The 121,144-nt window shown below is 35.0% G+C and overlaps 3 protein-coding genes across 4 annotated transcripts; 1 reads left to right on the top strand and 2 right to left on the bottom strand.

Moving 5' to 3' along the window:
- Window positions 1–52,079: 52,079 nt before the first annotated feature.
- Window positions 52,080–72,713, bottom strand: LOC137401532 (alkylated DNA repair protein alkB homolog 8-like). The gene is made up of 11 exons (XM_068087932.1): window positions 72,434–72,713; window positions 68,939–69,176; window positions 66,849–66,986; window positions 66,304–66,513; window positions 63,946–64,016; window positions 62,145–62,367; window positions 59,557–59,678; window positions 58,466–58,627; window positions 57,165–57,314; window positions 55,757–55,889; window positions 52,080–52,753 (listed from the first exon to the last, which is right to left on the bottom strand). Exons 1-11 carry the CDS (start codon window positions 72,548–72,550, stop codon window positions 52,383–52,385), a joined length of 1,935 nt encoding a protein of 644 aa, XP_067944033.1. The 5' UTR covers window positions 72,551–72,713; the 3' UTR covers window positions 52,080–52,382.
- A 354-nt stretch (window positions 72,714–73,067) lies between these two features.
- LOC137401842 (protein lifeguard 1-like) lies at window positions 73,068–87,737 on the top strand. Its single transcript, XM_068088313.1, has 8 exons — window positions 73,068–73,152; window positions 79,147–79,262; window positions 79,851–79,929; window positions 82,648–82,704; window positions 82,783–82,873; window positions 84,175–84,300; window positions 85,166–85,255; window positions 87,507–87,737. Exons 1-8 carry the CDS (start codon window positions 73,076–73,078, stop codon window positions 87,705–87,707), a joined length of 837 nt encoding a protein of 278 aa, XP_067944414.1. The 5' UTR covers window positions 73,068–73,075; the 3' UTR covers window positions 87,708–87,737.
- A 2,879-nt stretch (window positions 87,738–90,616) lies between these two features.
- On the bottom strand, window positions 90,617–105,583 carry LOC137401894 (fibrinogen-like protein 1). 2 transcript variants are annotated; one of them, XM_068088370.1, is made up of 6 exons: window positions 105,503–105,583; window positions 101,338–101,570; window positions 99,152–99,370; window positions 98,408–98,544; window positions 96,210–96,342; window positions 90,617–91,117 (listed from the first exon to the last, which is right to left on the bottom strand). In XM_068088370.1, exons 2-6 carry the CDS (start codon window positions 101,564–101,566, stop codon window positions 90,999–91,001), a joined length of 837 nt encoding a protein of 278 aa, XP_067944471.1. In that variant the 5' UTR covers window positions 101,567–101,570; window positions 105,503–105,583; the 3' UTR covers window positions 90,617–90,998. The 2 variants fall into 2 exon arrangements, with proteins under 2 accessions (XP_067944471.1, XP_067944472.1); XM_068088371.1 differs by having other exon boundaries at window positions 105,495–105,548.
- Between the last annotated feature and the right edge of the window lie 15,561 nt (window positions 105,584–121,144).

The raw sequence follows: 121,144 nt of genomic DNA on the forward strand, positions 1-121,144 counted from the left end.
CCAGCTCATAGCGTTTTGCATGTAAACATGAGAAGAATAAATTTTAGCAGAGACCAGCAAGATCGGCCACAACCTGAAGCAGTAGGAGAACTAATAGACAGCGACGGTGAAGAAACTCTGTACACAGGAGTAAACCCGTTTTTAGAAGCACAAATTATCCGACAGGCAAGAGACTCAATGCCGGCCCATCTTAAAGACCTTCCAGACAATTGCTATCACGATGGAGTCCCTGCCCATCAGGTAAGACTACAAAAAAGGAGATAAGGGCGGAAGTAAACTAAAAAACAGTGTTATTATTTCGAAGCCAAGTCTTGTAGATACAAGAAGGGTCCTTGATTCTAGACTGAGTTACAGACTTTCCATAAATTGTGGAAGCACTAAGAGTAGCAGAATATTTTTCAACTAAACATCTAAAGATAGGTATTGCAGTACACCAAATCTAATAGATGGTGTATGTTTCTCATTAATAAAAGAAACTACTGAGTTTAGTGTCAAGCTCTTGCTGCTGATGAAGCTTTTTAGCTTTTTCTTAGCCTGTCTTAAAAAACTGTTGTTTTTGCGAAGTTGTCCCTTAAAACAACAGCTGCACTGAAAAGGAGTTGTTCTCTTCCGTCTATGCAGCTTGGCTGCGATGTTATGTCGGTCGCTTCATTGGTAATCGTAACGGATTTTGCGCACAAATTTATGTAGAAAAAAATAAAATAAAAACGTTTAACTAGAGGCCAGTCTCCGCAGTAAACTTTAGAATGTGGGCCAAACCTTTAAATGTTTAAGTTTTAAGGGGATAATAATGTTATAAGCATGAGTTCTGAGTCCGACACTGTTACAAGGGAGTGTGAAATTGCAAGTGTCTGACGGCTTCTGATGTTTTCAATGTTTCATAGTTGTAACAGTTCACTTATCATCAGCAACTATGTTTAAACTTAACAAAGGCGATTCCCAATCAAACTTATTTAGTTTGAAATTCCATAAAGAATTTTCTGAACATTCCATAAAACTCTTTGAAAATAATTTTCAAAACTTATCACTTGTATAGAACTTCTAATTACAAATCTGCTTACATTTTCTACCCGAGACGTAGTACGTTCATTGCAAGGCTAAGGCTAATTCAGCTAGTTAATTACGATGCTTTCCAAAGTTTATGTAAAACTGAATCATTGTTTTAAAACAGCGAAGCTGTCATGCAGTCAGGCATAAATGACTAAAAGGGAATCTCACTAAAATGTAAAATTTTTGAAACTCGATGTTTTTATAGCAATTTTAAGGAAAGGCGACAGCTTCAGTGCATAAAACCATTAAAAAAAAGAAATTAAACCTTTATTGCTAAAATCAACCTGCATTGATGCTATTGGAAATTATGTTTAAACTCTTAAAATATGTTGATGTATTTAGTTTAGCTAGTAAATAGTCAAAATTTTCGAACTTACCCGATTATTTACTTTTAGAACTTAATACCTTATAGCCTGGTTTCCATATGTGCCAAAAGCACTGTTGGTAGGATAGCAGGGCTATCGGCGTTGAAATGGGAACCTACGTACTTGTTTACCGGCAGTCAACGCAAGAGCTCAGCGCTGTTCAACAATGAGCTTTAGGCAAAACCTTCCCAAAATGTGCTGAACTGATGAAGGCGGTGTCAAAGCGCCTATCAAAGTGGCGTGACGAGTGGCCATTTTTGTGTAATAATTATCTACGCAGCTTCATGCAAACATAAGTCACTGATCCTTGCGATGCAAGTGTTTTGCTGCACAAGATTAGTGCCTGGGTTTTGCAGCTGATATGGGAACCGCTTTTGAATGGAATAAAACTCATTGGTTCTCTTGATTGCATAAAAATGTGTTAACAGTTATAATAACAATTGATTTGCCAAATATGGAAATGAATTCAATAAATGTCAACTTTGTTTACATGTTTTGATATTACTGTAATTTAATAAAATCTAGATCGAAGTTGATGATATGATAGCATTAAAAACCATAACACAAAAACTATAAAATGGATAGAATAGATAGATATGAAATACATTGACTCTTCTCCAGTTTTGCAAGCCATACATTAACTCAGAACCTCTTATTGCATTTTATTATCAGTTTATATTTTGTCATAGTATTTATGGTATCTACATTTATTATAATCTTGTTCCAAGATATGTCACTAAGGATATATCTTTGTTGCAAAAAAAAGCAATTCAACTCAATGCAAATCTACATCATATTCCTGCATATATTATTCCAATGAATGATCTTTCCAAATCTTTGAATTTTTTTTGCTCTGCCTTTGCTAAATGTTTATTTTACTTCAATTCAAGGTTTAAAGATTTTTCATGGTTTGTGTCCTGGTTTTTTACATGACAGTTACAGGTTCTAAACTCGTTTCAACTTATGTAGTATGAACCAATTGCAGAGAATCACTAACAACTATTTTGAAAACATTATTGCCAGCTGTTTTAACAATCTTCTACCTAATATCCGTTCTCTTAGCAGAGAAAGGCATTTTAAACATTATTTGTCAGACTATTTATTCAATTTTAATGGCTAACTGTTGCTTTTTTTCCTTTGTTTTGTTTTACTACTGTTGTATGGCCTTATTTGAAAAAAAAATTTTTGAAGTGAAATTATTACCAATAAAATACTGTATGTCTATATATAAAAGCATAAAAATATAAATTATTAGTTCTTTAAAAAAATCCAAACATAAATGTTTACAATTAGCTACGAACTTTTTATTACAGCAAATCTGTAGAATAAATGTTTAGATTTTTATTTATTTAAAGCTTTTTTTATTTATCTACCATTTTCAAAAAAATATAGATTGCCGACGAAAATAAAAATTGTTTTTGGCTTCACCATTTTAGTTCTTGAACTTTTGTTTTATTTCTTAGAGAACACTCTGGAATAAGTGAGAGTGTATTATTATTCTATTATGTTCAAAAAGGTTTCAGTCACAGCATGGTAGAAAGCTGTGACGGAATTCATTGGAGAAACTTTTAATCTGTTTGTAGCTGAGTTCCTTCGCAAGCAAACGAGACGTGTGCCTCCACACATACTTTGAAACAGCTCTTAAAGGCCTAGACGATGGTATAGAACTCAATATTGGTAAAATTAAAAAATACCACTTTTTACTTTTTATTCTCAAATGGTTTAAAAACCTATTTTTGACTAGTTTATCGCTTTACTAGTCTGCCACTTTGCTGTTTTGATTATTTTATAGTTTGTCTAAACATATGTGCGCCTCAATAAAACACATTATTACTTTTTTTCTTTCATAAAAGGTTTTAAATTGTATAAGTACTAGCAATCAAACTCTAAAAGAAAACAAATGAACTAAGCACTATTATTTATTGCTGTCACTTGTGTGTAAAGTGGATTCAATTTGCCAAATAATATACCGCTAGGGGTTCTATAGCTATTTTCATGGAAAGTTTTTTGCATATCGAATGTAAACACATATTATAATCATACTTGATCTTGGTAAGAAAATCAAAGCTTTTATAAGATAGAGTTCTTGCTTTTTCACCTAATGCATTTTACGATCATTCCGCAAACTATTTTGGGTAAAAACACTTTCACAGTGGTTGTTGCTGAGCTTTATTTTTTTGTACACAAAGCAATGGCTGATGTGAAACAGTAAACTAGTTAGATATTCTGATTAGCTTCTTCGTTTAAGAAAGTCGGGGTACTGTATAAAATTGTGGGCTGGAAATAAGATAAACCCAGAAACCCATCTCATATACCACTAGCAAGGTTTTAAACTTTAAATTTTAAACCATTTAAACTTATGATCAAAATTTAAACTTTTGGTTTGCTGAGTACCTTCTGAGCTCGTTAAAATTAATTTATTTTTTGGATTATGAACTTAATAAACTATTATAAACAATTGTAAAATAAATAATCCAGCCAAAGGTAAAGTAGCATTGGGCATTGCTTTGCATTATATCTCCAATCACTTTTAGGAAAAGAGAGCGTTTTACCTGCTAAAATCAAAGACTACAAGGAGTCTAATTCAGTCTCTACCAATGTGTCTGGAGTGAACCTTTCAAATCTGTGTGAAGAAGAAAACAACTCTAACGTTTTTGGGCAGAGTTTGCTGAAGAGATTGCCTGACCCCAATGTCGAATATGCAACCGTAGAGGTGACAACTGACGATAGGTGAGCTATGTTTGGGTAACAGGTTTTAGAGAAAAAGATTGTAAGACCACCATTAAAATTCTAAGACGCTCTGTTTTTCAATCTTTTCTATATAGTGGCGTTTTGTTAGAGGTGGTGTTCAAATGAAGGGTGACGCTGTAATTGTCGATTAGGTCACAAGCTCATGAGATTTGTGAGGCAATAAATTTAACCATTTTATGGGTGAAGCTATGCTGATGTTGCCTATATTTGTGACTCTTCTTTGGGCAAATCAACAATGCCGTCAGCCTCAGGATTTTTAATAAATAATTTTTCATATACGTCGAAATATCAGATCGAGTAAAACAAGGAGCTACTTCTTTGAAAGACTGTCAACATACAGTTATTAATAATATTTTGATAGTGTTGCTTTTAGAGTTTTAAAGAAAAAACTGTAAAGCTTTGGAGTTAGAAAATTGAGATAATGTATTTTAAGTTTTGAAGACGTTTTTAACGCTTTAAAATTAGAGTACGCCATAGCAATGACTGCTATCACATTATTCAGTGTTTCTGAAAAGTATTCTCATCATTTATCAGGACATTTCAAAGTCTTCAGGTAAGATTGTAAACCACATTATGGACGAATCTGAAAACAATGGGTAGGATTTAGACCTTAGTAACTTCGAATCACAGTGTCATTCTGATGATAGGGGCAATCGATCTCCTCAGATAAACTGTCATTAAAACCATGGCAACTACTGAAGCAACAACAAATCCCTTAATTGTTAGTGATATAATTGAGTCATTGTTAGTAATAAATAGTGTTTTCACTTTTCTACTGATCACTTTCTATTATGGGCTCGTAAAGATCAAAGAATGTCAAATTGGCGGTCAAATATTGGTGACGTTAAACTAAAAGGTGCATAGCGTTGTATTTTGCCGTTTGCTTTTTATAGACTATGGCACTTTTATAATGGCATTTTATTAGGGGTGGCGTTCAAATAAAGGAGGTGCTCAATTAGAAGTATTATGGTAGTATGTATGGTGCACGCAAAAATGCTAAAATAATACAATACAATATGCTATAAAACACCAATTTAGTATAATAAAACGTAAAATAGTATAAAACAATTTATGCATTATAATGGACAATGATAACATAACTTACAGTAATACAGTATAAAATATAATTTGATCAAAATAATATGGTATAATGCACTTAGCAATAAAACATCATAGCGAAGTATAATATAGCATACTAGCGGAATGCCCTGCATTGCACGGGTATTAAAAACAGCTTATAAAACAGTGGCAGGTAAATTATTTGCCTGCTACTTGCTATTAGTCTGGCACATTGCCAATGGATAATTTGAGTAGGCTAGTAATTTGCTGGTAAAAGCTGTTAGAGCAAGCTTTAATCCCGCTGCTTGGCGGTATTTTCCCTCAGATATTCACTCATATTGCCCAATGAATCTTTCAACCTTGCGTAGCTCAATGGTTTAACATAACGTCTGGTGAATGGGAGGTTCCGAGATCAAATCTTCTGTGGTACGGATTTTTCATTCCAATATTTTAATAGCTATAGCTGGACACACCAAAGGACATAATACCCACACATACACACAAGCTTTGAGATTTATAGATTGGAATTAATATCGTTATGCTGAAATTTTATTTTAAACGCTGCTAACATCATGTTAATAAGTTTTGCAAACAAATATGCAACTTACTATAGTAAAGATTGTTAAATTTTTACACTTGGTTCACTTCCGGCTTTTTTTTGTAAATTTTTTCCTGATAAACACTAGAAAGCTTTAAAGATTTATTAGCATTTTTCCATCGTTTTATATGTTCTTTGATCAATTTTATGATTTGCTGTATTCTTGTGATTTACAATCTTAGAATTACAGAAGATGGTATGAAATATTGCGTCATCTTTGTCACACAATGTAGAAGGAGACTATTTAAAAAAGAAATGTGTATATTTGTACGTAGTTGCAATTTCTGAAGAATTGTAAGAGTAAACTGTTAAATTAATTGATCAAATTTAAGGATCAAACTAAACTGTCAAAATTTTATATAAAGGTGATCTAAAGTATAGGTTTGACTGTGATAAACTACCAAATTAGTTAGAATATTGATTTTTCATTTTCTATTTTTGTCTGATACAAAATTTAATGATTGATTAACTTCAGTAAAATTTATAATAAACATTAACATGAAATTTCAAAATAATTATGATTTGATATGCGTAGTAAGAAAAGTGTAAGATAAAAAGCAATAGCCAATTTTCGCTAAACACTATCTTAATTTATTTTAGTCAAGCGAAGTCGGAAAGCATGCTTAAACTGAACTTTGGAAAATCATCTTCAGGCAAGCTTCCACCTCTGAAAAAATCCAATGTCCAGCTCTACGCTCCAGTAACAGTCAAGGAGATTACTTCTCAGTGCCCTAATCAGAGCGACTTCAGTGACTCATCCAGTCCGGACCAATCAGAGGCTCAGGGTCAAGGACTAAATAGTCCATCGAAAGAACTGTCGAAAGAGGTCATAGCAGCACTTCCTGTTAAGGAAATAGTATCAGTGTGCTCAAACATTTCAACTTCTAAGATGAAAAGTAAAACATCTAAGATGGATGCCGATGCACTTAGCGAACAGGTAAAGCAGGTGCATTCGGAAATTCATGCTCCTCTCCAAGTAAGAGAAATAATATCAGCTTGTTCAACAAAATCTCTATCGAAACAGCCTAGCGAAATTTCCAAATTACCATCTAACGCACAAAGTGACACATCGAAACCAATGCTTTCAGAAGTTCATTCTCCTCTCCAAGTGAAAGAAATAATATCAGCTTGCCCGACAAATTCTCCAGCTAAACTAGTGAGCAAAGCTTCCAAATTATCATCTAACGCACCAAGTGACACCTCGAAACAGGTGTGTTCAGAAATTCATTCTCCTCTCCAAGTTAAAGAAATAATGTCAGCATGCTCAACAAATTCTCCATTCCAGCAGCCCAGTAAACTCTCTAAATTAGATTCCAGTTTGTCAGCTAACACTGAAAAGCAGTCAATGTCAGAAATTCATAGTCCTGCTCCAGTGAGAGAACTCACTTCAGCACCCTCAAATCACTCTCCGTCTAAACTGTCAAGTAGAACATCAAAACTAGCAAATGATGTCATGAGTGGCATGTCACTGCAGGTGTCTCCGGAAGAACACGCTCTTCTTCAAGTAAAAGAGATCCTTTCGGCACATTCTAACCAAGATCCTTCTAAACAACCAAGTCAATCTTCCCATTTGCCGGCGAGCGTACTGAGTGACACGCCACGAAAGGTGTTATCACAAACACAAACTCCTCTACAGGTAAGGGAGAACAACCCTGCACGCTCAAATATGTCCTCATCTAGCCATGTATATTCACCTCAAATCTCATCACCAAAAGATTCACCTTCTAAGCTAATATCACAGCAAAACGGACCTCCTTCCAAGCAGTCTTCTAAAATCAACCAATCACCTTCAACATACCAGACACCAATTAGCGCATCCCCGTCCAATCACATCTCTCCAACCAGCAGAACCCCGTCTAGAATGTTAGGCGGGATCATATCTCAATCTGTCACTAATTCTGGCACAAATTTAGTGCCGCCATCAGCCAGCAAGTCAGCGCAGAGGCAAATCAGCGCTGTGTTATCAGAGCAAGGAGATGTAGTCGAAAAATTACTTCAAGAGATACCGTCTTCCCTCAAATCGAGTCCTGACGTAACTGCGTCTAGAAATGTTGATATCAAGTTGTCACAGACAGTACCTTCCTCGCAATCAGAGCTTGGCTATGCTAGAATGTCCTTAACACTGGAAGACCTAGATGAGGTAAGATTGTTGGCTTATAGCAGTTATTTTTTGGAATAGCATAGCTTGGAATCTGCTCTTTACAGAGGGATGGATGTACATGGTTGTAATGCTCTAGGCACCCTTTTAACAATGATGGTTGGTTGGTTTTTTACGGCGTTTACATAGAAAAACAGCATTCTACAAATTTTCTAATTTATATTTTATATTTTTTTCAAATATTTAATTGGTTATTAAATTGGTGCAATAAAACATTGTCACATGACTGAGAATCTCAAACAGTATAAAAACGTGTTTGGGAAAAGCTTTCATGAGTGATAAACTTTGAATAGTGAAGGATATATGTAATAAAAATCAAGAAAACTGTGTTTTTGGGATATCCAACATATATTTTATTATTATTATTATTTATTTCATGTGGCCTAATTAAAAATATTAGTTTAATTAAGAAGTGATATATATTTTGAAAAATTTTTATATAGAAAAGCTTTATTTAAAGCAAAGAGGGATAAAAAAATTGGTTTTACTGTTTGAAATTGGTGTTTATGTATAAAATTTGCTGCATTACGTAATGGAAGTAGCGAATTTTCTACCTTCAAGGATTATTGATTGCTATAAACGAAAAAATGTTGAGTGCAGTCTACTTGAGCAGACAACTCCAACATTACAGTTCCCTTAGTGGCAAGTATTGAAAGCCTTGGTAACATCATCTGGTGAAACAGTTATTGTCAGATGGATAGACTCTAAGAACACAGTGTGAATATATGTTTAAGATAGCCTAGACTACAAATCTTCAATTTCTTCACTTTTGTGAGCAAATTACCTGTTTTATCACAAAATTGTGAGATTAAACAATTAAAAATTAAATATTTAATGACATGAAAAGGATTAAAGATTAAAACAAAGAGTAAACAAATAGATCAACTACTTATTTGATAAAAGATAATAGATTAATCAGATCTATTCCAGCTAAATATTAGACTAGATCTCTGGATTGATGATCAATTAAGGACTTTGTAAATATTTTAGGAATACTGAAAGTACAACAAAACCGACAGAGAGGTTCCACATGAGTTTCATTTGAGAAGTAAAGGATCTCAAAGGTTTCTCAAACAGAGTTCTGGCAGCAAATTTGCTGTCAATTTACTAAATGCTGTCTTAGTGCCCTAGTGCAAATGCTAAAATAAGTAATTACTTGAATCATTTAGCTTTTTTGTTTGCATAATAAAGACTTTATAAGAGAGGGTGGTTCAGCTAATCTCTTTTTCATTGTAGCCTTAGTTCCACGACATAAGCATTACACATCTAAAAGCTATGGCTAATCTTTAGTTTGCTGCAAAATGCATGATATAACTGTTTCATTTGGATTCGTATTGCTGACACCCAAGTTCCAATTATAGCATCGGAAAAATCAGTGTTTCTAAACTATAAGTAGTTGTGTCCTCTTGGCTTGCTCAGTTGATGCTAATAGCTCATAACCAACTGAAGAGATTGTTAATAAATCTGTTTGCTTGTATTTATATATGAACAAAAATATTTTACACACAGCCCTATTGATATATTATACAATATATTATATGTATATATATATTACAAATAATATATATAAAAATATATATTATATTTTATATATTATATATTATATATAACACATATACTGTATGTACATGTATGTATATCATGCTTTGTATAGGCATCATATAATAGTATATGCACATATACAACGTACGTAGTATTATAATAAATATAGCTTTCAGGTGCTTCTCAAGTGCATGCTAAAGAAACAAATCGTTTGAAATTATAATCATTTTAAAAGAAATGTCATTTCCAGTTTTATAGTCAGGTCTACACAATATTTTTTCCTTCTAAAAAATTGAGACCCACAAAATAGCGACTTTACAACCCATGTCTAGTCGATGTGCGGTATATTTAGCATTCTCTTTAAGGTTTTCAGCAATATCATTTGTTCCGTGAAATTAGAGTAAGATTGACTTATAATTTACTTTTTTTTCTGAGTAAGAGCAGCATCCTGTCTCTAGGTTTAGTAGCAAAGATCTCTCCTAGGAACCACAGCTAATCCATTATCAAACAGTTTACTTATTGCTGAGCAATGACCTCTCCATTCCGACATCAATCGCTTCCCTCAAGCCATCAGCAGCTTCAAGTGTTTCCAAGAATCAATTCACACACTTTTACAATAATTGCATATTTCTGATCAGTATGATTCGTCCAAACAGTTACAGTATAAAGCCCGACAATCAATACTAGCAATGCACAGGTTACAACAATATTTGAAATCAATGAAAGCCTCATGGAAATCTCGACAGTTGCATAAAACACGGAGAGAGATAGAGTCCGTGAGGGTCAGCGTCAGCATGGATCTTGCTATACGCAACTTTTCAGCTATTTTAGATAGATACCTAGTAGTTACCGCTGAGGATTCAAACATGACAGCGGCAGCGGCGGTGTCACAGACAGCGACGGTGTTATCTACACAGAAACCAAATCACTGGTAAGCGCATTCATGAGATTTTTACTAAGTTGTTTTGAAAACAACCTTAGAGGAACTTCACTTTGGAACTCATAAAAACACAGGCTGGTTAATTTTAAAGATCTTTGATATTTGTTATTTCATATAGTCTTATATCAATGTTATTGATTTTCTAGTAGTTCTACCGTTAGTTGACAAATAAGCTATTTATCGTGATTTCAAATCACGCCAAAGTTTTGCTAAGTTACCGCATGACAAAGCCAATAATACATCGAAAGCAAACTACGTGTACGTTTTTTTGTCTGACAGCCTTGGTTATTACAACCACATTGTATTAACTCTGTGTTTAGATAAGGTTTCAAGATAGATAATCACAGCATTTTGTTTTTACCAAAAAGGTGAACGGATAGTAGCAAGATGAGTTGTAAGTTGCATATTGCCTTGATGTGGTTTATTTCAGTCACTACTAAGTAACTACTGTGTAACTTCTAGGTTACATCAAGAAAATAAAAATCCTTTTTTTAAACCAACCACATTTGTGATTACTATGCTTGCTGCTAACATGCTGATATGCTATGCTAATAGCATATTAGCAATATTATAATACAATTATATGATAATATACTATATTAGATCATATTGTACTATATTATGTTCCATTATATGCTTTTATACTACTCTAATAATTACAGAAAATAATTTGAGTCAGGTTTTAACATTTGAAACTATTCAGATGCTACAGTCATCCAGCTGAATTTTGACAAGATGAATTATGTTCACTTAGAAGAATTATGACAATTTTCATATATTTCATGTTCAAAATCAATGTAATAAATATACAATTGTACAAGCAGTCGTGCAGCTTTTTGGGAAAAAGGCAATGAACTTGTTTAAACAGAAATATTATTGCTGTTAGTGCTAGTTTGTGTTTATTTAGGAATTTGTTATCTAATGGCTAACAATTTTTTATACGTACTCTGAAGGTACTAGCTACTTTTTAGTAGCAATCAAAGGTTACGTTTCAGATGACAGCCATGCGGACCTAGAAAAGCTGTTTTTTTAGGAAAAACTCAACTTTAAAATAGAGATTTAATAAAATTCTTTTACTGTAAAACTGTTATAAGTCAAAGGTTTTTCCAATATTTAAGCTGAAGAGCTTTAACAAACATAACACTTCACAAAGAGAAGCTGTATTAGATGACCTTTTTAAACCATTCTCTCTTTGAACTATTTTTGCTTGAGATTTTCTTGTTATCTGAGGTTGTCTGAGACTTTCTGAAGTTTCTAGAATTGCCTGAGATTTTCTAGTTATCTGAGGTTGTCTGAGATTTTCAGAGATTTTCTGGGGTTCTTTGAAACTTTCTGGAGTTGCTTGCGGTTATCTGAGATTGCCTAAAATTGTTTGAGCTTGTCTGAGGTTATCTGAGATTGCCTAAAATTGTTTGAGCTTGTCTGAGATTATCTGAGATTGCCTAAAATTGTTTGAGCTTGTCTGAGGTTATCTGAGATTGCCTAAAATTGTTTGAGCTTATCTGAGGTTATCTGAGATTGCCTAAAATTGTTTGAGCTTGTCTGAGATTATCTGAGATTGCCTAAAATTGTTTGAGCTTGTCTGAGGTTATCTGAAATTGCCTAAAATTGTTTGAGCTTGTCTGAGGTTATCTGAGATTGCCTAAAATTGTTTGAGCTTGTCTGAGATTATCTGAGATTGCCTAAAATTGTTTGAGCTTGTCTGAGATTATCTGAGATTGCCTAAAATTGTTTAAGCTTGTCTGAGATTATCTGAGATTGCCTGAAATTTTTTAAGATTATCATAGGCTTTTTGAGAGGGCCTGGAACTTTTTGGAATATTTTTAAATTATCTGAGATTGAATGAGATTAAACCAAATTGTCTGATATTGTCTGAAACTTACTGAAACTGTCCGATTCAGTCTGTGATTGCCTGGGATTAAGATTTCTCAACAAAATCTGTAATTGCCTATAATTGCCTGTGACGCTATTCCAAACATGCACCCAGATGTTTAAAGCTTATCAGAGACTTATTAGAGCCTTATTCCGACAGAGCAAGCGGGTTGAACTTTTAATTCTTGCAGTAACTTTCATTCATAAATCAATAGCTTTATCGCTGCATGCGGCTGTAGTAGCTCTGACGAGTGACAAAAAGATATTTAAGACAACCTTTCAAGAGTTAAACAACCATTGACATCACAAACAACAGCAGTAGTAAAACTAATCACTTATTAGCCGGTCAGTGATTAGTTTAAATAGTTATTTGTTTTGTTTCTTTGATGTGTTTTGTTTCCATTAACTTTATAACCATAGAACTGGCTTATTTTTGCAATATGTATTGTTTGTTTGCTAAAATTTACAGCCGCATACTCTAAAATTTGGAAGTTGTCAAACATCAAGATGAATTTGCACCCAATTTTTTTAGTTTTCATTAGATAGTATCGGTATTTTTCCACCATTTGCAATTGCTTTTGATGTTCGTGGTGATCTTACTGCCAGAATTTTACAATATTAAATTTGACAAAAAATGATTGTTGTTAACATTTCTAGACCAGGCAAAAATGTGATTATGCTATTTATAGCTTCAAAAAAGTGACAGTATAGAGATGTGTAACTCTGCAACTTGAAAGGAACAGCCGATATTAACTATCACACTGATAGCAATTAATGAAGTCACTTTTGATGCATTTTTCTTCCGAGTGTTTTAGCCAATATCAAATTGTTTTGGTTTTAATTTTGAAACATCCGAGTAATCAGATCACCTCAAACACGAAAAACAATCAAAAATGATAAAAAATACTCATACTTTTTTAAACAATCTACTAAAATTCTCAGCAATTTCATTTTAATCTAGGTAATAAAAAATAACCTATGGCATGCTTGAAACACTAAATTAGTCAATTTAGTTACAGACACCAATAAAAAAAAATTTTATTTAAGCTTGAAATTTTAATAAAATAACAATTCAAGAACTGGCCAACTTCCCGAGGAGAAGGAAGGCAATAATATCGCAAAAAAGAGAAGTAAGATTAGCTGGTAATGCCCGGCTAAATTTATTGCACATTTTATTCTTAAAAAGCTGCCTTAGCCTTAGTAGTGTTTGTGCTTCCATAGTTTTTAGATGGATTTCATTAGTATAGCATTAAATGACATCATTATAAATGCTAATTTTGATTTTTGTGTTGCTAACCCCAAATTCTGCGTGTAAAAATTTACTTTAAGCTACACACCAAAAATTTTAATATTTTTGCATCTAATAAAAGTAAACAAGGTTTGAATATAATAACCATTGTTGCTAATTGCACTATTTTTGCTAAAGGTTTTGCAACTCTCTGTTTCTTTCTTTAAAATTTAATCAGATTAATCATTCATTAAATATTGAGTTGCAACAAAATTCACATTACAGTTATTTGATATGAAAAGATTAACCATGTCTTACTCTGTTGTGTTGTAGGTGCAAAATATGTGGAAATGTGATTACAAGTTATTAGAAGCTCAAAAACGAACAAAAAATCGCAGCCACACGAGACCGCTGTAGTTTGGATTCTCTTTCCAGAACGCTCAAATGTGGCATAGTTGTGAGAGATGGTTTCTGTTTACACTTTCATGCAACCTTATTCGCCGAAATATTTTCACAAATATACTTCACGCATTCAATAAAACCACGTCTATTGTTCTTATATCTGTTGTGTCTGTTTTATTGCCATTTTAATGCTCTCACTTTTAACTCTGGTATCTTATAACTTACCGCAAAAATCCGTTTAATTTTTTAACCTTAGCTCGAAGGAGTACATATCATTGTCTGATAATCATGACGAGCCTGTTGGTCAGTTGTGATATTCGAAAATTGCTGCAAAAATTATTTGCAAAGTATTGGGTCACATGATCAGATTACAACTTGCAAATTATACCAAACCGAAGCAAAGCTGTAAAGCAGCGATCATCTATATTTGATACGGGGTCTTCGGTGAAGCCCGAAGTGTTTGTCATAAACTAGCGCTGCGATAAGTTTTATATTGAGCTTTTTATTGGCCTTTCAATTTACGTGAGAACATCACGTGACAAGATAATAACCAAATTTCGTGGCTACGTCATCGAAATAAAGAGATTCCTATCTTCGGCGACTTTTCGTTTTTGAGCTTTTAAGAGCTTGTAATCACATTTCCACATATTTGGCACTTACAACACAACAGAGTAAGACATAGTGAATCTTTTGATACCAAATAACTGTAATGTGAATTTTATTGCAACTCAACCTTTAAGCTTTATTGTAAACAACTGAGTGAATTTTAGAAAATGAGGAACAACAACCCACATGCGTATAAACTTTTTGTTTTTCTGTCTGTTTTTCTGTCCACTTGTCCGGTTATATACATAAAGTTTTAGAAATGAAAAATCCATCGGGTAAAGGATTAGTATTCCCAACCTTCAGTTTTGTAGACAGGCATTTATTCAATACATTACGCTGTCCAATAGGCTGGGGAGTTAACTGGCCACATATTTATTACATGTGCTAGTCGTTCAAGGCTTTACGCTCAACACTGCACTGATGTTACTCCTGAAGCCTTAAATACATGTACAACAAAATTTTCTTCTGGTGGGAAGAAAATCTTTTTACATACTAAAGAAAATGTGTCCAATTTGTGAAGAGAAATGCCTAAACTCACATGGTCAACAAGACTTGCAATCATTATAGATCTGTAGTAAGCACTGCAGCCGGTAAGGCATAAATTATACAAAAATAAATGTGGTGCACATAAATCAACACAGTACACAGAAATATGCAAAATGCCTTTATTTAAAAGTTGGAATGGTAAATGTATATGTTAATTGAAAATGAATGAATTTTTTAAGCAGAAACTTTTTTATTACTCAAGAAATGACGAAAATTTATTTTAGTCATACAATATGTTGTGAAATGTGTTCTCAGTGAAAAAATTCAGTAAGTCATAACCAAACTGATCAGAGAAATTGCTCACATTCAGGTTTGATCACTTTTGTAGTTCATCGCTCGAATGCATGACTGGCTATTTAGTAATTTGCCTGATAGGCCACCTTTGCACTCAGATACCATTACATTCACCATTTCTGACTTTTTGGAATGACCTAATTTATGATTCAACAAGTTGATGATTGGTCAGTCATTATTGAACACATTTATGACAGGTCAGTTGTGATCACTCGCGTTGCTAATTGGTCAGTTATATTTGGGCACATTTATGATTGGTCAGTCATTATTAGTCTTGTTTATGATTGGTCAGTCATAATTGAGCACATTTATGATTGTTCGCTTTTGAGATTAATCAAATCTTTGTTTGGTTCTTATTTTTTATTTTAGGCTGTGGATGATCCTATTGCTCACGCCATTTGGAACTAAAGGAAATCTGATGGTAATCATCGCCGTTTTTAAATATGAGAAACTGAAAAAGTATTTGAACAAGGAGCTGGCATCTATGGCTGTTGCTGACCTTCTAGTCTGTACAATAGTCATGCCACTCGGAGTAACACAGCTTGTCTACGGTTAGTAACTACGTGTCTACGGTTAGTAACTACGTGTCTACAGTTAGTAACTACGTGTCTACCGTTAGTAACTATGTGTCTACGGTTAGTAACTACGTGTCTACGGTTAGTAACTACGGTTAGTAACTACATGTCTACGGTTAGTAACTACGTGTTTACGGTTAGTAACTATGTGTCTACGGTTAGTAACTACATGTCTACAGTTAGTAGCTATGTGTCTATGGCTAGTAACTACGTGTCTACGGTTAGTAACTATGTGTCTACGGTTAGTAACTACGTGTCTACAGTTAGTAACTACGGTTAGTAACTACGTGTCTACGGTTAGTAACTACGGTTAGTAACTACGGTTAGTAACTACAGTTAGTAACTACAGTTAGTAACTATGTGTCTACGGTTAGTAACTACGTGTCTACGGTTAGTAACTACGGTTAGTAACTACATGTCTACGGTTAGTAACTACGGTTAGTAACTACATGTCTACGGTTAGTAATTACGGTTAGTAACACAGCTTGTCTACGGTTAGTAACTACGTGTCATGCACCGTATTTTATTTCTCGATACTTGCTATGTAAAATGCAACAGCACCCTTCACGCCACTGATCTCTGTTTGATCACTCTCATTGATCTCTGATAAAAAATATAAAACTCGCATGGTTTCAAATGAGCTTAGATTTTAACTGAATTGAGTGAATGCCTCAGAGTTATTTTTATCATAAATGTATAAAGGTGATAATTATTTTGATGTCACTAAATCATTGTCATTAGGTTTAAAATTTATTCGAAAACCATAATTATACATAGAATTGAAAACCAGCAAAAGGTGGCCAACGATAAAACTCGTTTACAGCCAATAAAGCAAATGAAAATCCATTCTGTCTGATACAACTTGGGTCTCAACCAGTCTGCTTTGAGAAGTTTGTTTTGTCTCAAAGAGGAAAAAATTAAAATATGAAATATTTCATATTAAATAGACGAAACATGAAATATTTCACATATATAGAAAATTATTTGAAATATGACATGTGATCTATGACATATGAAATGTGACATATCACATATGACATAACATATCACATATCTCTGATCACATATCTCCGATCACATATTGCATATGACCTCTGGGTAATGACATATTACATACCTCATATGATATATCTCATATGACATAACCAGATGACATATAACGCAACACATTTCTCTGGTCACATATTGCATATCACAAATGACTTTTGACTTATTACATGTCACATATGACATATCTCATATGACATATAATGTATCACATGTCTCTGATCACATATCCCAAATCACGTATGACTTAATCAAAATCAGAATAATCAGAATAAATTAGAATATGGTAATCTATGGTCACTATCCACTTTCCAAATTTTCATGTCACAATCCTTCAAAAGATACAATTCCTTCAATTTGACATTTCGAAAGATTTTAAATCGAATGAACTAGATGCTATATTGTTTTAATGGCAAATATAAAATAAATTTGCTGTATCGTGTTAACGGTAAATATAAAATAGGTTTGCTATATTGTGTTAACGGTAAATATAAAATAGGTTTGCTATATTGTGTTAACGCTAGATATAAAATAGGTTTGCTATATTGTGTTAACGCTAAATATAAAATAGGTTTGCTATATTGTGTTAACGCTAGATATAAAATAGGTTTGCTATATTGTGTTAACGCTAGATATAAAATAGGTTTGCTATATTGTGTTAACGCTAGATATAAAATAGGTTTGCTATATTGTGTTAACGCTAGATATAAAATAGGTTTGCTATATTGTGTTAACGCTAGATATAAAATAGGTTTGCTATATTGTGTTAACGCTAGATATAAAATAGGTTTGTTATATTGTGTTAACGCTAGATATAAAATAGGTTTGCTATATTGTGTTAACGCTAGATATAAAATAGGTTTGTTATATTGTGTTAACGCTAGATATAAAATAAATTTTTTTGGCAGCAACGTAAAAGACAGCAGCACAAACTGGCTGTTTCGTACAAAGAATCAGCATTTTCTCCTAAGTTCAAGCTGCTATCTCGCTTGCTATTTGTTTTAACAAGATGTGTACCTTTTCAACTTGCCCCCACAACATCATAAGAATTTGCTTAGAGCCAGTGCAAACACTACAGAGTCATCAATAACATAATGATTAAGTGCATTAGCACCATATTGATTTGTACTAACAATTGGTTTGGTAATGTCATCTAACTTTGACATGGCATCACTTTTTCTATAACAGGTGTTAAAACTTTAACGATCATGAAATCAGAGCTAGTCAAAGACAAGCTTGACAACTGTTTTAACTAGTGACATCAGCTGAGGTACAAGGTTCCGTATTACATATGCTCACTACAAATTTTAGTCGATTCTCGTTATGTTTACAAGTAGAGAAGTGTTCTTTGATAATTGTTTTAAAGGTGTATTGCGTTCAAAGACGTGTTAGCTATGCAAGCTCTACATCACAAGTCAAAGTATGCAGCAAATTGTGCAGGCATTAATGAATGTATGACAATTTTATCCTAAAGTATTGGTATTTTTCTTTAATATGTGATTGTTTTTTGTTTGTCGTGATCTGACTGCCAGGGTGTTTCAAGAGTAAAATCCACAAAATTTCATTGCAGTTGAAACACTTGGAAAAAGAACATGACCTCACTAGTGGCACGTCTGTCTTTATTCCGTTGGTCTCTTTGCCGAAGTGCAATTATAGATGTCAAAAACACACTTCCGGGTGAATGTGAGCGATTTCACTGCAATCAAGTTTTATCAATTTTATCAAAACATCCTGTCAGTCAAATCACCTAAGACATAAAAAACAATAAAAAATCATAGAAAAATACCAATACATTTTGATGAAATTTACCACAGTTTCATGTAGGTTCATTGTTAAAGCAGGTAAACACTAACTACATAAAACTGGAAATAAAAGAATCTCTGTGCTTGTTTATCATGAGTCGTGAACTTCTCTGTTTTCGTCTGCTTTCGTATAAAGCAACTTACAGATCTCACAAAAACAAGAAGAATAATCAAATAATAAGAAGTTATTTTTAGACAGCCTTAAAGAGCTCCACAAGATATATTTTCATTCATTCACCAAATCACCACCAAATCTTTACCATAGTATGAATAATAATACAGTAGTAAAGCAGTAATTGTAAATCATTTGTATTGTATGAATACAATGATTTTTTCATATGCCCTAAGTCACACGTTAGGGCATATGAAAAACGACGTTAGAAAAACGATCACAGCATGCAGGATTGAATCTCATAACATTCTCCTTGGTAGACTAACACCCTAACACCTATGCCACCTTGGCCCATGTCAAAATGTTTGTGCAGTTAGTCATTACAGCACTGGGTCGCCACTGCTTTAAGAGAATCCTTAGTGTTGATCAACTAAACTCTCTCAATCTTTAATATAACAAAAGCTGTATCTCTTGTCACAGAGGTCGAGATAAAAAGTGGCTATAAACGGGATTTGAACTCATGACCTTTAGCTTTCTAGACTGACACTTTAACACCTGCACAAAACAGAATTGTGGTATTATTACTCAAACAGTTATTTTCCGCGCTCTATCGGCACACCTGACGATCTTTCGTGGTACACTGGACCTTCAGTGAGCTAGCGTACATTACGTCTACTGTTTCCTTCATTCATCGTACCCTATCTGCAATATTTGCTTGTGGTTGATCATAAAAGAATATATCTTCTAAATACATTAGCCTCTGCACCTGCTCAGGCAGCGGGCAGCTTTAGGTACCTTAGAAAAATTAATTGAAATAAAGAGCCCTTAACCTACCAGATGTTGTGTTAAGAGTAATTGGCTTTATTTAAAGAGAAGTTTCATATGTATAGAATCTTGTCGTCATAACGATTTGTGAAACAGGTTGATAGTCCTTGACACGGATTAGAGACCTGGTCAAAAGCAGTGCTATTAGAGGACTGGCTGTCAATGTACGGACTGTCCAATCACCCTGTCCACCCTCTTTACAATACAGCTTGTCAAACTAGTCTCAATCTCAAGTTTGTTTTACTTAGGCCTTCAGTAGGTAGAAAAATACATCTTTCTTTCTAGCAGAACAGTTAAAAGTGTCTTTCCATTGCGGTCATAACAAATTGTGTAGCTTAATATGCGTTGGAATTTTTTTTATAGGCGAATGTTTCTGAGGCTAATAATTTTGCTTAAGATCTTGGGCTATAAAATTTCCTTAAAGCTCTCAGGCTATGAAGTTTGCGTAAGAATCTCAGGCTATGAAGGTTGCTCAAAGATCTCAGGCTATGAAATTTTTTTTGAAGATGTCAGGCCATGAAAGTTGCTTAAAGATATCAGGCTATTAATAAAGGTTTCTTAAAGATCTCAGACTACAAAATTTGTTGAAAAATTTTAGGCTATGAAATTTACGTAAAGCTCTCGAACTATAAGATTTTTGCAAGTTTTCAAATAATGGAAATGGCTTAAAGCTGTCAGGAAATGAAATCACTTGAAGCTTTTGAGCTGAGAATGTTGTTGAAATTTTATTAGTTAGTTAGTTAGTTAGCTAGTTAGTTAGTTAGTTACATATGATACAAATAAACAGCTCGCTAAAACCTAGTCAGCTCTTCCATGTAGGCGCAAAAATTACATAGAATATTCATGATTTTGCTCGCTTCCAACTAAAGCCTGGCTCACTTGTAGGTCACAGTTTGTAATGAAGTAAGCTGTATCTAAAAGGTTTTTATCAGGATTGATATACAAGGTCATCAACACATATCATCATCAGAAGTATAATTTAAATCTTCCACCGGCCAGAGGTTGATAAGTGCTGCAATCTTCCATGAGCACTACATAAAATAAAAAAGAACACAGTTGCACACAAACGGTGGAATAAATTACTCAGATTGCTTTGTAAGCAATTCTTTATAAAAATCTAGAAGCATTTTTAACCCACAACTCTACAGAAAAGTCCAACAATGTTTGGCATTTATTCCCTTCGCAATCACAGAATCCATAAACATGTAAACTCCCCTGAAGCATGACGTTGTGGTATCTTGCAAATAATATGTGAATCTAGCTTAAATGCATCTTCAAATGCCTGTTAATAAAAGAGAGCGAGTTATTAACACTTTAAAGGTTAGTATTGTATAGACAAGCAGGTCTCCTGATCCTAGACCATATTAACACCTTTCCTTAGATATATAAGCTAGTCTGATATATTTGGCTATATATCAGACTATATCCTTGGCTATAGCCAATTACTGGCTGTCTCAGGGTCTCACACAACCTAGCAACGTCAAAGGACACAAACCTTAATAATACATACTGTGAAACAATTGCGAATAGCGCAGTTATTTTTAACTGAAACTTGAAGCTCACAGAACTCAATAAAAATACAGAAATAAAATGGAGTGAATAGTTCATATTTCATTCTCTCAAGAAATTATGATTCAGAGGTAACTGAGAAAAAATCATTATTACAGAACATCGAGCCGTATAGAGAGTGTATGTCTTGTTATGAATAGATTATTACAGTACATCAAGCCATATAGAGAGTGTATGTCTTGTTATGAATAGATTATTACAGTACACCGAGCCATATAGAGAGTGTGTCTTGATATGAATAGATTATTACAGTACATCAAGCCATATAGAGAGTGTATGTTTTGTTATGAATAAATTATTACAGTACATCAAGCCATATAGAGAGTGTATGTCTTGTTATGAATAGATTATTACAGTACATCAAGCCATATAGAGAGTGTATGTCTTGTTATGAATAGATTATTACAGTACATCAAGCCATATATAGAGTGTATATCTTGTTATGAATAGATTATTACAGTACATCAAGCCATATAGAGAGTGTATGTCTTGTTATGAATAGATTATTACAGTACATCAAGCCATATAGAGAGTGTATGTCTTGTTATGAATAGATTATTACAGTACATCAAGCCATATATAGAGTGTATGTCTTGTTATGAATAAATCATTACAGTACGTCAAGCCATATAGAGAGTGTAGATTTTGTTATGATTAGAAATGCAAATAGGTCTGTTTTAGCGTCAAATTCCTGTTGCTGATGAGAAGCTTTTTAGCTTTTTCTTTTTCTGATCCTTCAGTTCTAAGAACTTCAATCAGTTTTTCATTAAAAACTACTATTCTGCCAGCAACCATTTTTCCATTTTTCGGTTGGTTAAAGTTGCCCTCAATATTTCAGCTATATCTCAGGAATTGTTTTTGGTTATTGACCTGAAACTTTAGAATTGTGCTAAAAACACAAGAAGCATAAAGCGGCCAAAATTTCATAAGTTTTCCTAAACAGGAGGTAAGAAAAAACAAATCGAAACTACTCGGCCAAGTTTTCTCTAGCTTAGAATCTGATGAGAAATCAACACCACATTTCATCTTGAGCCTAGAATTAAAAGTGTTAATCAACTTTATATCACACTAGTACTCTGGCAGACCCGGGCACAGGGAGAAATCATCATATGCAATAACTATGTGTACAGTTATTCCTAGGTGTAAACGGGTAGTTAAGTGGAGCAGATGGTTGTGTCCTTGGCTAGAAATCCAAATAACAGAGTTCGATTATCATTACTTTTTTCCCAACGCTTTTTGCATGGCTTCATAGAGACAGACAGACAGACATGGCTCTTATTATAGTAAAAGTTTCTCTTGTCTATAAGTTGACTTCAAGCTTTCTACTCCTTGTGCTTATCTGGAACTAAACTGCAAGTATTGACATACCTGCATCTTTATTGACACAATTGACACCATCGCCAACAAAGCCTTCAACCAAGCCTTGCTTCAGGGTGTTAAATCACATCAAAACCAAGTTTATATTTCTAACCTACTCAGGAGCAGTACATCATCTTAGTCTTAAATCGAATTGAGTGAGTAAACTCATCTATGGGTCGGCACTTCTAAAGCCCTTGAAGATGGAATGTGATACGGCTAATGCCACTTACAGAGGAAATTAAAACAAATTTGCCGAAGCGGTTTAGCAGCCTTTAACTATGGCAGTTTTTCTCGTGGGTTGAACCAGCTCAATATATTGTCACTGAGATGTTGTGAAATGAGCAAAAATATTTAAAATATCGCAAGTTTGGAATTATACATCTATAAAATTAATAAATGCAAAAAACCCCAAACTTTGTTAGAAAATTATAGTTTTTATAAACAAAAAATAATTTGTTTAATATCTGCGAGAGGTTTAATTCTATAATCTTACTTGGAAGACAACTCAAGTTCATGTTATGTATAGTAATTATAATTCTATATCAATGAATTTGTTATGACAAATGCTTGTTAAAGATAGACTTGCATAAGAGTGTAGTAAGTTTTATCAGAAAGTATTGGTATTTGTTTATGATTTTCAATTGTTTTTGATGCTTGATGAGATCTGACTGCCAGGATGTTTTACGATTAAAATTAAGAAAACTTGATCACAGTTGAAATGGTTAAAATAAAGAATAAAAATATGTTCCTTATTACTTGTGCCTCATATTAAATCCTTGTTTTGATTTAAAAGTTATATACAAATGTAGTCCATATCACAATCAGCTGTTCTTACCATAATTTTGTGAATAATTTTTAATGCCATAACACGCCAAAAAACATTTTAAATACCAATTTTCATGCGTTATCTTGCAGTGACTTTATACAACCATCACAAATATGACATGTTTGTTAATCTCTACAATTATCAATAAAACCATATAATTATTGCCGATAGTTCAACATAATAAGCTCAAAGGCTCAAGGCTAAAGATTGAAGTATTGTTAGCTAGCATAATAATAGGATTATGGAAAAGGATTTATTTCAGCAGAATTCAAGCTCGGAAGATTCAGCTTTGCTACCTGGCATATTTCCACTTGCGCCAATAATTCACTTTCACAAGTTTTATAGTTATTGTGCGTGTGGTTAGTCTGTGTACTCTATTGGCACACCTGACCATCTCTTACAGCCTTCGAGACTGTCAGGGTACTCAAACTAAATAAAAGCAATACACATATACGAACTATCTTTTATCTATTCAACTAAGAAACTGAGAGGCTAACAACATCAAAACTTCTTATATTACAAAATACAATCAATAATCATCAAACAATATAATTTTTACAATCGAAAGATCGGAGTCATACAAGGTTTAACAAAGATGTGCAACGCTAACAGCAAAGGTTGTTTGCGGATAAGAGAGAAGTTCAAAAAAGCTCATGGCTAGAAAACACTCACTGTACTGCTAAACTATGTAGAAAGAATTTCATGGGTAATTTATACAGTGGCAATTATTATGTGCTAAATCAGGTTTTCATATATTGAGACAGGCGTAACAAGGGTGTTTTAATCATTGGAACGAGATGTTTTTGTGGACAGCCATAAGCATATATTGTTATATGGTCATATAAGAGACAGCTTTGGTTCAGTGGTTAGGGCACTGGCTTAGGATCAGTAGGTCAAGAGTTCGAATCACATAAGGTCGGCCATCCGACCACAGTGGCACCTGTGCCAAGTCAGGTCATCAGCGACCAAACTGGCTACCCCATTTATGCGCTAGCGTGGATGAGGAAAATGGTTAGTAATTCTACAAAGCTAAAAATAAAACCCAACAAAACATGAAGAGCTCCAATGGCTAGCTAGCTAGAGGTAGTGTTTAAGTAAAAAACGTTTCACAGACAGCAATAACCAATTACCTCTGAAACCATCAAAAAACTGGCATGGTTATAAAAATGGGAGAAAACCATTCCCTTCAGGTACTTAGAGAGTGAAATGATCATATAGATAATGTATATATATAATATATATTATATATATATTATATATATAATATATATTATATATAATAATATATAATATAATAGTATATATATATATATTTATCAGGATTTAAACATTCAACAACTGTACCTTTCAAATGTTGTGAAAGTCAACAATTACTCTACATTAGACATTAGTCCCCTGGCTAAAACTAAACAGACAGTATTCCAAGTCTCATTTTCTCGTTATCAGAAAACTTCAACGAACCGAAGTTTGATAATGAAACTTACCATATCCAACAGCATCACATGAGACAGTCGAACCAAAGCGGTCGTTTACAAATTAATACAGCATTCTATGTGACACTAAACATCAAAGTCACACTATTGCAAAAACCAACCGACAAGTACAACATTGAGTTTCAAATAAAGAGCCAGAGCAAATAGATGTTCATGCGCTCCTTGTTAGCACCTCGTTGGCACCTCATCATATCATATGACAAGCTGAAAGATCCAAATGAGTCCAATTACTGGCGGTCTCAGGGTCTCACACAACCTAGCAATGTCAAAGAACACAAACCTTAATAATACAGACTTCATCACAACTTCTAAGAAATAACATATTTATGTAAAAAACATATAAAATCAACATATTAGGAGCAAAAAGACAAGTATATATAATAACAAATAAAAAATTTTGGCAAACCAAAGTTTGACAAATGTTATTAATTTTCAAGTGCTTGTAGTTGAAGACTCATAAATCATTGATCAAAATTTTGACTCATCAAATGACCAGTACATTTCAAATTTTCACTCATCAAATGACCAGTACATTTCAAATTTTCACTCATCAAATGACCAGTACACTTCAAATTTGGCCCCTCATTGTATTTTATGCTGTTAACGTTGAATAGTCACAGATTTCATGAGTTCTAGTTGGTCGTTGCACCAAAGTAGAACATAACTTTAGTAGAAAGTTATTAACCCTTTAATGACCTGATTTAGTGGATGAATATTCTATTACAGCCTTACTATGCAAATAGTAAAACCTCCAATTATAGCACACGTATAGCAATTATAGCACATGTATAGAAATTATAACACATATATAGCTATTATAGCACATATATAACTATTATAGCACATGCATAGCAATTATGGCACATGCATAGCAATTTTAGATCATGATAATAGAGCAGCAGATCCTCACAGCAGCTACAATTTTCTAATATCTCTGTTTTAATTTTCTGAAAACATTTCTTAGACTTTGTTCTTCAATTATAAAATGCTGTAAAGGCTGAAATCTCTCTAGTTTTGTGAATTTCTTCATATCAAACCAAGATATTTCCTTTTAAAATGTAGTGATTAAGCGTTCTGCGCTAATTTAACGATCTGCAATACATCTTAGCAGGGCTAGAGGATGTAATCATCTACCCTACTCTTTCATCTTCATAGGCATGCCTATAACTCATAAGTACGCTGGTAGCGTAAACCAGTGTGTAAGAACCTTTCTTTGTAGCCTCTCAATTGATACAAAAATAATTGAGGGACCATAGTGATGCAGTCGGTGGTCTGCTATTCCTGCGTTTTTCTCTAAAGTCAAGTCAAAAATTGTATGGTTGTCTGCTTTGTCAAAACCCCCGTGTGACTAGTATTAATTTTAACCTCTCTAATTTTTCTTCTTACTCGCTAAGGCTAAGGTGCTATAGGAGCTAAGGCTAAGGTGCTATAGGAACAGATACAAATGTGCTGATAATGAATAGCCTCGGTAATAGAAAATGAGGTACAAACCTTTAACAGAGTAGAATGTAGAATGGTAGAGCATTAATTTGAGCTGTTTGAAATTGAAATGGGCTGAGGTTATAAATATTTTATTAATTTTATGCTTTCCACGCTTTTATTTTAACCAGTAGTTGCAAAACTAAAAAGAACTCTAGGAATCGAACATTCCGCGTAGGATATTACTTTTAGTGCACAGGTAGTCCTCACTTAGCCATGGTTGAGTGGTCTAAGACGCTGGAACTGCAAACAACAAGTTGGGGTTCAGTTCCCAAACTGGGTCACTAACGGTGACAAAAATGACATTCAGCCTTAAATGGCTCTCCGCAACTGGATATGTCTAAATTGGTCAAGGTTTCCTTGCCACTGGACATAGACTTGTCCAGCCAAGATTACCCGCCAAAGTTTGTTGAACAATGCTTTTAAAAACATGACCAGCATACGCATGCAATAGTGTTGGGCCGGTAAGGAGTTATCCGCTTTTACCGACACCGAGTGATTATCGGTATCCGGAAAACCCATCATTTTCGGTGACAGCTAGTTATCCACGGCCGGTTTGATATGATATCCTATCTGGCACTAAATTATATACCGGCCCAACACTAGCATGCAGTGAGTTAAAGCAGACATAACACTTGATCTTGGAGGATTTCCTCAGTCCTCATTTAATGATGACTCAGAGTTGCGACAGCGTATTAAAACTTGTCAAAAATATGCTTACGTAGACTGAATAAAAGAAAATTTGTTAATTAAAATTATTTAAGTAACCATGAGTACATAAATATTACGCATGTAAGCTATTCATGGCATTGTTTTTATGTGTGTACGGTATCACCTGTTAGGCTAATATCTGCCATAGCTGAAGCATTTTAATTTTGTATGATTTCGATTACTCATTTTAACTGATTGAAACTTGCATGTTCAGCGTTAATACAATAGAAAATCAGCATGTTTTAACAAGACTACTATATAGCTATATAGCTATACTATATAGCTATATAGCTATACTATATAGCTATATAGCTATACTATATAGCTTGCATAACTTTGTCAATGCATAGAACTAGCTACAGTATTTTGTGTTTAACCTTTCTGGCTGGCGACAGACATACCCCAGGGGACCCAGAGTTTGTCAAGCAGCAATGTCAACCTTTTGAAGCACTTAAGAATTTCGACAGCCAAAATTTTATTGGCTACATGTGAGAGTAAATGCATGCACAGAAATTCACTGTGAGATGATAAGCAATTTTTCAACATATTGAAAGGTGAAAGAAACTAACTCTGTCATACATGGTGAATAAAGCTGTACGTTGTAAGTGTTAGTATACAAGCAATACTAAATCCGTTATGAGCATGCGTAGACACAAACATCAGCAGGTGGATACAAATATGAGCCATTCAACCTGGTCAAATTTTAAGTGGCAGTGAAACATGGATCACTTTGGATTAACCCGCTGTACCAACATTGTTATGTTATTACACTAACTTTTTATTATGGGACGTATATTAACATATTATCTTTTCAGTTTTATAGTTGTGGTTTGATTAACAAGGTACTTTATAGCTAGGAGCTAAATGAAAATAGCCTCAGGTCACTTGACTCATTGTAAACCATCCCAACCATCATCGTGTAGCTAATAGATTACTGTTTGAGGTCTCCGGAAAGGTTTTCCAATTAAATGCGTAATTATGGTAGGGCAACTCCATATGTAACATGAGGTAAGTTATGCATCGTCTCATTTCCTGTACCAATTAATATCGAACTAATAACTGTAGCGGTGACAAGGACGGTGGGTCAAGGTTGAGAGCAACAATAGATAACTCCTCTTCGGGGTATGTTAGTTATGTTTATGTCATACATAGAGTTATACAGTTATGGGAGTTATAGGCACGTGGAGTTAAACAGCTTTCATTAAAGTAAAAACCAAAGTCGAACTGTATTTGAATTTTGAAATCAAATAATATTATTCTTTTATTGATGAAGTTTTCTTATTCAAATCTTCAGAAGAGACCATTTTTAAAGCAATCAGAAGTCTGAAGGTTTATTTTTTACATGGCCTTAATTTAATAATAATAATAATAAAGTTAATAATTTACAAAGCCTTCAATCGTTACAAACAAAGGACTGAAGTCAAACAAAATTTAACTGTAACACTAAGCAAAGAATGTAACATTACAGCAAAGAATGTTTGTCGATGAGATGGATGCTGTAAAAATCTTGAGGCTAGTCAACTCTCACTGCTGGTGAGCTCATTTTGTATCTCTGTAAGATTTTCTAAATAGCCATTGTTATTAGCAAAGAATTGGGTGAGTTGGAAGGCTAAACTAATAATTGCTTTAATTTTCTTGTGATTAAAACAGAAATTGAAAAACTGCAAGCAATCATAACTAGAAATTCTCCTGTCATACAGCCTACGACCAAAGTGATATTGGAAAAAACGAAAGGGTACTGATGGTTGAGAAATGCAATATTAACAGTCAAATGGCACTGCAGTGCAATAGGATAACTACAATGGTATCTGTAATGTACTGGGTGTTATTATGCACAAGAAACAGCAACAAATAAAAGGAAAAAGTTATATGTTTATATCTCTCCCCGCAATAGGAGAAATGCAGTATTAGAAGTAAAATGCACTGATATTACTAAAATAACCAATATTATTAATATAGTAATACAGTAATAATAGAAAACCAAAGCACAATTTTGTTTACATTTCAAAACTTCATAGCTAACAATATAAAGAAGTTGTGATATTTATATAGATTTTTAGAAAATGTATTTCACAAAACTATTTAGAAAAAGTAATAGCAGGAACATATTGCCCAACATCGGTCACTATATACTTCAATCTTGTAAATTCGAATGCTTATTCTTATAATTAAATTTTATAAAATCGAATAATTATTCTTATAATTAAATATTGTAATAACCTCACAAGAATCGTTAGAAAAAATATCATCGTCATTTCCTTTACTTTCACTGCTTTGGACATCAGTTGGAATACCAAAGTACTCGTAAGTGTCCAAAATGTCAGTTACTTTGAAATCGGCAAAATAGAAACGATTTTTTTCAGTACTTCTACGTTAATTATAGAAACCTTCAGCACTTGGACAATACCATAGACTGGTGAAATACGCACGTTTTTTTTGTGAAATGCGCATGACTTCATGGTTCTATTCTCTGTCGCTCGGCATTTCGTTTGCCGGCCTTAATTTTGATAAAAATAAGGCTTGGCAAGTTTTAGTAACGATTTTAGGCCTAATTAATCTGTCTATTTATGAATAATCCGATCAGATGGGTAAGGTTTAGGAAACTTTCTACAGATAATAAAGACTTGGTCACATATTTAAATAGGTTTATATGTGTTTTATATCGTTATTATACTTAAACGACTCCATTGAAAAATGGTTAAGTTTGTTGATGAGATTTCGGTACAAGGGTTTGCGACGGCCGTTGATGAATAATTTTCCTGAGTTGTGTGCACATATGCATTTATCATAAATCTCCCAAACAATTGCTTCATTCATGTTTGGTCGTGGGATAACTCGAAATTTTATAAAACATGATTATTTAGAAAATACACTATTTCAATGGAGCTGCCATAGATTAGCTGAAATAGCAAACAAGAAAAATTTATATTCTTTTACTCAGTAGCTATAATATAATTCAACGGAAACAAGTTTTGCAAATAACAAAACGTTTTATGATTCTTGTATGACATAATTTGAAAAAACAATTCTGTTTATAATTAAATTATTGCCAATAAAGTGATATACATGTTACTATGTTGCTACGTGAAGTCATATAATTTATGGTACTGCTATATATACCTATATATACAGCGATACAATATTTTCTTACATCTGTTTAGTCGAGTGAGTGGTGTCTATCCCAGGTCATTGGTAAAGGTCCCTTACAAGAGACCTGGGAGTTTGAGCACTTGCCTAAAAATCTTAGCCATTCCCCGAAGAGCGCTTTTCTACAACTCACTTGTGTTAATTGTCGCCGGTATTTGACCGAACCACATTTGATATGCAGGTGTTATTCCACCCAATGTTCCTTTGTCTACTGGGATTACAGTTGCTCTTGTATATGTAAAAGGCTAAGTTTTCCATATTTTGAAAGTAAAAAACATCGCTTTTCTTTAGCTGGTACGTCGGTATAATATATTTAACATTTATTAGAATAAGCAGTATAATAATGTCATAAGATAATAATATCACAATCTATATTATAATACTAATTCTACTTTCCTTCAGTAACAGCTCTTCACATTTTTTTCTTTCTCAAAACACATTTTTATAATCTGCATAAGTTTTGTCATGTAAGCGCAGGGAGTCGGACACGCCCTACTGCATGCCCGCTTCAAATGAAAAACTGATGGTGGAACCGAAGCTTTGTGAAGCTTTTTTATTATTGGTACAAAATTGGTCTTTGCTTTTTTCCTAGTATAGTGTAGGTGCAATGTGTAAGATTACAAAAACAGAGATTACACGATTTGATTTTTTTTGCATTTACTTGTCATTAACACTGGTTTCGTGCAGCAGCTAACTGGATGCAAGAAGTTTTAAATTTTATTTAGTGGGATGACACTCCAAAATTGGCAATTCTAATAATTTTTATAAATTTTTCTATATTACACTATGCAATAACCTATAAAGTTATATTATGTTACAATGCATTATATTATGCTATGTTATATTATCATATATTATGAGGTATCAAATTCTAACATAATGTATTATACTATAGGCCTATTAAGTTTTTTATATTTTGATGTTTAATATTGTAGGATGGTATACTTACAATATGTCATATTATACCGGTATTACTTTAAATTATGCTATATTGTATCCTGTCATATTGTATTTTATCACTTTATTGTAAATGAAACTGCAGGTCTCCTTTACTCTCCACAAGACAGTCAAGCAATAACACCGCCGAGTGTTAAACTTTAGCGATATATACAATGTATATTTAAATAAATAAATAAGCATCAGTACACATGTAAGACAGGCAATAAACTCTATGCAAACATGCAGAGTGTGTGCGTGTACAACTCTGCTCAAACGCTCGTTTCGTGCTCTTTTTATAACCTTTTTCCTTTTTAGGCTCCACCCGCTTTTCTTTTTGTTTTACGTTTGGTCTCCTCAGTCATCCGGGTGTCCTCAACGGCGATCAAGCCTCCTTATGTAACTGGAAGGCTCGGCCCTGTGACCGTGGTAGCCAGGAGGTCGATCGCTAGGGCTCTGGTCTTTGTCGCAATAAATCATAACTATACCTGTGAATAATGATTGATTTATCGAGTTATCAGCTCTCTTATTTTTTCTAATCTCCGAATTTTTAAATGATGGAGATTATAATCATTGCATTTATACTGACTGCTTTGTTAACTACCTGACGTTAGGGCGTAAAAACTAAATAATTTACATGACAATCAATATCTTTAACTTCTATGGTCGTTAAACTGTAACACAATGCACAGGCTATCCACCCTAGTTGTGTTTACCTAGGAACTGTGTGCCAGTGAAAAATACTCTGTTTCCAATTAAATCAATTTTTTTATTTGATGAGTTGACGCAGACCAGATGAGTTTTCAAATTTTCAGTTTTTCATAATCTATAGTAATGATTTTTATGGCCGAGATAGAGATTTCTCCATTTTAATTGTTCTGATCAGGTTTCCTCGGACATATAATAGTCAGCTTCGGGCTAGGCTGTTCCATCGCTTACACGACATGTTGTAAATACATATTTATAGATATTATATTATTATATGTTATACAGAAGAAATCCGATAGCAACAGTTTCTTCAAGGTATCAATGATATAAAACCTCCACAAGGATAGGCGAAAGCTATCATATGGGCGGGGTTTAATGATCGAGCTTTTTGGGGATTGTGCTAGCCTGTGTTTCAGGGCTAACAAAGTTCTCGCGGGACAACCGGGTGGCCTTGTTAGGTTTGGGAAACACGACTCGCTGTTATCGTGTCATTAGCTCATTTATTTAGTAGACCTCCGTGGTTCACAATAGCAAACCTTTAATTTCTACAGTGTAGGATTAATACCTAACTAAAAAAATGGATCCAAGGAAAATGTAACATTTCAAATTACCTATTTTTATTAATTTTGAAATTTTTAGGGGGGAATTAATATATGCTTGAAGTTAAATATAATTTCCTCGAAATCACCCAAACAACGTCCTTTTTCCCCTAGTTTTTTATTAATATTTTGCCAACCCTAATATGAAATAACAAAGTATTTCATCGTTGTCATATTGTTTGACCTGGCCAATAAGATGGGACAGCAGGCAAAGCTGTGCAGTGTAGTTTTCATACTCAAAATCTAAATATAAAACCACAATGGCGACTATTAATATCACGAATGCTTGCAAATGACAATTGACTGATCATAACAGTGACAATATTGGGCAACTATATTTATTTGACAACAAAATGAAACCAACAGATCAGTAAAATAACCACTATTATTCATAGTATATATAAATTTACAAGGGACTCTGTTCAACAGCTTTCATTGTTCGGGTGCTGTGTTTGAGATCATCCTAACAGAGCTCAGTCATTAAACTCCGCCCACATGATGTCAGTCACCTATCCTTTTGGGGGGGTTTATATCATTGAAGGTATGAACTGTACGTTTTTTGTGAAATGTGCAGACAACTCTAAAACTCTAAATTTGTTAGTACAAGGGTGTTTTAAAACCAGCCATTCTTCTGGAGCAAAGCCCTTTGGTTGCTTCAAACTTTTCTGATCAATCTCAAACAAAATTATCACATATATAGATGGAAATCCTGTTGACTGTTGGGCAAAATAACTGATAATAATAGTTGACAAATAATAAAGCTTCACTTTAATTAGCAGCCATTTGTTGTTTATGTAGTAAAAAATGACTGTTTGTCATTTAAAATACACACGACAAGAATGGTTTTAACTCTGGTGCATGCAAAACATTAGCACATGAAATATACTTATAAAACTTGAAAAGCTTCAATAATTGTTCATAAATGATTTAAATACAACAGCCGTAAAGCGTCTTCCATTATCATTTATCACCTTTGGTGACTGATAGAAAGATGACATCCAATTGCTCTGGTTCCTGCTTGACAGGTTATTGGAAGGCCGGCAGCGAGATCCTGTGCCTCGTCTATCTTTACTGTGATGTGACTCTCTGTACATCGAGTATTTTGCACATGTGCTGCATTTCGCTTGACCGTTACCTCGCCATTGCCTTCCCTATAAGTGGGTGAGCTGGTTTTCTATGCAAGGTTTTTGATGTGTTTAAGATGGCATCTTCTTGTGAACTGCAGTAACATATCTACTGGCAAAGAGATATGTGAATCTTCATTTATTATTTTTGTTGTCAGAAGCTATTAAAGCACATAAAATTATAAAGTGTTTTTTATTTTACTTTAAAATCATGTTAGAATTTTATGAAGCTTTAAAAGATTGTGAAACAAACAGATGAACTGCCTTTTAAAGTCAAATCAAAGGTAAACTTAAAGATAAACTTGTACAGATATTTTTAGGAAATTTTATCAGAAAGTGTTAGTATTTTTTATCATTTGCAATAGTTTATGATGTTTGAGGCGATTTGAGTGCCAGGATGTTTTAAGATTAAAATTAACAAAACTTGATTGAGGTTACAGCGCGCAGATCAAATGAAGGTGTGATTATTATGCCTATAATGGCAAAAAGACACAATAGAGACGCATAACACTGCAACTTGAACGCAATAGCCGATATTAAATATTGCAACAATAACAGCTAGTGACATCATTTTGCACATTAGTTTCTTCTGACCATTTTAATTGCGATTAATTTTTGTCAATTTTAATCTTAAAACATCCTGGCAGTCATATGCCCTCAAACATAAAAAACAATCTTAAATGATAAAAAAATATTGACACTTTGTGATAAAATTTACAGAAAAACACTATCCGTAGTTGTTTCCACTGTTTCAAGAGCTTGAAACCAAGCTTACCATACAAAGCCTGGTTTTAAAAGCCCATGCGTAATTGGTTAGTTTTTTGTTGAGATAGTTGACTTTTTGATTGCTCAATTATTTGCCAGTTTCAAAATTTCAATAACTGGTCTTTGTTATAAAATGCTCTATTTTATTATTTAAAAAACACTATTAGTATCTCAAAAGGCTCCAAAGGACATAATCTTCGTTAAACTACCACTGACTTCATCTTAGTCTCTGTTTGTTCAGCTGTTTGTGTTGCCTGTTAATAGACTTTACAGCTACAAAAGAAGTTTCATAGCCCATTCAAAATTTGATTCAAATACATTGAATAAAGATTCTAAATGTAGTACTAGATATCTGAAAACCAGCCTACCATAACCAATATTTTATACAGCTTCTAGTCAAAAACCAGTTGAATATAGAGTTCGGTCACAATGAATCAGTCTCACAAAACAATTTATGTAAAATTTCAACATTTAGTAGCTTTAAAAAGATGTAAGAGCAACTTGTTAAACCTAAATTAACCAATACCAGCCTATGTTCTTTAATTTTAATGCGATAGTGAAGGATATATCATTAACATAAACTATACCCAGAATACTTGTATTTATCTTTCGACACATATGACAAACATTTTTTTCTATTCTGTTACCCAAAACTACTATATGTACATCCGCCATCATATGTTTTAGTTTATGAACTTTCTGTTAGTAACCTACAACCAACAATCTCTACTCTTTCACAATACTATTAGATTACCAATTTTTAAAACACTTTACTTCAACTCAATAATTCCTGATTCCCACCTATCAATTTTTGTGGCGTGTAATGAAAAACACCATTTTGTTGATGACTACCAATGCAAATAAAAATTTATGCGTAAAGACATATATTTCTGCACACTGACTTCTAGCTAATGCATTGTAATAGCTAGTCAGCAATCACTAAAGTTCATAAAAGGTAACTAAAGGCCATTAAAGGTCACTTAACATCAATGTTTCAATGCAAAAACAAACAAAAACGATAGAATTGAAAATCTAAAGGCTATTAGATTAGTTTGGATTAAACTCTGTATGCAAATTGAACTCACGACGCACAATCCGTGTTTAAAAGCCTTTATATGTAAAATCAAACATTCCATCAAACATTAACTCATTTAGCTTGCTCCATGGCATAAAAGCATACATTAACTCCTTATTAAATACTATGAATAGACTTGCTAGATCAGAAACCTTTAAATCACATAACCAAATAAGGTAATGTTATATAACAATTACGTCCAAATAACCATTTCTAGATTACAGCAATTGAACAAATATATAACAAATAATTGTAAAAATAAATTGCTAAACAGATTTTTATTGTCGCATTAACTTTATATTCTATATATAAGCTGCCATATATAGTATGTACAATATTTATATTGTGGCTAATGATATTTTGCATCCTAAACTATTCTAACAGTTGTTAAATATGTAGCCCATTTTCTAAATGCTACCTCTGTGATCTATTTATATAACCAAGTATGGTCAGGTTATGTAACAGTTAGTTCCAAATAATCGGTGATTTCATATCTCCGATCTGGTGGTAAGTTACATTTGGACGGCTAATATTTAAATGAAGCCAAGCTTGCTAATTCATATTTTATTTGAAAATCTCAAGGTCTAAAAAAACTAAAAGTAAAATCGTAAGGGAAAAAATGACTCATTAAACATTTATTACATTAGAGAAGCTAGTTACAAATGACTTGGTTTACATTGTAATAAAAACATAAACCTGAGAACACAACTCTAGATAAAACTTTAAAAACTGTTGATTGGTCAACTGGCAAGACTAAAACAGACAACTTCTTTCTTTAACCGTTACTAGGCGGTAGTCAAAAATTCTTTTTTCAAGCCATGAGCTTACTTAATAACTGCCATTATTTATGGATTGATGTTTTCAATAGTGAAAGTTCAATTTTATTTTCTACTATATGCAAGTTATCCTTGCTTAATTACGAGTTACATCCGGAAGACCACATCGTTTAGCGATTCTGTCATTAAACAAACCCTTCACCTTTGAGCCTTCGTTGAAAAGCAGCTTCCATGGCAGCAGGCGACTACTTTGCATATGTATAGGTAATTTATACTGCACTGTACTTCCTCTCCTTGTATTTTTCTCTACTTATGGGTTTTTGATGAAAAATTTGAACTTTTAAAAGTATTTAAAACTTTAGCTTTTCTTTTCGCCTAAATTCGTGCTTTGCAAGAGCATGTAAACAAATGTTAGGCTACCAAAGAGTACATTTTGGTACATTTTAGGCATTTTTCTTTATGTTTATGCAACTCGCTAAACTTTACTAAACTTTAGGCATTTTACCTATTCTTTATGTTTATATAAGCTTATTTTCAAGCGCTTACAACTTTTACCATGAGGTCGTAACTCTAACTCGCAATTAAGCGAGCTTGTATGTAAAGGTTGACTTGCAACAAAATTCACATTACAGTTATTTGGTATCAAAAGATTCACCATGTCTTACTCTGTTGTGTTGTAGGTGCAAAATATGTAGGAATGTGATCACAAGCTCTTAAAAGCTAAAAACGAACAGTTAATCGCAGCCACCCGAGGCCGCCTTAGTTTGGATTCTCTTTCCAAAACGGCTCAAATGGGACGTATTGGTTACAAGATGGTTTCTGTTTACACTTTCATGCAACCTCATTCACCGAAATATTTTCACAACTATACTTCACACATTCAATAAAACCATGTCTATTGTTCTTACGCCTCTGTTTTATCGTCATTGTAATGCTGTCACTTTTAGCAGTGATATCTTATAACTTACCGCAAAAAAATTGTTTAATTTTTTAGCCTTAGCTTGAAGGAGTACATATCATTGTCTGATAATCATGACGAGCCTGTTGGTCACCTGTGATAATCGAAAAGTGCTGCAGAAATTATTTGCGAAGTATTGGGTCACATGATCTGATTACGATTTGACGATTAGATCAAGCCGAAACAAAACTGTAAAGTAGCGAGCATTTATATTTGATACGGGGTCTTTGGTGAAGCCCAAAGTTTTTGTCATAAACTAGTGCTACGATAAGTTTTATATTGAGCTTTTTATTGGCCTTTCAATTCCCGTGAGAACATCACGTGACAAGACAATCACCAAATGTAATGACTACATCAAAGAAATAAACAGATTGCAATCTACGGCGGCTTTTTGTTTTTGAGCTTTTAAGAGCTTGTAATCACATTTCCACATATTTGGCACCTACAACACAACAGAGTAAGACATGGCGAATCTTTTGATACCAAATAACTGCAATGTGAATTTTGTTGCAAGTCAACCTTTAAGTGAGAAATCCTCGTACTAATATGTACAAAATTTGTCAAAACGAAACTTTGACACTTACAAACTGTTACCAGTCTTATATCTTCCACTGGCAGCCATTAACAAAGGAAAAGTTTTTAGTATGCATTATGCCATTGATATTTCTTTCGTTCATTGTCGACAGTCGGGTTCATCAAACTTTCACACCGGTCAACTCTACCATCAAATAACTGCTTTTAAAGCTATCAATTTCCTTTCACACCTTATATCTAGAGTTCAATGTAATATTGCATAAAAGAGAATGTGGAACAGCATTTGATGATCTGACTTCTTTCATAGAGTTGAGCCGTAAAACATCGTAATTACTTTATTGACGCTGTGCTGTACAGTTGGGGCCATTTCCTATTAAGGCTGATAGCAAAAGATTTTAATGATTTGCTCGCTCTGATAGATGAATTGAAAGGCTAGGTCAGGCACATGCTGGTGTTTGGGCGAGAAGTGCTAAAATTGATTTTGAGAAATTCCGTGACTTAATTATTTTTGGAGAATGCAATGAGCAACTCATAGCTGTAGAAGGTATAGCTGTAATTTTCAACAACTGCGCAAGCTAAAACCTTTTTGTGCATGCAAGTAAATATGAGTGGCTGCCAGAAGCTAAAACTTGTCAGCATTGTATTTTGTTCAGTTTTTTAATTTGAGTATTTTACCAGCTTCAAATTTTCCAAGTGTAAACACAATTTCAGGGTCTATAATAAATTGCTGATATATGTAATCACATGCATTCGGTACTAGTCAAGTTTAACCTTGATTGGCTGCCTGAATGAATTTAGTCAATCCAATTGGTCAGCAAAACTCTCTTGCTGGCTCTGAAAGTGATTTGCAGAATTATCAGTCAAACTAGGTAATCTTCTTGGTGTTTTGAAAAGAAGCCTTTTTCTGGAGTATGTCAAACCTTGTAGCGGTGTAAAGATGTTATGAAATGCCGTGGTTTATCTCAGAAAGCAAAGAGTAGAGAGCAGCTATGACCTGGTGGTCTGGAATGCTTGACTTAAAAACAACAGGTTGGGGATGAGTTCGCAAAAAGTCACTGATGAGAACAAAAATGGCATCCAACTTTAACCGCCGTTAAATCGCAGCATGACTCCAATCATTGAAGTTTCTTTGCTACTGGGCTCAAACATGTCTAGCCAAGATCACAGAGTCTTTGTTTGTGTAACAGTGCTCTTAAAACATGCACAGCCTATGCTTGCCGTAAGCTAAGCGGATGTCATCATCTGTCTTGAGGGATCGTACACATTGTCAAGAACACGCTTTATAGTAGTAGCGACATTAAAAGTAATAGATAAAATAATATATTTATAAAGTGAATATGACAATTAAAAGCTATCAATTTTGTTATCATGTCATCTTTGTTTTCTGCACAGATGTAATAGCGTTAAGTAGGATTTATCTTCTACAAGTGCTACACGATATAATTCGATATGACGATATATTTCAGTGGACGATTTTATATTTGGTCAGTTTTCAAGTCGATATGAATATCGAAGCCGATATTTTATCGAAATATCGGCTGATTTTATTTTGCAAAAATGGAGTTGTCTCTTCTCTTTATTGTAACGAGCTGACAACTCCTGTTTTTCAACCGGTATCAACCAATATCCTCTCATATCATTCATGTTAAAGCCTAACACTTTCTATCGAAAGAAGACAACTCCAATGTTCGATATTTTTTGACATTTGATATAATTTGAGATCGAATAATCGAATGTACATGCAAAGATATCGTGCAGCACTATCTGCTACTACCATGGCATTTATACAGAAAGAAAGTTTCTTTCCTACAGGAGGAAAATGAAAGTAGCAACAAAGCTATGTTTGGTGTGGTTCACGTCTATACTGATTGGCCTACCTACTCTTATTCACTTTCTTTTTGACTCTTCCTCTATCCTCACAACTGATGGAGTCTGTGGTTTCAACAACAAGGCTTTCCAAGTGAGCTAACCAGTTTAGGAAGTAGGAATTCAAACTAACTCCTAATGCATACTTGATTCTAGCTGATACCCTTAGTGATATAACTCTATGAATCTTAGCAAAGGTACCAATAGCTCTATAATTGTTCAGGAGCCTCTGTGTCAGTTATCCTTAAGTGAAATATTCTGTCGATCGATTTCTGTGAATATTACTGCCTTGGAGTTTGGTTATATTCGATGTTGGTCAACGTTCCTGCACAAAAGTTTATTATTCTACTAACTTTAAAAGTGGAGCTGCCTACATCAGTGCAGAATGGTTATTGTACAGTCTCTGCCAGTTACAGGAAGATCACATTGTGATTTTATAAAATGTTTACTAAGACAAATGTTTTAATTTATATTTTATAAAATATCTACCAAAACCTGTGTTTATTTAATGTGCTGCCTAGCTAAAAAAAACAATATTTGAGACAAAAATATATAAGTATTATATATTTATTTCTTTAATATTTAAGCTTACATATATTCCTCGGCCATATGTAAGCCTGTGTGCAAGTTCTCTATTCACTTGGGTTATACGATCCTTTTTTAAAATTAGATTTACAAAATTGTTACCTGCATTAATCTTGCCGCTTTTATAGATTTTTTATTTGGATAATTAAGATCTGTGGTATTCGAATAATGGAAGCAATTGGGAATGCATGACTGATGAGCAGGCTAGATAACTTCATGATTGCTCCTCGTCATTTATCATTCATCACTTTTAGCATCTATATATATATAAATCACAGCGTTTGTATTTTTAACTTTTTGTTAAACCCTGTGTCCAGTTATAGCAATAAAAATCTAGCAATTAAAAATGGTCAATTTTGCTGCCTCTAGATCTCGAGGCCCCCAGACCTGGAGGCGACGAAATTGACCATTGAACTGCACAAAATACTATATATTCATTGGGCAAATAGTCATTACATTGGTTAAGATACTCACACTTGCTCGTGGTTATAACTAGCACTTTTGACAATTACCCGTAACGATTTTCAAGCTGACTCAAAAGGTGGGTAGGCCTAAAGATAGTAAAAATGCCTAATAGTAAAGATACCTTAGGCGTTTTTAGTATCTTTACTAAAAATCTTTAGAATTTTAGTAGAGATTTTAGTACACTAAAATTTTTACTAAAATAGTAAAGATTTTAGTCTACTAAAGATTTAGTAAAGATTTCAGTATAGATCTATGTATAGATCTATGTAGCTTTCCTGGTAAGTTAAGAAAACTCTGTGTCTTATCTAATAAGGTTGGTACGTCTATGAATGCTCCTAGACTAACTATTAACTCTTTGAACCTCGCCTAGTCTGTTTGGTAATTCTGTGAATGTTCTTTAGCTGGACTATCATGGTATCCATCATATCCGGTAGATGTTTGAGTTCAATTTAGCCTAAGTAATAACTCTATGAGTTATCCGTACCATGAAGCTAACTCTATGAATACTAATTACTGAAACATCCAAAAGGTGCAATTTTTTATGCTTTGGGCTGTTATGCTGACATAAAGTCCTAGACTGTGAGTATGCATAATTTTTAAATTGTTTCTCAGGTATACGGCAGCATGTTGGCATTTTATATACCCATGATGGTGATGACAGTGCTATACGCGCTGACCGTACATAAGCTGCGACAGGTCATGAAATCTGGAGTGGCACTCGGACGAAAACGAGGGAGCTTCAGGAAGGCAACCAGCCCGCAGCAGGTGTCAAGAACCAGTTCTAGTGAAAAGGTCAGCACTGACGGTTCCTTCATCTTCTGTATTATGAAAAGGTCTAACCCTTTGAAGATGAACATACATGTATGTATCAAAATGTTTGTAGACTTTTTCAGAAAAGGTCAGTGCTTTTTCTATTATTTGCGATTGTTTTTTATGTTAGAAGTGATCAAATTGCCAAAATGTTTCAAGATTAAAATCCATAAAACTTGATCGCGATTAAAATGCTCAGATCAATTTGAGCCAATCCGCAAATTGACCGCATCATGGAAACAGCATAAATCCGCAAGCTAAGCAAGTTTTGGGATTCACAAAACTTTACCGAATCCATCATGCTTGCGAATAATGCAAAACAGCACTTGCGAGTGATGCGCATTAAAATACTGCGCCAGCTATTCAATTTAAAACATTTTCAATACTTTCGTCGTTCTTTCTCGATTGCATCGCTAACACGTGCTTCGTTCAATATTAACTTATAGCGTACAATTCTTTACCTTCTTTCAACAAGGCGCTGGAGTCAATCCGCATCATGCAAATGTCCATAGAAACCATTAACTCGCACTGTAACGCAACTTGGTCATAGCTCCAAACCTGCATGATGCGTGTCATGGAAACATAGTGAATATGTTTAGTGTTCAATATTTTGGAAAACAATTTGTTTGGTCTTCATGAGCGTGAAAGAATGTCTCAGTAGAAGGTTCCTTACAAAATGATACTGAAAATGACAACTAGATTGCATGAATATATATGCATCCTTCATTATTGTAGTTATAGTTTTACTGACAAGTGGGTTTTAGAGGGTTGATTGTCAGAATCATCAGCAATCCACTATGATTTGGAGTCACTAAGTAGTGTTGCAGAAAAGTGGGGATAGCAAATTGTAGGTAATAGTAACAGAACATTCATAAACTGAAACATGCAATGGTGGGTGGAGTATCTAGGTGCTTATGCTTCTGAAATATCTGCTGAGTAACTCGAGAAAGAGGCAAATTTAAAGATATCGTAACACACTACAACTCGTGTCTACTATTCGTCACTCATTCTAAAGAGCACTACATTTTTGGAGTTGTATACCCTCGTATTTCTCTACGAGAGCAATGATTATAATTTATTGTCTCAGCTATTCATGTTTTAGTTTTTTCAACTTGTTTTATATATTTTATATTTAACGACAAGATTAGAGAAGCCGCTGTATTCCAGTGGTCTAAAGTACCCAACCTGTCATCAAGAAGCTGAGGTTCAATTCCTAGAGTGGTGGCAGGAGAGGCAGCTAACATTAAATTGTTTTCTTTGCCATTGGCTAATCTAAAAGTGGACCTGTTTATATGTAGGCATACAAAAGGGAATATAGAGTGTTCATCGGCTAGTTCAACAACCTATCACCTAAATGATGTTGGTAGACCAAGGTTTATGCAATCTATAGTACAGTATACGCTCCTATAACGTATTGTGTTATAGATTTCTTTTATATAATATTTCTACATTCTTTTACAAAAATTCCATTTAACATAAAGAACTTATGAAAAATTTTCCTTCGTATTATATAAAATGAAGCGTCAAGCTAGTACAAGCTCTTAAATTCGATTTTAACAACGAGAGTCCCATAGTTAACTTTGAAATATCATTTTTCCTTTGACAAAAATAATTTCTTTTTTTGTCGCATTTGGTAGTGACCAACGACATATACCAGTATCTCTATTATACGAGCTAGTACCAGTCCAGTGGCAGTCCAGTTTACCGACATAGCACAGAGAATACATAGCTGGACAAGTATTCTGAAATAACTAAATGATTGGTGCAGGTGTTAAAGTATTGGTCTACAAAGATGAGTGTGTTGTGTTGAAGTCTCGATGAATGCAATCTTTTATCCTAACCGTTAATCCTGGCTTTGGCCAAATGAATGGACAAACAGTCACCGCTCTTACTATAAGTATATACCAAAATTTTACTTTATTTTAGAAATACAATATTTTTTCTTTGCAGCTTGGACCTTGCTGTCTAGCAAAAATGTGAAAAAACAAATCTATTTGAATTGACATCAAATTCCGATCTTTGGCGTTTTCGTGATGTCTGCGATTAATTGTTTGTTTTTGAGTTTTTAAGAGCTTTTTAGTGGCCTTTCAATTCACGTGAGAACATCACGTGACAATACAATAACCAAGTTTCATGACTACGTCATCGAAATAAAGAGATTCCAATCTACGGCGGCTTTTCGTTTTTGAGCTTTTAAGAGCTTGTAATCAAATTTCCACATATTTGGCACCTACAACACAACAGAGTAAGACATGGTGAATCTTTTGATATCAAATAACTGTAATGTGAATTTTGTTGCAAGTCGACCTTTAAAGTAAAATTACTGTAATCATGAACCCTAATCCAAGTGAAAGCGATAAAAAAGAGAAAAGTTGTCGATAAAAACAAGTAATACCACAGATACTAGTCATTAAATTAAAAAGTTAGGTTTCTTCTTTTTCTATTCAAAAATCCATATTAGGAGTTTGGGAGGATAGTTGAACATTTTATTAGCGCATGTATTTTACGGTTTATATAACATAGTTTCCTGCAACATAAACATTTATGAAACGGATTATTTAGGTTGCAGGAGCATCTACTGTATATTATAGTCTCTTAATACAATGTATTAAGCTACCTTACAATATGTCATATTGTAAGTTATCATAGTACTTGATGTTATTGGTGAGACAACTCCTACTATCTGTTACTTGTGCAGCCAAACACTGATGAAGGAAGGGAGTCGTCCCGTCAGGCATTACTAGTGCGTATAAAGAGCTTCGCAGCAAAGAGGGAGAAGCACAGTGATGATGTGAACAATGAGTACAAGGCAGCTAAGGTAAGAAATGGAATAAAGAAACTGTCTCTCAACATAATATGTATTTGCAAATTCTTACGCCCAATCAGATGGCAAAATATCGATTAGTATTCCCTTGGTTTTATGCATATCCATCAATATTCCCATTGCAATCCACTCTTGTATCTCTACTAGTACCCTAGTAGTCTCGTCTGCTGTGAGAGATCATCATGTGTAATAACTATGTATACAATTATTCCACTATGTAACAAGATGGTTGTTATTATTAATACTAGTACCCTGGTAGTCTAGTGTGCTGTGAGAGATTATCATGTGTAATAACTATGTATACAATTATTCCACTATGTAACAAGATGGTTGTTATTATTAATACTAGTACCCTGGTAGTCTAGTGTGCTGTGAGAGATTATCATGTGTAATAACTATACGTACAATTATTCCACTATGTAACAAGATGGCTGTTATTATTAATACTAGTACCTGGTAGTCTAGTGTGCTGTGAGAGATCATCATGTGTAATAACTATCTATACAATTATTCCACTATGTAACAAGATGGTTGTTATTATTAATACTAGTACCCTGGTAGTCTCGTGTGCTGTGAGAGATCATCTTGTGTAATTACTATCTATACAATTATTCCACAATGTAACAAGATGGTTGTTATTATTAATACTAGTACTCTAGTTGTTCTGCGCGCTGTGAGAGATCATCAAGTGTAATAATTATGTGCACAAGCATTCTTAGCGGCATTCTTAGGTAGTAGCATGCTGGTCTGCAAAGTTGAATGATGCGGGTTTCAATTCCGTATGATGCAATATTGTTTCCCAACATCTGCCCGTGGCTTCTGACAGACAGGCAAACAGTTTTGCGTTAGGAAAGATTGGTCACTAGTTAACAGGTCAAGTAAAAAATTTCAGCATACAACAAGCATGTTTGTCATAAGGCAAGCATCAAACTATTTGGTAAGTTTTTAATGATGCATCCGCACAAATGGATTTATTTTCTGGTGAGACAGAAAAGAAGATAGAAAACATTTTACAAAAACTGGTAACGCAGTCACCATGTACTCTCATCTTAAAGTTCAAAATAACAGCAGACATTTGAGAGACCGTTGAAATCGCAACTCTACATGTGTACAACCTTCGTGTAACCCCTACGCATGGGAATCCAAAAGCACTTCCAATGTATGATTACAGAAGCTTGGATATTAGTCAACTTACTATTTTTTCACACGACATTAACCTCTGTGAGATTTTTGCAAAGCAGTTTTTTTTGTTTATTAATAACTAGCCAAATGCCCGGCGTTACACGGGTATTAAAGACAGCTCATAAACGGTGGCGGGTTATGTAGTTGCTATTGGCTAATCTGAGTAAGCTAGTATACGGACTGCTAAACTTACTAATAAGAACCATGAGAACCTATGATAATGACTATCTGCCCTAAACATCCTTTGCATCCCGTGTAGCTTAGTGGCTTAGCTTTTCACCTTGTGAACCAAAGGTTCCGAGATCAAATCATCTACAATATGGATTTTCCATGACTAGATTCTAATCGATATAACTGGACATAGGGTGTACAAAATACAAACACTGATATATATATATATATATATATATATATATTATTAAGAGTAAGCTAAGGGCAAAGAAAACCTCAAAATAAACATTCAGTCATAAAACATTGGGTTGGCTCAGAAGCAACAAATCACAAGTCAAGTTGGATAATAATTAACCAATGCTATTGTTTCTTTGTTTCTCGAAAGCATTGCATTGTTTGTTCGCTAAAAAAGAAATGCCTTAACTCCTTCGCTACCTAATGAATCAGCATGTTTCACATTAGCTGATGCCTTTACAGAGTGTTGCAAAAAATGTGACCTCTTTTTCAGCCCCTTCTCTTACTATCGTTGATAACAAGTTGAGCATGTTCCAAGTCAGATGAGTTATTGCTATTACTATAGCTTGCAACATTATTATTATTATTGTAAAAAATAAAGTCATTACTGACTCTAGGAGTATTACTCAATAGATGATCATCAAAAATTCATTGATCTACAATTGTGACGCCTTGGTAGTAGAAATGTGTCTGACATGGTTAGTCAGTGCAAAAAAATAGTTTTTTTTTGCAAAATGAAACTCAGCTCAGAGTGGGCTGTAAGCATGTTTTCTATTGGCTCAACGCAGGCAGATGATTGCTTCCTTTCATTAAGTACAGACCTGATAGGCTAATCAATTAACTACTCACTAATCAGAGACATTTAGTACGAAGCCTACCAAGGCAACACTACGTTGTGCCAAGCTGTGGAAAAGTTGGAGGTAACTGGGTTTTAATTCTATTTTTTTTAGACTGAAATTGCTTTTCTCTTCCCCTCTTCCGAGTTTTTTTTCCAATGACATGCATAATTTAGTATCTAGTGTATTGTGTTACAAATAACAAACAACCTAAAAGTGGAAATAGTCTATTAATTTAAAATACTTTCATTTATAATAATCCAAAGTTATTCATATATACAAATCTATGTGGTTGTTGGTCTGTTCATATGTCCAGTTATAGTGATAAAATACGCACTGGGGCGGCGATTAATAGCGTTAGGAACAAAAATCTACTTTGCACTGGGATCGAACTTGGAAACAGCCACCTTGCCAAACTATGGAATAATTGTGTACATACTAATTACACACTACACTTGTCAATCTTCAATGGCCCCAGGACTGCAGTGTACTAGAAGAAAAATATGTTCCCAGACTTCCCCAAAATGCTATAAATACAGTGAAACATGGATAACTCGCCCTCGGATATAGCGAACACATGGTTAACTCGACTGGATTTGCTTGGTCCGTTCCCACGCAATGATAAATGGCTCTATATAACTCGAATTCAACACTGTTATAACGAACTGTTTTTTGCCCAACGGCTACCGAAACGGTTGCTATCGCTTTAGAAAATCACTTTATTCCAAGCCATAGAGGTAAACCTCAACTTTTCGTAATTCATAAGCGTCGTTATTACCTCCATCGGCAAAATATTTTCGTCAACGACTGTTCTAAAGGTTTGGTGAAATTTGATTTATACTGCTATACGATAAACAGCACGGGCTAGCCGGGTCACGGGTGCAAGGATTTTCGCCACGCACATACAAAACAAAAACAGCATGTTGTTTTTGTTTTGTATTTGCGTGGCGAAAATCCTTGAGTGCGGGACCCGGCTAGCATGTGATGAATAGTTTTCCGACGTTGATTCCGTGTTGAATTAACGTCGGAATGTTGAATGTTTAAAACGTCTTAAGAATTGTTGTAGTCAAACGTATACGTTGTCTTAGCTAAAAAAACTATTCATCGTTTGACCTAAACACAAAATACGTGTGTACATTCAATAAGTATCCATTCAAAAAGCGTGAGTGATATACAATGTACCGTAAAACCTCGTAAAACTTTTAATTGAACTGCCTCGGAGTGTTGCTCTTAACGAATCCCAGGTAAAGAAAGGTAATCTTTCCATAAACTTCAAGAAAGATCGGCAAAATTGATCGTGGGTAAAACGCTCAAAAGAAAAAGATGTCTTTTTCTTTAGCATTTCAGCAACGATCAAGTTTTGCCAATGTCAATCTAAAAAACGTCCTGGCAATAACATCACCTCAAACAACAAACCAATCTCAAGTGATAGAAAAATCTCTATACTTTTTGATAAAAACGTTTTAAACTTTACATTAGAAGCATTTAATTTGAAACAAGCCATTTGTGCTTTTGATTTATATTATAGTTTGTATATGTTCATGTATCTACTAATAAATAAGTAAATACATGGACTTGTGACAGTGCTCTGATAACTTGAACACTCTGATAATTCGAACACTTTTGCTCGGTCCCTTGAAGTTTGAGTTATCCGAGTTTCACTGTATATATATATGTCGCGTAAACTTAATTAAATTTATGGCACAGTTAGGATGGTAAATGTTGTATATGTTGTTTAAAATAAATTTTTTGCTGGCAAAAACCTTTTCATTACCCGTGCAACAGTGGGTATTCATCTAGTTTGGTATATAATGATTTTCTACTATCTACAGACTTTGGGCTTTGCCTTCGCCCTGTTCGTCATCAGCTGGATGCCATTCTTCGTGATAAATTTGCGAGCTGGAATCTGCCAGACATGCATCACTTCAGATGAGTTACTCCACTTTACACTCTGGCTAGCCTACTCCGCAAGCGCTTTTAACCCCATTATTTACACAGTCGTCAACCAAGACTTCCGTATTGCCTTTAGGTTTGTATTAACTTTTTGTGGATCACCATCAATTTTTTAAGATTTTATCATAAAGTATAAATAGTTTTCTCTCATTTGAGACTTTGTTTGGGGTTTTGGTGATCTGACTGCCAATTGCCAGTTGGCCTGTCAATTGCTTGCAGTTGGTCAGCAGCAGAAAAGAAAATACTAAGTTGGTAACTTACCTAACGGCAGCAAAATGAAGGTTATAAAAAATAATTAAAAATAAACTTGCACTTGAAATTTTAGACAATTTTATCAGTATTTGTTATCATTTGTGATTGTTTTTGATGCTTGAGGTGATCTGACTGTCAGGATGTTTCAAGATAAAAATCGACAAAACTTGACCGCAGTTAAAAGGCTCAGAAGAAAAAGATTTCTGCGAAAATGTCGTCAATTATGATCATATATTTTTATTATTTTAACATCTGCATCATATTAACATGCAAAATTAAAATATTTAAAAAAATATATTTAAAGGTTGATTTGCAACAAAAATCACATTACAGTTATTTGGTATCAAAAGATTCACCATGTCTTACTCTTTTGTGTTGTAGGTGCCAAATATGTGGAAATGTGATTACAAGCTCTTAAAAGCTCAAAAACGAAAAGCCGCCGTAGATTGGAATCTCTTTATTTCGATGACGTAGCCACAAAATTTGGTTATCGTCTTGTCACGTATGTTCTCATGTAAATTGAAAGGCTAATACAAAGCTCAATATAAAACTTATCATAGTACTAGTTTATGACAAACACTTCGCGTTTTACCAAAGACCCCGTATCAAAAATAGATGCTCGGACTTTACAGTTTTGTTTCGGCCTGGTCTAATTGGCAAGTTGTAATCTGATCATGTGACCCAATACTTCGGAAATAATTTTTGCAGCACTTTTCGATTATCACAGGTGACCAACAGGCTCGTCATGATTATCAGACAATGATATGTACTCCTTCAATGTAAGGTTAAAAAGTTAAATGAATTTTTTACGGTAAGTTATAAGATATCACTGCTAAAAGTGACAGCATTACAATGATGATAAAACAGACGCGTAAGAACAATAGAAATAGTGAATGCGTGAAGTATATTTGTGAAAATATTTCGACAAATGAGGTTACATGAAAGTGTAAACAGAAACCATTTCTCACAAATGCGTCACATTTGAGCCGTTTTGGAAAGAGAATCCAAACTACAGCAGTCTCGCGTGGCTGCGATTAACTGTTCGTTTTTTAGCTTTCAAGAGCTTGTAATCACATTTCCACATATTTGGCACCTACAACACAACAGAATAAGACATGGTGAATCTTATGATACCAAATAACTGTAATGTAAATTTTGTTGCAAGTCAACCTTTAAATTTGGCTGGCAACGACCTCGTATATTGAGGGAAATACTTGTTCAATTGTAAAGCCTAAGTCAAAAAGTTTGCTTGTGCATATTTACAGGTGGTTGTAAGGCAAGACTTGACTGTATTTATCAATTTATCTATACTGTATGACTGTATTGTTGATGGCTGATCAACCATCAAGAATTCCACTGTCATGTTTGGGACACAAGTTATTGATATCATTTAACACTTACAGGAAAATTCTAACATGCCGGATATGGCGATCTGACAAATTTACTCTACGATCTGCAGTGCAAATGCACCTAGTGCAACTCCTCCCCAGTCCACAGCCAACAAGTGTCTGACAACTCCTCCCCAGTCCACAGCCAACAAGTGTCTGACAACTCCTCCCCAGTCAACAGCCAACAAGTGTCTGACAACTCCTCCCCAGTCCACAGCCAACTCCTCCCCAGTACACAGCCAACAAGTGTCTGACAACTCCTCCCCAGTCCACAGCCAACAAGTGTCTGACATTACAAACCATCGCCTTCCTGTGTTTCTCCAGACTAACATACCTTATGGACACGGAGTGAATTTATACTGTGATATTTTAGAGTAGGGTCGCTCAACAAACCCATCGATCATTCTATCAATGTTTATTTGTGGAACTAAGACTTGCCTCTGTGATTTGTTCTCTTTTCTTTTGTGGAGAAGTTACTATGAACAGTTTGGAGCAAATATTGTCTGCAATATGGTGAAGTACGAAAAATAAAACTATTCAACACTTACATATGCCTTTATTCGAACACCTTGTGATTCATTACTAGACCAACTTTTTGTAGAGAAATAAAATTTATTTTTATATGCCGGTATCAATTAACTTTACTTTATAAAAGGCTCTGGTTTATCCCTTTTTTGGGGCATGAAATAAATGCTTGTTCTAAGGAAGACAATGCTTTTTCCACTAACTTTTCAAAGTTATTATGTGCAACTATCTAATATTAAGAGTAATATTATATTACCGTATCTACATTAATAAACCCCACTGTGTTATTGTGTGTGTGTGTGTGTGTCTGCGTGTGTCATGCTTGCGTGCTACATGTGGTGTGGTTTCCATATTTTTTGGTCGATTATGGCCAAACCTCACACGCATTTATTCCGTGCTTTCCACCAAGTTGTCAAAAAATCTTTGTTTGGTTTCCCAGAGCCAGTCTTTTAAACACCAATCTGTTGATTATTTGATAGTAAAAATGAAATGAACCCCAGGCATTGCCGGGCATACTGCTAGCTATATTTTATATTATATTTAGAATATTTACATATTTTAAATATATGAATATTTTAAATATATATTTTATAAAACATATGTATATAAATAAATTAAATATATATATATGTTTATATAATGTTTTAGAGCAAAGTTTATTACTGCTTGATTTTCAATGATCAGTAGAATTATTTGGATATTATAGAAATGCATCTCACGCAGAATCTCTCCATTCCAAGCTTCTTCAAAATTTAAAAAAATTTTATTTTTCAAAATTTTGCAATCTGCAATTATATTAAGCATGGCTTAGAAAGCAGGAAAGCGTGCAACCTTTGAATGAGCCATTATGTACACGGCATATTGCTAAGTATGAACCAAATTTTTTTGCATAAATAAAAAAATTATGTCAAATTTACAAAATTGTATTGTTCTTTGAAATTCTCCGCTTTGTCGCATTCTAGCTATGTACTACCTACGTACATAGTGCAATTAAAACAGAGAAACTACAATCAATTTATAAACTAAATATTATACATACAATCAAATTACTATCAATCTTTAAAGAAGTTCATTTAGGCCTACAGTATATGATATTGCAACCATTTTCGTCTCTTTACGATTCCTAGCATCAATTTATGCATGTATATATGGTGTCTTAACAAATGTGAGTATATATAACTGTTCCTATACACTCCATGGACCACAGGTGCAGACAGGAGACTGTTTTAGAAAAAAACTGCAGTCCACAACCTTTCGACACGATTCGATACGACAACTTTCGATACGACCTGAATGTTATATCCTGGTTACGATTTGAATTCTATTTATGCAAAAAACCAATCGACATTAATTTGGTTCAATTGCTTCTAGCTGTTGATAATGGAGTATCAGTTAGATATGAACAAAAGAGAAACCAAAACATACTTAAGTTGACAACGAGTGACATCTATCTACATGCAGTGTCACCAACACCAATTGTTAGCTGGTACGCAATCAAAAGTCTCGAAGTATAGCTTAGCCATTTTTGGAAATCAGCCAGTATTACATTAGCGATTTTCCTTTTATATTGCTAATATGAAACTTGTAAACATGACTGTATATAAAAATACATACTGGTGTTGAATTTCAAAAAGGATAGAAAAATTATCTAGAAATATAAAAAGATATTCCTGTGTATATCAATGATCCTTTGTCAGAATTACACACCAGTTTCCCTGATCGTAATACGATTCTAAAATCCTGCACTTCTCTACATTTGTACAGAGAGCCTCCAGTTCACCTTCTTTGAATATGTGATAGTACCTGTGGAAGAGTGTCGAATTGGCTGGCTCCACGTTGGCATGGTTAGCAGGTGCTTGCTGATGATTGATATTAGATTCTGACACCTTGTTTTCTGACTCGACTTCACTTTTATTGTCAGGCTTAGACTTTAAGTTCCACGGAACCAGCATATCTGCTGATGCGAACTCAGTCCGGTTCCTATGCACGGGCAACTGACAGTCCCCATCCACAGTGGACAGATATTCTGGAGGGTTCACTCCGGTGTTTCCTATGAATAATGTGAATCATTTGATTACGCAAACAAGGATCACTATAAAGAAAAATGCAACGCCTTTTACAAATTCAAATAAAGTTTTGCAGTAGAGAAATGACAAGCCCAGTAGCGGAAAAAACGATTGCTGCAATTCTATAGCTAGACAACACTTCATGAAGAATACTGATTACAGATGTGCACGCTTTGTTCACATCATCAGAGAGAACACAATTCCCAAATAGACATCAAAAGCTACAACCGCATACATACGTGTGAAGGTCAACTGCAATTTTTGTTTATTTAAATATTAGTAGCCAACCAGGCCTACATAATCAACTTAAACATAAAAGAGCCCTACAAATCCTGCCCTGTCACACACAGACAAGATCTCCAGTACGGCATGACTCAAGATGTTCACCCAAACATGTTCCCAAGTAGTAAGTTAAGTGGTGGAGAGTGGTAAAGACTGTATACGTTACAGAGGTTACACTGCTTTATTTGCCGACTTACTGCTATAAATCTAAAGATATACACTTGTTTAATTTTGAATGTTTAATCATTTGCGTTTTTAGCTCGAAGCTAAATTACCGTAAAACTTCTATTTGGACGCCATGGCGCTCTATTTTTCAACCTATCCTGTATGGTGGCGGTTAATTGGAGGCAGCGTTCAAATAGAGACTGGCGGTCAATTTTTCAAATAGTTCGTCAGAATTTTTGGAAGATAAATTCAGCCCTATTGCAGACGAAGCGATTGTCGCCTATACTTTGCCCTTTTTCATATATATGCATCAAGACACCGAGAAATATCTCTACCAGTTGATAGCTATTGCTTGCAATTGACCTGCGATGATAATATAGCCTGTGTCCTTCTTTGCAATTTGTTGGCATTTTCAATTTTTCTTTCATTATAAAGTTGAAGACATGTTTTTATTTTATATCTATATTTAACAATCTTGCATAAAAGCTCATTGCACTCACTGATATGTTTTCTACAGTCTGCAGTCAAAACTAGTTTTTTATGTGCAATAGAAGTGAAGTTATGAGCATCGATCCATTGTAAGCCGTGTTAAGATAGCCGCAAAATGCTATTAAATAACACGCTATAAATCTGCATATTTGTAGGTTATGCAACAATAATCTATCAAATAATACAAATATATATTCATGAACAAGTGACATAAACGAACCACACTTATATTACATGCAGAAACAAAAATTAACGTTTTTAAAACAAAAAAATATTTCAATCGTTTGCTCGGATAGCTGCGGTCTGATTGTTACTTTTGTTGGAACAAACATCTAGTTGTCCAATACCTTCCACAATATTTTCTAGCCTCAATTCTTCTTCTGCACCGCTGAACCAGTCGGTATTAGTGTCCAAACAAATTTTCGGCAGAGCAAAACTTTCACGTGCTGCATTTAGCACTGATGCAGTGCTAAAAGTTTGCTCGCTAAACGTGTAACCTTTGGTCCAAAACTTGCGAACCGGTTTTATATGCATGGCTTTCGAAGTATTAAGACCGCGATAAACAAGGAACTACTATAAGCCTGAGATAGTTAGTAATTATTTCTATGGCGTTGCTTTCCAAGTTCAATCTATCATCATAAATTTAAGCCGTTTTTATGTATGTAGGCTACTTCAAAGTAGAAATACCGTGTTAAACAGAGAGCTACTACTAGCCTGAGACCGTGATTGATTATTGCTACGGCATTGCTTTTAAAGTTATAACGAAAGAAAAAAACGAAAAGCTTTAGAATTGGACGAGAGAATTAATTGTTATTGATATAAACGATTCGTTATTAAAATGATTTTGTGGACACTTTTCTATCGATCAGTTGATAATATGGGCTCGAAAAGATCAAAAAATGTCAAAGTGGTGGTCAAATGGAGGTGGCGTTCAATTGGAGAGTGGTGCTCTATTTTTCAACCCTTATCTCAAGGTGGCGGTCAATTAGAAGTTTTACGGTATGCTGAGCAACAGTTTTTATTAAACTAGTACAAATAGCTGAGGTGGCAATTACAACACACGCTCTCTCAAAACACTTACATAATATATCTACAGAATACATCTGCAGGATACGCCTAAAGGATAAACCTACAGAATACACCTACAGAATACACCTACAGAATACACCTACAGAATACACATACAGGATACACCTACAGGATACACCTACAGGATACACCTAATGAATACACCTACAGAATACACCTACTGAATAGACCTACAGAATACACCTACAGGATAAACCTACTGAATACACCTACAGAATACACCTACTGAATACACCTACAGAATACACCTACAGGATACACCTACTGAATACACCTACAGAATACACCTACAGGATACACCTACTGAATAGACCTGCAGAATACACCTACAGAATACACCTACAGGATACACCTACAGGATACACCTACAGGATACACCTACTGAATACACCTACAGAATACACCTACAGGATACACCTACAGAATACACCTACTGAATAGACCTACAGAATACACCTACAGGATAAACCTACTGAATACACCTACAGGATACACCTACAGGATACACCTACAGAATACACCTACTGAATAGACCTACAGGATACACCTACAGAATACACCTACTGAATAGACCTACAGAATACATCTACAGGATACACCTACAGAATACACCTACAGAATACACCTACAGGATACTGTTGGTAGTAATTGAAATCTGCATATATAACTGAGAGAATGACACAAAGGAAGCTTCATTAAACCAACTTGAAAAAAAAAATATTTCCTCAGGGATAAATTTTTCCTAAATCTGTGTCACTTGTGCATCAAAACATAAGAGCAAATTGCCTACTATCATTTCACTGCAACAACTCGAAGCTGTACAGAAATACTAAAATAGTCACCAAACATTCTCTTCACTAATTTGATTGTTGCTGTCTCTGCGGCTGGTGTTTCGAATAACTACAGACAACTACAGACCTCATACTGGGTGTGGTGATTACAGCTGACTAGAGAAGGCATACCTGTACTTTGAGGTTTGAGGTAGGAAGAGCTGATCGCTGCCTTTCGTTGTTCCATAGCCCAAACATAAATCAAACATCGTCCTCCAGGCCTCACAATCCTCAGAAGTTCAGCTATAGCAGCTTTTCTTCTCTCCTGGAGTCAAGAGCAGCTGAATTTCATTATAATAACCTTATATGACTCAGGGACGGCATGCGCAACAGTTGGACACATGTGTGCTCTATTTTGCCCAATATTTAACACAAATCCTTTAAAGTCAACCAAATCCAGAAACATCTAAACAAATATTTACTATAATCAAAGCCATGTCCATCCGTTTGAAACCAAAATTGGAGGTACGGAACAAAGACAGCATCAAATGGGATTCTAACTCGGGATATTTGGCTATGTAGACCGATGTTTCAACAACTGCGCCAATAAACTGCCTTATGCAAATTCGGAAAAGGTTTGCGCATATTGATTCTCAGTGCTTAATCGGCACACCTAACCATCTCTTATGGTCCACTAGTCTGCCAAAGTTCTAGTATTTATAGTAAAAGGTTAAAGTTGACACTATAAAATGGACAAGTCGGACTTGAAAAAAATGATTTGGGAAAAAATACTAATGTACTGGTATATGTGTCTGTAAATATCTAAACACGCTATCAAACTGTCCATACACTTGGTATATCCATGCAATATGAACCCTAGGAATGTGGAGTCTCCTCACCATCAACCGCATCATAATACTCGAAGCTGTGTTATGATATAACACAGCTTCAAGTATTGATGTATTTGTCTTTCCGCACATTAATATATGAAATCATCCCGAGAAACAACTGATGATTGATTGTCATCACTAGCATGAAGCCTTCTCTAATCTTTACTATAGTAAGAGCCGTGTTCATTCTGTCTGTCTGTCCAAAACCATGCTTCGAAGCATTACGAAAAAGATACGCATCCCGAAAGAATCAAACTTGCATATTCGGATGCTCAGCCAAGTGCACTACCAACTGCACCACTGGACCACCTTGCAGTATCCAGTAATAATTATGCGCATAGCTATTACACATGATGATCTCTCACTGCACACGGGACTGCCTGCATACTACCGCGTATAAAATGCTGATGATGCTCTGATTGTGAAAAACTGAATTCCAGCCGGGATGCAATGGCTAATGCTATACTGAGGCTAACTTTCATTGGTCAATCTATCTGCTAACCCTATGGGTCATCGAGTAATGCCATTGTGTCTAATATTGAGAGAAGTCTACGCTGTTGATCGACTTCTCATATGCTGTGCAATTTGTTGGACGTTGTAGTCACCGTTTACTGCGGCTAAATATTGGGAATGACCTAGCTTTAGATCAAGGACATAAGCCATAAATATCAACAGACTAGCACTACCACGTCACAATATTTCATGCTGACCTGAGTAGAAAGGTGATGAATGACAGCGATACAGAGGCAAGCGTCCATGCATTCATCTAAAAGAGGGGTGGCCAGGCAGTCGGCTTGTACGATAGGATATCCCATGGATTGGCAGATCTCTGATAGATCTCTGCTCCTCTCAAAGCCAATCTGTGTGGAGTAGAGTGGGATGTTGTTCTAATTACAAATTCAAAGAATCTTTCTAAAACTTTTTTTGAGTTTGTAAATTATATTAGAACACATTTACAAACGCGTCTACGCATTTTGCTCAGTTGCGAAATGACCAGCCCAGTAGCAGCAAAGATGATCGTTGTACTTTCAAAGTAAACCAACATTTCATGCAAAATGCTAATTACAAATGTGCATGCATCGTTTTACATCATCAGAGGGAACACAATTCCTAGCTAAACATGAAAAAGCTACAACCACAGACAAATGTAAGGAAGTTCAATTCGTTTATTCAAACACTAGTATCCGACCAAATGAAAAAATGAATTTGAATATGTTGTTTATATATATATATAATATATATATAATATATATATATAATTGAATATAAAAAGTTAGATGTGAATACAAACTCTGCAGTTATCTCTCCACTGCGATGAAATTGTTTAGTTTGTGAGTTAAAATATTACTTCTGTTAAATATGTAACAAGTTGTAACAGTTATATAAATTTTATATAAATTATAAAATTCTATAAAGGGATAAAACGGTTGTATTACCTTCCATGAATGGAATTCTACAGGATCAATTTGCCATCACAGGAGTTGTCTAACCTTCCTTGCTATTTTTGGAAATTTACAGCTTTGACATATTTTTGTCTCACATGCTTAATGTTTCGAAGTACAGTACAGCACACCGTGTAGTATATAGTGCAATGTATATAGGCTGTAGTATTGTGAATTTTCCTGTAAAATTAGACCTATATATAGGCATATCGGTAAAACTGGACAATCAGCTAAACCACCCACCGTCCAATTCTATTAGTCTGTTATACGAGGGTCGACTGTAATTTCATTTGTTTTTTTATCAAAACAAATTAAAACTGGTTGTATTTAATACTCTATACATCTTACAAGGGACTCTAAACTTTACACTAGAGTGTAAATGAGGTCAAAAAGTCACCATGTAGTAACGGATTACCAAAATAAGCATTCTAATCCACTTTGAAGGAAAATAGACCAATAAAAACATTTGACAAGCTAAAATGAATTACGTCATAAAAGAACCGACTACACACTGTGACACTTGACTAGCACATGTGTCACAGATAACAGAGATGTGTCCACTTTAATACCTTGAAATGAAGAAGATTCGGAGTGTTTCGCAGATATTTACCGTTACCACATCCGATATCAGCAAGAAGAGAACCTGAGGGTAAGCTTGAGAGAAATTCGGCAACTTTGGGCCACTGAGAATGTCTCGTACCGCTGAAGTGTGAGGCTATCGAGTCGTAAACCTTAACAAAAGAAGTTGAAAGTGCTGACAAGGTACATATATCACCACTGATCAGGCTAAAGTTGGTGAGATACATGAATAATGACATAATGGAGAATAAGAAAAGTGATGATAAAATAATGAAAAAGAGAGTAAAAAAAAGTGAAGGAAAAATATGAATAAAAAAAAAACAAGGGGAGATAACCTCGGGCTGAGAAACTTTAATCAGCTTTAAATCCAAGTACCGGTACTAAACTGTTAACCGCTGTCAGTAACCTGCTGCCATTAGTCATCGCTGCAACTGATGAACTATATTTAGTCCTAACTGGTAGAAGCTGATTGACTAGATTTTTCACTGCAAGCAAGCCGGCAAATTAACCTCTTAACATGGCACACTGTGTAGAACATGCCATGTTGGTGAGCATAAAAGTCTGTCGTGTAAGCATGATAATGGGGGCCTAGACAAAAGTACGAAGCTTAAGGTACATTATCTATATCCTATTGTCTATGCATGAGTCCGCGGAGGATGCCATAATCGATATCATCTATAATAATAAATCACACTTCGTCATTGTGTGTGTCTGCTAGTCTGTGGGAACAGCATGAGTTTTCACATTTTTAGCTGATTTCATCTAAACTTAGCACGCATGCGCTTCGTGCCTTCTACCAGGTCGCTAAAATATTTGGTTGTAAAACTCAATTTGACTCCTAAGAAACAACCTCTTAAACACCCACCTGTGGACAGCATTATCTGAATGAAAATAAAAGAAATCGCGGGCTTCCTGCTAGCTGTAGCATCCCGCTAGCTTCCTGCTAGCTTCCTGCTAGCAAGATGAAAAAATTAAATGCAACTACAACTTGTGCTACAGGGTCAACATAACAACATAAATGACCATTTGCCTCACTTTTAACTAGCTGATTCTGATGCATAAATGAGTGGACAACTCCCACCTTATGTACATGCAGTTCTTCCAACCTCAGAGCTGCTTCCGCTGTCAGACCCGCTATCTTAGAATCTCCAGAGCATTCCCGTGTCTCACCATAGTTCTGGCTGTCACACTGGGCTGGATAATCTACAATACAGAAGAACAGGTATGATGGAAATTACTAGCAATGCATAATCAGTCCTCATCTGGTCTCATCCTGTAGAGCAGCGGATCAGCCTGTTTAGTTGGTTAAACATGAAATACACCAAGTTTTAGTTGATTTTATACAGCATCAGTAGATATTATTATACAGCATCAGTAGATATTATTATACAGCATCAGTAGATATCTATCATATTCATATGCGATTGTTATTGATGTTTGAGGTGATTTGAGGGACAGGATGTTTTAAGATTAAAATCGACAAAACTTGATTATCGAGTTAAAAAGATTATTAAAGAATAGAGAAAGCATAATACGATTATGCTTTATTAGTTATCTTGAGGTGTTGACTGATGTTCTAAAAAAAGAATCAAGAAGATTGACCCACTAGAAGCTGAGATATAGCCAGCCAAACACAGGTCTACCTAATAAAGAATCAGAGAAAAACCATTCGAAAATCCCGAAAACTGTGACGTATAAAATCGACTTAATGTTCATGTGCCGGAGTTGTGCACCCTTACGCCGTTACGTATAATGATTGTTTTGGCTACGAGATGTGAAACGCTTCTCGCGATAGTAAATAATTTACAGACTAGCTCTGGTTTCTCAGGAAAATCAAGCAAACATTGTGTGGTAAAGGCATTTGCCCACAACCCCTCGCCATGATTTTTCAAAACAGAAGAGCAGATTTTGACTATTGTGCTTCAAATTTTAACTCGATCTCCACGGATATGCCCCGAAGATCCTCATTTCAACGAACGGCGGGTGTATAGTCTATATGCGACATCCGCGATTGCAGTTCGTTTAGAATAAGAAATGAGAATGTAAATTTTTGTTCATTCATCACTTTTCTATTGTGTATCTACTGCAGCATTTGGTTGATTTTTATTATTATCGTCACTATTAACCGACTGTAATTTCACTACATCCATTATCTTGAAAAGAATAACTTGACCGTGTGCTCTTGCTGTAAGAAAAGAAAACAATAACTTTTGATTTGATTTTTCTATCGATCTATTATCTTATCTATGATTATTTTTTGTGATTAATATAATAATCATAATGCATATTATACAAAATAATAATATAACTGCGTATAGAATAAATGATGTAACTAATATAATTTGTAGAAAGTGATAGCAGAATGTTGCGAAATAATAGATGCGTGTAATTATTTTATTCTAAAACTAATCTACACGTCAGAGGGATTGGTTCGGAATTCTCGGAGCAATGATTGTTAGGCCCAATGTGATTGTTCTATACTTCCAGGGATTAAACCAATTAAAACGCCGTGATTGTTATAGGAGAGTGCATTAGTTGGCTTAATTGACCAATGGCACACAAGTCGATTTCATACGTCATATATTGATGATTACCAAAACACTTATGTTTTTTGGTAGACCTGTGTTTGGCTGGCTATATCTCAGCTTCTGGTTGGTCAATCTCCTTGATTCTTTTTTTAGAACATCAGTCAACACCTCAAGATAAATAATAAAGCATAAAAATATTATGCTTTCTCTATTCTTTAAGTTAAAATGCTCAGAAGAAAAAATGTCGCGAACTGGAAATTACTTCAGGTAGAGTCAAAGAGTTCCAAAAATTTTACATGATACAATTAAATGATCGTATGACGAGATGATCGTATGATGACGTGATTGTATGACGACGTGATATTATAACGAAGTGATCGCATACCGAGGTATCATAGGTTTGACTGTACTCAACAATGATGGTCTGTGTGAGATTTTCCTCATTACATTTCAATGTTCATATATTTCATTTCATTTTTAATATTTTCCCTTATCAATATATACAACTAACTAGCTGTGCCACCCAACGTTGCCCGTGTAATAGAAGAGTATTTGGACAGAAAATTGATTTGTATTTAACATATAACAACATTTGCCATTCTAACTTTCAAACTACATATCATGAGAAGTGTTTTGTCTTATAAACAATGAGAAGTAGTGAGAGTGTTGCTATTAGCCAGTTTAATAATGTGAGCGAACAGCCTCTAGTGACGTTATGCTATGACCCGCGGCACACGCAAAGCAGTTAGGTTTTGCTCTGATATAATGACTTATATTGGCAGGTTAGCAATTCGACTTCCGTAGTCTGGTGGGGAAGGCGTCAGACTGGTGAACAGCTTGGTCCGAGATCAAATCCTCTTCGGTACGGAATATTTATACCAAGATTTTAAGATCTATAGCCGGATTTCCGACAACGGCAAACTGAAAAATATATATATATAGACAAGCAATTGATCATGTTTGTGGGACATTCGCACGTGCTAAGTCTAACCATGCCCTGTACCTACTACATAACCGGTATCATCTAACCGTTCCTGATTTAAAAAAAAACAAATGTCACCAACCTAAAGTGCGAAGATATGACCTATAGAATGTGGAAGCTAAAAATGACCACCACACAGAGATGAAGAGAAACACTTACCACACTGGCATCTGGCTCTCCTCAACCTCCGGAATGTGAAGGACACACGAGTCTGCCTGTACGAGAGTGTCAGACCTTCAGCGCTCTCAACGACATCTGTCTTTCTTGGCACAATACTATGTGACCAGGAGTACCTGCTCTCTCCTGCCATGACTAAAACACTTCGGCGAGGCAAGAGCACCTGTCTAGTGTCACCCAAAGAGTTGGAAAATGTCATGATTACCTGTAACAGACAGGCATTCAATAGAGTAAAATGGATATAAAAAAGAATATGTTATAAAGTTCACGTAAGCGACAATTACTTGGTCAGCGGCAGCACGATTTTGACTTTATAGCCTGTGACCTTTACGAACAAAGGAATACTTTTGTGATGCCGCTAATTACCTCAAGCGAGGCAAGAACCTCAGGCTACAGATAACAACCGCTAGGCCATGGCTGCTTCTAGATAACTATTTTGAGCATATGGAGCAAAAGTGATGAGAGTTATCTCTACTTGATAAAGCAATTTAGCTCCATTCCCTCACACTGGCTTCTTCTGAAATTGCATGGACATGGCTCTCAGGTTCTTTTTCTCCGTAAAGACCTACACTCTATGACGCGTAGTGTAGGCATTTTATGGGGCTATACACACTGATGCTCCTCAAGACTGGTCCACACAATATCACCGTATCTCTGTGGTGATGCCACAATACGTCGGTGATTGTCGATGATAACGATGTTCACACTATCACAAACCCATCCGCACTTGCAGAAAATACTCCGTGACGTAGTGTTCTCATTTCTCTTTTTAAATTTTCGCGAAGAAATCTTTGTTTTCGCGTGCAGGAATCAAAAACCAGTCCCACAGCGACTATCATGAACAGAGATGAATAGATCACGCCAACGGTGACGGTGAATTACCATCGCCAAAATGATTCGCATTTGAAAGGAGGGCGTCAAATGCTCAGCGAAATATTGGGAAAGTTTGACAGTTGCAAACTTTCCCGATGTGTTCGCTATATACTCGCTATATTTTGCTTGCTATTTTCATGATATTCATTCAACTACAAAAGAGGTTCTTAACATATTTAATTAATATGGAAAAAAGGGTTGAAAAGTAGAACGCCATGGTATTCAAATAAAGTTTTACAATAATCCGTTAATGCTAAATTAAAGTGGTAATTAAAGTGGTGATTAACTTAAATTACTAAATTTTTAAGTAACTTTAACGTAGGTTTTCAAGTGAAATTAACGTATCTTAGTTTAATGGTAAGTTTGCTTGTTTGCTTTATTTTTATTAAATCATAACATAACAAAATGACAGAAAAAGCAAGGTGCAATGAGGGCCCATATGCGCAGTAGCGAGGCTATTCGAGGCGCAGAGCCCGAGTTAACGGATAAGATTGTTAATGAAGAAAACATGGTTGTCTAAGCAAAAGAAATCGGAACAAATCTATTCCAGAGAGTCCAGCGAGTACTGCTTCGAAGCAGCCCTAAAACCATCCTGACTATCAATTTTCCTCAGCCAAATTGGCAAGGAATTCCATGCTGCTGACACACAGAATTACAGAAAGTAGAGGTGATTAAAATTAAATTGGTAATTATTGAACCGGGAACAGTAGATCAATTGTCCAAAAAGTTGCTCTCTGCAACTGGGCTGCCTCCATGTTTCCTAGCCACTGTGGGATGATGCTTTTAAAAACAGGCGCAAACTCTTTTACATAAAATAAAGCCGACATCACATTCAAACTTTGAAGGATTGCTGACATACATGTGCATACACACTAAAACCTTTGACCACTTGGGAAGACTTTCAACTTGCCTGCGATCCTAGACTGAGAGACACTATAGGACCAATAAATGCACTGTGAGTGTCAACATGAGGTGGTATTCCTACAAAATAAATACCTGATTCAGTGTCAGTGTGTCAAGGTCGTATTTAGTTATTCATTTTAGTTGCTTTTAGATTTGTCACACGTAGGGGATTCATATATGGAGTATAGCATTTGAACTCCAGTCGCGTGTGCCTTTCAATCGTAGAAAAATTATTTTAGCTTATGCCATGTTTGAAACACAATGGTATGGGATAAATCACACAGAAGACAGAGAACATAGACATAGAGAAGCAAATGTTTGTTGATATATCGGAATAAACCAGAGCCTAAATCGTTGTAAGTGACTAACAATTGTATGCTATAATAACCAACAGCTTGTCATATAAAAAACACATCATAAAACCTGTAACTGATTGCCACCTTTATTTGAATGCCACCTGTATTTGAACGCCACTTTTATTTGACCGCCACTATTTGGCATTCTTGATCTTTATGAACTGCCATAGCGAGTGATCAGTAGAAAAGTGTCCACAAAACCGTACTAATAATGACTACATCAATAACAATTAAATTGTTCGTTGTTTCTGCTCATATCGAAGTCCGCTTTTCAATTTCAAGCCTTAACAGTTTTTTAATTAAAGCTTTGAATGCAACACCATACAAGTAATTAGTAACAGTATCAGGCCAATAGTAGTTCCTTGTTTGTATGTGACAAAAGGTTTGCGCATTTGCGTTGGAATCTGTGTTACTATGTATTTTGAGGCTCCAATTTTGAGGCTCAAATCTTGAAACTATTTTGATTACAAGCGGTTTCTTTTTATTTGCACGAGAACTGTAAATCCCGTCGCATAAAAGTTTTGCTCTGCTAAACAATGGTTTGGACGCTAATATCGACTAGCTCAGCTGGGCAGAAAAGGAGTTGAGGTCAGAAGACACTGTGGAAGGTATTGCACAGCCAGAAGAATATGAAATGGTTTTAAATGAAGGCAACAATCAGAACGCAACTGGCCGAGCAAACGATGCTAATATTTGTTTTAAAAAGTTAATTTTTGTTTATGAATGTATTTTAAATATTGTTTGCTTATGTAACTTGTTCTTGGATATACATATTTGTTGCATTTGATAGATTATTATTAATATAAACTTTTAAATTTGCAGATTTACAGCATATTATTTGATAGCTGATTGCAGTAATCTGAACTCGGCTTACAATGGATTGGCGCGACCAACTCTAGTTCCATTGCCCATAAAGAGAGCCAGTTTTGGCTGCAAACTGTAGTTCAATGAGTTCAATGAGCTTTAATGCAACCTTGTTAAATACAGTAATAATATAAAAAATATGCTTTTAAATTTAGAATGAAACAAAAACTTGAAAGCTCAACAAATTGCAATGCAGGCTATAAGATCATCATACTGTAGATTAATTGCAAGCAATAGATATAATTTGGTAAAGACATGTATAAGCTTCCTCATGCATATTTACTTATAGATCTATGACAAGTTGGCAGTAGGTAAGCAAATTTCTTGCAACCAAAAAGGTTAGTGTCGCTGTACCCAGAGGGTGAAAAATATGGGCAACATTCACTTTGCCAGGGAAAGGGTTGGATTTATCTTCAAAAATTCTGACAAGTTGGTTGAAAAATACAATGCCCCTCTATTTGAACGTCACCTCTAATAAAGCCCCACTATAGGGGAAGGATTAAAAGATTGAGTGCCATCGCGTTCAAATAAAGGTTTTACAGCAATCAGCCGAATGCTAAATTTGTTTCAGTGAAGCCATCACTGATGACTCATCTGCGAGTCATCATCTCATCAATAGAGTTATCACCCTATCAATTGCATATCGTTAAAAGCTGTGTGTATAGTTTAACTCCATGTTTCTGGAAACACATCCCTCATCCACTGATGAATGAGTTTCATGTATATATCAGAGGGAAAACAGAGGTATAAAAATTGATAAATAAAAACAGACAGAATACAAACTTCACCAAGACGCGGGCTCTACGGAGATGACACTTACCAGGAGGTGACAATTACTAAATTGCAAAATACAACACATTTGGTACTCAATAGTACTGCATGTACGTAAGTTTGAGGCTAGAATAAACTCATTAACATGTGCAGTTGTGTACCTCAACAACGACAGCTTTGCAAACATGACAGAATGCAAACCATTAGCTAAGACAAGCACGCTACACAGATAAAGAGGTGACAGTTACCAATTTATGAAATATATCGCATATGGCGCAATAGAACTGCGTATATGTAGGAGATTCTAAAATAAGCCAACTAGCACTTGCAGATGTGTGCCTTAACAATGACACTTTTACGAGCCTATCTCTCACCTTGCCCTGGCTCATATTTGTTGACTGTGAGCTGATCGGGTGGGTCTGTTAGATACCCATCCTTTATAAGCCTATCAGTGAGCTGTTTACATTCATCAGGTATTTGATTAGCCAATGGGTCATTAGGGTCCACATTATTGGTTGAATACTTGAACTCATAACCATAGTGTTTAACAGACCTGTGTTTCATACTCCCACCGCTACTGCTACCTGCTTGATGAGAAACATTTAGAAAGTCAATGAGAACATTGTTTATGGAAGTCGTATCGAAGGATTATTACTGGCATCTTGAAGGCTGAAGCCCACTGGAAGTAAAAGATAAGGCATTGAGTTGTATCAAAGGCTCTTCAAAGCACTATGGAGACAAAATAAGCAAGGAAAACCTTCGTGTGCTTTTTATACATATCAATTTTATATACTTGCAGTACAAATTGCATTCTTTAGAATATATTCAAATCATTTATTCAGGGGTGAAATGCTTCTAACATAAATATAGTCATAATTTTAAGGATAGCTTGAGTTTCAATCTGCCTTAGTCTGATTACCTGTTGTACTGCCGGGCAAGCACTCACCACCCCAATCCACAAGCCCGAGAAGCTGCTCTTCTACCTCAGGACTGATGTAGTCATTGAGAAGATGCAGACCGCTTGGTAGCTCACTCCTAGGTGGAGGCAACTCCGGCACTGCAGTGACAGCAAACAATTAATAACAAACAGCAATTATAAAATACAGTGCACCTTGAGGATACGATTTTATTCCGTTCCAGGGTTGGCATCGTATGGTGAAAAATCGTATATAGGGGTATAGAAACTATTTTAATTATATAATGGAAACATCCTGTGGTAAAAATCGTCCAGAATTTTATATAACTGCTATACACATTACAAATTAGTCACTAAATACTAGTATGTTAACCTTAGTAACCATAGTTACCTACAGTAACTTGATTGTATTTAGTGGTTATGATCTGCAATAAATTTTAATGCAGTACGTACCGTAAAGAGCTCTTACCTTGAAGACAGACGTTTGTATGACAAACTTTGAATTCACCTCAAATAAGTTTAACTGACTAAAAACACACACTTAAAGCTAATTTTTAGTATGTATTTTAACTATTTTACTGAATTTCAACTTTTTATCACTAAAATTTTATCACTTATCAGTTACTGTCTTTGCTTTCACTACAACTTTTAGCGGAGCTGTTTGACACTTTTTCCAACTTAATTCAGTAAGAACGTCTAAACGATGCTGTTTTCGTAATGAAGTGGAATTTTGTTAGTCGGATAAGGAAAGTTGCCTGACCACTGACATGTTTGAAGGGATCGGCAACTCCAACTTTGCTACTGGTTTTAAAAGGAAAATATTACCGTTTTACACACGAGAATTCATGAGCTCAGAGAAATTGCTCATCGGGTCTTATTCGGGTCTCTTTCAGTCGTTGTAAAAAATTTCTTGGCGAACAGCATTTCGGTGTCTTTGTTATTTTGACGCACATAATAAGCACACTGACTGTCAAATTTGAACTCTGACGAAAATTTTACTAAATTCGTATGGTGAAATAAGATTCATATGGTGAGGTGGAAAATCATGTTTCACTTCGTAAGGCGAAAAAATCGTATATCAGGGTAATCGTATCCTGAGGGTGCTCTGTATTCAGAACAAAAAACCTTGTAAACATTTTTATATCAGAAAAATTAAAAATTAAGCTACAAAATTAAAAAATTGTTAAACAATGGAATTACAGTCAAACCTTTACAGAATATCACCTCATAATGTGAATTGTACAAGATTCAAGTTAAAATTTGGTTAAATACTTGACATTGTGACTAAAATGAATTCCAATTTAACATGGTCAAAATTATTCAGAACAACAGATTTGAAAGTTAAAATGAAAAAGAATAGACAGAAAATGCTAAAAAGATTTAAACTTCCCTCTACCTAAAAACCTACTCACGCCTCCTTCTACCTAAAAACCTACTCACGCCTCCCTCTACCTAAAAACCTACTCACGCCTCCTTCTACCTAAAAACCTACTCACGCCTCCCTCTACCTAAAAACCTACTCACGCCTCCCTCTACCTAAAAACCTACTTAGAGCCTAACCTTGCATACATGTGTCTCTGAGGTAAAGTAATTACCTCGTTTTACTGATTACGTTATTGAGGTTTTAGCATACAAAATAGTTGTTTCACATTTGTTTGTTTTTACATTTTATATATAGCTTTACATATCCATTTGTTTCAATTCATTGTAACTACCCACAGGAGCCATAATGAACTTGAAGGCATAGAATGACCATCTCTCTACTAAATGGCTAAGGCCAATCCTCCATTTGTCTGGCTTACTTGTAAACATGAAGAGAACGAAAATCCTTTCCTTTTAGATTGCATTTAGTTTTCCGGCTTTTTTAATGTCATATTTAATTTTTCAATGCAGGTAACATAAAACTTTCAGACTCTGGAGCAGATTAAATGAAATCCAAAGAATTCTGATAGAAATCTGTGCTTCAAGATACGACTATTTTAGGATGCGAATCCAATCTTGAAACTAATGGATTTCCTGTGCAAGGGTTTAACTGAGTAGAAGTGATTTAGCCATGTAAAAACAAGTAAGCGTTGATGCGAGCATTGGCCTACCATTTGAGACACAGAAGATGAAATGTTCAACTGGTTGAGGAATGCCCTCGTGTTGTACCCGCCCACCGCTGAGTTTCAGCAGCGTCGTTGCATCAGTTACATCTCCAGTGATGACATAACAGTACGGTTTCTTTGGCTCCATGACAATACCAGCTACAGTGCCGTAGCCTGAGAGCCAAGTATAGACATGTTCCCTGGTGAGGCCATTCCCAAGTCCTGCATTGCTCACGCACAGCATCTGTTGTGTTAAATAAAAAAGTACAATTTTTAAATTGTGTTTTAATGTTATTTATTAGAGGTGTCTGTGCCTAGAAATGGTGCTGACATCTAGAATGTGATCTATTGTGGTAAATGTATTGGCTATTCCAAAAAAATGCACTCAGAATGCGCAAAAACTCTCGTCTCTGTGTTTCTATGCTTCAAATGGGTTCGGAGTTGCCTGCTCCCGACGAACTCGCGCCTCACCATTTCAATGTTGCACTATATGGATCTTTCCAAGATTCGCAACTACCAACCCAAAGATTGGCGATTTTCCATCTTTGTTTTGGTCAATTAGTAAGTAAAAAGTAATTATTTTGTCATCTTCCTTAAAGCTTTCTTTGATATAAATGTAAAGTCAAACAGAAACAGTAGTGAGTAGCAGAATTCTTTCATAGCAGAGACCCACGTGGTTGTTTGCTGACTTTTTTTACTTCTACTGGGGAAAACTTAGCCAAATGTTATTAATTCAAATCCATCAGCAGTGAGTGTTTCTAGGTTGTTGATTAGTATGATTAGTACTCACATCGAATGCCTTGGCACAAACTAAATGAAGCGAAATGGTGCCGAATGAGTTTTGATTTAACCGTTTTGGTGATTGAGAGTGGAAGCAACTCCGAACACATTTAAAGCACGGAAACACACTGATTATTAAGTATTTTTATACTCTGAGACTTTTGCTAATAACCATGCAGAGCATTCAATCAGACAGCTTCTCCATTTCTCCATTTCAGGGCTGACAGGGTAAATTTTAAGACTGATAGATTGTATAACATACTTTCACACAACGAAAATATTAGCTAAATTCTCGCAGCCGATTTTCAATATAATGCAGGTGAAAACATGGCCTAGCAACACCTAAATTATTTGATTATATCTGCATGATCACATTTAAAGGTTGACTTGCAACAAAATTCACATTACAGTTATTTGGTACCATAAGATTCCCCATGTCTTCCTCTGTTGTGTTGTAGGTGCAAAACTCGGATAAATCGGCCTCGGATATATCGAACACATGGTTAACTCGAATGGATTTGCTTGGTCCGTTCCCACGCAATGATAAATGGCTTTAGATACATCGACCGAAACTCCGTTAACTCGAACAGTTATTTTTTCAAACGGCTACCGAGACGGTTGTTACTATAGCTTTAGAATATCACTTTATTCCAAGCCATGGAGATAAACATCGACTTTTAGTAGTTCTTAGGCCTCGTTATTACCAACAACGGCAAATATTTTCATTAACGACTTTTCTAAAGGTTTGCAAAAATCAAATTTTACCAAACATCCGCTTAGCGATAAGTCCTCCGAAAGCAAGAAAAGCGAGGTAAAATTTGGATAACTTTAAAGAAATATCGGCAAAATTGATAATGGGTTTTTAATAATAAAGCAGTTTTGTAATAACTGACTTACTGCAAAATTGATCTTGGTTAAAACGCTCGGTAAAAAATACGTCTGTATTTTTTCTGAGCGTTTAAACCGCGATCAAGTTTTGCCAATTTTAATCTGAGAACGTCCTGGCAGTCACATCACCTAAAGCAACAAACAAATCTCAAGTGATAGAAAAATATCTATACTTTCTGATTAAAAATATTCAAAACTTCACACGAGAGACCCTTCAACTTGCAACAAGCAATCTATGCTTTTGATTGATATATAGTTTGTATATGTACATGTATCTACTGATAAATACGTGCACTTATGACTGTCCTGATAACTTGAACGCTCTAATAACTCGAACACTTTTGCTCGGTCCCTTGAAGTTTGAGTTATCCGTGTTTCACTGTATATGGGAATGTGATTACGAGCTCTTAAAAGCTAAAAAACGAACAGTTAATCGCAGCCACACAGGACCGCCGTAGTTTGGATTCTCTTTCCAAAACGGCTCAAATGGGACGTAGTTGTTACAGGATGGTTTCTGTTTACACTTTCATGCAATCTCATTCGTCGAAATGTTTTCACAAATATACTTCACACATTCAATAAACCATGTCTATTCTTCTTACGCGTCTGTTTTATCGTCATTGTAATGCTGTCACTTTTAGCACTGATATCTTATAACTTACCGTACAAAAATAGTTAAACTTTTTAACCTTAGCTCGAAGGAGTACATATCATTGTTTAATAATCATGACGAGCCTGTTGGTTACCTGTGATAATCGAAAAGTGCTGCAAAATTATTTGCGAAGTGTTGGGTCACGTGATCAGATTACGACTTGATTGAATAATGCCGAAACAAAACTGTAAAGTAGCGAGCATCTATATTTAATACGGGGACTTCGGTAAAACCCAAAGTGTTTGTCATAAACTAGTGCTACGATATGCTTTATTGTGAGCTTTTTATTGGCCTTTCAATACGCCTGAGAACATCACGTGACAAAACGATAACCAAACTGTAATGACTACGTCAGATGAATGAACAGATTCCAATCTACGGCGGCTTTTCGTTTTTGAGCTTTTAAGGGCTTGTAATCACATTTCCACTATTTGGCACCTACAACACAACAGAGTAAGACATGGTGAATCTTTTGATACCAAATAATTGTAATGTGAATTTTGTTGCAAGTCAACCTTTCTTTATGTAATCTGATATCAATATAATTAGTCTGGCCTGCATTGGTAAAATTATGGTCTCTCTAATCAATCAGCAAATAGGCTAGTTAAGAGAAATCCAATCAGTGTTTAATCGGAATACTTACTACATTGCAGAATGATATAAAAAACACAAACTTGGCTGTTGTTTATTTTAACTATAAGTAAGACATCAAGTTTGGTCAAATACCACTGCAGACCAAATTACAAGTCAATGAGAGTAAACTTCAATTTAGGCCTTATAGCCTGTCTTTCCAGACGTTAGTATTTTTTATTTGGTGCAGCAGTCTTAAGCGCAACATTAGGTTACTACACTCAGCTACAACAATATTACATCATGTGTGAACTGCCAGAATGAAAGATTTAAATTACCTCAAAAACTACAAAATCAGATATCCTTCATAATCAGATGCTAACTCCTCACACTTCAACTATATCGCTACAGCGTTAAGCACAACAGGATGTCATGACACCCTTTCCAACTTACATAATTTATCCTGGCTTCTGTTTCGGAAAATAAGGATGGACATCTCAAATTTAGTGTCACAGATTAAGCATGTACGTAATATATTTATTAGTGATTGTATTGGGGTGGTGCAGTATGCCGTGAACTTCCATATAATTCTAGTAAAATCTTTATCAAACCTTTGTAGTGCACTCTGCGGGAGAGAAATCTAGCTGCTTCGATAGTTGAGCCTTGCATTTGGCTTCTTTCCTGCGAAGACGGTTTTGCTGGCGTTTGCTTGAATGTTCATTTTCCATGGCACGTCTTTTAAGAATGACTTGAATTTCGTTTGCACACTGGCGGGGTCCTTTTTATAGCGTTGCTTATTGACAGTTATTCCTAAAATAATGCCAAAAGGACAACCTCCGACATTACAAAAACCGCAACACAAGAATAATTTTTGCTGAAATCAAGTTCGAACAATTTCTATCTTCGACATAATAATAATTGTCAGAGGAATCAAATTTTGTAGGGAGTTTATCAAATTTACTCGTGGTCACAACCGCAAGGTCATTTGTAATAGCCTCAGTTATATTAGTCACTTACTTGCAACCTTATTTACAAAAGAGTGGGTAATATTTGTTTTCTCTAGTTGTATCCTTGCAGGCGTTGAATCGCTACCGTAAACCATCGGAGAAATCCTAGAACTTGGTCTTGAGTAATAGACAAAACGGCTGCTGGAGGAGAACTTGGCCTTACTTTATTAATAATACTGCGGAAGGCTACTGCTAAGTATTAACGAATCAGTCGAGCTTGATTGGGAAATTCCTTCCACGCTGCGAATGGTGCGCGGCAGGCCGAAAACAGATGCAAATTTTCACACGAAATGGGCCAAAATTTCTCAATCGGTTTATTTGTGGTAAGTGGTGTTGTAGCTGATTATAGTTGACAAAGAACTAGTATTTAAGCTTCACCGTTTTTGCATCAGAAAGAATAGAGCAACTTTCAGTGAGATTGTTGTGATGGATTTGTTACATGGTTACATGTCGATATTAGATATAATTTGTAACTAACTTTAGTTCGTTTATTTTTAGGGTTATGTAATTTTAAAATCATTTCATTTTACAAGATAATTATCTGTTCAAAGCAACAAGCTCATTCTCTTTCATCCTGAGCTTGAGAGTGCAAGTATTCTATATTAAATAAAAAGATCGTGTTTTATAGTTAACCAGCCGATTTAGTAACGGATGCCTAGAGAGTTATTGAGCGCAACATTCAACATTTTTGGAATATGTAGTATAGGGAATGGTGGTGTGATTGGTTTAAAACTTAATTTGCATGCATTAAAGGTTGTCACTTGAATTTGGGTATGGCATTGGATTGTTATGGGTGGATATGGAGAAATTATGTTATGCGTAACTAATCCGAATCCACACGCAACGTCAGTTTTGAATTTTATTTGTCATTTCATTGTTTTGGACCATGTTAAGTTTGTGTACTTTGTTTTGTCATGTGATAAATTACCTCTTTATTCTATAAGTTCAACAATTAAAATACAGAACTAAAAAAATTGTAAAAAATGATTTTAATGACAAAATGTTAAAATAGCTAATAAAAGTTACACCCACAGATATAATAAACCTTTATTATATCTATGGTTACACCCTTACTCGAAGGGTTGTCCACGTGAAAGGAAGTAGAGAGGATCAGTTGATGATGGAGGAGGCTCCATAGGTAAGAAAAAATAGAGCCTCTAGAGGCAAAGGAACGTGCCACAGCAGGCAGAGGGGCCTCAGCAGGTTCTTGCGAAAAAGAAATAGATCAAACGACTATGAGTCACTGGAGCTGTTCTCTTATACATGTTAGCTAGTGAGAAGGTGTTTAGGCAATTAGGTTCTGCTCTTTATGTTGCATAGGGTTAGCAGTTGAGTGAACTTGTCCTAAGTACGTCATAGGAGTGTAATGATTAAAAATGATGACTAACTCTAATTGTTTTGGTCGTGTCTGGTACAGGTTGGATATCTTTTAATGGTTTTCTGGCATGTCAAATGATGTCAATTGGATGTCATAGGAGTGTAATAATTGGAAATGATGACTAACTCTAATTGTTTTGGTCGTGTCTGGTACAGGTTGGATATCTTTTAATGGTTTTCTGGCATGTCAATTTATGTCGTTTTTCTCACGGGCTGCTTTCACAGGAGGTTTCTAAGCTGCTTGTAGATGAGTATATGATGACTGTTTTTTATGTCTCGTCCTCTAATGTATTAGTTTTCATGTTCATTGTAATATTGCATATATAATTTCTCCAGTGTTTAGGTGTTTCTCCATTAGGCTATCGGCTTTTGCTAATACTTCTATACAACATAGTTGAACTGTCAATTTAGTAAATGATGCCTAGAGGGTTATTGATTGTAACATTCAAAATCTTTGAGATATGTGGTACAGAGAATGATGGTGATGTGATTGGTTTAAAACTTAATTTGGTATTGGTCAAAGGTTGTCACTTGATTTCGGATATGGCAGTCGATCAAAGGCATACTTTCCTTTTTAAAATTTTGTGATTTTAAATAAATGTGACTATCTCAATGCATGTTTTATGTGCAACAGAGCTAGCAGATTATTTCAGGTTATTTAAAATGAAGGAGTAATATTTTATTTCAACAGGTGGCCTTGCATATGGTTGATTTCCTAGAGTCCACAAGACATAAAAGTAAAAATATGTTACCTATCTAAATGTTGTGAATTAAAAGTTTTTTGAGGTTCACAAGCTTTCTATCGTTCTGCACAATTTGGACCTGTCCAAAAGTTTGCAAAGTCAGATTGTTGTGGATGGCCTACGGGTAAAGAGAAAAATCACTGAGTAAAGAGGTGGAAAAGGAATCTGAAGAATGTTGAACAACCTAAAGATTTAGAGGTTTTATCTCTATCCCCATAGAGCTAAAGGTTTCTCCTAATCCAAGATGTGAACTTCTCATCTAGTTAGTCGAAAACAACAAGCCGAGTCCAAGCTTATGCCACAGTAAGATGTGATTGCCTTTTCCTGTCTGAGTGGGCTGTGAGAATTAGTTTACGCACTCATTTCTCTACCTTAAGTAGCCACCATTTTACCATTCATGAGTCTTTGAAAAATTGGGCTAATTGGCTGGTCATCTCAAATGTTTACAGTTGACCAATACCTACACTCTAACTTGATGTTAGGTCCAATGTCATATTGCTGTTCACACAACAAGAACACTAGAAGTTAGTGTTCTTATTCATTACTTGCAAGTTCGGATTGCTAGCTCATTGCTGTGAAAAAAAGTGGAGAACCACTAATGTGTGTAAGGTCTTATTTTTATAAAAATGGTAAAAGTGGTGACAGACTACTCTGCAGTCTATAGAAAATGCTTTTGTAGTCATACAAAAGCCAGTACTCTACTCTGGAAGCTTATTAAACAGACTTACTTTTTTCATGATGGAATGTTAACTCGTCAACCATAGTGGATCATGTCTCTATACCTTTCAGAAAGTTTTTGCGGAACCTAGTTTCCTTACACACTTCTCTGTGTTTCAACCCCATTAGCATGTACATTAGGAGAAAGATATGTATTTTTTAGAATACATGTTGCTTTTGCATAAAAGCAACTTATATTCTAAAAAATACATATCTTTTGGATAAAAGCAACATGTATTCAATGTTCAGTAACCAATCGTTTACACATTGAACACTTGGTCATCAATGGTAATGAGCCTAACAACCTCTATGACAGCATTTGATATAGAGAAACCATCTTGAATTACTTCTTTTGTCCTTGCATGCTAGAGATCATGAGAGGGCATTTGCTACAATCAGCTTGGCATTTTGTGTGGATGTCATGTCAGAATTGTGTGCCATCATTTTTTATGAAACTTTTAGGCACATTTTAGCAGGTTTGCTTTCTCTATTATGTCTAAACACTGCCACTAGAAGCTTGTGATCTGTCTTGACTTCAAACTTCCTGTAGCGACTTAACGGACTGTTTTCAGATGCCCATTAAATCACAACTTTTTTCTAAGTCAAGCATAGCATTATTCAGCAGCTAGGTTCGATGCACTAGATATTTGCTGTATTCCATTGTAAGCAAAAATGAGGGGTCTCAAGATTTTTTCAAGTCGTCTGGGTCGTTACAGACTCCAGCACTAGTCACGCGTATTGTCAATAAACTGCTGTCAGTCTTGGGATTCTTTTGTTACTTTACCAACTGGATTTACCAAATACTGTTTCACCTATTTTCTCCGTAGTGTGGATACAATTTGTTGAAATACTTGCTCTTTAGTTGGGGTGAGCCATGTACAAGAATATCATTTATATGTCAAACCACACACTCATAATCCATAAAAAACATTCTGCTATAATTTCTTAAATATTTCAGACACCAAATAAGAGCTTTCAACAAAGTTTCGATTAAAGGTTTACAGCAACAAAATTCACATTACAGTTATTTGGTATCAAAAGATTCACCATGTCTTACTCTGCGGTGTTGTAAGTGCCAAATATGTGGAAATGTGATTACAAGCTCTTAAAAGCTCAAAACGAACAATTAATCGCCCCCATCACGAGACTGTCGTAGATTAGAATCTTTTTCCAAAAAGACTCAAATGGGACGTAGTTGTACAAGATCGCTTCTGTTTACACTTTCACTCACCCTCATTCATAGAAATATTTTCACAAATATACTTTTTTTATTTACGCATTCAATAAAACCATGTCTATTGTTCTGACGTGTCTATTTTATCGTCATTGTAATGCTGTCACTTTCCGCACTGGTATCTTATAACGTACCGTGAAAATTCGTTTAATAATTTAACCTTAACTCGAAGGAGTGCATATCATCTTCTGATTAACATGATGAGCCTGCTGGTCACCTGTGATAGTCGAAAAATGCTGCAGAAATTATTCGCACTGTTTGGCAAGAAGTATGGGTCACATGGTCAGATTACTTCTAGACGATTAGACCAAGCCGAAACAAAGCTGTAAAGTAGCGAGCATATATATTTGATACGGGGTCTTCGGTAAAACCCGAAGTGTTTGTCATAAACTAGCGCTACGAGAAGTTTTATATTGAGCCTTTTATTGGCCTTTCAATTCACGTGAGAACATCATGTGACAAAACAATAACCAAATGTAATGACTACGTCAGAGAAATAAACTGATTTCAATCTACGGCAGCTTTTCGTTTTTTAGCTTTTAAGAGCTTGTAATCACTTTTCCACATATTTTGCACCTACAACACAGCAGAGTAAGACATGGTGAATCTTTTGATATCAAATAACTGTAATGTGAATTTTGTTGCATGTAAACCTTTAAATTTTTAAGACATAAGGATTTCACAACATCAAAATCAGTATCAACAGTAAGACATACATGTACATTGGCTGTAACTTGTTGTATATTATTAAAATGATTAGTGGAGATTACTAACTTTCCACAAGGAACTCATCAACTCGTCCAATGTTGTTATGTTTTGTTTTCTAAGCTGCACAAAGGATCAGAATTGTCATCGACACCATATTAGAAAAGCTATAACATGTTCTAATATTAATTTTTAGCATCAATCTATATATATAATCTTAACTAGTATACTGGCGGTCTTGTGCCCCCATGAGAGATCGAGATGTGTAATAAGTATGTATGCAACTATTGGCCTGTGTATCGAGGTGGTCAAGAGGCCCAGATGCAGCGGACTTGGCTTGAAGCCAAATATTTAAAGGTTGACTTGCAACAAAATTCACATTACAGTTATTTGGTATCAAAAGATTCACCATGTCTTACTCTGTTGTAAGTGCCAAATATGTGGAAATGTGATTACAAGCTCTCAAAAACGAAAAGCCGCCGTAGATTGGAATCTCCTTATTTCGATGACGTAACCACGAAATTTGGTTATCGTCTTGTCACGTATGTTCTCACGTGAATTCAAAGGCCAATACAAAGCTCAATATAAAACTTATCGTAGTACTAGTTTATGACAAACACTTCGGGTTTCACCGAAGACCCCATATCAAATATAGATGCTCGCTACTTTACAGTTTTGTTTCGGCATTATTCAATCGTCAAGTCGTAATCTGATCATGTGACCCAATACTTCGCAAATAATTTTTGCAGCACTTTTCGATTATCACAGGTGACCAACAGGCTCGTCATGATTATCAGACAATGATATGTACTCCTTCGAGCTAAAGTTAAAAAGTTTAACGATTTTTTACGGTAAGGTATAATATATCAGTGCTAAAAGTGACAGCATTACAATGACGATAAAATAGACGCGTAAGAACAATAGACATGGTTTTATTAAATGCGTGAAGTATATTTGTGAAAGTATTTCGACGAATAAGGTTGCATGAAAGTGTAAACAAAAACCATCTACCACAACTACATCACATTTGAGCCGTTTTGGAAAGAGAATCCAAACTACGCCGGTTTCGTGTGGCTGCGATTAACTGTTTGCTTTTGAGCTTTTAAGAGCTTATAATCACATTTCCACATAATTGGCACCTACAACACAACAGAGTAAGACATGGTGAATCTTTTGATACCAAATAACTGTAATGTGAATTTTGTTTCAAGTCAACCTTTAACAGTACCCTATACATGTTATCTTAACTAGTACACTGGCAGTCTTGTGCGCTATGAGAGATTGGGATGTGTTATAAGTATGCGCGCAATTATTCACCAGTTGATCAAAGTGGACAAGTGGCACAGTTGCAGCTGGGAAGCCAAATATTTAAATTCTGTTCCCGTGTGGTGCAACTTTTTTACGCTTCTAGCGTGGCTTCACCATGAACACAGCTCTTATTATAGTAAGGATTATGCTAACTAGTATTTTAAACTGTTTATAGAGTTTCTGATTACTCAGCTTTGGTATCTACATGTATGCACCCTTGTTTTTGCCTTCAGGTCTTTGCTGCAAGAGAGGAGCTACAATATTTTTCCACTCGAGACAGAGATGGATGAAGAGTCATTGGTTGGAGAAAGAACAGTCTTTGAGTTCAACGAGAAGACAATTAGACTTGGTAAGAGAAGGACTTATCAAGCTGGTAGAAATGTGTTAAAGTGAGTTAGCTAGGAGTGTTACTGGGATTAGTATTTGCTTTTCTAGCAACCTCCACTGTGATCTACCTACGGTAAGTTTTTTAATTGGAAGCCAAAGAACAAAGTGGATCAAGCAGTAATGCAACAAATTCTCATAAATTGTTCATGGATTTCATAGTTTTTTTTTACTAGTGGTTTCAATAAAAGTTGATGAGATTCTATCGCATTCTATATGCCCATGATATATTTTACTTTGAACGGACAATCAATGAAAAATTAAAAGCTTTTTGAAAGGACTTGAACCCATGACTTCAAGACTCAAAAAGCATGTATTCCAAGTTTTACACTGAGTTTTATTGTGTCATTGAAATGATGACATATTATTATTCTTTGTATTCTTGTTTTATTTAAAACTATATTTAAAATATTTTTAAATTATAGTTTAAATATTTAAAATTGTTTTAAGGCAGAGACTATAGTGAGTTTTTAAACTTTAGATGAGAAACTCCCTAAACATGTCACTGTCTTCTCTCTTTACACTGTTTTCACATTTTCCTTATTGCTTGTAGGCTTCATACGGAAAGTCTATGCTATCCTAACATTGCAGCTGCTATCTACAGCTGGTATAATAGCGCTACTGCTCTATGTGTGAGTATGATAAGGTATACAGTCAAACATGGATAACTCGTCCACGAATAGCTCGAACACATGGTTAATTCGAACTGTTTCTTTGGTCTGTTCCCACGTAATGATAAATTGCTATAGATAACTCGAACTCAACACTGTTAATTCGAACTGTTTTTTTGCCCAACGGCTACCGAAACGGTTGTTATCGCTTTAGAAAATCACTTTATTCAAAGCCATAGAGGTAAACTTCATCTTTTCGTAATTCATAAGCGTCGTTATTACCACCATCGGCAAAATATTTTTGTCAACGACTTTTCTAAAGGTTTGGTGAAATTTGATTTATACTGATATACGATGAATAGCACGGGCTAGCCGGGTCACGCGCGCAAGGATTTTCGCCACGCACATACAAAACAAAAATCGCATGTTGTTTTTGTTTTGTATGTGCGTGGCGAAAATCCTTGAGTGCGTGACCCGGCTAGCCCGTGATGAATAGTTTTCCGACGTTGATTCCGTGTTGAATCAACGTCGGAATGTTGAATGTTTAAAACGTCTTAAAAACTGTTGTAATTAAACGTATACGTTGTCTTAGCTACAAAAAACTATTCATCGTTTGACCTAAACACAGAATACGTGTGTACATTCAATAAGTATCTATTAAAAAAGCGTGAGTGATATAGAATGTACTGTAAAACCTCGTAAAACTTCTAAGTGAACTGCCTCGGAGTGTTGCTCTTAACAAATCTTAGGTAAAGTAAGGTAATCTTTGCATAAACTTTAAGAAAAAACGGCAAAATTGATCGTGGGTAAAACCCCAAAAGAAAAAAATGTCTTTTCTTTTGAGCATTTCAACAACGATCAAGTTTTCAATGTCAATCTGAAAAACGTCCTGGCAATAACATCACCTCAAACAACAAACCAATCTCAAGTGATAGAAAAATCTCTATACTTTTTCATAAAAACGTTTTAAACTTTACATTAGAAGCATTTAATTTGAAACAAGCCATTTGTGCTTTTGATTTATATTATAGTTTGTATATGTACATGTATCTACTAATAAATAAGTAAATATATGGACTTGTGACAGTGCTCTGATAACTTGAATGCTCTGATAATTCGAACACTTTTGCTCGGTCCCATGAAGTTCGAGTTATCCATGTTTGACTGTATTTAGTTTATGTAACTGATTTGGTGACAGAACGCATGGTAGGCTTTACTCATAGTTACAACTCGTACTAAGTGAATCGTTTGCCCTACTGAACAAGTGTTATGATATTGTTGTTTGCACTGTTTGTAAATTGAAAGAATTGAAATATGTTTAAAGTGGCATTTAACTTTATTAAATATATGAGCTAGCCGTGTGTCTCACTACATGCGAGTGGGCTGTTATCACGGTTAGTGTTACATTTGAATAATACTTTTACTGTGGTTTTAAAACTGTCGACTATTCCCTACATGTTTTATACACACTTGCTAAGAACAACTTGGACAACTTCTACAATAAGGTGCTCTCCTTATTGATAATCATCTAGGTGCAATGTGACTTGAAAGCTGTTTTTTGTACTAAAACTCTAGTTTGACGATTTCCTGTCAGATTACAGACTAATTTGAGTTAACTGATTTGCCGAAAGGAGCGATTTAAAGTTGAGATTTTTTCCTGTCAGCATTCTGGTAGTTGGGTTCCAACCTACGGTTCACAGATTAGTTGCCCGAAACCGAATATATACCACAAAATTGTTCATTACTGCCTACAAAATATAGAATTAAGAGTTATTTGCCCTCATTGCAACTGAACGCAGTATTCGAGTAGACAACTCCTTTCATTGCCTAATTTAATTTGTCAACGTTTACCAAGCTTTCAAAAGTCAGAGAACGCACTTTCCTTTGTGCACTCTCTGAATTGGTTCTACGTTGAGTTGAGGTACTTGCTTGCATAAAAGGCAGGTGTGTTATTCGAGCACTTTGCACTAGCATATGGTACCGTAATCGTGATATGGTGACAAAATAATTTAGTGTTTGACTTCCTATCCTTACTCTATCCCTGCAGCTACATAGTATTACATGGTCAAAGTAAACACTTCCTTTGCATGAAAGGTCTCTCGTATAGATGGTAAATATGCAACCTGATGTTTAATTGTGTCTGACATTCAGGCTCTGAAGTAGGGTTTTTCTTATTTACTTGCCTAAAGGTGAACTTACACTTTTAAAGTGATGCAAATAAAAATAATACCAAGATTCAATTTGGTGTAATTTTTGTGTTGTCAGACCTACCCAGTCCAGAGACATAATAGTTTGAATGAGATGCTTTCTTGGAATGCTCAAATTCACACATGACATCCATAGTTGCCCTTCGACAGACAGACAGGATGGAGACTCGTAACGTTGCATCGTGAACACAATAGCTGACATTAATAACTAGAGAGACAAGCAGCCTTGCAACTAGTGATGTCATTTCAGCACATATTTTTCTATTGAGCAGTTTAACCGTGATTAAATTTTAATCTTAAGCCATCCTGGCAGTCAGATTACATCATAAACATCTATACTTTCTAGTAAGATCTACTATAATTTTGTGCAAGCTCGTTTTTTTGTAGTTTCATCATGTAGGTTTGGCCTGTCATACTCTACTATGCTGCCCATGTGGATGTAAAATAGAGTTTCTTCAGGTTTAAAACTACATGTATATGTATTTCAACTATTCTGTTATTCCTTGATCACAAACTCGCCCATCCTTTGTAGGCCTGCTTGCAAAGATTATATGATCAGCCATGGATCTTGGGTGTGGGGCGTGTCTCTGTGAGTATACCATGTAACAGTCTCACCTTCTTGCGCTTTTATGTTAACAAAAAATAAACTTTTTTGCTTGTTTGCTAGAGGCGGAGTGCTCGTCTTCAGTATAATAATTAGCTGCTGTGAGTCTGTGAGGAGGAAATGGCCTACCAACATCATCTGTCTTGCTGTGTTCGTAAGTATTGTCTTCTATGCACATGTGTGTGCTGTTGTAGGTGTCATTCTATGGTGAGCTAGACTTTAATGTGTATAACTCTATTATAAGTAGCTCTATTGTGTGTATAACTCTATTATGTAGAGCTCTATTGTGGGTATAACTCTATGATGTATAACTCTATTGTATATATAACTCTATTGTGATTATTTCTAATGTGTGTCTAACTCTATTTTGAATAACTCATATGTGTATATAACTCTATGATGTATAACTCTATTGTATGTATAACCCTATTATGAACAACTCTATTGTGGGCATAACTTTATTAGAAATAACTCTATTGTGTGTATAACTCAATTATGAATCTCTCTATTGTGCGTATAACTCTATTAAAAATGACTCTATTGTGCGTATAACTCTATTAAAAATGACTCTATTGTGCGTATAACTCTATTTTGAATATGTGTATTGTCATATATGTATAACTCTACTATGTGTATAACTCTATTATGTATAACTTCATTATCTGCATACCTTTTTTGCATAACTCTCTTGTGATTATAACTCTTATGTTTAAATAACACAATTTTGTTTATAGCTCTATCGTCAGTATAAATATATTTTGCATATAGCTTTGTTATATGTGTAGCTGTATTGTGTATAGCACTATCAAGTACATAACTTTGATATTTATGCTTCATTTTGTGAATACTCTATGTTGCATATTTAAATATACCTTGTGCATAGATATAGTTATATGTGTGTATAACTCCATTGTATCCTACTGTGCGTATAAAGGAATGGCCATACATTTGAATGTTTGGCCAATATACAGCCGGTATGAATATTATTTGAAACAAAGAATGCTGATAGAACATCATGAAGCAAACATCGTTGTGCATTTGTATTGTCTCTAGCTATATTCTGTGCTTAACTCTATTATAAGCCTGACTTGATTACATTCATCCTATGTATAACACATGTAGTACACATAACTCTATTGTTTGTCTGACTCTATTGTGTGCATACCTCTATTGTGTTAAGTATTTTGTTGATTTATGATAGATTGCCTACAGTTGTAGATATTGGTAGCTTTGTACTGAGGTACAAGCCTTATACACATTAGAACATAATATGTAGGTGTATGTTTATATATATATAGTTTTAGAATTACACAATATATTTACATTATATACATGGCAGTTATCATTTATACATTGCTCTATAGTCAGATTTAGTTGATTTCGTGCTCCTGCTGTGTACAATGCCGCTTCGCTGTATCGTGTGTCATGGGTTTTTCAAAGTATCTGTGCTTGTAGACATTGTTTGAGGCCGTATTTCTTGGAGCGGTGACAAGCACATACGACTCTGACGCCGTTCTTATAGCAGCTGGTGTGACCCTCGTCATAACAGCCGGTCTCACCATATTTGCCCTCCAATCAAAGGTAAAAACATCACATAGCGACTTTTGACATTTTGCAAAAGAAATTTTCATGCTAGCTCTACTGAGAAGTTACTATAAATGTACCCATGCAGTAACATATGTTTATGTAGAAAGAATGGATAATTTTACGCTTAAAAGACAAGCCTAAGTATTGCAAAGTGAATGCACTTGCAAAATCAAAATACTCTCACGAAATCTCATCCTAATATTTTTTTTTCAAAATATTTTGGTATTATATAAAATAGATATCAAAAGGATACCTATGAAAAGTTTTAAAAACCATAATGATGGGACTGAAGAGATCATAGTTTAATTGAGATAAACATTTGTTTAAAACAATGAAACTCTCAGAAACCGCTTGTAAGCAGCTACTGTAGAGAGATTTTGCTACGGAACTATATTACAATTGGCTAGTGTATGAGTTATACACTAAATATCTGGTCCCATTTCAATCAAGGTCACAAAGTGTTAACCTTAGTATCTTAAATTCATATTAGTCAAATTGGGTCCCATTCGTTCTGAAAAATGGGACCCATCAAACTAGAGATTTGGTGTGCCCCTAAGACAATATCTTGTTTTTGTTAAAGGTGGTCGAGTTTATCTATTGTTTTTCTTGTATTTAATTATCAAGATTTATTCCGTCTCTGCTGCATGTATGACACTATATTTTGGAATTAAATATGAACTGCGCATGGGATTTGGCACATGAGTGATTGTGGAAGGCACACCCTTCCTAAGACCACCAATGGTCCTTCTGGGATTTGAACCACTGACCTACTGACCTACTGATTATATACCAGCGCACTATCTACTGAACCACGGCTGTTCCGTAATGATCCTCTAATAAGTCATTATCTGTATTGCAGTGGGACTTCACAGCTTGTGGAGGAGTGCTTCTAGTGTTGCTGCTTAGTCTCATCGGCTTTGGAATTGTCCTCTCCTTTGTCAGGAGTGAAGTAAGTTCCCCTTCAGGGCAGTCTTGTGAATACCATTTGATGTAACATAGTTAGCTGGCACTTGTGTCATGTGACCATAAGAACACTTGTTGTTATAATATAAGAAATTTGAGATGTGAGAAAAATTCAGAGGATTTTTTGCCTTGAGATATGAAACAAAATTGAGATACAAGTGGGTTCCGATGCGGCAGTTAGGTGGCTAAGTAGGCTCGCTTACGAGACCAGCATTGCTCGGTCTTTCTTGTAATTTCAGTTTGAAAAGCTTTTAAAAAGGTCGGCTACAAGTTAAGGTGATATTGAAGGAAAAAGAAAATCCTGATTCCGTGCTGAAATCCGATAATGAAAATCAAGTTAGAATTGCCGTAAATTTTGGGTAACGTAACACCAAAATTGTTTTCAGGTGTAAGCTAAGTTTGTTTGAATTAAATTTCTAGTTTATATTACGTAGCGTCACAAAAGTGTAGCGTACCGAACCCGTTGCCACCAAGTCTCTCTCACACCGTCATTAGCAGCTACTGTCTGTCTCGAAGGTGTGAACTTTATCCCGTATATTACATAATAATGTTCCATTTTAATTGTAGACATAACCACTAGATAGTATTTGTTACTTTGTGAGTGTAGGTGATGAATTAGAACAATTAGAAACTCATTTTTCCATTGCGCTATCATGTTTTAGGTGGTTTTGTCAGAGGATGTGAACGAATTAATTTGTATTTGGTTCTTTTATATAAGATAATTTGACTTTAGATACAAGATAATTGACATCTGCGCTTTACCCGGAACACAATAAGCTCGATTGCCGAGATATGACTGTATTTACGAAAATCATTTTTGTCAAATATGCAGTAATTTATGTTCTCAAAGTAACAGTTTTATTATTTTAGTTGATTATGTGATATATATTATTTTATTTCAAAAACGATGATTTGTAGCAAATCACCTTATTCTGGATTATTGGGTGTGAAAAGTAAATTGGTGGCAACTTTCTGATAAATGTTCAGATGAGTTTGTTTGCTGTATGTCCAGTTATAGCGATAAAAAATGCACAAAAGCCCACTCCACACTGGAATTGAACTTGAAAGCAACAATTTTGCACACTTATGCACTAACCACTCCCCCACAGCCTATTTTCCTTACTATGGAATAATTGTGGACATATTTATAACACCTGCCTATCTTTAATAGCAATTGGTTAAAATACCCGTGCTTCAGCTAGCGCGCTTCAACTACTACGAGAAAAATATGTGAAAAATAGACTTCCTCAACATTCTATAAATAGATGTACAGTCAAACTCGGATAACTCGCCCTCGGATAGCTTGAACACATGGTTAACTTGAGCGGATTTATTTGGTCAGCAATGATAAATTGCTTTAGATAACTCGAACAGTTTTTTGCCCAACGGCTCAGCTACCGAAACGGTTGTTATCGCTTTAGAATATTACTTTATACAGAACCATAGAGATAAACATCAACTTTTAGGAGTTCTTAGGCGTCGTTATTACCATCATCGGCAAAATATTTTCGTTAACGACTTTTCTAAAGGCTTGCAAAAAAATAAATTTGACCAAACATCCTCTTTGCAATGGCCCTTCGAAAACAAGGATTATCGAGGTAACCTTCGAATAAACTTAAAGTAAAATCAGCGAAATTAATCTTGGTTAAAACGCTCACGAGAAAAAGTGTCTTTTTCTCCTGAGCGTTTTAACCAAGATCAATTTTGCCACTTTTAACCTGAGAACGTTCTGGCAGTCACATCACCTAAACCAACAAACAAATCTCAAGTGATAGAAAAATATCTATACTTTCTGATAAAAGATTTTAAAACTTAACATAAGAGGCCTTTTAACCTGCAACAAACAGTCTATGCTTTTTGATGTACACTGTATATATAGTTTGTATATGTACATTTATCTACTAATAAATACATGCACTTGTGACAGTGCTCTGATAACTTGAACGCTCTGATAAATTGAACACTTTCACTCGGTCCCGTGAAGTTTGAGTTATCCAAGTTTCACTGTAGATCTAGCATAAACTAAATAAAACTTATAGCACACAGAAATAAACAAACACCTTCATTTAAAAGTTAGAATGGTAAACGTTGTCTATTTTGATTAAAAATAAATAATCTATGCAAAAACTTTTTTATTGCCTTTGCAACACCCGGCATTCAACTAGTATATACAAAAATCTATATATGCGTTTACGCTAGCATTTTCATCACATTACTGTTATCCTTCACATTTGCAGGTAGCTACCATAGCCTATGCCTCTATGGGAGCCCTCGTATTTGGGCTATATCTGGTCTTTGATACACAACTAATGCTTGGAGGCAAACACAAGTACAGTCTCTCACCCGAGGAGTATGTCTTTGCAGCCCTCAACCTTTACATTGATGTTATAAACATATTTTTATACATTCTAACTATTGTACAGAGCAGCCGTGACTAGATTTCATTGTAATTATGTTTGTTACTGGGTATTGCCAATGCTAGGATAGTAAACTTGAAAATAAAAGTTATATGTCAGACAATCTCAAAAACGTCGTTATGTTTCATGAAAAAACCTTTCCAAAGAACATCCTTAAAAAGATATATCGCTACATCTATGACATCAGCTCAGATGCAAACAGCCTGTCAGGAGTTGTCTTTACTTGTCGGCTGTCTGCTAATAAGACCTAAAGATGTATTGGCTACGCACTTGCTTAAATTGTAAATTAGCATAAATGTAAACGGACAGATCGGAGTTGTCTTTTCTTGACGGCTGTCTGCTTATAGTCCTTAAGAAGTGTATTGTTCCTTTACTTGGTGAAATCACAGCCAAAGCTTACACTTTATTCCTTTGCATAAATTTGCTTTGTTTCAAAAATTTTATCACCGAGTTATTAAATGAGCTCAAGGAAAGACAATGAATGTAATCATAAAAGTTCACTTCGACTCAGCAATTAAGGCTCAGCGCTACAGCTATATGATTGGTCAACTGTCAGTGAGAAGTGGAGTGTAAAAGACAAACATGTGGACCACCCAACTACAGCTGATGACTTTCTCAAGAATATATTATATAATCTTTACTATAATAAGAGCCGTGTCCATTCCTCTGTATTAAGCCACCCTTAGAGGCTAGGATAAGGATTGCTTCCAATGGGATTTGAACTTCCAAGTTTCTGCTTGATGCACAGCCACTACAACCTGCACCAATCAATTTTGGAATAATTGTGCCCTGAACTGCCAGGTTACTAGTTTAATATAATTTTGGCAATGCGTCCGTAACTATAAGATGAGCACAGTAGATTAGATAGAGATGCAAGATTCAAGGGAAGTTTATGTTCTCTAATTCAGTTGGATTGAAAGAGCGAGATATTCCTGAGCTTAAATAAAGCATAGGAAAGTGTGAGAAATAGGCGATAAGAAAATTAGGAAAACGCAAAACTTTGTGTTTCTGGGTAACAAGTAACTCAAGTTGTCTCCCAGTTTTGTCTGTGGTAAACAATACAAAAAAACTTTGTTGTCTTATTGACAATAACTTCATTTCAAACAAATTTTTTCTAAATTATGCCATGCAAGAATCGTATAACAAAGATTCGTAAACAAAAAAAGCAACACCCACTAAAATCAAATGAATAGTTTAGTAGAGAAGCACATAGCTTCTCTGATGTGCCAGCAACACTTACTGTGTCAAAAAGTTCGTCGCACATTTTCTGTAGACCAGTGATGTCATTAAAAGTATCTGAAACAAGAAAGTTCTGTTGGCACATCTGACAGAGTTACACAAGTTAGTTGTATTTGTTATAACCAGCAAAATTAAATGGGTCAATTTAGAACTCTATCGGGGTATGAAAGCATGTTTTGCTTCTGGAACATTTTTAGCATTGGTGGAAAGCAGTGTGAATATATTATAGAACGCAAGAACTACATGAGAGATCAGATCCAATCAGGTGCCTTAAATGGGCCTCAAACTCTATATGTTGAGAAAGTTTCAAGAATTTATTTGAGAAATTGTTGAAACAATTTAAAGTTGAATACATTTCTTACGACCACCGGTGGCTTTGCTAAGAACCAGACTCCAACCTGTATTTGGAGGACTGTTCATTCATGGTAGCTTCTCATGACACAGGTCAGAGCCACTTAGTACATGGTGAGTCAACACAAGTGAACAGCAGAAACAAAGGAAAGAGCCACACTTTAGTGGAAGCAGTCAAACAGGGCCTACTTTTCTACCATGACAAACACAAATGAATTACATGTTGCTAAGAAGTTATCGGACTTTTTTCAATGTCCATAAAAAGCTGATTTTGCAGATGAAAACCAGTTTAAAACTGTCAATTCTGACAGTTTCAGCAAATTTTCACTAATTTTTCACATGAGCTGTTCGGTTATTGATCATTATCGATTATTAATGTGAGTGGTTATAATCATAGACCTCACTAATTTCCAGTGTATATATGGCATTTTAGGATAAGAGATGAGTGGGGACAGAAGATCAGAAGAATGTGACCTACTACAAATCGTATGTTTTAGGGCATGTTCATCATGTAGCTTTACATTTTTGTTAATATATTTTTTCACATGCATTAAGATGGACTGTTAAGACTGTTATATTTCAGGATGCAATATTTACTAGCCAATTGATACACACGCAACAGCTAGTTTTTATTATATCTGCCCTACTTTAACTGAGGCACATTACAGTCTTACTTGTGTCTGGAGGATATTTCCTAACTGTTCTAAGTGTTAATCTCATATGTTAAATTCAATGGATGAATTTGCCTGCCTGTTTTATACTAATAACCCTGTATATTTTGTTCATATTTGTACGCATTATTTTTGTGTTTGTATGCATGGTTGTTCTGATTTGCTGTATACAGGGCACAACTAAACAAATAAAAATCAACTGGTGAAAACATCTATCCATTTGTCCGCCATCCATATATCCAACCCAGATACTAGAACACTTATTGTATGGCGGTAAAAATAAATGAACACGAATACACAAACTAATAAACAAATGGCCCAGCATCTGAACAACCGAAGTCAACCACTCAACAAATGAATGAGCAAAAACAGATGGTTAAGTTTAAAAGGAATATCAGAATAGATAAGGGATTTAGTGACTGGTTTAGCCGGAGTACTTAGCCTGAAGTAGGTTTGATCCTCGTCTCCACTATGAGACCAACACTTGCATCAATTCCTATCATTCAGTATACCAATAATCACGGCTTTCGATTTATCTATTTTCAGACACATCCAACCTGCTCTTTAAAAAAACAGAATAAAACGCATGGTTTTAGAAACTGTACAAATTTATGTTCTTCTCTGGTTGGTTGATTGTTTTTATTTGTTTGCAGACAAATCTTTGATCATTTTTGGTTTAGTTTATTGATAATCATAAATTGGTAGTAAGTTCAAACAGCAAAAGACAGTTTTAAACAATCCAAGTAGGCTATAACATTACTATCACAACTGGTTTAAACTTGTTTGATTTGCTAGCTCATAGTTTAAAGTTCATTGTAAAGCTCTTTGCATGACAGAAGGAAAAAATAAATGTTGTGCTTGCAGCTTAAAAAACATATATAAACACGTATTACTTAAAGCTTTAGATCTGAATTTACAAAAAAATATTTTCCTGTTATACAGTCAATAATCTTAGTAGTATAAAAATATGATGGATTAAAAAATTACATTTTGTGAAGGCAAGGATTATTACAATTTGCTACACGAGGCCACTTCCTGTTACATCTGTCTTTCATTCCCTTGTTATTCTCATAACAGCCGAGCTAGATGGATAATAGTCTCTCCAGAACATTCCACTCTGTGATTCGCTGTTCAGGCCCACCTGTCCACAGCCAGAATACCACCAGCCCGCTGTTGAACAAAGCACCAGATTGTTTCAAACCCATAATTATTATTTTTCAGGTCCTAAATAAACTAATCCATGAAATTCATATACTGGCAAAAACTTCACTTTTTGCACAGAAGACTTAATAGAAATTTTATTACTTGTTTATCTAAATGAGATAATTCTATTATTACATCTACAATTTTATTATAAATATATTTATCCTTAAAAAGCTCATTTTTGTTCTTATTGCTTCATTGCTAAAAGAGGACATCCCAACAGACAAACAACATACACTGATCTATACATACTTATATATTGCATGCAAAACAACATGGATGGTATTACGCAGCATCTAGCTGCAACAATGGTACACCAGTCTCTCATTTGCCACCAGCCTTCTCCAATACGACGATACACACCCAAAGCAGAAATACTGTCCCCAATCTCATCGCAGTCCCTACTGCCAACGCCAACCAGTACGAAAGCCAAATCAGCAACATGGCTGCTACATGATGCTCTCTTATACCCAGACAGCCACACACAAGTGTCGTCCAGCCACACACAAGTGTCATGCACGACAACTCAGTAACTCAACTCACTCCCTCTCCTCACTGAGGCTTCTCACCCTGAGCACTGGTTTACACTCGTTTATATAGCGAGACCTGGTAGTTTCTTGGCTTTCCATGAAGGCCTGTGATACAAAAGCCTTGGCTTTTTATAAAAGCCAGCTCTCGCATTACTGGCTAATCACAGAACAGCGTCAGATATTCGCAGAATATCCTACATATATGCATTTAGATTCATATATGAATACTAGCTGGACAATGCACGCATTGCCCAGGTAATAAAAAGTCTTTGGACAGAAAAGTTATTTTTATTTAACATATACGACATTTACCATTCTAACTTTTTAACTTCATATAATGAGAAAAGTGTTTCGTGCAGTCCAAATTAATTGGGAGGAAAATAAAACAACGTTTAAGGTTTTTAAATGTGAAATAATTAGCAAGTAATGGCTAGATAGTCTGTTTTGCAACAATGATTACAAGGACAAATGATTTGACACTGATACAATTATTGCGAACTGAGAAAACAAAATAAAAATCATGAATATGTTGAATTAACAATAACAATGATTACATAGAAGTATCTGTATGAAGAGGTTACTGTGGTAGCTGAAACTACCCATCCAACCTTTGAATATGATGATACTAGTACCTCTCGATACTGGTACCTCTCGATACTGGTACCTCTCGATACTGGTACCTCTCGATACTGGTACAAGTGTAAAGATGAGATATCAGGCTGTTTTTGTCTGATCAAACAAAAAGAAAATGTAAGCACAATTCCAACTAGAGATAATACAACAGTCCAGATGTGAAAGTTTTAAATTTAATAGTTCTTAGCGATGAGGAAGAACCAGAAATTGGAGCTCGTACAAGGAATTTAAAACATCACATTTGAAAGTTACAAATTAAAAAAATATGTAACGAGTTTTGGTAATGAAATGGCGTTTAAAATGTTTCAAAAAGCAAGATGAATTCAAAAGGTAATATTAATAATATTAATTTATACAAAAAAGTGCTTCCCCATTTAGTGATAAAGATAGCGGAAATAAAATAACTGAGAATGATAAAAAAGGCTTAGCCTTGTGGTTAGGTGCCGGTGTTGCAAACTAACAGTTGCAACTTTTGTGAGTTCAAATTTAGTGCAATCAGCATTTTCCATTCCTAAAACTTAAGTGCTATAGTTGAACACACTGACAAGCAAACGACAAACTCTGAAATTCATATAAACTAATGAATATGAGTATGTATTAAGATGCATGTGTATATATACTTTTAATACTTGCGAAACAGTATACAACATAGAGTGTGAGCGTTTAGCAGGTTGTGTCTCGGTAATACTGAGCTACACCTCTAGCCAGCTCAACATATTCTGCAGCTAAATGAAACAAGAGGTCATGAGTTGAGATGAGTTTGCTTCTGGATGGTTTATTGGAGTTGCCTACACGTCGACGATGTTTATTTCATGTCAGGCAAAAAATTGATTTAAAAACAGCTCTGTCCCAGCCATGGCTAAAGATCGGTGAAATACTGCATACTATGTTTGTCTGTTTTCAACGCCCACTATTGGTAAAGTACAACAATTAGTTTATTTATTGTTGACAATAAATATCTCGCAATGCTACTGCCGCCAAAAAATACAAGCAAATGGAGTGGATATCGATTTTGTATTTCAATGGCTGAAAAGGGCGACCTACTTTATAGTGAGAGTTTGAGTTGGTAGAAATTTGTTGCAAAAATGTATTTAAAACGGTAAAAAGACTAAAAACTAATCCGTTCTCTTTCAGCGGAAACACAACTCCGAAAAAATGCCCTGTTGTACACACGCCTTTAAAGTTACTACTGAAGCAATTCATAAATGAACTGGCATGAATAGGGCTATATCATCCAGGTCAGTTTGCAAACAATGTCTAGGCTGATGTCACACGCTGCCACACAATCAACCAATTTACTTTCTCTGCTACCAGAGTTATCAGGTTCCCAGTCGCTTTTGTTTGACGCTGTCAATCATAGATTCATGCAACTACCACGTTTTCTGCACCATAAAATGCACTTGTCATAAAGCGCAGACTCAATTCTTCAGACTATTTTTATTCTTAACCAATATAATTGGCATACCATATTATAAGACGCATTCTAAACATATGAAAGCAACAGTAGAGGCAGAACAATGAACTTAGTCGACTTTATTTCATAAACTAGTCGAATGCCCGGTGTTGCACATGTTTTAAAAAACCGCTTATAAACAGTGACGGGTAATTAAGTTGTCTACCAATGACTAATTTTAGTAAGCTACTATCCATATTGCTAAACTTACCAATGAGAGCCGTAAGAGCAAACTTTAGTGACATTGCGCAATGCCGAGTACTATGCGTACTTTAACCGACATAACGGCTCATATCGCCACATGAGTTCATTACATCTCGAGCAGTTTAATTAGTAAGATTATCGCTTAGTTAATAGGAAGTTCCAAGATTAAATCTACGACGAAGTATGTAGATATTTCATTCCTAAATTTTACTAGTTATAGTTGGACACACCAATCGACAGACTTAGAGAATTATCCCACGACCACACGAGCGGAGCGGAAGTGTGGGAGTTTTTATGATAAATGCATGTGCACACAACTTACGAAAATTATTCATCAACAATGAGACGAACCCTCGTCAAGAAATTTCATCAAAAAATTTAAGCATCGGAATTTAAAGTCGTTAAAGTATAATAACGATACAAAACACATTTAAACCTATTTAAATATGTTACCAAGTCTTTGTAAACCTACGATAATATCTTAAAACTTACCCATCTGATCGGATTATACACAAATAGACAGATTAATTTGAACGAAAATTGCCACAAAAAGCTTGAAAAGCTCGGTTTAATAAAATTTAAGACCGAAAATTGAAACGCCAATAAAGCCGTGCGACCGATTGTAGAACTATTTAGCAGTGCGCATTTCACGAGAAAACCGTGCTCATTTCATCAGTCTATGGCAATTTTTACTTGTAATCGAATTTATTCGAAGGTTTCTGTAATAAACGTAGACCGTTTGAGGCGTAGACCGATTTACAGGTACGAAATTGTGGTACACAGTTTATCAGCCTGTGTTTTTTGTCCAATCACCGAAGGTTTCATTATTTGAAACTTTAGCCGAAATTCTTTACAACTTATGTACAAGCTAGGGCAGAACTACAACGCCCCTTCATGACGAGTACATTTTTATTTTGCTACAGTTTTATACGCGTGAATGCTCTTATTCGCTTTCTGTTAAAGATCGCTTATCAAAACCATTCTACATTCAACGCAACCAACTTTCAAACTGTGTATAGTACACAGTAGCTTGCCATTTTACTTCTAATTTTGCATTTCAGAGTTATAATAAACATATTTCTTTATTGTTGTTGAATTACATGATTACAGTAAATTAGGCCTACAGCTTTATAACACTTTTATAACAGCTTTTATTTTGCTGCAGTTTGCAGAAATCTTCGAGACGCATGAACGCTCATAGGTTTTCTATTATTGCTGTATTACTATATTAACAATATTGGTTATTTTAATAATATCAGTGCATTTTACTTATAATATTGGCCAACATTGCATTTCTCCTATTGCAAGGGAGAGATATAAACGTGTAATATTTTCCTTTCATTGTTGTTGTTTGTCATGACCAAACACTTTTTAAATAAATTTTCTAAAAACCTATATAAATACCACAACTTCTCGATATTGCTACCTATTACGTTTTGAAATGTAAACAAAATTGTGTATTGTTTTTCTATTATTACTATATTAATAAAATTGATTATTCTAAAAATATCAGTGCATTTTACTTCTAATATTGGCCAATATTGCATTTCTCCTATTGCAGGGGGAAAATATAAACATCTTTTCCATTCATTATTGCTTATTGTTGTATATAATAACACCCACACCCAGTACATTACAGCTACCATTGCAGTTATCCTATTGCACTGCAGAGCCATTTGATTGCTAATATTGCATTTCTCAACCATCAGTACCCTTTATTTTTTTGCCAATATCTCTGGCCGTCTCTTTGGTCGTGGGCTGTATGACAGTGGAATTTCTAGTATATAAATAAATGACTCAGTTTCTTCCAACATTTTGTTCTTTTTCATAATTGGCTGAGTCAGACTCATCAGGCAGTTGTGGTTCTACATCGACGTATCTACCTGCATATTTTGATGTGACTTACCCACCACTGCTTCCCAGTTTAAACTGAGCCTCATAAGCATGTCACTTCACTGATGCCATTTCAAGTGGCAGCATACTTTCGTTATATGTTTAACAAAAGTTTTTGTTGTTTTATCGAGAAAAAGTCTGCGGAGCGGTGACTGTAGTGTCATAGTAACATAACAGAAAGGAACATAACAGAGTTTAGAGCTCAGTCTACACACAGAGTGCACTGTATTAAAGGGCACAAAGTTAATTTTTTTAACAAATTTAGGCTTGTCCGCTTTATGGTGTGAAAAATACGGTAATTGGCCTAAAGTGTGGGACAATTTACAAGCTGGTAGCTTTGTGTTACCTTTATGATCGATGGCGCAGCTCCTGTTTCCGACTCCTTCATCATTGTCATTATCAGCTGTACTGAATTGCATTCCATCATGATGCTCAGTGAAATAGTCAATCAAGTCTCCCGCATAACCAGCCCCACTCAGCTGGAAAAAATACTTATAGAATAGCAAGTACGAAGTCGTGAGAAAAACCTCAAAACAGTGATAAGGCCTTGAAGGTTCTACAAAGATTCAAAGTACTGCTGCCTTTTTGTTTTGGTGCCTCATGAGATGAATGACATAATTATAGTAGCATTTGACATGCTTAGACTTCAGTAAAATAATCAACATGTCATAACCCCCATGTTTGATACCACCTGCCATCAACTGACAGGTGCTCTCCTAGCAACTATTAACAAAAGCTTTAATATATTTAATCCCATCAGAGTAAGCAGTTTGCATTCACAACCACAGATGATGTCTTTTGTGATTGGCAGGGGGAAACAACTTCTATCCTTACCATTGTACACAAAGTCATTATTACTAACTTACATAAAGTCCTGCATAAAAAACAGAGTTGTAACTTTTTCATTAAATACTTAATATTTCTTAGATATTTCGGAAAAAATTAGGGTTTACTGGAAAAATTGTCAAAAACTACAGTTAATAAAAATTCTTGTTTCCACTAACAAGTAAAATAACATTAGTCATTCATAACATGGTGGACATAAACTATATTAATGCATGCAAATTCAGGATTCAAGTTAATTTTTGGAGTTTGCTCTTTATATGTAACATAGACAGTGAATGCAGACTTACATGTAAATGTAAATCATATAACTATATAAATGTATAAATATAATGATATAAATATATAGACTTATACAGATTCCTTTGAATTATAAAGGAATAACTGCATTCACTTTCTATGGTTCCTTATTTTATAGTTAGTTTCCTACATCCACTGTAATCTATATTTATACTGTATTAAACAAAATAATTTAGCTAGAATTTATAATTATTATATAATTTATATTAATTCAAATTATTATGTTTAAATCATCGTGATTAACAAAAATTATATTATTTACGTAAGCCATCTAAGACTGCAAACTACACTACTCTTGTATGTGTATTGCTAAATTTCAGTTTGTCACTGTATGTGTCTGTTAGTTTCTCTAAACGTTACGCGTTTCTACATTTTTGGTCGTTTTTATCAAAATCTCACATTCATATTTTCTGTGCCCTTTGCCAGGCAACTACAAATGTTTGCATTCAAAACTTCACCTGGTTTATGAAAACCGGTTTTTTAAAGATAAATTGGCACTAAATCTTTGTGTATTCTATCAGAAAGTTTCAGTATTTTTTATCATTTGCGATTTTTTTATGATTTGCGATTAAAATCAAGAAAACTTAACCACAATTAAAATGTTCGAATAAATCCAAAGTTCGATTATGACTTATATAACGGCAAATCGATTGACAGAATACAGATGTGTAACACTTCAACTTGCATGCAACAGCCCGAGGACACTTATTTATTCGCCTCATCTAACTTTCGCGTTTTCGCAGAGTCATCCTCTCGCGAAAATTTCATGAGCGAAACTAAACTATCATAACGAACGAGCGAAAACGCGGAATTAAATAGCTTTGTTCATTGATAGTCCAAGAAACAAATGGCAGCGAGCGATCAAATTGCATTATCGATCTCGGCCACAAAATTCTACCTGCGGTTCACTATTACAAACTAGTCCCAAATTGAAAATTTTTTCTTACTGGTGAACTGAACCTGAGGAATCTAATTATATTGTTCCACTGCATTTATTTTCACATTACTATATTTTCGCACTCATCAGAGCTGCGAAATTAAGTTGCAGCAAAATTTTACTCTGTATGCTACTCACGAAACTAAATGTTAGCAAAATATAAGTGTCCTAGGATATCAACTAAAGCAACAATAGCAACTAGTGATGTCATTTTCTCCGTACTTTCTTCTGAGCCTTTTAGCTTTGTCAATTTTTGTCAATTTAAATCTGTAAACATCCTGGCAGTCAAATCACCTCAAACATCAAAAACCATCACAAATGACAGAAGAATACTGATATGTTTTATTAAAGTTTGTCTAAGATCATGTTTAATGTAAAACCAGCCAGCAGGTGATTTGCTAATCCATATATAGTAGTTTCATATTTAAATATTACAGAATCCTGAAAAACTCCTGAAAGCATACCGTTAGTTGGTAGTTGTCGGTCTCATTGGCTACTCGAAAGTTTTGCCATGTTCCGGCAGCGGGACCTTTGTCGTCAGCAGTCATGTAGATGTTTAGAATGTGATTGGTCAGAGTTAGCTCATGAATTCGATCATTTCCTGCAATAAAGGTGGACATAGTTTATTGATTATGTGATATGAGTAAGACACATGGCACCATAGTGATGGAGTGAGTTGAATTAATGGTCTACCCTAGCGCAGACGTGAGCATAAATAGGGAATTTATGCAACAGTAAATTATTCAATGCAGCTCTTTGCCAGAAAATCGATTTAGTTTCTTTTGTAAAGTATGTAAATTATATATTTTTAGAACATAGATGCTCAAATGCTCATTATGCATGCGATGTAACTTAACTGATATTTGGCTTGTGCTGCTCATAGACAGGTACCACAATATTTCTAAGTAATCTTATTATTCAATATTTTTGAACTCACACAACGCAATAAGAAACAGGGTGAAGTGCAACAGCGAATTCTTATTGCCAAGTTATTGGCGGTAGCAGTAGGAATACAAAAGTACCACAATTCTTCCACAATTGGCAAAAACTATCACAATTCTAAAAGTAGTAAAAAATACCAACATTCTTCTACAATTGTTCAGTTGAACCCAACTGCGTATACCCTATTGATAGGGAATCCAAATGCGCTCCGCCGGCAATGAAAATGACCACAGGCTAAAAGTTGTCCAAGTATGCTATTGACATACCTAGCCAGTGTTCTCCGCTGAGATCTCCAAAGCCTTCCTTATACTGGTCCCAGAGCCTGGTAAAGTTGACAGGTCCATTTGTACTTCGCTGTATCACTGTCCATCCATGACCGCTCAAAAAGTCACACCAGACGCTGAAAGGAGGAAGTTCGCTATTTGGTGGGTTTATTTCATAGATTCCAGCTCTCCTATAGCCACTCTCGTAGTAGGATTGACAGTCTGCAAGTAGAAATGGTTCGACTAAACAGCTACAAACTAGAAATAACAAGCAATTTTTTATATTAATTAACTTTTAATGCAACCAAATATTCATAAATATATATATATAAAATAAATTTGTTTCCTCACTAGGGTTAACCCATATGAGTGGTAATTTCTGCTCTAACTCGGGTTTATATAATATATATATATATTAATTAAATAAAACACTTCATTACTAATAGTTTCATGCTTACTAAGAGCAATCTTCAGATAAAATAGTTGTACCAGTTTTAGTTACTTTATAGACAGCAACAACTATTCAAGCTACTAACACTTTGTAGCTGGACAATTATGGTCGTTAAAGCTTTCATAGAAACATCAGGTATATAACATCATTATATCAGATATAACACTATATATACTTGAACATCATATATACCTATAACGTTTCTTTGTCCGTTAGTTCACATGCTTTTATTGTCTATACATATGTCTATTGTTCGTGGACCTGCCATAGCAGGTATGTCTCTTGTTTATGTATCTATTGTATCAGTATGTCTCTATTGTCCATAGATTTACTGTTTGTGGTATTTCCACTGTCTATTGATCTACTGCATTTATCATATCACGTATCACAGAAGCCTATTCTGATTTCTTCTAGTACTTCCCATCTGTCTATTTGTTATGAATTCATTGCACTGTCATGTTTATTGTTTATTTGTTCAGTATATAGAAAAATGCATGCGAAGGACATAGAATATGGAGCGGCACAACACACTCTACCAAATAAAAGGTTTTTGGTTGTATCTATAAGAAGTAGGCCTACTTGTGGTGGCCATACTGAGTATTGTCAAGTTATGGCTTATCTAACATGAGTCATATCAGAGCATTCAGATTGCCGCAGTCAGTCATATTAGGGTGTGCTATCTCTCTTATCCAAAAGTGTCAAAACAGCTATACTATGGCTTGGCAACTACTCTCATGTCTACAGAGCACTTATCAATGCTTGTCAGTCAGTCAATCTTTCCTATAACAAGAGCCATGACATTCTGAAACCTTGGGTGGAGGCTGGAAAAAAGCTTACATCATGCGAGAATTGAACCCACAACTTTACACTTTACAACTCCACACACTATCACCTACACCAGTCATTCACCATCCTCAACTTTTATAATAATTGTGCATATAGTTATTCTCTGCGCTTTATTCACACATCTGACAATCTCTCATAGGACACCGGACCACCAGAGCTTTAGTAGATGTGATACAATAAAGGACATAGCATCCCAGAGGCAAAAACCTGGTAGTCGCAAAACGATAAATATAACCTTACAGTGACTATACTATCACTCTTCTGGGGAAAGAAAGCGCTTGCAAAATATGTCGCCAGATGAAGTTTTGATGTACTTATTTAAATGATGAACCTAGCAGTTAAATTAAACTTTTCCAATTTCATTTGTCAAACAGGATTTTATTTCGATTGATGCCTTGGTGAATTTCATATTTAGTTTCATAGCTTGAGCCAATCACAACAAAGTTCAAACGTAAATCTCAAGCACAGCAATAAGCACAATATTTAGTTACATATGATATTTTCCGACTTCATGAAATATGTCTTCAAACTGAGTGTTCACGGATGCAACAACTCCTACAGAGGATATATTTTAAACATAAAAATCTTTGATTGGCCTTTATTCTCAGATTTATAATCACGTAAGCACAAAATAGTTAGCTATTAGCTTTTATTTTAGGCAAATTCAAGACGTGACCCTACTGGTAGAATACATATTGCTTAGATCAAGCTCTGTTGAGATGAATAAGGTTATGAAAATGCCATTTTCAATGGACTTTACCATGACCAATTTATAAAATCATCATTTAAGGCTAAGACTAATTCAATAAATGAGCCTGAGAACCATAGAGCAATCCCCTATTGCCCATGTTGCCCCTATTGCTCGCTCGAAGTGGCTACATTAGAAACTAACCGCTATTTTCTGTCGGAGGTCGTGGTGCTGTCGCTTTGCGACACTTTTCTAAATCCTCCAAGAGCTCTTCATTGATTCTCATGGCATATTTAGTGCCCTTTTTAAGATGAGAATAAGAATTCTTTATGCGCTGCCTGTACTGGTAAAGTTCATCTTTAGGGGTCTTATGTCCTATGATGGTCGTTGCAAAGATTGCAGTTAGTAGGACTACTGTCACAAGCACCTGCATTGTCCTGTCAAACAACAGGAAGAATAATGTCAAAAGACCATAGTGCCAGTGGGTAGACAAAATTTAAGAAGTAACGTGTGCTGCAATATTTGTCATGAAAAGCTGAGTTAGTTGATTTACTGTCGTAAACACCTTCATCTTCCTGTCAAGCAGCAGGAAAAATAATTTTAAAAGGACATAATGTCAGTGGGTAGCCAAAATCTAAACTTTTTTGTGCTCTACACTTATTGTTATGAAGAGTAGAGTTAATTGAGCCACCGTGGCAAGCACTTGCATTTCTCTATCAAAACAAGGAACATCCGTTGCGATGGATAATTTAATGTAAGTCAGATACAAACAGTTCATATTTACAGTGAGATGTCCGACTGCCTATTGGCAAATGTTGGAGATGAAGCAATAAAAAAAGGTGCTTTTGCTTGCAGAGATCCTGGAAAACAGGCTATCTAAATATTTTGCCATAATATTGGGCTTGGTAAACTTCAAAATAACTTTTTGTCTTTTTGTCTTTTTGTCTTTTTGTCTTTTTGTCAAGCTAGACGTTGGATATCAAGTGAAATTCTGGCTGCTGAGGAACTAATAGTAACAGCTATTTTAGTTCTGTTATATGTCATTTATAATTACCGTAAAAACCCTATTTGAGCACCGCTGCACTCTACTTTTCAACTCTTGTCCTATAGTGGCGTTTAATTAGAGGTGATGTTCAAATAAAGGGTGGCGCTGTATTTTTTGACTAGTTCATCAGATTTTTGAGAAGATAAATTGAACCCTTTTTAATGAGCAATGTAAATGTCACCTATATTTTACAATCTCCTTCAAGCAAATCAAGATTAATGCTGTCGGCATCACCATTTTTTCAAAACAGTTTTTCATATATATTGAAGTATCAGACTGAGTTAAACAAGAAACTACTTGAAATATAAAACATTATTGTGGTGCTGTTAAGTATTTCGATAGTGTTACTTTAAAAGTTTAAAAAAAGCGGTAAAGATTTGGAGTTAGAACATGTACATAGGATTTTTAATTTTTAAAGAAATTTTTAGCGTTTTAAAGTTACAATGTGCCATAATAATGACTGCTATCATTGTTGTACAGTATTCCTGAAGAGTATTCTCATCGTCCATCAACACGCTTTAAAGTCTTCTAATAAGATTTTAAACACAGTATTGACGAATCTGAAAACAATGGATATAATTTAGACCTATAGTGACTTTGAATCAGAGTGTAGTTCTGATGATTGTGACTATCGATCTTCTCGGGTACACCGTCACTAAAACCATGGCAACCACTGCAGCAACAACAAAACAATTAATTTTTATTGATGTAACCGAGTCATTATTAATACAATTTTGTGGACACTTCTTTACTGATTACCTTCTATTATGGATTCGCAACGATCAAAAAATGTCAAAATGGCCATCAAAATAGTGATGGCATTCAAATAAAGGAGGCATTTAAATACAGGTGGCATTCAAATAAAGGTTTTACGGTATATTGAAAAAAAATCTTTCATCAGATTAAAATAACTTTGACAAATGGCTTGCTGAACATTGGGAAAATAGCCAGCTAAATGCAAATGAAAATATTTGGAAATAAAAAACCCTATGACTTCAGAAATTGATGAAAACATGCCTTATCCAATTTTTCCAAGATGTCAGCACTCTCTTACGGTCAGTAGAGGTGACTAAGGTTGTCTATGGTTGTGGCTCGCAGAGATCGTTGCATTTGCCATTTGCCATTTGCCATTTGCCATTTATTCCACTGATGGTTGGATTCGACCCATGTACAGGTAGAATCAGATTACATGTATTATCGGTAGCAGGTTCATGTAGCCTCATCTGACAAAAATGCGTTGATCTGACAGAAAATACTACGTTGTCAAGGCAGCATTGAAATAAAGTGTTCAGCGACTGGTTTTCTTGCACTGAGTGAAAGCCTATTGATTGTTAAGATCTAATCAAGTTGATGCATCTAAATATTGGCAGCTGAGTAATGTACCTTCCTTAGGGTTGGTTTTGTGCCAAATCAAAAAACTAAACAAATCAATTTTAGCAGCTTTTTTAAGATGAACCGGAGAAAAAATTTGAGGTCAAATTTAGGCTCGCACCTGGTCGAAATTAGTCAGAGCAGTTATCCTGTCAAAATTTATGGCAAAGCCTTTTTCACTACTAAATTAAAACTAAGGTTTATAAAACAGAAAAGAAAGAGTTATATACTTTTTATGCTCTATATTATGAGCTATACATTAGACTTGCTGATGGCAACAAATTAATTAAAATACAAAAGTTTAATATGAGCTGAAGTTTTTAATTTGATCTTTTAAAACTTTAGTCTGGCTAAATGGTTTTTAGAAATTTCATTTTAAACTTTAGTGCCTATTGCATCTTGATCCAACCATAAAGCAGCTATGAAGATTAAAAATGAAGTTTTACAGCAAATTTCTCCAAGATCTCATCATAAAATATTTTTTAATTCTAGCAGAGGACATGTTAACATAAAATGTTATATTCTACCACAGTAAAAGTTACTAATGCGCAGTATCACTTTACCACTGTAAAAGTTACCCCTAGCAGTACCGCTCTACTACAGTAAAAGTTACACCTAGCAGTATCACTCTACAACAGTAAAAGTTACCCTTAGCAGTATCACTCTACCACAGTAAAAGTTACCCCTAGCAGTGCCACTCTACCACTGTGAAAATTACCCCTATAGCAGTACCAATCTACCACTGTAAAAGTTACCCCTAGCAGTACCGCTCTACCACTGTAAAAGTTACCCGTAGCAGTATCCCTCTTCTACTATAAAAGTTACCCCTAGCAGTATCACTCTACCAATGTGAAAGTTACCCCTAGCAGTACCCCTCTGCCACTGTAAAGTTACCCCTATCAGTACCCCTCTTCCACTGTAAAAGTTACCCCTAGTAGTATCATTCTACCACTGTAAAAGTTACCCCTAGCAGTACCACTCTATCACAGTAAAAGTTACCCCTAACAGTATCACTCTACCACAGTAAAAGTTACCCCTAGCAGTACCGCTCTACTACAGTAAAAGTTACACCTAGCAGTATCACTCTACCACAGTAAAAGTTACCCCTAGCAGTATCACTCTACCACTGTAAAAGTTACCCCTATCAGTATCACTCTACTACAGTAAAAGTTACTCCTAGCAGTACCACTCTACCACAGTAAAAGTTACCCCTAGCAGTATCACTCTACTACAGTAAAAGTTACCCCTAGCAGTATCACTCTGCCACTATAAACATTCACTCTATATTGTAGTACATTTCTTAAAGCTCCGTGCAATATAGAAAGATGTTACATTTATTGCACATTTAGGGTGACACTTTTGTGTAAGTTTTTAGATTCTTCAATAGTTTTTCTAAAACTGAAACTTTATACTTGTACAAATTTTAAACAATCAGATTCCATATTTTCTATAGTTTTCCTTCTGGCACAGTGACAGACCTACACCATTATTTAAACGAGTTATAACAATAATAAAAATTTATCTGCAAATATTTCAGTTTGTGTACTTGTTGTGAACCCTAGCTGTTTGTAGCACTTCTCACAGGTAACTGACGCTGTTAAGTGACACAAGTGTGGTGTATTTTTAGCTGACTAAGTGAGCAACTACAGAACATACACTTGAAAACAAATTCATACTCTGTTGCCAACCATTTGAATCTGGGAAGCCAGACTTACCACATCCACCATCATTTATTCTAGTTTATAAGTTTTCCTTTACTACAAACTACAGTACACTATCCCAGACTCTTCCACAAGACTAAATTAAAAAATTACCAACATTAAAACACTTTTGTTCAATGCACTCAATAATCATTGGTTTCTGCCTTCTCAATTTTCTTTTGGCATGTAATAAAAAAACTTAATTTTGTTGATGATTACTGATGTGAATAAAAAGTTATACATACCTACTTACCTTAGTGTCGAACCTTTGCTAGAGAAATTGACCTGTATGCCTTCTCCAGCGTTTTAACTGGCAGCACGCTAGAGGAACCTTTATATACCCACTGAGAGGCCATTGCTATTGGCAGAGGATAACCAAATGAGTCACGATTTCTAGCCTTATTAATTGTCAGTGTATGTTGGATTTAGTCCAGGGAAGTGTTTACATCCCATCCCATTGATTACTTCCTCATGAACTTATGCCAAACTTTTGAAGCATAAGGAAACTGGAAAACTCACTAGCTTTATAGCTAATTAAGTTTTAGCTCCAAGCAGTATCAAAGTTGAAACACATCATAGAGAAAAAAAGCTATGGCGATTGCTATTAATAGTTTTTTGGTTTGCCACTGACGCTTTTCAAAACATGCTGGAGAAGTCATCTTTTGACTTTGGGATTTCTAGCTAAAGACTTTGGAATACTATATTTCATCATGACAGTATAAATATGCATGTAAATTGAATACCTTTTAGTAGCTGCTTTTAATTAGTTTTGTTGCAAACAATTTTTATCCAAAATATAATAGTATAACAGATTATTATTATACTATTGTATTTTGTTGTTAGTACTATTACCAAAAAAATAAATATTAGTCTTATTATGCTTAATAGTATAATTTAAATATAACTTTTCTTTAACATACATAAAAGTATAATAAGAATAATATATTATTTTTATTGTACTTAATAGTATAACAAAAACAATAGCTTATTTTTTATACTTGGCAGTATAATAAAAATATGTATTATTTTTATTATACTATTAAGTATTACTATATTATATTACTATATGTTATTATGCATTATCATACTTATATCATCATATTTATTTAGCATGCAAGTCGCGATTCTTTATTTCAGTTCTCTTTCAGTTTGTTACTAAACCTACTACCCAAGGAATGAAGAGTTACTAAACCTACTACCCAAGGAATGAAGAGTTACTAAACCTACTACCCAAGGAATGAAGAGTTACTAAACCTACTACCCAAGGAATGATGAGTTACTAAACCTACTACCCAAGGAATGAAGAGTTACTAAACCTACTACCCAAGGAATGAAGAGTTACTAAACCTACTACCCAAGGAATGATGAGTTACTAAACCTACTACCCAAGGAATGATGAGTTACTAAACCTACTACCCAAGGAATGATGAGTTACTAAACCTACTACCCAAGGAATGAAGAGTTACTAAACCTACTACCCAAGGAATGATGAGTTACTAAACCTACTACCCAAGGAATGATGAGTTACTAAACCTACTACCCAAGGAATGATGAGTTACTAAACCTACTACTCAAGGAATGAAGAGTTACTAAACCTACTACCCAAGGAATGATGAGTTACTAAACCTACTACCCAAGGAATGAAGAGTTACTAAACCTACTACCCAAGGAATGAAGAGTTACTAAACCTACTACCCAAGGAATGAAGAGTTACTAAACCTACTACCCAAAGAATGAAGAGTTACTAAACCTACTACCCAAGGAATGAAGAGTTACTAAACCTACTACCCAAGGAATGAAGAGTTACTAAACCTACTACCCAAGGAATGATGAGTTACTAAACCTACTACTCAAGGAATGATGAGTTACTAAACCTACTACCCAAGGAATGAAGAGTTACTAAACCTACTACCCAAGGAATGAAGAGTTACTAAACCTACTACCCAAGGAATGATGAGTTACTAAACCTACTACCCAAGGAATGATGAGTTACTAAACCTACTACCCAAGGAATGAAGAGTTACTAAACCTACTACTCAAGGAATGAAGAGTTACTAAACCTACTACCCAAGGAATGATGAGTTACTAAACCTACTACCCAAGGAATGAAGAGTTACTAAACCTACTACCCAAGGAATGATGAGTTACTAAACCTACTACCCAAGGAATGAAGAGTTACTAAACCTACTACCCAAGGAATGAAGAGTTACTAAACCTACTACCCAAGGAATGATGAGTTACTAAACCTACTACCCAAGGAATGATGAGTTACTAAACCTACTACCCAAGGAATGATGAGTTACTAAACCTACTACCCAAGGAATGATGAGTTACTAAACCTACTACCCAAGGAATGATGAGTTACTAAACCTACTACCCAAGGAATGAAGAGTTACTAAACCTACTACCCAAGGAATGAAGAGTTACTAAACCTACTACCCAAGGAATGAAGAGTTACTAAACCTACTACCCAAGGAATGATGAGTTACTAAACCTACTACCCAAGGAATGATGAGTTACTAAACCTACTACCCAAGGAATGATGAGTTACTAAACCTACTACCCAAGGAATGATGAGTTACTAAACCTACTACCCAAGGAATGATGAGTTACTAAACCTACTACTCAAGGAATGAAGAGTTACTAAACCTACTACCCAAGGAATGATGAGTTACTAAACCTACTACCCAAGGAATGATGAGTTACTAAACCTACTACCCAAGGAATGATGAGTTACTAAACCTACTACCCAAGGAATGAAGAGTTACTAAACCTACTACCCAAGGAATGAAGAGTTACTAAACCTACTACCCAAGGAATGATGAGTTACTAAACCTACTACCCAAGGAATGAAGAGTTACTAAACCTACTACCCAAGGAATGATGAGTTACTAAACCTACTACCCAAGGAATGATGAGTTACTAAACCTACTACTCAAGGAATGAAGAGTTACTAAACCTACTACCCAAGGAATGAAGAGTTACTAAACCTACTACCCAAGGAATGAAGAGTTACTAAACCTACTACCCAAGGAATGATGAGTTACTAAACCTACTACCCAAGGAATGATGAGTTACTAAACCTACTACCCAAGGAATGAAGAGTTACTAAACCTACTACCCAAGGAATGAAGAGTTACTAAACCTACTACCCAAGGAATGAAGAGTTACTAAACCTACTACTCAAGGAATGAAGAGCAAATTATGACGAGATGGTTGAAAACTATGAAGCATTCCGTAATACGCTAGCATTCACCTATAGTGTTTAGGTAGTGCTAAATGTTTATATTTTGTTTGTTTGTTTGTATTTTCATCAAAGAATCAGAAAAACATAATAGAAAAATCAATCTATATTTAATGATGAGGGCTCACGTGCACAATAGCATAGCTAGTCGAGGTGCAGAGCCCGGGTAGACAGTCAACAAAAACAAAAGTTCATTTACTGCAAGAAAAAAATATAAATTTATATTTATATTTATTTATATTTTGTCAATTATAGGTTTCAAGATCTTTTATAGTTTGTGTCCTTATTTTATACTTGACAGTTACAGGTGTACAACTCATTTCAAATTGTGTGATATAAACTAACTGCTCAGAAACTCTAACAATTATTTTGAAAATATCATTAAGGTCGGCCCCGCAGGCTTTTCCGGCTAGGCTGACCTTACAAGCTCAAGACCTGTCTTTTTCCATTCGTCTATCCGAAGCCACGGTTAGAAGTTAGTAAAAAGATCTCCCTGTATGAGAATAGAACTCACAACTTTTGGCCTTGTGCAGTGATATTCTGACACCAGCACCAATAGGCCATCATCTGCTATTTCCTAAGAACTAAGCAGATACTGATTTTTTGTGGATTCCTGGTACGCCTGACAATCTTGCAAAGCACCCTACCGAGTGTGAGTTCATACTCTATATGCATCTTGGTGGTCTATAATGCCGTGATAATAAGTATTCGCACAGTTATTCTGAAGGAACAGAGAGGTCTGATTGGTGTTAGTGTGTCAGTCTACAAAGGTCAATGTTTAGAGTTGGAAACCTGTTTATAATGCCTGGTTCAGACCAGTGTCATATCTTTGGTGTTTGAGATGTGGCACCCGGCTATGCAAACTTAGGCAGGTGTGCAATTGATGTGAACCGAATTGATGTGAAATCGCAGGATGATGCAACTAAATCCTGCGTTCGCTCCACAAAAGCATTGTTTTGCGCGGTCGCATGACCTATCCAAAAAATATCGGTCTTAATCAGGTATAACAATTTATTATTCTAACCCGTAACCATGGTTTTGAACCAAAGGACACAGCTATATAATATATATATAATATATATATTAAAGAATGCTAGTAATAAATGCGTAATACTTTTAGTGATTTTATTGTTAAACAGCTTTGATTTTGTGCAGCTCCATGTAATTTTATTGTAATTTGGTTTATTGATAACTTAACTAGGTTTTACAAACACTCTCTTTTTATGACGCGCATGACGAGCAAATTTGAGTCAATCCGCACGTTATCCGCACGTTATCCGCACGTTATCCGCACGTTATCCGCATCATGGAAACGACAGATCCGCAAGCTAAGCAAGTTTCACAATTCGCAAAACTTTACCTAATCCATTATGAAAAATGAACAATCGAAACAGCACCTGCAAATGATGCGCATTAAAATACCGCGTCAGCTGTTCAATGTTAAACATGTTTAATACTTTTGTTCGTCTTTTCTTGATCGAATTCCGTGTGTTTGCTTCGCTAACACATGACATTCGATCACAGTGACATGAAACACAGTGACACGTGTGTTTGCGTCGCTAACACATGCGTCACTAACTATGTCGCTAGTTATTCACTTATAGCGTACAATTCCCTACCTATTTTAATACTTTGTCAACCTTGAGTCAATCCGCATCATGCCAATGTCCATAGAATACTTATTTCTCATGGTAATGCAACTTATGCACAACTCTAGATCTGCATGATGCGTGTCATGGAAACATAGTGACATGCTCATAGCTAGCCAGTGAGCCAATCACAATAAAGCAGTAGTGATGGGTATCAAGCAATGCATATAAATTTGTCTAATATTTTCCCAGAATGCGTTTCACATAAAAAAATAATGTACATGTACATAATAAACAAAATATATAAAAAAATAAACATAATAAATAAAAAAATAATGTACCAACAGTGAGAGTACATTTTGATGTTTTTAGAAAGTCAGTTTGACCGAATACTTCCTCACTCTTGTTTTTGAAATACTTCTATAATTGTACATGCATATTTGACAATAAGCCAGTATTTTAACATGGTTGCCGTGGTTATTAATTCAGTATGCGTCTATGCATTATTTGCTAGAACAAACGGTTCCTATGAAATGCTATTGAATAGCATTTGAATATCGCAGTTTGACAGCTAAACAAAACGAGTCTCGCCCGAAGAGTGACCTAATTTATATCAACAGTGTCTATACATAAGCAGGCCTCTTTCATAAGGCTCTAGAGATACGGAAGCAAAATCAATGACAACTTCAGTTGATCAATTGATTTTTGTGGAAAATATAGGCTGCCCCTAGTCAAACGCTCTAATTATCTCACCCGCACTGCTCAAAGTTGGCAGATAAGGGTAGAGCTAGGAATTCCTATGAGTCAAACCTTTTTCAGAAGTGAAGCGTTTTGTAAACAATACCTCATCAGTTTTATGATGCTGCCAAAAAAATCTTACTGTAGCTGCAGATTATTATTGCCTAAGGTCCTAAGGGAAGTGGTGCAATAACAACAATAAATCCAGCTAATTAGATGAAAGCAGGAAAATTTTCAAAAGCATTTTCCCCCTCCTGCTTGATTTCCCACTGAAAAGAAATGAAACTGAACAAGGAAATGGAACCAGCCAAGAAGGTTGTGACTTGTGAATATGCAACTGACAGGAATCTGCTAACGCCTACGTACATGCTGTTCGTTAGTTAAAATATATTGCATTTGGCATCACACACATCAGATAACATCCCTCTGATAATTTGATAAGCACAAGTGTTGCCCACCAGTTTGGAGCGAAAGCACTAGTACACGTACTGAGCAATGAAATAAACCCTCGAAAAACAAATTTGATGTCTGCAGAAGCTGTGCATGATTTGAAGAGCCATGTTGAAAACAATGGTTTCTTGATCTCGGCTGGACATGTCTGAGTTTAGTCACAAGGAATCTTGATGAATGGAAACATGTCCAGTTGCGGAGAGCAATTTAAAGTTGGATGAAATTTCAACCAACACTCGTGGATTTGTCTTTTTTGTGTGTGTTAGGCATCAAACCCCAGACCAAGCTTGTAAGTCAGGCGCTCCAAACCCCTAGACCACACTTGCTCCCTTCTGACAAATTCCCTTTCTGTAAATGTGTTTAAATGTAAATGTGAAATAACTAGCAAGTAATGGCTAAATATAATCTGTTTGGCTATGATTACAATGAAAAATTGTTTATGCTCTCTATGTATTTGATTGATATGTATTGAAATCTAATATTACATGCAAAGGCTGTTTGTGGACTGTGGTGTCAATGAATCACTCTATCACCATACAATGTCAATACTTTCAGTTGATGGCAGCCGATTAGCTTCCAATCCTACAAATGTAATACAACCCCAGTTTGATTATATATCTTATTCGTTAGTAACTGATTGCATTAACTCACTTAACACTATCTATTCAGTGCCTTTGCAAGTCATGTAGGTATTGACTTGTTTTCATCATTTCTATTCATCATTTCTTTAATATGAGCAATAATTACTATCTAAACTGTGGAAATTCATGATCATTGTTTAACCATTCTCATGACTGATGTTATTGATCTAGTCAATCACTACAATTGACTAGCACAAAAAGGGCATGACCTAAACACTCCTTGTTGTCACCGAGACGCTCGTGCTGTTGAAGGCACTGTTATCACTCTAGGGGAAGATAACTCTATGGATGGTGCACCCAAAGGGTGTTTTACTTCTAGACAGTGATACTGAATCACGACCAAAGAAAAATGACATGATTGTTTTCCTGACTGCATTGTTGCGCCATTTGGAGTTGTCGCCACGCTATTGCTGTATGGAAACTTAGTAATACAACAATTTCTCACTTATCGAGGTGAACGATGATTAGCATGGTCACTGTAAGTGATAAACTATGAGCTATTGTCTCTCTTTACTGTTTCAATACTGAACTAAATGAGATGGACAAGAGAAAGTATAAAAGTTCATTACAAAGGCTTGCGCTTTCTTGGGTGGATCACCGTTAGTCAATTTTAACAAAGTTGGATTTTTGGGCTTGACGATTTCAGTTTACGAACTTGACGATGCAAGTTACGAGTTCAGAATTTATTCATCTTTTGTTGTGACATACGGCTCAAGAAATTTTAGGTAAATGTGAAAGAGAGAAGGTTGTAAATGGCTACATTTTGTATTTGATAGACGTAGTTCACTAGTTCTTTCAATCAAATTTTAGCAATATGAACAAGGAACAACAGATGCTGCTTATGAGGAATTACAAGCATTTTTTCATGATTTCAAAGAAAAAGTAATTTTGCGTGAACTTTCATGAATAAAATGGCATTTTTTGCGGTTTTTTATTATTATCATCACTTTATTTATTTACTGTATATAAGCATAAATAATATTTTGGGTGTAATGCTTGCAGTGTTAAATAGTCTGATGTCAAAATGTTCACAGCAAAAAGTCTGGCTCCAAAAATTCTTGTGCCTAAAAGTCTGCGCCAAAAAATCCTAGATGACGATTTCAACTACCCTTGATGGGATTATTTTTGGCTCCAATGATACATAAGCCCGAGCATTTATAGAAAAAATTTGAATTTTGAAAAATCATGATATTCGCATATATCACAATTCTTCACTGGCTCTGAACCAATCAGGTTTCAGGTTGCTGAACTGATAAAGCAGACACCTTGGCTCACTGAATCATAAATATATGGTGTCTGTCTGTCATCATTTCTTGAAAGTCTTGATTACCAGGGAACAACAGCTAAAATCTGTAAGTCAAAAATCTCAACTATAGAGCGTCATGCTGTAATAGCAGCAACAGCAGTAAAGACAGTACGCTATAGACAGAAGAGATCACATATGAGACAGACATATAAAAATCAACCAGACGGCTTGTGGCGTTGATGCTAAGATTTAGATGTTTTGACGTCATGATATGATAAAACTGCTGACTTTCACTATTAGCATTACTTTGGTAGCCTAGTGTGCCATGAGGGATCTTCAGGTGTGCTAATAAATCATAGAGAATAAGTATACACACAAATATTCTCTCAACCTGGACGCGGATGATTCGCCCAAGTGTTAGAGTGTCTGGCTGACAAGCCAAATGCCATTTGTTCAAACCCTGTAGGAAGCAATCTTCCATCCCAACTTGTAACAGTTGCCTTGGGCAGATTCATGAACATGTCCCTTACTATAGTTATGATTATTGCTATTTCATTTGATTATTATGATTACAGATACTATATTAAATTAGTTTGCTGGCAATCTAAAAACTGTGATAACATCATATGTATTAATTGTGCGTAGAACTATTCTTTCATATGGAAAGGGGGCACTGATAGCTTGTTTAGCTTCAATTGAGTTGTATTCGTTACAAAACACTAACTTTTTCTAATACTCTTTGTATGGCTTTGGACTAACGGACACGACTTTCATTATAGTAATGATTTTGTGAAGTTATTAAACTCTGTAGTTTATTTATAAAATAGAGTTCAAGGTCAAGTACTGATAATATTGTTTCCTTATTCTAATTAAGATCGCATACTGAGTAACCTACAGACAACTGCAAGCTATAGGGCCTAAACATAGTTCTCTTTAATATTTATCAAAACAGCTCTGAGCAAGTCTCTGTAAAAATATAGTAGAAATGATTGGTTGAAAACATTGTGTTACCAAAAGGAAATGATCTAAACTGGCCTGCTTATTCATCTATTTGATAGCAAGAAAGTTTTGTGGTGAGAGCAGGGAAGCAAATCAATTTTTGTGAATGACCTTCATCCATGTAGCCTTGAGACATGATGAGCTAGTCTGAGAATGTTTTTTGTTTTACAAATTTATCTTTTTTCGATATTCTCATCGGTGACTCACTCAGCTTTTCTTCATTGTATGTTGTGTTTAATTTATGCTGACCAATGCTAATGCATCCCATAAAATGTAGCCATTGAACAATCCATTATTTAGAAAAAAAACCTACAGAACAAAAGCCAAGTGAAAAGAGCATGGGATGATGCTTAGTATATACAGAGCTGGGAAAAATTATGAGACCACCCTCCATGTTTTCAAAAATCATAAAATGTCTATATTGATCGCTGTTACAGCCTCAAATTTCAATCTAGTTTTTACAATATGCATATCAACAGACTCAGAATTCTGTGCTGAAGAGAATGGTATATAGTGCAACTATGTGCATTGTATATAGACGGGAATACTTTCAGCTAATCAAATTATCACTCTTTTATTTTTCAAATGGCATGTTATTACCCATATCAGCATTAATTTAAATGGTTGGTAAATTGATATTCTATTGTTATATTGTAATATCACGAACAATTGAATACAATATGATAAGAAATTAATTAAATTTTAAATTTAATTAATCACACTTAGCTGTGATTAGATTTGTCTTACTTTAATATGGTGCCACGAATTTGTTAATTTAACACAAATTTGCTAGATATCATTAGATAGAGCACAAAATTCTGCATTCATTGATATATACGTTGTTTTGACAATAGAGTGTATATATCTGCCATATCTATGTACTCTGACACCCTGTGTCAACAAACAGATAAATTGAGTGCAAACCATGACACTCATACCAGTTTTACCATTATGCCTAATCATTGTTTCCATGTTGCGAATAGTTTCGGAGTTGTCCGCTGCTGACGAATTCTCACTATTCGCACTATTATATACATGTACATGTAGATCTTTTTAAGAAACAAAACTTATTAAATAGACTCACTTTTAGATAAAGTTGATTTTTTAATTTATGCCTTGTCAACTAGTCTTACACTAACTAGTTGCCAGGGTGCCAGATTGCAATTGATCGTGGTGCTGAAGTTTTTTTTACCTCCACTAGGAAGAGCTTAGCTAAATATTATCGGTTCTGATTCCATTGAGCATCTTTATAATTTTGAATAACGCTCTCACAGCAAACGCCTTCACAGAAAATTATCAAAGCGAAATGGCGATGAATGAGTTTGGATTTAACAGCTTTTTATGATTCAGAGAGTAAGCAACTCTGAATCTATTTGCAGCATAGCGACGCAGTGAATGATTCAATGTCAGCTTACTAATAATCTATTATAAACTATTTATGATGCCACCAATGTCTGTGCAGCTATTTGCTCTGCGGTATTTATGCTCAAGAAAAAAGTGTTACATATCAATGATGAAAATTAGCTAACAATAAAAGAAAAAATTAGGTTTATGAAATACATGTAAGTTGATCAACACAAGAGACCTCAGTTTTCAATAGATTTGGTGAGCACAAAAAGTACTCTGAATTTTCGTGTGAGCATTTCCATTTGACCTAATATATTGACTTAACATATCTGTTACAATAAAAATAAATATATTCATACATATTTATGTAAATAGTTGTTTGTTTTTCAAAAGGAATGTCGAATAACTTCAGTCTGTACAATAAGATAAAATGATATGAATTAATAACACGTTTGATAGTAATCAACTCTCTTGACCAATCAATTTCTTTTTCACCAATGTAGACCAAAGCTGATTGGTCTATTTAGCATGATTAGAAATCATGCTGATTCCGCTTTGCATGCGGCATCCTTGCTCTGCATAGTATTGCTATTGTTCTATAATTGTTACTCTACATACTTTTAAATACTCTATAGGCTAATATTTAATTTTAGGTAAAACAAAAATTTTAATTTTCTTTCAATTTTGAAGTAAATAAAAGTTTTTATTGAACTTTAAATTATGACAATTAGAAAAAACGAGCAACTGTTAGTCTATCAAAGAAACGGTTTGGCCTTTTGATACATAATACATTTATTTATGATGAAAAAATGTTTGCTTCACGCAAAGAGTTCGACAGCCGTTGGTGATGCCGATACCCGAATGACACATTTTATAAGATTGAGTGAGTCAGATCTGTCAAGAGTCCTATTAACTGGCTAATTACTTGAGTATAGATACTAGTGAACTCAAACAACTTGTCCTAGTCTTTGTCTCCCACGTACTAGGACATAAGTAATACCTGTCTCTCATGTAAGCCAAACATAACATCCTTCCTATAAGTAGCGTGCTGTTTACTAACTCATCTAATATTCCTCCTTGATGGGGAAAAGGTTAAAGGTTAAAATCTAAGCGCTTGTTTAGCACTAGTTGCCAAGATTATGTAAACCAGTTACAAAAACAACCAGTTGTTGTTAATCTTGCATATATGCTTGGCACACGTACATGTATGTTGTCATCTCGAATTCTTCAAATTCCAATCCTTCTTTAGGCTTACATCTCGAAGAACTTACCCAATCGCTCACTCAAATAAGTGTAGTACTTTGAGACATTTCGTCTGATGTAGATGATTAATAGATACATGTATATAGTTCATTCAACTCCATTCCGTTAAACTTTTTTATACATGTACATAGACATCTAGGATTTTAGTCGTTTTTTTGTTATCTAATCTTGAGTGGTAGTCTAGTTTACTATGAGATATATCAGGTAGAACACCCACATGTATACAAACAATTATTTGGCAATGCTAGCGGGTGTTCAATTGGCACAGGTGATAGGAGGTTGAACCTTGTACCATCCAATCTTGTTGAACAGACACGGCTCTTATTAAGATAAAGAATCCACCCATAGATAGATAGGTAGATAGATAGATATATGGATAGATATATGGATGGATATATGGATAGAAAGACAGACAGACAGACAGACAGGCCGACAGCCAGATAGATAGATAGATAGATAGATAGATAGATAGATAGATAGATAGATAGATAGATAGATATATGGATGGATATATGGATAGAAAAACAGACAGACAGACAGACAGATAGATAAATATATAGATATACAGATATATAGATGTTTAGACATATAGATAGATAAACAGATTGACATATACACGTAGCTTGATTTAACGGCTCAATGGTGTTAAACTAGTGGCATCAAAGTGGCATCAAAGTGGCATCTCAAACACAAGGTCTTCAAGAGCAGGAATTGTTGTCTCTACTGATTTATATCAACAAATCCTGTTTTGTTATTGTGCGTGTTTGTTAGTCAGCCTAAACTCTATGTGTTTCTACAGTTTTTGGCCGATTCTGTTCAAATTTCACACACATATGCTTTCTGCTTTCCGACAAGTTGCTACAAACTTTTGTTTTCACGAATCCGCTTCTTTTATGAGAAACCAGCCTCTTAAACACCCAACTGGAGCTGGAGGATACATACGTACATATGCATATACATATGTATGGGGGCTGGAGGATACATACATACATATGCATATACATATGTAGGGGGGCTGGAGGATTAAAAATTATTATATACCGGGACATCACCATACGTAATGCTAGTACACTATACAGCTGTACCTTTGACACAGCAAAAAGTATTGCACCACATTGGGGAAACACATGTGTTGATAATTTTCTAACAATTATTTAAATGGAAGGGTTGTCATTTAACTACACACATTTACAGACAAGTGATTAATTGATTATTTTAGCTGCTTGTTGTCTATTTTAGTAAATCAATAATAAGGGAACTTGCCAATTCTAGCATGTACACATGCATATGTATGTACGTACATATTTATGTATGTATTTACATACATACATACACACATGTGTATGTATGTACACATGTACATATGTGTACATACGTACATACGTACATACATACATGTGTGTGTATGTACATACATACATTTGTGTTTATGTACATATGTACATACATACATATGTACATGTGTATAAACATATGTGCATACATACACAAGTACATATGCATGTATGTATGTGCATATGTACATACATACATATTTGCATAAACACAAACATGTGTACATAGATACATACATACGTGCATACATACGTACATACATACATAAATACGTACATACATACGTACATACATACGTAAATGCATACGTACATACAAACGTACATACATACATACGTACATACATACGTACGTACGTACATATGTACGTACGTACATACGTACGTACGTACATACGTACGTACGTACATACGTACGTACGTACGTACGTACATACGTACGTACATACATACGTACGTACGTACATACGTACGTACGTACGTACGTACGTACGTACGTACAAACATACATACGTACGTACATACGTACGTACATACATACGTACATACATACATGCGTACATACATACATACGTACATACATACATACGTACATACGTGCATACATGCGTACATACATACGTACATACGTACATACATACGTATGTACATACATACATACGTACATACATACGTACATGCATACATACATACAAACGTACATACATACATACGTACATACATACGTACATACATACGTATATACATACGTACGTACATACATACGTACATACGTATGTACGTACGTACATACATACGTACGTACATACATACGTATGTACATACGTACGTACGTACATACGTACAGACGTACATACGTACGTACATACGTACGTACATACGTACGTATGTACGTACGTACGTACGTACGTACATACGTACGTACGTATGTACGTATGTACGTACGTACATATGTACGTACGTACATACGTACGTACGTACATACGTACATACGTACGTACGTACATACGTACGTACATACGTACGTACTTATGTACATACGTACATACATACATACGTACATATATACGTACATACATATGTACGTACATACGTACATACATACATACGTATGTACATACATACGTACATACATACATACATACATACATATGTACATACATACATACGTACATACGTACATACATACATATGTACATACGTACGTACATACATACGTACATACGTACGTACATACATACATACGTACGTACATACATACGTACGCACATACATATGTACATACATACGTACATACGTATGTACATACATACGTACATACGTACGTACATACGTACGTACATACATGCATACGTACATACGTATGTACATATGTACGTACATACGTATGTACATACGTATGTACATATGTATGTACATACATACGTACATACATACGTACATACATACGTACATACATACATACGTACATACATATGTACATACGTACGTACATACGTACGTACATACGTACGTACATACGTACATACATACGTACGTACATACGTACGTACATACGTACGTACATACGTACATACATACGTACGTACATACGTACATACATACATGCATACATACATACAAACATACATACGTACATACGTGCATACATGCGTACATACATACGTACATACATACGTATGTACATACATACATACGTACATACATACATACATACATACGTACATACATACGTACATACGTACGTACATACGTACATACGTACGTACATATGTATGTACATACGTACGTACGTACATACGTACATACGTACGTACATACGTACATACATACGTACATATGTATGTACATACGTACGTACGTACATACGTACGTACATACGTATGTGCATACGTACGTACATACGTATGTACATACGTACGTACATACGTACGTACATACGTACGTACATACGTACGTACATACGTACGTACATACGTACATACATACGTACGTACGTACATACGTACATACATACATGCATACATACATACAAACATACATACATACATACATGCATACATGCGTACATACATACGTACATACGTACATACATACGTATGTACATACATGCATACGTACATTCATACGTACATACATACATACGTACATACATACGTACATACGTACGTACGTACATACGTACATACATACGTACGTACATACGTACGTACATACATACGTACATACATGCGTACGTACATGCATACGTACGTACATGCATACGTACGTACATACATACGTACGTACATACATATGTACATACGTACGTACATACATACATACGTACGTACGTACGTACATACATACGTACGTACATACATACATACGTACATACGTACATACGTACGTACATACGTACGTATGTACATACATACGTACGTACGTACATTTAAGAATTATTTAATAAATTTTCACTATTTACTATTTACAAATTTCACCATACTATTTAATAAATTTTCACAGTTAACTGTGTTTAAACCATTAGTATTAACAATTGCGTCTCTACGATTTTTGACTGAACTTATTACATTCACAATCGGTAACCAACATTCACCTGCAAGTGGTTAATAGGCAATCCATAAACTATGAATTGACCGTGGTTACGCAATAGGTTCATTCACAATTTTCTTCTTATAATTAATATCAACTGGGACCTCTAACAAACCTTTTAAAACATCTGTTGACTATTGAGGCGGATTGTTATGTGGGGTCTTTTTTCTCCCAACTCTGAGGAGCATGTAGTGTTCTCTTTCTTTCAGAGTTCAAAGTGAACTTTTTTCATTAGTTTTATAAACTATTCAAAAACGTTTTGGCTGTCAATAAATCATAGCAACGCAAAATGTTTACAGACTACAAAGTTACTCTACCTAAAAGCACTTTTTATCGTTTAGGGTCTTGACTTATCTCCTGTAGGTTTTACAAATGTTGTTACACCATTTAATGCATGCCACTTATCATCCCCCATAACTTATTGGAGTACCGTACTTCACAATGCAGTTTCT

This window comes from Watersipora subatra, chromosome 8 (assembly GCF_963576615.1).
Source record: "Watersipora subatra chromosome 8, tzWatSuba1.1, whole genome shotgun sequence".
Lineage (NCBI taxonomy): Eukaryota > Metazoa > Bryozoa > Gymnolaemata > Cheilostomatida > Watersiporidae > Watersipora > Watersipora subatra.

Coding starts and splice junctions, on each gene's coding strand:
- LOC137401532 (XM_068087932.1), bottom strand. CDS start 72,550: ATGGAAAATGAACATTCAAGCAAACGCCAGCAAAACCGTCTTCGCAGG. Junction 66,987..68,938: donor CATCTTCTGTGTCTCAAATG/GTAGGCCAATGC, acceptor CTGTCACTGCAG/TGCCGGAGTTGCCTCCACCT. Junction 64,017..66,303: donor CAAATATGAGCCAGGGCAAG/GTGAGAGATAGG, acceptor TTTATTTTGTAG/GAATACCACCTCATGTTGAC.
- LOC137401842 (XM_068088313.1), top strand. CDS start 73,076: ATGGTGCGCGGCAGGCCGAAAACAGATGCAAATTTTCACACGAAATGG. Junction 73,153..79,146: donor TCTCAATCGGTTTATTTGTG/GTAAGTGGTGTT, acceptor TTTTGCCTTCAG/GTCTTTGCTGCAAGAGAGGA. Junction 82,705..82,782: donor TGGGTGTGGGGCGTGTCTCT/GTGAGTATACCA, acceptor CTTGTTTGCTAG/AGGCGGAGTGCTCGTCTTCA.
- LOC137401894 (XM_068088370.1), bottom strand. CDS start 101,566: ATGCAGGTGCTTGTGACAGTAGTCCTACTAACTGCAATCTTTGCAACG. Junction 98,545..99,151: donor CAGCGGAGAACACTGGCTAG/GTATGTCAATAG, acceptor CCTTTATTGCAG/GAAATGATCGAATTCATGAG. Junction 96,343..98,407: donor CCGACAACTACCAACTAACG/GTATGCTTTCAG, acceptor TATTTTTTCCAG/CTGAGTGGGGCTGGTTATGC.